Genomic DNA, 131,479 nt, shown 5'->3' with positions numbered 1-131,479 from the left:
GCCCTGCGTGCCAGCGCCGAGGTCATTGGCTGGGCACGGCGCGGATGAAGACGGGATTTGAGCAGCAGCGCTGTAATCCCGCAGCCCTGGCATGGGAGTGACGGAGCTGTCTGGGCTGAGATGCTCTGTGGAAGGTCTGGGCTGCTCCTGCCCCACCCTGGCAGCCCCACGGAGCCCCCCTCTGCTCCGGACCCCTCCGCTCGCCACCCCCGGGCACGGCAAGAAGGAGCAGCCAGATCATGGATCAGCCCTGCATGGCTGGGGGTGACCTCGCCTGCCCCCGGGCCCAGTCCCAGTGCGGAGTCTGACTGAGGAGCTCTGTCTCCTTCCCCTCCCTAGATGGGAAATAAATGGAGAAGCCCCCGCTGGGGTGGGATGGATGCGCGCGAGGGGCTGGGAGCCCCGAGGTGGAACGAGGCCTGCTGGAGTCTCCTCATGCGTGTGCAAATGTGCGCTGCGTGTGAGGACACACGTGGCACAGGCACACGTGGCCTCCCCCATGGCTCTGACCCGGCAAAGGCTTAATTGGGATCTGCAGCATCTGCCACGGCGGCAGCGGCGGCTCCCGTGCTCAGGAGGAGCTCGGGGAGTCCTGGAGAACCCCAAAAACAGGGATGGGGGATAAAAAAGGGGGGAAAGAGCTGCCTGGCTCCTCCCACACTGCGTGGCTCCGTGGGTCCATCCCTACGTGACCGTGGGCACGCAGGGCCCCTGTCCCTGCTGCTGGAGAGGAGCCGCCGGGCAAAGAGGGTTAAGGTTGATTCATTTATTAATTCTAACAGAGATCATCCAGCTCGGAGGGCCCAGCAGGGTTATCTGGGATGGGAAAGGCAGGAATTGCTGTCAGGGAGGAGGAGGATGGAGCTGCAGCCCCAGGTTTTCCCATCATACACAGGGATGGGCTTGAGAGGAGTAAAGCCCAGATTTGGGAGCAGCAGGCTCCAGGCTGGATTTAGGCACCACCTGGATGGGCTAAAGGTTAAGACCAGACCTAAATCTTCATCCAGGTGCTGAGCTCAACCCTTGGTTGAGTGCTGTGTGAGCTGGCAGGGCAAGGCTGAGCTCCAGCCTTGGTCCCATCCCTGTCCCCATCCCATCCCACCCCATTCCCAGGGCACATGGCCACCGGTGTCAGCCCAGGGCTCACCCGGACCCTGGCACAGGGGACCCCCACCCCGAGCTGTCCCCGCATCCACCTGCCTCACGACAGGGCTTTGGCAGCGCCTTCATCCCATGGAAACTGCTTTTATCTCCGAAAATTCCTCTGCTGTCGGACGGGGAACCCGGACCGGGCTGCTCCGGGCTGGGATCGCCCCTGTGCCGCCCGCGGCTCACGGGCACAAAGGCTCCTTCACCCGCACGGACAGAGCCGCCTTTGTTCCCCTCTCCGGCCGGGCAGCAGCGGCCCCGGCCCGCCGGCCCTGGGTCCCCTTCCCGGGAACCTCCGGGAGCGAGAAAATCCGGGAAAAGCGAGCGCTGCGTGGTGGGAGATGAGCGCCGGAGCATCGCTGCTTGTCCCGGATTTACTCCCTCCCGCCGGCCCCGGTGGGATTTTTGTCGTTTTTTGGATTTAACCAAGCCAGGATTGTTTAAAATGTCCCCGGGATGATGGGTGGGGCGGAGGGGATCCAAGCGATGCCCCGCCAATAAATCCCTTTATTGTGCCTCCCGCCCGAGGGATAACCCGGGTGTGGCGGGGCGAGACCGGGACCCCCGGGAACCTGCGCGGGTGGCCGGGACAATTCCCGGCCCAGCTCCCACCCCTGCGCTTCAGCACAAAACGGGGATAAATAATCCCTTCACAAGGAGGGCTGCGGCAGGATGGCGATGTCACCGGGATGTCCCCCAGGATGTCCCCAGAGTGTCCCTTGGACCCCCAGGCATTGCACTGGGAACCAGACCACAAATCCTACAGCATCAACCCCAGGGCTGGGTTTAGGGGCAAAAGCGGCCTCTGGAATTCCCTCCTAAATATTCCTACACCCGTCTGGGTGAGCTGGGGAAACTGAGGCAGGAGAGATGTCTCTGTCTCACGTCAGGGCACCGGGATACTGCGGTGCTGATGCCACCAGCAGCACGGACAGCAGCAGGAGAGAGCATCTCGTGGCTTTAGGGACAGGACAAAAGTTTTCCAGGAGTCCCCCTGTCCACGTGGATACCTGCTCTCCCACATTTCCCACCCCTAGGCACCCAGAACCCGCTGGAAACGGGATGGGGATCCCGGTGCCAACACAGCTGGGCCCTGGGGGAGCTCAGGGAGCAGGCTGTGAACCATGCCCGAGGTGCCAGGACACATGCCAGCAGAGCAGGTGCCCTGGAATGTGCCTGGCAGCACGTGGAAGATGAGGAGGAGGATGGAGAGGAGGAAGAGGCCACAGGCGTTGCCACGTCTCCATAAATCCCATTGGAATATTTTACTCCATAAGGTATTTTATCATTTCATCTGGGCACCACGAGGCTGGCAGCCCTGGCAGAGACGGAACACTCCCAGGCCGTTTGGGACCCTTGGAATATTTTACTCCCCATAAAATATTTTATTATTTTATCTGGGCACCACGAGGCTGGCACGAGGCTGGCAGGGACCAAACACTCCCGGGGCATTTGGGACCGTGCCAGGAAAGACTGGGTTTAATCCTGTGCCAACAGCTGCCCCGGGCCCAGATTAGCCTTGGCACCGTCCCCTTTCCCTGCCCTTCCCTGACCTTCCCAGGCCACCCCAGCACGAAAGTGGAAACCCGCGGGTCCCTTTCCAGTCTGGGTGTCAAATGTCACCTCCTCGATGGGTCACGGGTGTCGGGGTGGGTGGGTGGGGGGCAGAGACCCCTGGATTTAGGGAGCACCCTGGGACGGGGGGCTGGGAGCTGCTCCAGCCCTGCCCGAGCTCCGAGAGGGGAATCGGGAGGGAAAACTGAGCTTGGAGGGGTGGGAAAATTCCCAGCACAGCGCCCCAAAACACAACCCCTGAGAAATGAGGTCCCTAATAACAAAAAATAGCGACCCATGAAAAATGTGAGCCCTAACAACTGTGACCCCTTAAAACCACGATCCCTAAAAACCCCAAATGCTAATTATTGGAACCCCTAAAACAGCTAATAACCCCAAACCCTATTCACCGTGACCCCTAATAAGTGTGTCCCTTAATAACCCCAAATCCCAATAACCGCGACCCCCAAAATGAGGTCACTAATAACTGCGACCCCTTAAAACCCCAAATGGTGGGCAGCTGGGCACGGAGCCGTTTTTGGGGTGACTTTACACCTCCCTGCCCTCAGATTAATTTGTCAGACACCAGAATTATGCCCAGACCGGGGCAGGGATAATGGGATTATCCAGAGCCCGCTGCGGGACAGGGAAGCTCATTACGGAGCATTAAAGAGAGGAAAATTGGGTTTTTTCTAAGTTCTTAGGAAAAACCTCAACTCCCAGGTGCCTCTCATTTTAGGGTCATGTTTGGATTTCTTTAGAGTTTGCTCTGCACTCGGCAGGAACCTCCAGGATCCCGGAGTGGCTGGGGATGTGTGCAGGTGCTTGCAGGCTTGGGGAAACTGAGGCAGGGCAGCCCCAGCCCTGCACAGTCCGTGCCCCGCGCACCTCGGAGCAGCCGCTGGAGCCCCCGGGTGCCCCGGGAGCACCGGGACGAGCCCCCGGAGGGCTCGGGGAGGGCGGATAACCCGGAGCGACCTGACTTTTTTGGCGGAAAAAGGGCGGTTTGGCATTTTTATTTCCAGCCTCCCCGAGTTCTGCAGCGTGTCGGGGACTAACAGTGCCACCTGCCGAGCCGGGCCCGGCGCGGCGGAACCTCTTCTGCCGGCTTTTCCACCCAAAAGTGCTCCCAAACTCATCCCTCTCCCCTCCGGAGCCAATCCAGGAGCCCGCCCCGACCCCAGACATCCCTCAGCCCGTTCTGGGGGGCTCACCCTGGATAACAGGGTGGGACTGCGAGAGGGGACAGCTGAGGCACAGCCAGGGATCAGGAATTTGGGACACTGGATGGGGAAACTGAGGCACAGCCAGGGATCAGGATTTTGGGATGATGGATGGGGAAACTGAGGCACAGCCAGGAATCAGGAATTTGGGATGATGGATGGGGAAACTGAGGCACAGCCAGGGATCAGGATTTTGGGATAAGGAAACTGAGGCACAGCCAGGGATCAGGATTTTGGGATGATGAATGGGGAAACTGAGGCACAGCCAGGGATCAGGAATTTGGGATAATGGATAAGGAAACTGAGGCACAGCCAGGGATCAGGAATTTTGGATAATGGATAAGGAAACTGAGGCACAGCCAGGGATCAGGATTTTGGAACGATGGATAAGGAAATTGAGGCACAGCCAGGGATCAGGATTTTGGAACGATGGATAAGGAAATTGAGGCAGAGCCAGGGATCAGGATTTTGGAACAGTGGATAAGGAAACTGAGGCACAGCCAGGATCAGGATTTTGGGGGTACCAGGCCGGGACAGTGTGTGAGGAAACCGAGGCACAGCCGGAGCTCGTCAGGCCCAAACGGGTCCCACCTGTGCCTCGTTTGCTCTCGGCTATTTAAGCGCCTTTTCCCCTCAGTTTCTCCTTTTTTGGAGTCAGCTCAGGGGGTGCAGCTTCGGCCCTTCCGTGGGATGGGTGAGGCCAGCAGGGCTGGGGGGTGGCCGCAGGCCCTGGAGCCCTCGGGGGTCCCAAAACCATCGGGGGTCTCGGGGGTCCCAAAGCCATCGGGGGTCTCGGGGGTCCCAAAGCCATCGGGGGTCCTGCAGCCCTCGGGGGTTTTGGGGGCCCCGGAGCCCTCAAGGGACCCAGATCCTCTGGGGGTCCCAGAGCCCTCAGGGGTCCCGGGGGTCCATCAGCCCTTGGAGCCCTCAGGGGTTTTGGGCGTCCCAGAGCCCTCAAGGGACCCAGATCCTCCAGGGGTCCTGGAGCCCTTGGGGGTCCCAAAGCCATCGGGGGTCCTGGAGCCCTTGGAGCCCTCAGGGGTTTTGGGGGTCCTGGAGCCCTCAAGGGACCCAGATCCTCCAGGGGTCCCACAGCCCTCGGGGGTCCTGGAGCCCTTGGAGCCCTCAGGGGTCCTGGAACCCTTGGAGCCCTCAGGGGTCCCGCAGCCCTCGGGGGTCCTGGAGCCCTTGGAGCCCTCAGGGGTCCCGCAGCCCTCGGGGGTCCCGGGGGTCCTGCAGCCCACGCCGCCCCCCGAGGTGCTGGAGGGGCTGCTGAGGCAGCGCTTCGGGCCCCTGCCCCGGCCGGCCACCATCGCCCGCCTGCGGCGCGGCCCCTCGGGGGGCTACGAGCCCACGGGCGACCCGGCCGAGGTGCTGGAGCGGCGGCAGGCGGCCAACGCCAAGGAGAGGGAGAGGGTGAGTGACCCCCGAACCCGCCGGACCCCCAAACTGCCCCGGGCTGGGCCACATCGGGGGCACTTGGTGTTTGAGGGGTGGGTTTAACCTGGGGTCCCGGCTGAGTTTAGCAGGGCCCGGCTTAATTCTGTGTTGGGCAGGTCAGTTTAATTCTGAGGTGTCGGTTTAATTGTGGCGGAGCCCGGTTTAGTCCTGGTGAGCCCAGCTTAATTCCAGTTAAAAGTCCCAGTTTAATCCTGGAGACCCCAGTTTGGTTCTGTGAGGGACTCACGTTAATCCTCAGGGGACAGTTCAACCCCAGGGTGGGATTCAATTCGGGAGGGGACCCCGATTTTTGTTATGGGCGGGCCTGGTTTAATCCTGCTGAGCCCAGTTCAACCCTGGGGGTGCTCCCAGTTTAATCTTGAGAGATCCCAGTTTGATCCTGGGGGGGATCCTGGTCTAACTCGGGGCTCTTGGGGTAACCTGGGGGTCCCCCCTTGGTCTCTAATGGGGATCTGTGACTGGGGTCCCTTTGGGGTCTCTAACTGGGGTCTCCCTTGGTCTCTGAGGCCCTTTTGGGGTCCCTCCTTTGGGGTCCCTGACCGGGTCCCTCTGGGGTCCCTTTGGGGTCTCTGTGTCCCGCAGATCCGGAACCTCAACAGTGGCTTCTCCCAGCTGCGGAGCCTGGTGCCGCTGGTGCCGCGGGACCGCCGGCCCAACAAGGCGGACACGCTGCGGGCGGCGGCGCAGTACATCCGCCTGCTGCGGGGCGTGCTGCAGGACTGCCAGGTGAGACCCCAAAACTGACCCTAAACCTGACCTAAACCTGAACCTGAACCCCTGAAACATCCGCCTGCTGCGGGGCGTGCTGCAGGACTGCCAGGTGACACCCCAAAACTGACCCTGAACTGACCCTAAACTGACCCTGAACCCCTGAAACATCCGCCTGCTGCGGGGCGTGCTGCAGGACTGCCAGGTGAGACCCCAAAACTGACCCTAAACCTGACCTAAACCTGACCCTGAACCCCTGAAACATCCGCCTGCTGCGGGGCGTGCTGCAGGACTGCCAGGTGAGACCCCAAAACTGACCCTAAACCTGACCTAAACCTGACCCTGAACCCCTGAAACATCCGCCTGCTGCGGGGCGTGCTGCAGGACTGCCAGGTGAGACCCCAAAACCGACCCTAAACCTGCCCCCAAAACTGACCCTGAACCCCTGAAACATCCGCCTGCTGCGGGGCGTGCTGCAGGACTGCCAGGTGAGACCCCAAAACTGACCCTGAACCCCTAAAACAGCCACTGCTGCGGGGCGTGCTGCAGGACTGCCAGGTGAGACCCCAAAACCGACCCTAAACCTGCCCCCAAAACTGACCCTGAACCCCGGAAACATCCGCCTGCTGCGGGGCGTGCTGCAGGACTGCCAGGTGAGACCCCAAAACTGACCCTGAACCCCTGAAACATCCGCGTGCTGCAGGACTGCCAGGTGAGACCCCAAAACTGACCCTAAACCTGACCCTGAACCCCTGAAACACCCGCCTGCTGTGGGGCGTGCTGCAGGACTGCCAGGTGAGACCCCAAAACTGACCCTGAACTGACCTAAACCTGACCCTGAACCCCTGAAACATCTGCCTGCTGCGGGGCTGCCAGAAAGGGACCCCAAAACTGACCCCTCAAACTCCCCCTCCCCCCAAAATGATGTGGGATTTTGTTGCCGATTTTCATCTTGGAATCAATAATTCTGTTTTAGTCCATAGGTTTTTGTGGGGCACCCCAAAAGTGACTCCTAGGCTCCAAACCCCCTTAGAACTGGAATTTTGGGGGACTGGTTGGGGATGGCTCCATGGAGGGGGGGACAGATTTCTTCCAATTTCTGCTGAGTTTTAGCTTGGAATTCAGTTTAAGATTAACAATAAATGTAATTATTGCGGGAAACATCCCAAAATTGACCTCCAGCATATGGGGACCCCAAAACTGACCGTCCATCTCCAAGCTCCCCTATAATGTTGGGGTTTGGGGAGGCTCATGGGAATTTTCTTGATATTTTTCAGCTTAGAATTAATTTAATAATCAAAATTGAAATGAATTATTATTTGAGGAGGGACCTAAAAACGGACCCCCTATAAAGTGGCCTTTGGGGGATTTTTATTCTTATTTTTCAGGTGGGAATTAATATTTTTTAAAAAATTAATTATTATTGAGGGGAGGCCCCAAAACTGACTAACAACCCCCAAATAATTTGGGGTGCTGGTTGGGGGATTTTCCTGCTTGAGGTTGGAATTAATTTAATAATTAAATTGATTTATTATTGGGAGGGGGTTGTTATTATTGGGAGGCGCCCCCCAATTCTGATATATTTTTTTTAATTCCCCTTTTCCCAGGAGCTCGCCGCTGAGCAGGAGTCGGGGGGTCCTGCAGGGGGGGGGCACCCTGAGCCTGGCCTGGCCGTGCCCCCCCTGCCCGTGGGGACCCCCCCAGCCTGGGGCACTGCTGAGGGGGGGCGGTGAGTGGGGGGCAGAGCACCCCGGGAATTTGGGGGAGCACCCCGGGAATTTGGGGGTGGATCAGCTCAGGGATCACCTTGGGGACCCCTTGGTGGTTTGGGTGCACCTGAGGGGGGGGGGGGCAGGACAGAAAACTTGGGGGGGGTCACCCATGGGGTCCGGGTTTGGGGGAGCATCTGGGTGATACTCGGGATCGCATTTTCCCCCCAAAATATTCCAAAGGTGAGAAAAACCTTTATTTTTCTCTTTTTATTTATTTTTTTTTAAGGTTTTTCCTGACGCCCCTGAAGGTCCAGGGGGGCTCTGGAGTGGGGGGGTGTCCCCCAAAAGCCGAGTTCAAGGCTCCAGCTGTTTGAATTTTTGAATTTTTGGGGTCACGCTCCTGTCCTGGAGTCCTGCACCCCACGAAACCCTCACCCCAAAACTCGGGGGGGGCAGTGGGGGGTCTGCTACCCCTAAAACGCAGAGGTTTGGGTTGGGGGGGGCAAAGCTGTAATTAATTTCTTTATGAAATTGTAATTAGCCCCTGCCAAGGTAAGGGCTCATTAACGCTCGTTAATATGAACCCCGTTAATTGCACAATAAACAGGGCGGGCGGGAGCAGCAGCGCTGGGTTTGGGTGTGGAGATTTGGGGGTCCCCCCTGTTTGTTGGCGGGGTTGCGATCCCGGGGGGTGCGGGGGGAGGCGGGGCGGGGGGAGGTGCGGGACACGCGTGGTGCGCGGGGGGGCGGCCCTTTGTCAGGATGCTCTGAGGAGGAGGAGGAGGAGGAGGAGGAAGGTGGGTGATGGCAGCAGCCCCCGGCCGCAGCACCCCTCGGGGGAGGGGGGATCTGGGGGGGCTGGGGGGAGGCTGGGGGACCCCCCCCTTTCCTCAGCGCACCCCCAGCTGGCTGCGTGCGGGTGTGGGGGGCTGCATCGCAGCCCTGCCCCCGCTCCTGGGCCTTCATCCCCCGGTGGTACCCGAGCGCATCCCTCCCGCCGCGGCCGCCGCCGGGCTGGGGGCGATGCCGCGGCCCCCCCGCTCCAGCCCGCTTCTCATCCCGGTTCCCAGCCCGTTCCCAGCCCCGATCCCAGCTCGTTCCCAGCCCGGTTTCCAGCCCGGTTTTCGCTCCCCCCCCCTCCCCGCCCTGCGGCTGCCGCAGCGGCGCTGGGCGCGGCGCGGGCGGAGGCGGGGGGGGGATGCTGAGAGGGGAAACCGGGGCGGGGGTCCCGGCCCAGCCCCCCAGAGCCCCCCCGGCCTCCTCCGGGGGCTGCTCGGGCCCCGCGCCCCGGGGTCAGCCTGGGTTTATCCCGGCCTGGGCGAGACAGGTGCGCTCCGAGCACCGAAATCTGGGGGTTCCCTTCTGCCCCGAGCCGGGGGGAATGGGGGGCACCCCCGGGTTTGGGGGAGCAGCCCCGCCCTGGGTTTTGGGGGGCCCTTGGCAGCAGCATCCCCAGAGCGCCCGGGGGCGGTGACCTGGGGGAGCGGGGAGGGTTCTTTTGGGGGTCTCTGGGGCCCTTTTGGGGTCCGTGGGCCGGGAAGCGCCCCCGCGTGTGGCGGCAGAGTGGCGCCGAGCCCCCCCATAGTGGGTGACCCCAGTTCGGGCCTGGGGTCGTAGGGGAGCACCCATGGGTGCCCAGAGCTGTGCCCGTTCTCAGCACCCATGGGTGCCCTGTGCCCGTTCCCAGCTTCATCCCTGCCCTGTGCCCGTTCTCAGCTCCCATGGGTGCCCTGTGCCCGTTCTCAGCTCCCATGGGTGCCCTGTGCCCGTTCTCAGCGCCCATGGGTGCCCTGTGCCCGTTCCCAGCTCCATCCCTGCCCTGTGCCCGTTCCCAGCTCCCATGGGTGCCTTGTGCCCGTTCTCAGCGCCCATGGGTGCCCTGTGCCCGTTCCCAGCTCCATCCCTGCCCTGTGCCCGCTCTCGGCTGTGACGGGCTGTCGCCCAGCCCGGGCAGCGTCCCCTCCGCGGTGTCCCCGCGCTGTCCCCTCGCCCCGGGCAGGGCGTGTCCCCGCCGCCCTTATCTGCCGGCCGCAGCCGCTCGGTGTTTTCGGTGCTTTCTCCCCAATCTGTACCCGGGGGCGGCGGCGCTGACGCCGCGTGTCCCCGGTGCCCCGGTGCCCCGCGCCGCCAGGATGAGCACGGCCGCCAGCCCCGAGCCCCTGCCCGAGCCCCCCGGGCCGCGCTGCGCCCCCCCGGAGGAGCCCGAGCTGCTGCGGGCGCGGAGCGGGGCCGGGGACCTGCGCCAGGACTTCAACCTCATGGAGCAGAAGAAGCGGGTGACAATGATCCTGCAGAGCCCGGTGAGCCCCGGGCCGCGCTGGGGCTGGCCCCGGCCCTGCTGTCCCCAACCCGGTCCCGTGTGTGCCAACCCCGTCCCTGCTGTCCCCAACCCGATCCCGTGTGTGCCAGCCCTGTCCCTGCTGTCCCCAACCCGATCCCGTGTGTGCCAACCCCGGCCCTGCTGTCCCCAACCCGATCCCGTGTGTGCCAGCCCCGGCCCTGCTGTCCCCAACCCGATCCCGTGTGTGCCAACCCCGTCCCTGCTGTCCCCAACCCCGTCCCTGCTGTCCCCAACCCAATCCCGTGTGTGCCAGCCCCGTCCCTGCTGTCCCCAACCCAATCTCTGCTGTCCCCAGCCCCGTCCCTGCTGTCCCCAACCCGGTCCCGTGTGTGCCAACCCCATCCCTGCTGTCCCCAACCCGATCCCGTGTGTGCCAGCCCCGTCCCTGCTGTCCCCAACCCCATCCTGTCTGTCCCCAGCCTGATGCCGTCTGTCCCCAACCCTGTCCCATCAGTGCCAGCCCCGTCCTGTCTGTCCCCAACCCCGTCCCATCTGTGCCAACACCTTCCTTTACATCCCCAAACCCTGTCCTTCGTGTCCCCAAACCCTGTCCTTCGTGTCCCCAGCCTCTTCCTGCATGTCCCCCACCCCTCCTGGCCCAAATCCCGTCCCTGTCGCCAACCCCTTCTTGTCCCTGGCCCCATCCTTGGTTGTCGCCGCCCCATCCCTGCTGTCCCCAAGATGTCACCACGCGGTGGTGCGTGTCCCCACCTGGCAGTGCCACTGCCACCGCGGTGCTGCTGTCACTGAGCTGCCAGCACCACTGCTGCCACTGTGCCAGCGGTGTCACCCACACCAGGATGGTTGTGCCACCATCACCACCGTGGCACCGAGCTGGCAGTGTTAGTGCCACCATCACCGTGGCACCGAGCTGGCCATGCCACCATCACCACTGTGGCGCCGAGCTGGCAGTGCTGCTGCCACCAAGTCAGCAGTGCCACCACCACCGTGTCACCGAGCTGGTGATGTCACTATCACTGTGTGACCAAGCTGGCAGTGCCACCAGAGCCATGGTGTCCCCCACACCAACCTGCCAGTGCCACCAAGCCACGGCGCTGCCCCTGCCCCGATGTCCCCAGCGGTGCCACCCGGCCCGTTGTCACCTGTCCCCGTGCCGCAGTCCTTCCGGGAGGAGCTGGAGAGCCTGATCCAGGAGCAGATGAAGAAGGGGAACAACTCGTCGCACGTGTGGGCGCTGCGGCAGATCGCCGACTTCATGGCCACCACGTCCCCCGCCGCCCTGCCCACCTCCCCCATGGGTACGTGGGGCTCCGTGGGGACGAGGGGTGGTGTGGGAAAACCCCAAATCCTTGGGGGACGCCAAATCTTTGCAACCTTGGAACCTCCAAATCTCACAAAAACCTTCAGGGGCCTCAAATGCTTTGGAACCACCCAACTTTTGGGACCTTGAGGACCCCAGAAACCTTTGGGGTCAGCAAACCTTTGAGACCACCAAATTTTGGGATCTTGGGGGGACTCCCAAACCTTTGGAACCAACTCTTGGGGTGCCACCAAACCCCTGGGATCCCCCAAACCCTTTGAGGCCCACCAAATCTTTGGGGTCATCAAACCTGGGGAACCACCAAACCTTTGATGCCCGGGGACCACCAAACCCATCCCCACAACCCTCTGCCCCCGCTGAGCCCCCCCGTGGTTTTGGGGGGTCCCCGATCCCCAGGGCTGGCGTCGGTCACCCCCATCAATGACCTGCACGGGACCGAGGGGCCGGCACTGGCCAAGGGCGAGCGGCTGATGCGCTGCAAGGTGGGCAGCATCCACCGGCTGCTGGACCTGTACGGCTGGGCACAGCTGGGACACGCCGCCGTGACCGTGAGCACCCCAAAATAGGGGGGTTTGGGGGTGTTTGGGGGGGATTTGGGGTTGTTTTGGCTGTTCAGGGGGCTTTTGATGCCTGCTGGACTGGTACAAGCTCAGCACAACAGGGACATGCTGCTGTCACTGAGACAAAATGTCACCGACCCAGGAAAACAGGGGGCCTGGGGTTCTCTGGTGGGATTTTGGGGGTTGGTGGATTTTGGAAGGTTGGGAGCTGATGGGTTCCTAGAGGGATGTCGGTGATTTGGGTTTTGGACATTTGAGGTGTACTAGGATTTTGAGGGTTTGTGGGTAATTTTGGGGGGCAGTTTGTGGGGTTTTGGGGTTGTTGTTGGGTTGGTTTGGGGGCAGTTTTGGAAGTGTTTTAATGGTTTAGGGGCCATCAGAGAGGTGTGGAGCTTTCTCAGGGGTGTTAATTTGGGGTTTTTTTTGGGGCTGCTTCTCACCCCACCCCATCCCCCGTGGCAGCTGCGGGTCAGCAAGGAGCAGGAGCACTTCTTGGTGGCCCCGCAGGGGCTGGCGTGCAGCGAGGTGACAGCGGCCAGCCTGGTGAGCCCCCACCTCCCTCCCCGGGGCTGCCTGGGGCGGGAGCAGCCCCTGAGCCCCCCGTGCCCCCCAGGTGAAGGTGAACGTGCTGGGGGCCGTGGTGGAGCAGGGCAGCACCGGCTTCGCCCCCGACGCGCGCAGCTTCAGCCTGCACGCCGCCATCTACGCGGCGCGCCCCGACATCCGCTGCATCGTGCGGCTGCACACCCCGGCCGCGGCCGCCGTAGGCTGGGAACGGGCTGGGGGCACCGGGACAGGGGCCCGGGGCTTGGGAGTTAGGGGAATGTGGGGGCTTTTGGGGGAAGTTGGGTTTGGGGGGGTTTGGGAGGGTGGAAAGGTGTTTGGAGTGATTTGGGGGGCTTGGGAGCTAGGGGAATGTGGGAGAGCTTGGGTTTGGGGGGATTTGGGAGGGTGGAAAGGTGTTTGAAGGAATTTGGGGTTTGGGTGGAGGATGGGTTTGGGAGGGATTGGGGGGTTTGGAGGCTTTTGAGGGGAATGTGGAGGCTTTTGGGGGAGGTTGGGTTTGGGAAGAGTTGGGGTTGGGAAGTTTTGGAAGGGATGGGGTTTTTGGAGGGGCTGTTGGTGGGGTTTTTTGGGGGGGCTGTTGGTGTTTTTTTGTGGCTGCTGGTGTTTTTGGAGGGGTGTTTGGGGTTCCTTGGCCCCCTGCCCTCTTGCCCCCCGTGCCCAGGTGTCGGCCATGCGCTGCGGGCTCCTGCCCATCTCCCGCGCCGCTCTCCTCCTGGGCGACGTCGCCTACTTCGACTTCCGCGGGGAGGTGGAGGACGAGGCCGACCGTGTGGAGCTCCAGAAGTGCCTCGGGCCCACCTGCAAGGTGAGGGGACACCTGGGGGGCGCGGGGGTCGCCCCGCCATGCCCCGCTGACATCCCGCCGCAGATCCTGGTGCTGCGGAACCACGGCGTGCTGGCGCTGGGCGACACGGCCGAGGAGGCTTTTTACAGCATCTTCCACCTGCAGGCGGCCTGCGAGGTGCAGGTGAGCGCGGGGCTGCGGTGGGAGCGGGCAGCGAGCTGGGCCGGGGCTCTGCAGCCAGCCCAGAGACCGTGCCCCGAGCTGTGCCAGTCTCAGCTCAGCCAGGGTGCCCCAGGCAGTGAGCTGTGCCAGCTCTGTGCCACTCACTGCCAGCTCTGTGCTCTGAGCTGTGCCAGCTCTGTGCCCCTCGTTTCCATCCCTGTGCCACCTCTGTGCCCCTCGTTTCCATCCCTGTGCCAGCTCTGTGCCCCTCATTGCCATCCCTGTGCCAGCTCTGTGCCCCTCGTTTCCATCCCTGTGCCAGCTCTGTGCCCCTCATTGCCATCCCCATGCCCTGAGCTGTGCCAGCTCTGTGCCCCTCATTGCCATCCCTGTGCCAGCTCTGTGCCCCTCATTTCCATCCCCATGCCCTGAGCCGTGCCAGCTCTGTGCCCCTCATTTCCATCCCCATGCCCTGGGCCGTGCCAGCTCTGTGCCCCTCATTGCCATTCCTGTGCCAGCTCTGTGCCCCTCATTTCCATCCCCACGCCCTGAGCCGTGCCAGCTCTGTGCCCCTCATTTCCATCCCCATGCCCTGGGCCGTGCCAGCTCTGTGCCCCTCATTGCCATCCCTGTGCCAGCTCTGTGCCCCTCATTTCCATCTCCATGCCCTGAGCTGTGCCAGCTCTGTGCCCCTCATTGCCATCCCTGTGCCAGCTCTGTGCCCCTCGTTTCCATCCCCACACCCTGGGCTGTGCCAGCTCTGTGCCCCTCGTTTCCATCCCTGTGCCAGCTCTGTGCCCCTCATTTCCATCCCCACACCCTGAGCCATGCCAGCTCTGTGCCCATTTCCATCCCCACACCCTGAGCCATGCCAGCTCTGTGCCCCTCGTTTCCATCCCTGTGCCAGCTCTGTGCCCCTCATTTCCATCCCCATGCTCTGAGCTGTGCCAGCTCTGTGCCCCTCATTGCCATCCCTGTGCCAGCTCTGTGCCCCTCATTTCCATCCCCACACCCTGGGCTGTGCCAGCTCTGTGCCCCTCATTGCCATTCCTGTGCCAGCTCTGTGCCCCTCATTGCCCACGCCCTGGGCTGTGCCAGCCCTGTGCCCGTTCCTCCCCGCTGTGTGGGCTCCGGGGGTGGCTGCGGGGCAGTCCCGGTGTCCCGGTGTGCCAGCGGTGCCGGTGCCCGCAGGTGTCGGCGCTGGCGAGCGCGGGCGGCGCGGAGAACCTGATCGTGCTGGAGCGGGCGCAGCAGCGCGGGCCCCACGGGCCGGGCGCCGTGCGCCGCGCCGGCACCACCTTCGGGCCCCTGCACAAGAGCCGCCTGGGCGAGCACGAGTTCGAGGCACTCATGAGGATGCTGGACAACCTGGTGAGCGCCACAACCACCCGAGCAGCCCAAAAACGGGCTGTGACAGCAGAGAGAGCTCTGTTCCTTCCTGCAGGGAAGGCCCCTTTCTTTATTCACATATTTATAGGAAATATCAGAAAACCCTCCCAAGCCACCCCAAAACGGGCTGTGACAAAGCAGAGAGAGCTCCATTCCTTCCTGCAGGAGAGGCCCCTGTTTTATTCACATATTTATAGGAAATATCAGAAAACCCTCCCAAGCCACCCCAAAATGGGCTGTGATAAAGTAGAGAGAGCTCCATTTCTTCCTGTAGGGAAGGCCCCTTTCTTTATTCACATATTTATAGGAGCTATCAGAAAACCCTCCCGAGCCACCCCAAAAAGGGCTGTGATAAAGCAGAAAGAACTCCATTTCTTCCTGCAGGGAAGGCCCCTGCTTTATTCACATATTTATAGGAAATATCAGAATGCACTGGGTTAAACCTAATTGGTCAGCAGTGCAGCGAAGCCCAGCTCAGTGTTTGGCAAGGGCTGTTGAACGTCATCAAATTTTCTCTTTCTAGAGATGTTTACATACCTTGTTCACTGAGCCCCACGGACAAGACCTATAATTCATACAAGTGCAAAAGGTTCTTTCACTAAAATAGGTTATTAAACAGCGCTGGCTGTTTTCGTATCCCTCTAATTCTTCTTTACGGGAATTTATGAATCTTTGCTTTTCCAATATCTCTCCCTGTGTGTGACAAAGCCCCAGCCAAGGCCTCGGTTTACCCCGCGTGCCTGACTCCCCTCTCCGTGTGTTGCAGGGCTACCGCACGGGCTACACGTACCGCTACCCCTTCGTGCAGGAGAAGAGCAAGCCCAAGAGCGACGTGCTGATCCCCGCCACCGTGACGGCCTTCGTGTTCGAGGAGGAGCCCGCCGGGACCCCCGCCCTGCGCCAGCACGCCCAGAAGCAGCAGAAGGAGAAGACGAGGTGGCTCAACACCCCCAACACCTACACCAGGGTCAGCCTGGCCGAGGAGGCGCAGGGCAGCGCCGGCGCCCAGAGGACAAAGACCACGGTGAGGGGCAGCGGGGCTTGGGCATCGGCGGCCGGGCAGCTGGAGGGGGTCCTGGTTGTGGATCCCAATAAAATCGGGGGTGTGGGGAGGCCCAGGCACCACCTGCTTCCTGTAATGATGATTATTTTGGGATCCCACCATCCCATTCTCGTGGGGGTGAGTGGTGTTGGCTTTATCGGGGTCTTCCCTCTGTGCAAGATGCATTTATTGGGGTCTCCTCATTTATTGGGGTTTCCACTTTATTATCAGGGTCTCTACGTAAGTCTCCTCTCTAGACAAGATGTGTTGTTTGGGCTCTCCCCACATTCATCAGGGTCTCCCCTCTACATAAAATGCTTTTATTTGGATCTCTCTTCTACACAAGACCTATTTATAAGGGTCTCCCCTCTATTATTGGGGTCTCTCCCTGTGCAAGATGCATTTATTGGGGTCTTTCCTCCATGTAACACCTGTTTATCAAGGTCTCCCCTCCACACAAGTTGCTTTTTTTGGGGTCTTCCTCTATTATTGGGCTCCTCCTTCTATGTATGATGCATTTAGTCAGGTCTTCCTTCTATGCAGGGAGTGTTTATCGGGGTCTTCCCTCTGTACAAAGACAGAATAAAGAAAATGTCAGACCAGCTGCTAACAGATAAATAAATAACCAGGAGTAATCATCCCACCTGTGGGTTCTGATGCGCAGCGCTAGCCTGGCTGTAACTTTCCTTGTACAAGTTGCATTTGTGGGGGTCCCCTTTCTATCCCGGGGGTCTCCTGAATCCCAAAACCCCTTCTGGCTCTGCAGTGGCTACGGGCAGACGAGGTGGAGAAGGGCAGCAGCGGGACCCCCATCCGCATCGAGAACCCCAACCAGTTTGTGCCGCTCTACACGGACCCGCAGGAGGTGCTGGAGATGCGCAACAAGGTGGGCTGGGCACAGGGGGGGCTCGGGGGGCTTCGTCCTGTCCTCGCGGGGGGACTGAGCCCCGTCCTCCCCCACAGATCCGCGAGCAAAACCGCCAGGACGTGAAGTCAGCTGGGCCCCAGTCGCAGCTGCTGGCCAGCGTCATCGCCGAGAGCAGCCGCAGCCCCGTATGGCCCCCGTGTCACCCTGTGTCACCCATGTCACCCTGTGTCTCCTGCCCTCGGACAGACACCCCGTGTCCCCGGTGTCCCCAGCCCTGGGACAGACACCCCGTGTCACCTTTGTCACCCTGTGTCACCCCATGTCCCCAGCCCTGGGACAGACACCCTGTGTCACCTTTGTCACCCTGTGTCACCCCATGTCCCCAGCCCTGGGACAGACACCCTGTGTCACCCCATGTCCCCACTGTCCCCAGACCAATGTCAGCCCGTGTCACCTCTTGTCCCAGGCCACACGTGCCCAGCCCCAGGTGCCCCTGCCCAGAGCACCCGTCCCTGGTTCCCCAGCACTGCACAGGTGACACCAGGCAGGCAGGGACACTGCCCCGAGGGCAGAGGGGACAGTGCTGGGGTGGGGACACTGCCTGGGGTGGGGACACTGCTCCAATGGGACTGACACTGCTTGGGGTGAGGCTGGGGACACAGTTCCAGAAGGGGTGACACCGCTCTGGAGGGGTGACATCTCCCCATGAGGGGGTTGATACTGCTCTGGGGGGTGACATCTCTCTGGGGTAGGTGACACTGCCTGGGGGGGTGACATCTCTCTGGGGTAGGTGACACCACTCCTGGGTCTGTTTCAGTCCACCGAGAGCCACCTGGGGGATGCAGAGGCCAAGAAGGGTGGGGAAGAGGCTCCCCCGGAGCCGGAGCCCCCCAACCCCTTCAGCCAGCTCACGGACCAGGAGCTGGAGGAGTACAAGCAGGAGGTGGAGAGGAAGAAGCGCCTGCAGGGTAGGAGAGACCCCCAAAACCCCCGGAGAGCCCCGGCTGGCGCCGAGGGCACCCGGGGCCAGCGCGTCTCTCTGCGCAGGCGAGAAGGACGCGGCAGCAGAGGAGAGCGGGGCTCCCCCCCCAGAGCCGCCCCCTCCGGAGCCCCCAGCGCAGCCCACGGAGGGTGAGTGGGGGGACGAGCACCCCAAAATGAGGGCTGGGGTCCCAGTGAGCAGCAGGACTGGGGGGACAAGGGCGGCTGTGGCCAAACCGTGCTGAGATGCAGCTCGCTGTCACCTCGTGTCACCTCGTGCTGTCACCCTGCTCCAGAGGGGCTGGGGACGGACGGGGATCGTGGCAGGAGGACATGAGCGTCTGCCGGTGGCTTTGCGGGGTGCAGGGGACACCCCTGTGGGGTGCAGGGGACACCCTGTGCTCACCCTCACCTCTGTGGGGTGCAGGGGACACCCTGTGCCCACCTTTGTGGGGTGCAGGGGACACCCTGTGCCCCCAGTCCCCACGCTCGGCGGGTGCGCCGTTCCCACTGTTCCGACCCGCGGCGGGTGCCGGGGCGCGGCTCGGGGGCTGCTGGCTCTGCCATGGTGTCTCGTGGTGTCCGTCCGTCTGTCTGTCTGTCTCCACAACGTCTCCTTTCTCTTTCCTCCCCGTGTGCCTGTCACCCAAGGAGTTACCCCTGAATCCCTGGCGCCGTAGTAAGTACGGAGAGGCCACCCCGGACGAGGGACACGGGCTCGGGGGGATCTTCGGTCTCCAAATCCCTTAGGAAATCCCCTGGGGAATCCCTCCTTGTTGTTGCTCCCCGCTTCTCCTGCTGCCTCTTCCCGGCTCTCCATCCCACATCGCTTGTCCCGCAGGGAGGGGGTGGCTCCGGGGGCTCGGGGAAGCAGTGCCTGTGGCAGGACAGGATCAAATCCCAACGCTCTCCGCTCGTGGAGGACAATCCTGCTCCTGCCCAGGCCCCACTGGACATTTAGGGGGATTTTCAACCCCCCCACAACACCGTGCTGCTGCCCCAATTCCCTGTTCCCTCTCCCCAAGGTGATAAGAAGGGCGATGGTGGCCAAGCCCCCCCTGATTCCACTGCCAAGAAGGAGCCACCAGCGGTGGTGAACGGGAAGGAGGAAGAGCAAAGCACTGAGGAAAACCTTGGGAAAGGGGGCACAGACCGGACAACCACCAACGCTGACCAGGATGCCCCCAAGGAGAAGGAGACAGTGACCAGCAACCCCGTGTCCCCCGACGGTTCACCTTCCAAATCGCCCTCCAAAAAGAAGAAGAAATTCCGGACCCCATCTTTCCTGAAAAAAGGCAAAAAGAAGGAGAAGATCGAATCCTGAGTGTCCCGAGGCCGGGCGCGTGGGATCCCCGGATCTCAGGAGCCCGAGGCGTGGCCCCAGCCCCCGGCACCCGGCCGGGCCCCACGAGCCACCTCGTCCCCCTCGTCCCCGTCTCTGGGGCGGCCACCGAGCTCGGGGCGACTGGTCCCCGTCTGGGGAACTCCCGCTGCACCTCCCTCCCCCTCTCCCTCCTGGGCTCCAGCCCCTTCCCACTGCAGGCCAAGGGTTGAATTTCCTCCACCAGAGCCCAGATCTGCTCGATTTGAGGAAGAAAAGGGTGTTTCGTGGTTGTTTTCTTCACCTTCTGTTTCAAGCTCTGCTGGAATGGCGCTGGCTTCATCTCCAGGAAAATTGTCCATGGCTTTGCCAGGAGAACGGGGCCGAGCTGAAGGCAGGGATCACTGTTCCTGAAGGAGGAGCTGAGGTTTTTCCTCCCTGGATTGCAATCTTCCCCTCCTCGGGCTCAAGAACCGCTTCATCCCCTTCTCCTGGTACCCCCAGCCCGTGTTTTCCCCACCCAAGGAAGAGCAGCAGGATTTCCCACCGCTGGAAAAGCCCCCACCTCACTGCACGACCCACACCTGGGAAAACAGGAAAAAAAAAACCTCCGGGAATTGTCTGTGTTATTTAAAACTGAGCAAAACTCACTCACCAAGTGCTACTTCGGGATGAACACACGCTGCCAGTTCCCGCCGGCCACGCCGGCCCCTGCTTTTCCCAGCTCTGGATTCCCAGCACAGCTTCCATCCCTCCGGCGTTCCCCTCCCTCCCAGCACTGCAACCTCCTGGCCACCCCTCCCCGGGAAGAGCCCCAGCCACGGCCGTGCTCCCCACAGCCCTTCCAGCGCTGGGATTTGGGGATAAATCACCGGGATCAGCCCCACATGCTCCCCCCGTTTCCTGGGGTGCTCGCCCTGAGCCTTCCTGCCCCCATGGGGCCCTGCCCAGGAGGGGTCTGGAATGCCCCAGAACGCTTTTTTGGGGTTCCCCCGCCCCAGCAGGGTTTCCCCACGTGCCACCGCTGTGGTTTCAAATCTTTTCGCAGCTCCTGGGGGTTGGAACCCCTCTGGAAGAGCAGGAATCCCATGGATTGGGGGATGCAGGAAACAGCAGAGAGCCCAGGCAGGGGTCTTGCCAGAGCCTGGATTTTGGGAAGAGCCTTTGTCCTGCCCAGTGTCCCCCCAGAGGTCCCCACCCCACTCCTGCAGGATGGGGGGCACCGAGGGGACTCTGAGCCCCTAAACCCTGTCACGGGGGGGCTGTTCCTCACTGCCACTGACTTTAAGGCTCTTTGAGGCCATTTTTGCCCCTGGGCCTGTTCCCCCTGGGTGACCCTGGGCAGCAGTGTCACCTCCCTGGGGTGGCACTGTCACACCTGGGGGAATTCCTGAATGACAGCACTGCCACACCCCCAGCCCCACCCGGGGGCTCCCCCAGGGGTTTTGTCCCCAAGGGTCTGTCCCCAGGGCCTTTGTCACCCCTTTTGTCCCCAAGGGTCTGTCCCTTTGTCACCCCTTTTCCCAAAGGCCTCTGGCTTTGTAGGGGACCCCGGGACTGAGCTTCCCCTCTAGGAAAGGGATGAAGGCTCCAGTGCCAGCATCATCACCACGCTGGAGGGCACCAGAGCCAAGACCCCATCCCTGGACCAGCCCTGGCCTCATTCCCCCTCCCCTCGCTCCAGCAAGGCCCGGGCTGGGGGCAAACCCTGATCTGATTTTCCTCCTCCATGGAAAACAGAGGCTGATCCCACCCTGGCAGCGGGGAAGGGCGAGTCCAGCCGGGCTCGGCACCTCTCCTCCAGCCCCGGTGTTGAGCCTGGAACGGCACCGGGAGGAGGCCGGGGTGTGGCACGGTCCCCGCGAGTGACAATCGCGGCCGGGAGCGCGTGGAACGCCGCTGTAAATAATAAACCCCGTGTTTGGCACCCGGCAGCGCCTGGAGGCTGAGGGGTGAGGGATGGGATGGGGATGGAGGTGGGAATGGAATGGGGACTGGGATTCGAATGGGGATGGGATGGAATGAGGATTGGGATTCAGATGGGGCTGGGAATGGGAAGGGGATGATGGGGGTGGGATAGGGTGGAGGTGGGAATGGAATGGGGATTGGGATTTGAATGGGAAGGGGATGATGGGGTGGGACAGGATCGAGGTGGGAATGGAATGGGGATTGGGACTGGAATGGGAAGGGGATGATGGGGTGGGACTGGAATGGGAAGGGGATGATGGGGTGGGACAGGATCGAGGTGGGACTGGAATGGGAAGGGGATGGTGGGGTGGGACAGGATCGAGGTGGGAATGGAATGGGGATTGGGACTGGAATGGGAAGGGGATGATGGGGTGGGACAGGGACGGGCCATGGCTCAGGAACGGGACTCCCCCATTCGGAGCCCTCACGGGAACGTCCCGGAGCCGCGGGCACCGGCTGTGCCGGACACCGGGACGGTTCCAGCAGCTTCCCGAGACCCCTCGGGACCCCCCGGCTACCGAACCCAGGCACGGCCCGGCACGTTTGGGGCTCCGGCCGGCACCGAGCCGCGCCCGCCGCTTGAACGCGGGGACCCGAACCGGGAAAGCGGCGCGGGGCCGGGAACGGGAAGAAAAGAAGCCGAAAAGGACCGGGCCGGGCCGGGCTGCGGATGCCGGTGGCGGCCCCGCCTTCCTCCTTCCCTCCCTCCCCTTCCGTCCCTCCTCTTCCTCCCGGCCTGGGCGCGCTCTCGGGGCGAGCGGCGGGACCGGGCCGATGCGGCGCTGAGCGAACCCGGGCCGGTCCCTCGGTGCCGGCCCCGGTCCCTCGGTGCCGGTCTCGGTGCCGGTGCCGGTGCCGGCCCCGCCGCGGGAACAGCAGCGGGGCTGAGCGGCGGCCATGGGCCGCAGCCGCTCCCGGTCACCGCCGCGGCGGGGTGAGGGACACCGGGGACACCGGGGCACCGGGGACACCGGGGCACCGGGGACACCGGGGGGACCGGGGGAGCTCAGCGGGACAGGGCGGGGGCCACTGAGACCCTCCAGGGCGGGCAGCCCCCGGTTCTGTGAGAGCACAGAGAGAGTGGGTCCTTCATCCTCCTCTTCTTCCTCCTCATCCTGTTTTCCTTCTCCGCTTTCTTCTCTTCCTCCTCTCCTTTTCCTCTTTCCCCCCCTCCCCATCCTTCTTCCCCTCTTCTTCGTCTCCTCCTCCTCTCCTCCTCCTCCTCTCCTTCTCCTCCTTCTCTCCTCCTGCCACCCCTCTCCACCTTGCTCAGGTTTTTGGGTTCATCACCCCCTCCTGGCTGACCCCCCCGGGTGATTTCCCCCTGGGTGGTTCCCCCCAGCTCCACCGGAGATTTTTCCTGCTGCTCCTTCCCCATCTCCTGGGGGTGCCCAGAGGGGTCGGTGAGCCCAGAGCTGTCCCGGAGGGGTGGGAAGGGCTGTCCCGGGGCTTTCTGTGGGGTTTTCTGTGGGATTTCCTGGGGAAGCGGGAGGGAGCAGCAGCTGACCCTTCCCCGGGCAGAGCGCCGGCGCTCGCGTTCCACGTCCCGGGACAGGGACAGGCGGCGGCGGGAGCGATCCCGGTCCCGGGACAGGGACAGGAGGAGGAGCCGGTCCCGCTCCCCGCACCGGAGACGATCCAGGTGAGGGCAGGGACCGTGGAGGTGAGGGTGGGACTGTCCAGGTGAGGGTGGGGACATGCAGGTGATGGCAGGGACACCACCGTGGGGTGGGGACAGCTAGCTGAGGGCACCCTGGGTGACTTGGGGACAGCAGGAGCTCCAGGCCGGGATTCCAGGTGGGAATTGCAGCCCCAGCTCCCCTGGGATTCCAGGTGGGAATTGCAGCCCCATTTCCTCTGGAGTTCCAGGGGGTTCCAGGTGGCAATTGCAGCCCCAGCTGCCCTGGAAATCCTGGGGGTTCCAGGTGGGAATGGCAGCCCCAGCTCCCCTGGAGTTCCAGGGGGTTCCAGGTGGGAATGGCAGCCCCAGCTCCCCTGGGATTCCAGGAGGCAATTGCAGCCCCAGCTCCCCTGGAATTCCAGGTGGATCCAGGTGGGAATGGCAGCCCCAGCTCCCCTGGGATTCCAGGAGGGAATTGCAGCCCCAGCTCCCCTGGAATTCCAGGTGGATCCAGGTGGGAATGGCAGCCCCAGCTCCCCTGGGATTTCAGGGGGATCCAGGTGGGAATGGCAGCCCCAGCTCGTGTGCCCCAGCAGGTCCCCACGCCGGCACCGCTCCAGCTCCTCGTCGCCAGCACGGCCCAAGGAGCGCCGGGATGAGGAGAAGAAGGAGCTCAAGGACTCCAAGAAGGAGCGGCAGATCACAGGTGAGGGGGGATTTTCCTCCTGGAGCACCCCCAGGTGCCCTGCGGGGCCAGGACCAGCCCAGGGCCACCCGGATTTTTGGGAATTCCAACATCTGTGCTTGCTCAGTCCCCTGTTTTCTTCCCCCAGAGGAGGATTTGCAGGGCAAGACAGAGGAGGAGATCGAGATGATGAAGATGATGGGTTTTGCCTCCTTTGATACCACCAAGGTGAGCGCCGCTCCGGGGGCTCTGCGGTGTCAGCTGCCCTGTTTGGGGATAATCCGTGGGATTTTGGGATTTTTCTCCCCAGGGGAAGAAGGTGGACGGCGCTGCCAATGCCTACGCCATCAATGTGTCCCAGAAGAGGAAGTACAGGTGTGTCCCCTGTTGGGGTGGGAAGGGGAGTTTGGTTTGTGGGGCAGCTGTGGCCACGGTCTCACCGTGCTCCAGTGAAATCAGGGGAAAACTGCAGCTCAGTGAGGTTTAGACTCAAAAGCAGAGGTGAGAGTTCTGCAGATCCCCCTGGGAACGGGAAATGAGGGAGAAGAGCAGTGAGGAGCAGCTTAGGAACGGGTGGGATGTGCCCAGCGAGGCCTGGACAGGATCAGAGCAGCAGGAACGACACCGCTCACTGGTTTATTCCCAAAAAACACCCAGGTTGTCAATTCTGCTCCCTTTGTGACGACAACCTGGGCTCCTCTGGGGCAGCTCCTTGCTGGGAGCCTTCTTTGGTTAAATCCATGGGGAGTTGGAGGCGCTGAGCCCCGCTGCCAGCCTCCCGGGGCGGTTGTGTCCCGATTTCCCTGGACCCGGGGCTGAGCCTGGCTCCATCCTCGCACAGGCAGTACATGAACAGAAAAGGAGGATTCAACAGGCCCCTGGATTTCATCGCCTGACCTGGCACACGGCTCCAGAAGGATTTCGCTTCCCTGCACTCTCCTGGCTGGCTCCCGTGCTGGATTCCAGCGGAATTCGGGTTACTCCCAACAACTCCCACAGCCAGAGCTGCCGCCAGTTTCCGTTTCCCAGATGTTTGTTGTTGTTGTTTTACAACAGAGGTCAGATTCTGGCTGGGATTTTGCTGTGTTCTCCCTGGGTTTGGTTTGTTTCCCTGTTAATAAAACCCCGGATGTATTTTTTCCTTTAATTTTTATCATTCAGAGATACAGCAGGGCCTCCAGTCCCCCTCCCAGAAATCCTTGGAAATGCCGCAGATCAGCTTAATCCCGTGTGAGCCCTGGGGTCCCAGCCCTGTGGGGGTCCCTGTCCTGGGGGGTCTGTCCCCATCCCGAGGGTCCCTGTCCGGTGGTCCCGGTCCCCATCCCGGTTCCCGGTCCCCATCCCGGGGGTCCGTGTTTGGTGGTCCCGTTTCCCGGGTCCCCGGTCCCCGTCCCAGGGTCCCGGTCCCCGTCCCCGTCCCGGGGGTCCGTGTCCGGTGGTCCCGGTTCCCGGTTCCCATCCCGGGGTCCCGGTTCCCATCCCGGGGTCCCGGTTCCGGGTCCCGGTCCCCATCCCGGGGGTCCGTGTCCGGTGGTCCCGGTTCCCGGTTCCCATCCCGGGGTCCCGGTTCCCATCCCGGGGTCCCGGTTCCGGGTCCCGGTCCCGGTTCCGGGTCCCGGTCCCGGTCCGTGCGTACGTCGCCCGACGTAGCCGAGGCCCCGCCCCCTCCCGTCCGGCCTCGCCATTGGCTGAGCGGCAGGAAGTGAGTCAGGGCAGAGCGTGCGGCCAGGGGGCGGGGCCGGCCGCGTGGGCGGGGCGCCGCAGGAGGGGCCGGGCCAATAGCAGGAGGGCGTGGCGCTCCCGTCCAATAGCAGCGAGCGGGGGGCGTGTCCTCAGGCGCGGCCACGCTTCCTCCCCGCCGCTCGTGGAGGTGCTGGGCGTGGCCTCCCCTCTCCGCCCAATCAGCGGCGGGGATGGGCGGGGCCTGTCCCCGTCCGGGCCAATGAGCGGCGGCGGGGGCGTGGCGCGCGCGGGGTCTGGCGGAGCGGCGCTCGGGGCGGGCAGAGGCCGCCGCTCCCCCCCCGGCGCCGGTCCCGTCCCGGCCCCGCCGCGGCCGCCCCCGCTCCCGGCCCCGGCCCCGCCATGGCCGCCGCCCCCCGCCTCGGCATCCAGATGCTGCTGGAGGCCGCCGAGTTCCTGGAGCGGCGGGAGCGAGGTACCCCCCGCGCCCCCCCCCCACTTCCCGGTGCCGCCGGTGCCCCCGGCCGGGCCCCGCGGTGACCCGCGCCCGCCGTTGTGTCTCCGCAGAAGCCGAGCACGGCTACGCCTCGCTGTGGCCCGGCGGGAAGGACGGCGAGGCCCCGCGGCGCCGCGCCAAGGCCCGGAGGAGCGGCGGCGGCGGCGGCAGGTGACGGCGGCACCGGGCGGGGCGGGGGAACCGGCCCGAGCGGGCCCGGCGGCTGCGGGGCCCGGCCGGGGCAGCTCCGGCCCCGCGCGGCCCGGCCCGCTGAGCCCCCGGGCGGGGTGACCGGCCCGGGGCCGCCGTGTCCGGTGCCCGGTGCGGCCGCCGTTCCCGGGCCTCGGGACCGCCCCGCTCCCCGCGCTCGGACGGGCCCCGGGTGTGCGGCAGGGCCGGGGCTCCCTCCTGGCGTGGCGCTGCCGAGGTCCCTGTGGCCCCTGGTGGTGACAGGCCCGGGGCTCCTGTGCCCGGCTGGCACCGGGCCGGGCACCGGGCCGGGCCGGCTACCCGGTCCCGGGCTCCGGTGGGGCCCCCGCCGTCCCTGCGGTGTCACAAGGCCGGGGACACCTCCTGTCCCCGGGTGTGTGGGGCACAGGGCGCTCCTCGTGTCCCCGGGAGGTGACAGGCTGGGGACCCTGCTGTCCCCGGTGTCCCGGCTCGGGGGCTGTCACGGCTGTCCCCGGTGTCCCGGTGTCCCGGCTCGGGGGCTGTCACGGCTGTCCCCGGTGTCCCGGCTCGGGGGCTGTCACGGCTGTCCTGCTGTCACCGGGCAGGGCAGGACTGGGTGTGGCTCTGCTGTCACCAAAGTCCGCCTGTCAGCGGGTGTGACACCGTGGGTGGGACCGTTCTGTCCCCGGGTGACCGGAGAGGCCCTGGCGGGGCTGGAGGGGACCCTCCTGTCACCCCCTGAATTCCAACGCGCCCCAAATCCCACCCAGAGTCCCCCCTTAGCCCTGCCTGCTCCCTCCTCCCTCTGGCTCCTGGCTGCTTTGAAATCCTGCCCCCCCTTTCCTCCGAGCTGGGGCCCACATCGTGCTCCTGAATTCCCACACGGAATTCCAGGGGCGAACCCCACACCCCGGAGCCCTCATTGCCCCCCTCCAGCCGGGATCCCCCTGCCCTGGGCCGGCTGCAGGCCGTGTCCCCAGCCCGGGGACGCTCCGAGGGGCGGCAGCCCCGTCCCGGTGCCCGGGAGGAGCCGGTGCCGGTGGCAGCACCTCTGTCACCCCGGGAGGAGCCGGTGCCGGTGGCAGCACCTCTGTCACCCCGGGAGGAGCCGGTGCCGGTGGCAGCACCTCTGTCACCCCGGGAGGAGCCGGTGCCGGTGGCAGCACCTCTGTCACCCCGGGAGGAGCCGGTGCCGGTGGCAGCACCCTCTGTCACCCCGGGAGGAGCCGGTGCCGGTGGCAGCACCCTCTGTCACCCCGGGAGGAGCCGGTGCCGGTGGCAGCACATCTGTCACCCTTCTCTGCTCCCGCCGGCGCGACGCCACCGTCGCCGACCTTTGCTTCGTGATCCCCGGGGCCGGGGCGGCAGAATCAAACGGGCTCCCGGGAATTACCGGGGCTTTGTCCTGCCCGGACATGCTCCGGGTTTCCTTCTGGGATTTTTGGTTCGCTTCGGGCCAATTTTGTTGTGGTTTTCAGGAATAAAAAGCACATTCCAGGGGGAAAGCTGGTGTTCAGACCGGTGGGAATCCAAACCAGTGGCTCTGTGGCTTTGGAGAGGATGTGGGAGCTCCACCTGCCCCAGGGTGAAGCTTCCATCCCCTCTGTCCGTGTTTATTTTATCCAGAATTTAAACCCATCAATTCATTCTTTTTTTTTTTTTTCCCTCTAAATATTGGTGATGGGGAATGCAAGTCCAGAAGAGAAAGCAGCCCTTCCAGGGAGGATCCAGGCAGAAAAGAGGATGAATTTGTAGTTCAGGATTGTGGAGGTGATGGGAGCCTCAGCCCTGTCTGTACCTGTGCTCAGCAAGTGTTTGGATAATTTAGAATCCAGGGAAAAGCTCGTGAAGCTGCAGCCCCTTGGTGAAGGGCTGGGTGAGACGTGCAGATTGATCCAGGGAGAAGCTGAGTGCAGCCACTGCCCAGGAGCCGAGGAGCTGAGCCCTGCAGTGTGCCAGGACAATCCCCCTGGAGTGGGAAGGGGACATTCCTGGGACCTGTGGCCAAAATGCCAGCAGAGCCACGGGAGCGGGGTGATCCATCAGGAAAGGCTGCTGGAAAAGGGGAGGAGACCTCAGAGAGCATCTCCCACTGCTGTGGTGGTGATGTCCCTGGTTTTGCCTTCAGTGACATTCCTGGTTTTCCCTTCAGTGGCATCCCTGGTTTTCCCTTTGATGACATCCCTGGTTTTCCAGAACTCCCAGATCCCGTGGGGCCATCCCAGTTTACATCCTCATCCAAACAGCCTCTGGGTTATTCCCACATTTCAGTTTTCAGGCACACAACAACATTTTTTTACCAAATTGGAGTGGAGCTTCTTGAGGCCGCTGGAGGTTTTAGGGAGTCAGTGGGCAGGGAAGCAGCTCTTCCCTGAGCACCATTCCTGGGAATTTGCCTCCTGTGGCTTCTTCCTGGATTTCAGTGGAGGGAAAATCAGTCCTGGCTTGTGCTTCCCACCTTCTCCCAGCTCTGTGGGAGCTGGGAGCTTCAGGGGGATTTGTTGTGGGCTCAATGTGTCTGGGGTCTCCTCCAGAGCTGCTCTCAGCTGTTGGACACAGGGAAGGCTGTTTCCAATTTGTGTTCCTGGGTTGAGGGACAGGGTTGAGCTGCTGATCCCAATCCCAGCTCTAAACCTTGGGTGTCTGGTTTAAAATCCCATTTCGTGGTTTTCCTGACCCTTTTATTGCCACTTGCCCGCCTGCATCCTGCCCCTCACCATCCCTGGAAGCCCCCCGGGTCTGCAGTTTTTCCAGGGAGCCTTTGCTAATTCCCACATGTTAATCCCAACTGGTAATCTCTAATCAGGCAGAGGAATTAATAACTTCTTCCTTCTCTTCCAGGTCGACACACAATGAGATGGAAAAGAACAGGTGAGTGCCAGAGGTTGTCAGGAGCCGGGCTGGGGGGAATTTCTGCTTCTCCAGGGGTGTTCCACCATGCTGAGATGGCTTGGCAGGGAAGGAATGGGATAAAGGACACCAAGGATTAAAGCATTCCCTGTTCCTGGTTGTTGGGAAGCTCCACAGCTCTGCTTATTCAGGAAAATGATCTTTTCACAGGCTCATCTTTGAGCCAGTCTGGGATTTATCCCGAGCAAATCCCACTTTTTTTGCCTGTGTTGTCATCCCGAGGCCCTTTGGGTGAGGAAATCCCTGTTGACTCCCAGCGTGTCCCAAACAAGACCAGCAGGTCATTGCAAAATCCCTTTGGAGCTGCCCGGGATGGGTGTCACAACCCCTTCCCAAGGATCTGACCTACATGTTGGGATTGGGAATGGACCCAGGGAAACTGGGCTGTGCTGGGAGCACCCCAGCTTTTTTCAGCACAAAAAGGGATTTCCCCGAGGAGCTGGAGCCTCCCTCCTGCATTAACCTGTTAAAGCAGAGAAAACCCAGATGTTAGAGGAAGGGGGAGGATTCCTGGAGCACAGCCAGTGCTCCTGCAGGGATCTGTGGTTTTTGTACCCAAAACCACCCCGTTCATACTGAAAAGAGGGAAAGGAAGCACTCCCAAGGGATTTGCAGCTGGGTGTTAGCCTGGGCAGCTTCAGCTGTCAGCAGGAGCCCCACAGCACTCCTGGGATGGAAGAGAACGACCAAAAGTGGCCATTCCCACCCAGAATCCCGAGGCCATTGGCATCTCATTGCCTGGCATGGCCCCAGCAGCCCGGGGTGCCAGCAGGGTTTTTCCAGGAGGTTTTCCCAAGGCGTCCTTTTGCCTGGTGCGGTTCCCTCCCGGTTCCTGGAGCCCGTGGAGGCCGGGAAGGCTCCTGCTCGGGGTCAGCTCCCGGCAGCTGGGCTGGGAATGCCCTTGGGGAGCTGAGGCGCCACGTGCTCCCTTGCAGGCGTGCCCAGCTCCGGCTGTGCCTGGAGCGGCTGAAGGGGCTGGTGCCGCTGGGCGCGGCGGCCGGGCGCCACACCACGCTCAGCCTCCTCACCAGGGCCCGGCTCCACATCCAGGTGAGCACAAACCGGAGCCCAGAGCGGCACCCCAGTCCGGGGCACGGGCTGGGAGAACCGGGAGAACGCTGGAAGAACCGGGAGAGCGCTGGGATCGTGATGGGATAACGGCGGGAGCGCTGGGATGGGGCTGGGGTAACTGGGGGGGTTTTGAATTGGGCTGGGATGACCGGGAGGGTTGGAGTCCCTGCAGCTCCACATCCCAAACGTGCTGGAGATGGGAGCCGGCGGTGGTTGCGCCGGGCTGGATTGGGTGGGAATGCCAGGCTCAGGGTGCTGTGTCCCAGGTGGCTCAGAGGGAATCCTGGGTGGCTCCCCGGGAATCCTGGGCTCAGGGTGCCCTATCCCGGGTGGCTCCCAGGGAATCCTGGGCTCAGGGTGCCCTATCCCGGGTGGCTCCCAGGGAATCCCGGGTGGCTCCCAGGGAATCCCGGGTGGCTCCCAGGGAATCCCGGGCTCACGGTGCCGTGTTCCCCGCAGAAGCTGGAGGACCAGGAGCGCCGGGCCCTGCACCAGATCGAGCAGCTGCAGCGGGAGCAGCGGCACCTGCAGCGGCAGCTGGAGAAGCTGGGAATGGAGCGGGTCAGGATAGACAGCATCGGCTCCAGCCTCGCCTCCGAGCGCTCCGAGTCGGACCAAGGTGAGCGCCCGCGCTGGGGCCCGGCCGGCGGGAGGCCAGGCCGTGCCGGAGCCCCAACCGCTCCCGTTGCCCCGGCAGAGGAGATGGACGTGGACGTGGAGAGCACGGACGACCTCCCGGCCGACCTGGACTGGAGCAGCAGCAGCCCCAGCGACTCGGACGAGCGCGGCAGCCTGCAGAGCCTGGGCAGCGACGAGGGCTACTCCAGCTCCGGCGGGACCAGGGCCAAGCTGGCCGGCAGCAGGAAGCTTCCCGCCCTCGGGATTTAGGGAGCGCTGCCCGCCGCCCCCGGGGGTCCCGTTAGCAGCACACCGACCCCGCCAGCCTCCCCCGCACCACGGAACCGCCCGCGCTCCCGCGGCCCGGCCCGGGAACATCCCGGCAATAACAGCGACGCAGGAGCCTCCCTGGGCTCTTCCCCGGGCTGTCACTGCCCGGTGTTCCCGACCTTCTCCACCTTTGGTGGCCACGCCACGTTCCCGGTCTCGGAGCCGCAGAGCTGAGTTCTCTGGGAGCAGATCCGATGCTTCGTGGAGTTCCCATCCGTGGGGAGCTGGGAGCGTTTCGGGCACAGGGATCAGCCTCAGTCGGGGCTCCCTTCCCCCGACTCTAAATATTCAGGGACCCCATCCCAGCCCTCCCGGAGCACTCCCGGCTCAGCACAGGCTCAGAGCCATCCCCACTCCTGGATGTGGCGTTCCAGGCTCCTGGAGTTCCCTTCCCACGCTTTCGTCTCGGGGACAGTTTTTTCTACCTCGGAGGGAGCCCAGGGCCTCTCTCCACCCCTTCAGCACAAAGATGATGCCTCTGCTCAGCAATAACCCCGCACCATCCCCCGGGGCTGCTCCCGGCTCCTGGAAGGTTCCAGAAGCCACGGCAGGGAGGGAAGGAGGGGCAGGGGGGTTCCCAGGCGCGCTGTGGATTCGCTCCCCAGTGCACTGCAGCATTCCCAGCACTTCCCGCTCTTGGAGGCGCTCTGGGAATGCTGGCACGTAGAGAGCTCTGCTTCCAGCACCTTCCTCTTCCCCTCGAGCTGCTCCCAGGGCTTTTCCAGCCCCTGGAGCCTTCCCAGGGCTTTTCCCAGCGCTGGGATAAAGCCCTGACCCTCTGCCCGTCCCTTTCAGGAAATGCAGGTGCTGAAAGCTCCATGGAGTGCAAGGGGATGAGCAGCAGGAGACTCCAGTGCTTTTGCTTTTCCTTCGTCCTTTCCCCTTTCCCTTCCTTTTTTCTTTCCTCTTTCTTTCCTTTTCCTTTCCTCCTTGCCCCTCTCCCCCTTTCCTTTTATTGTTTCTTTTTTCTCCTTCTCCTCCTCCTTTTCCTTTCCTTCTTTTCTCCTTTCTCATTTTCCCCTTTTCCCCTTTCTCATTTTCCCCTTTTCCTTTCCTTTTTAACACCCCAATCCCATTTTTGGCTCACATGGGGACGTGGGAAGCCACCCACAGGCCCCACAAGTTGCCCAAATCCCCCAGGTTCTGTCTCTTTTTTCCATGTGCTGGCTCATAAGAGGGAAAAAAAAAACAAACACAAACCACAAAGAATTTTCCTTTGAAGCTGCTGGAATTTTCCACCCTCTGGCATTGTCACAGACTGTGGGCACCTGAGCTCAACCCCCTGCACCATCAAAAAGAGGGAAAAAAAGGCAAAAAGATGGAAAATTGAGAGAAAAAGAGGAATACCAGCCTCTGGGGGCCACGGCTCAGGTGGTTTTTGATCCACCTGGGGAATCCCAGCGGAGCCCTCTGGGCCGGTGATTCCCAGCATTGGGAAGGCCCTTCCAGAGGTACAAAACATTGATTTTTGGTTGGTTTTGGACATTCTGAAGGTTTGGCCTCAGCACAAATGAGGGGTTTTGGCAGGTTTGTGCCTTTCTGAGCTCCCAATGCCTTTTTTCCCCCTTTTTTCCCCATCCTGTCCCAGCCTGACCCTTCCCAGCCCTTTGCACTGTCGGGCTGTGCTCCGGGAACCCCAAACGCTGCACTGACCCCGAATCCCCGGGTCCCAGTGGTGGTGCCAGCCTTTTCCTGGAATTCACTGATCCACCAGCATTCCTATGAAACAAGCTGCAGGAAGGACTTTTTTATAGGTTGTGACAAAAAAAAAAAAAATCCAGGGAGTGGGGGGAGTCGGGTCGGGGCACGGATGGGTGGGAATCACAAACTCCCATTTTTGGGCTGTTTTTCCTTTCTTTTTCCTTAGGGAAGGCAGATCCCGAGGTGCCAGCTCCCGGGAAGCACCAAAATGTTTGTCCTTCATTTTTCCAGCAGAGCCATCTTGTCTCCACTCAAGCTTTCCTTTATTTTCCTTTGGGACACCTCTGATTTGTGCTTTTCCCATCATTTGTTCTGTTCCTTTTGCTTCCCAAGCAGCTGGGAGCGGACCCGGATCCAATTCCAGCCGTTCCTGCTGTAAACATCCAAAAATCCCACTGCAGGGCTGAACCCCCATGTCAAGCCAATAGAATGGTGCTTTTTGTTGGTTTTTTTTTAGGAATTCTGTGTTTTAGGAGATCTTTGCTGTGTCCATGGATATTTCTGTCTTGTTTGATTGTTAGGAAATAAATTATTTGGTTACGAAAGAGCCGGAATTGCTGCAGGAGGTGAGGGGACGGGGGATGGAGGTGGCAGAAGGACACGGGGGTGGCACGGGGGGGACAAGGGCAGGGCAGCCCAGGGTGGGAGGGTGGCACGGGGGGCACACAGGGTGACAGGGACATGGGGGTGACAGAGGGGCACGGGGCACCTGGGACCCAGCCCGGTGCCACACCTGGGGCAGGTGCCCCACCCGCGGGGCCACGCCTGCCCTGAGGGCCCTCGAGTGACAAGTGGGGACACGGTGGTGACCGGGGAGGGACCTGCCGGGAAGGGGAGCGGGGGGACGGGGGCACAGGCAGGGTGGCACGGGGCTGGGGGATGGGCAGGACATGGGGGTGGGGGGGCGTGGGATGGGAGCAGAAGGGCGGGGGGGACAGGGGGGACATGGGGGACATGGGAGACATGAGGAACGTGGGGGACATGAGGGACATGGGGGACTTGAGGGACATGGGGGACAGGGGACATGAGGAACATGGGGGACTTGGGGAACACGGGGGACATAGGAACAAGGGTGGACATGAGGGTTTGGAGCCATGGGGACATTGGGGATTTTGGGGAGACGTGAAGGAACAGGGGAGCAGAGGGGGCTGGGGGGATTGGGGGCTGGACTGTGGGGTGTGGGACTGTGGTGGCACAAAGGGAACGTGGGGGTGTGGGGACACGGCAGAGGGGAGGGAGCGGTGACGTGGTGGGGACATGGGGGGCTGAGGGGGACAGGGGGACCCCAGTGTGAGCCCCGGTGGGAACACAGGGACAGCAGCGGGGACTCAGTGGGACATGGGGACACCACCAGGGATCCCCGCTGGGGACACGGGCATGGGGCCAGCAGCAGAGCGCGGGGTGGGGTGGCAGCCCCGCAGTGTCCCTGTGAGTGTGGCACACCTGTCCCTGTGAGTGTGGCACACCTGTCCATGTGAGTGTGGCACACCTGTCCTCGTCAGTGTGGCACACCTGTCCCCGTGAGTGTGGCACACCTGTCCCCGCAGCCGTGGCACACCTGTCCCTGTGAGTGTGGCACACTTGTCCTCGTCAGTGTGGCACACCTATCCCTGTGAGTGTGGCACACCTGTCCTCGTGTGGCACACCTATCCCCGTGAGTGTGGCACACCTGTCCCTGTGAGTGTGGCACACCTGTCCTCGTCAGTGTGGCACACCTATCCCCGTGAGTGTGGCACACCTGTCCTCGTCAGTGTGGCACACCTATCCCCGTGAGTGTGGCACACCTATCCCTGTGAGTGTGGCACACCTGTCCCCGTGAGTGTGGCACACCTATCCCCGTGAGTGTGGCACACCTGTCCCCGTGAGTGTGGCACACCTGTCCCCGCGGCCGTGGCACACCTGTCCCCGTGAGCTGGCACGGCCCCAGCGGCCACATCCCGCCCGCGGGGCTTTAAGAGGCCGCGCTCGGCCCGGCCAGCACCGGCGCCGTCCTCGGCCATTCCCCCGCCATGGCCCGGGCGCTGCCGCTGCTGCTCGCCCTGCTCGGGACCACCGCAGGTAGGACAGCCCCGGAGCTGGGGGTGCCCCGGAGCTGGGGGTGCCCCCGGAGCTGGGTGACCCCGGAGCTGGGTGACCCCAGAGCTGGGTGCCCCCGGAGCTGGGTGCCCCCGGAGCTGGGTGCCCCGGAGCTGGGGGTGCCCGGAGCTGGGTGCCCCGGAGCTGGGGGTGCCCCGGAGCTGGGTGACCCCAGAGCTGGGTGACCCCACAGCTGGGTGCCCCCGGAGCTGGGTGCCCCCGGAGCTGGGTGCCCCCCTCAAGACCCTGTGCTGAAGTGATGGGGGCACAGACGCCTGACAAGGGGGGAAGGGGGCCCTTGGGTGGGGGTCCGGAGCCCTGGGACCCCTCTTGGGGTATGGGGGTGTCACTGGGGGGGGTCCCTTCCACCCGGGTCCCCCGTGAGGGCAGGAATGGGGTTTGGGGGTGCTGTGTGGGTACGGGTGGGGTCACAGTGCCGGGGCCCCCCGGGATGGGGTATTGGAGCGGGAGGGTTCATTGAGGGGGTCCCCCCAAGAGGGCTGGTGTTGGGGGGGGGGTGACTTGAGGGGGTCCTGGATTGCCAGGTCCCCCTGGCTGGGTGCTGACAGTGGCCACAGGTTTGGGGGCGCCGGGGGGGGGCTGTGGGGTGCCCCCCTCTGCCTGGTGCCAGGACTGGGTGACGGCGCTGCGCTGCGGGGCCCTAGGGCGCTGCCCCCACCTCACCCAGCGACCCTCCAACACGGTGAGAGACGCCCCCCTGTCCCCCGTGCCCCTCTAATGCCCCCCACCCTTCCCTCTGTCCCTGTGACCCCAGAACTCCACAGGGGTCCCAGTGCCACCACCGTCCCACCCCGACACGTCCCCATGCGTCCCCCTCGGTCCCCATTCCCCACCCCTCCACGTCCCCAATCCCCCATGCTCCCGTCCCACCTCCCAACATCCCTGTGCCACATCCCCATGTCCTCATGGTCCCCACGTCCCACTCCCCTCTGTCCCCGTGTCCCCATGTCCCATGTCCCCGCTGCCCTCTCCAGCAGGACACCTGTACCGTGTGTCAGGAGATCACAGAATACCTCAGAAAAATCTACAACCAATCGACCTCGGAGGTGTCCCTGGAGGTGGGTGACAGGTGCCACCGGGGGCGGGGGACAGGTGCCATTGGGTGTCATGGTGGGTGCCAGCAAGTGCCACACAGGGAGGTGCCACCGGGAGTGCCACGGTGGCTGATGAGGTGGTGGCTGCCATGGCAGGTGTCACTGCAGGTGTCATTGTGGTGGGTGTCATTGTGGGTGTCACTGTGGTGGGTGTCACTGTGGTGGGTGTCATTGTGGGTGTCACTGTGGTGGGTGTCACTGTGGGTGTCACTGTGGTGGGTGTCATTGTGGGTGTCACTGTGGGTGTCACGGTGGTGGGTGTCACTGTGGGTGTTACGGTGGGTGTCACTGCAGGTATTACAGTGTCATTGTGGGTGTCACTGTCACTGTCACTGTTGGTGCCCTGGTGCAGGAGGTGCTAGAACGGATGGTGGGGCTTGTGTGTCCATATCTCCGTTATGAGGAGAACTCATGCAAGGAACTGGCTCAGTTGTTTGCCCATGACCTCCTCTGGAACATCGTGCACCTCGTGAGTGGCACTGGGGCACACGCCAGGGCCTTGGGGACACTGTGGGACACCGGGGACACGCGGGGGCAGCGGGCACAGCAGGGCATGCAGGGCCACCCCGGGGTCTGGGGGACATGTGGGTCACGCTGTGCCACCCGCAGAACTCCTGGGACGTCTGTGTGAAGCTGAAGCTGTGTCCTTCAGGTCCCCGGGCCGCGGCCGTGCCCGTCCTCGAGGCACCCGGCAGCCACCTGCAGGTACGGGGACACGGGGACAGCAGGGGTGGGTGGCCGTGGGCTGTGGGGGCCACAGCACTGGGGGGGCACAGCCACGCACTGTCACCAGTACCGGGTGGTGTCCCAGTCCCACCGCAGTGTCCCAGTCCCACCAGTGTCCCCTGTCCCACCGCAGTGTCCCTATCCCACCGCAGTGTCCCCTGTCCCACCACAGTGTCCCCGTCCCACGCAGTGTCCCAGACCCACCGCAGTGTCCCAGCCCCACCAGTGTCCCTGTCCCACCGCAGTGTCTCCGTCCCACTGCAGTGTCCCCTGTCCCACCGCAGTGTCCCAGACCCATCAGTGTCCCTGTCCCACCGCAGTGTCTCCGTCCCACTGCAGTGTCCCCTGTCCCACCGCAGTGTCCCTGTCCCACCGCAGTGTCCCAGCCCCACCGCAGTGTCCCAGACCCATCAGTGTCCCCGTCCCACGCAGTGTCCCTATCCCACCGCAGTGTCCCCGTCCCACGCAGTGTCCCCTGTCCCACCGCAGTGTCCCCGTCCCACGCAGTGTCCCAGTCCCACCAGTGTCCCCTGTCCCACTGCAGTGTCCCTGTCCCACCGCAGTGTCCCTGTCCCACTGCAGTGTCCCTATCCCACCGCAGTGTCCCAGCCCCACCGCAGTGTCCCTGTCCCACCGCGGTGTCCCTGTCCCACCGCGGTGTCCCTGTCCCACCAGTGTCCCCGTCCCACGCAGTGTCCCCGTCCCACGCAGTGTCCCAGCCCCACCAGTGTCCCCGTCCCACGCAGTGTCCCTATCCCACCGCAGTGTCCCCGTCCCACGCAGTGTCCCTGTCCCGCAGGGCTCCGGGCTGCTCCCGAAGGCGCTGCCGCTGCCGCTGTGCTGGCTGTGCCGCTCGCTGGTGGCGCGGGCCGAGGCCGCGGTCCCGGTGGGCTCGGTGGCCGCGGCGGTGGCCGGGCTGTGCCGGGCGCTGCCGCTGCCGGTGGCCGGGGCTTGCCAGTGCCTGGCCGAGCGCTACGCGGCCCTGGCGCTCGAGGGGCTGCTGGGCCGCCTGGGCCCCCGCCTGCTCTGCCGCCTGTTCCTCGCCTGCCGCAGCGGGGACGACCGGGACAACCGGGACACGGAGCAGCCGGGCACGCTGCCGCCGCCCTGGGTGCTGGAGGCCATCGTGGTGCGGCTGGCAGACTGTGTCAGGGAGGAGGTGAGGGGGACACGAGGCAGGGTCCCCAGGAGGTGACAGGGCACCCCAGGGTCACACAACAATGAGGGGACTCATCCGGGAGTGCCACAGCCCCGAGGACACATCCCCGAGGGTGGCGGTCGCAGGAGCCATGCCAGGGACACAAATGCAGGTGCAGCCCCCAAGGGACACAACCCAGGGTGTCACAGTCCTTGGGGACACGCCCTGGGTGTCACAGTCCTTGGGGACACAGCGAGGCCCCCCGTAAGGCCACCCTCCCTCCAGAGGACAGTGCCAGAGTGCACAAGGCACAGCCCTGGGCAGGGGGCTTGGGAGGTCCCGGGGGTGCCCCCACCCTCGGGGGTCCCCTCACTCCTGTGTCCCCCCAGGACCCCAGAGGCGTCGGTGTCCCCGCGCTGTCCCTGTCCCTGGGCCCCTGTGCCCTGGGCCCCGTCTTCTGGTGCTCGGGCCCGGAGGCCGCCCGGCGCTGCCAGGTGAGTGGGGACACGGGGGGCACGGGGGGCTGCCACCCCCTGCACCCCCAGCTGACCCCTGGGCCCCTTGCAGGCTCTGCAGCACTGCCAGGAGCACGTCTGGCTGTAGGGGGGCACCAGGACCCCCCAGCTTTCCCCAATAAAGCTTGGAAGCAGATCTGCCTCAGCGTTTTGGGGTTTCGGGGGCCTGAGGGGGGCTGGGGGCTCAGGGGTGCTGGGAGGCAGCACAGGAAGCAGCAGAAACCACAAACACCCCCAAACCCAAAGAAGAGAAGTGAAAATGAGTTACAAAAATAGTGGGTGGCATTTACTGGGACACAACACACCTCCTGGGGGGACTGGGGGTGTCCCCAGGTGGGCTACGGGTGTCCCTACGAGTCTCTGGGTGTCCACGGGGGAGCTGGGGTGCTCCTAAAGGGGTTCAGGGTACCCTAGGGGGCTGGGGATACCCCTAGGGGGCTGGGGACACCTCCGAGGGGGAGCTGGAGTGTCCCCAAGGGGGTTTCTGGGTATCCCCAAGGGGGTTTCTGGGTGTCCCCAAGGGTCTCATGCGCCTTGTTGGTTCGTCTCATCCTCCTCACGTCGCTTCCAGATCTGCAGGAGAGCAGGAGGGGGTTGGGGGGCACAGGAGATGTTTGGGGGTGTCAGGGGACGTTCTGGGGGCACCCCTGTCCCCCCTCACCTGGATGTAGGCCTCAGACAGGGTGATCATCTGGGGCAGGATGTCGGTCACCTGCAGGTCCTGCAGCTCGTACCACTTCCCTGTGCCCTGCCAGGACCGGGAGGGGTCGGGGTGACTCAGGGGGGTGCCCGTGGTCCCCCCGAGCCCCCCGGGGAGGGGACACTCACATGGTGCAGGACGTGGATGCGGTAGGAGCCCTCCGAGGGCTTCCCGTCGTGCACAATGTTGGCGATGAGGTCGTAGGTGGTGTGGGAGTGGGCGGCCTGCACCTCCTCCGACAGGTATTCCCGCAGGTCCACGTTCCTGGCACCCACAGCACCCTCAGACACCTCCACGGGGCTTCCAAGTCCCTCCTGCACTGCTGCAATCCCCCCAGCTGCCCACAGCACCCCCTCAGATATCCACAGCCTCCTCCCAGATGTTACCAACCCCCCGACATCCCCAGGCCCCTCTAGATGTTTCCAGCACTTCACAGACATTTACAACCCCCTCCAGATGCCTTCAACCCCCCGCAGATACCCCAAATCTCCTCTTAGACGCTTCTGACCCTCACCACAAGCCCCCCAGCCCCCTCCCCATGGCTCACGTGATGGGGAAGTTGACGATGGTGGGGTTCTTCTCCACAAAGAAGTTGTTCTTGGTGAAGCGCTTGATACAGAAGATGAGGTAAGGGGGCAGGCGTGTCAGCTGGAACCGCTTCAGGAAGTTCTCCTTGTAGGTCTTGTACTCCTTCTCGGTGCTGCCGTTGAACTTGGCCAGGATGCTGAACAGGGGCACCTGGGGGATGATGAGCTGCTCCTTCTCGTCCTTGTAGAGCGGCGCCGTGGGCAGGTCCAGGGTCAGGTACAGGAATGTGGACTCCACCATGCGCTCCTGGTACTCGCTGTTCTGCAGCAGCTGCGCCTTCTCCTCGGCGGGCTGGGGGCACCCCACGACACCCGTGGGGCACGTCAGCCCCGTGGGGCACGCAAGTCCCACTGGATGCATCACACCCCAAACAGACCCAACACCCCCCCAACTGGGTCACCCCCACTGGATCCATCACCCTCACTGGACCCATCACCTTTCCTGGACCCTGCCACCACTCACTTGATCTTGCTGCCCCCACTGGACCCTAACACCCCTTTGCTGTACCCATAAAACCCCACCACCCCCCATCCCTCATCTGCCCCCATCATGCTCCTCATTTGACCCAAACTCCCTGTCAGAACCCCACCACTCCCAAACCACCCCCCACCAGACCCCACCACCCCCCATCTGACACCTACACCACTTTTCCTGACCCTGCCATTCCCCCAGTTCCCCGACTCCCCGCCCAGATCCTGTTGGACACAGGCACCCCACACTGCACCCCAACACCCACCACTGCCCACCACACCCTGACACCCCTCCCGGGACCCCAGCACGCCCCATCCCCCCAGTCCCACCAGGTCAGGGTGTGGCAGCTTCTTGGTGAAGATGCGCATGGAGCCCTGGAACACGTCGGTGACAATGGCTGGGGGGACAAGGGGGGCTCAGTGGGGGGACAGAGACCCCCCAAGAGCCCCCCCAGAACCTCCCTCCACTCACTCTTCTTCTTCCTCTTGGTGCCGCCCAGTGCCGCGTGCAGCGCGTTCAGGAACCAGGACAGGAACTCCACCCCATCCCCTGCAAGAGCAGAGCTAGAGCTGAGCCTGGGTCCTGCTGTGCCCCAAACCCAGAGCCCCCAGAGCAGCCCTGCACCCCCAGAGCAGCCCTGCACCCCGAACCCAGAGCCCCCAGAGCAGCCCTGCACCCCAAACCCAGAGCCCCCAGCCCCAGCTCTTCCCCTCAAACCCAGCTCTGCCCCCAGCCCTGTCCCCCAAATCCCACCCTGCTTGGTGATCTGGAAGTTCTTCTTGCTGCAGAGCACCACGGCCTGCAGCATCTCGTGGGGCGACACGTGGGCCTTGAAGTTGCGGGGGTTCCAGAGCTTCCTCATCAGCTCCCCGAAGCGCTGCACCAGCAGGAACATGATGTCCCCGGGCGGGCGCTGAATGCGCCGGTAGTTCTCCTCCTCCAGGAAGTAATTCCTCAGGGGAGGCACGTTGGACAGGGCCTGGGGATGGAGCAGGGGGATTCAGCCCTGGGACCCCCACAGGAGGGATCTGGGAGGGGCTTTGGGGCAGGCCCTGCACTGCCATGGACGGGGAATCTCCACAAGCCCCCAAGCCCCCATGGGTGGAGAAGCCTGGGAAGGATCCAGAGGTGGGGTGATCACCCCACAGAGGGGTTTGGGGAGGTTTATGTGGGGCTTTCACCCTAAAAGGCCAGCTGCACCCCCCACGTGTAACACCTGTAGAAGAGAAGGTGGGATCCACCCTCAGGACCCCCAATGTGGGGTTTGAGGAGGATTTCAGAGGGGATTCAGCCCAAAATGAAGGCAGCACTCCCCATGTGAACATGCTGTGGGAAAAGAGGTGGGACTCATCCCAGAGAGCACCAGAGCAGGATTCTGGGAGGGTTTCAGCCCAGAATGAAGCCTGGACACCCTCACAGTGTACAGCCCATAGAAGACAAGGTGTGATATCTGCCTGTCAGACCCACAGTGATGTTCTGGGGCGTTTCACCCCAAAAGGAAGCCTTAACCCAGGTGTCACCTGGAGCACAGCGTTGGCGTAGTCGTTGGCCTTGATGTTGTTGAGCCCCACGATGCCAGGCAGGTACGTGGTGCCATCGTAGGCCCGGGACAGCTTGGCCTGTTTGTCCAGGTGGGCAATGTGCTGGGCTGTGAAGGTGGGCTTGAGCACGTACTGTGGGGGGAGAGAGCCCTCAGAGCTGGGGGACCCCAACCCAAACCCCTCAATCTGGAACAGATCCCAGCCCAAACTCCCTGGATCTGGGGTAGATCCCAACCCCTTGATCCTGGAGGTCCCAAGGCAGCCCCGGTGCCCCCCAGTGCCCCCGCACCGTGATGTCCTCGAGGGAGGAGTCGATGATCTCGTAGTTGTCGGGCAGGCAGTAGAACTTGAGCGTGTGCAGGTTGAGGAACACGTGGTGGCTCAGCTGCACGCTGTGGATGTAGGCGTGTGACTTCAGCCCACGGCCTGTGGGGGACAGCGGCACCAGGGATGGCACCGAGCGCCATGCCAGAGGCAGGGGGCACAGAGAGGATCCCCTGGGCACATACGGGGGCTGTGCCCACTGGAGGGTCCCTGAGCACCCCAGCAGCCACCCTGGGTGTCTCCAGGGTGTCCCTCCCCTCTTTGTACCCCTTGGCAGCAGCCTGTCCCTGGCTGTTCCCTGTCCCTGGGTGTCCCCAGCAACACCCCAGACCCCCTGTGCCTCACCCCAGTCCCTGGGTGTCCCCCTCACCACCACCCCTATGCCCAAGTGTCCCTCAAAGCAGCACTGGGGTGTCCCCCATCACTCCTGGGCTCTCCCTCGGGTGTCCCACATCACTCCTGGCTGTCCCTCGGGTGTCCCACATCACTCCTGGCTGTCCCTATGCCCCAGCAGCTCTCACCCTGGAAGTACTTCCCGCAGACGAGGCAGGCGTAGACGTTGATGTGGGACAGGGAGATGGAGCAGAGCTTCTCAAAGTCGAAGTCCAGGACACTCCTGGGGGGCAGAGCGGTGTCACGGGGCTGGGGGGCAGCTGGGGGACCCCCAGGGGCACCCCAAAGAGCCCCGTCACCCACTTGTTGATGGTGTCCAGGTAGGGGCAGTGCCGGCTGCGCTGGTCCTCGGGGTCGAAGCGCCCGTAGCGCACTGGGGAGGGCAGGGTGTGAAAAGGGGGCACAAGGACCCCGAAAACACGAGGATGATCCCCCCAGCCCCCTCTGTGACACCTCCAGGGCTGAGCCTCCAAACCCTTCCCAGAGCTGAGCTCAGGACCCCGGGACCAGTCCTGGTGACCCTCCAGTATCAGAACCCCCCAAACACCCCACTCCCACCCCAGAACCCCCCAAACACCCCACTCCCACCCCAACCCCCCCCCTCCCAAATACCCCACTCCCACCCCAGAACCCCCCAAACACCCTCAATGTCCCCTCACCCCCGGTGTCCCCTCACACCCCAATGTCCCCTCACCCCCGGTGTCCCCTCACACCCCAATGTCCCCTCACCCCCGGTGTCCCCTCACACCCTCATTGTCCCCTCAACCCCGGTGCCCCCTCACCCCCGGTGTCCCCTCACACCCCAATGTCCCCTCACACCCTCATTGTCCCCTCACCCCCGGTGTCCCCTCACACCCCAATGTCCCCTCACACCCCGGTGTCCCCTCAGCCCCGGTGTCCCCTCAGCCCCGGTGTCCCCCAGCCCCTCGGTCCCACCCGCTCCTCCCGCTGCCCACCGGCGGGCTCGGGCTCGGGGTCCGAGTCTCCATCGGGCTCCCGCTCCCTCTTCACCCGCACGGGCGCGGCGCTGCCGGAGCCCCCCCAGCCGCCGCTGCCGCTGCCGGTGCCGGTGCCCGGTTCCCGCTTGACGCGCGCCAGATCCACCGGCAGCGCCTCCGCCGCCTCCCGCCGCGCGCGCTCCCGCTCCGCGTCCCGCCGGCCCCGCGGCCGCTCGGCGTCGGCGTCGCGGCGGCTGCGGGAGGCGCCGCGGGGCTCGCGGGGCTCCCGGGGCTCCCGGGGGTCGCGGGAGTCGCGGTCCCGCCGCCCCCGGCTCGACATGGCGGCGGTTCGGCCGCTGTGCGCATGCGCGGCGCGGGGAAGGGGGGCTCAAACCGCCCGCCTTACTCCGCGCATTCGCGGCCGCCGCTGCGGGGAGGAGGCGCTACTGCGCCTGCGCGCGCGCGCCGGGCCCGCGGGGCTCTTAAAGGAGCCGCGTCCCGGTCCCGACCGCGGCCGCCGGTACCGGGAATGGAGGCGGCGGCGGCGGCGGCACCGGGCTGGCGCTGCCGGCCCGGGGGACGGCTGGACATGAGCCACGGCTTCGTGCGGCACATCCGCCGCAACCAGCTCGCCAGGTACCGGCATCCCCCCCGGGACCGGCGTGCGGCGGGGACACCGGGCCGGTTTGGCGGTCCCGGGCCCCCGCAGCCGGTAACCGCGCTGTGCCGCCGCCGCGCAGGGACGCGTACGAGCGCGCGGTGCGGCAGGCGCGGGGCCGAGCGCGGACGCGGCTGACCCCGGGCCCGGCGCGGCCCCGGCGGCCCGACCAGCCGGTGTACCGGCCCCAGCGGGGCGGCGGTGAGCGGCACCGGGGCACGGGGGCACCGGGGCACGGGGGCACCGGGGCGGGAGATCCGCGCTCCCGAGGGACCGCGGTGCGGGGAGCCCGGGGATGGGCGGGGAAGGGGCGGCAGCCGCGGGGGCACCGGGGGTGCAGAGACACCGGGGGTAGGGGGGGACACCGGGGTGCGGAGACACCGGGGGTGCGGGGACACCGGGGTGCGGAGACACCGGGGGTAGGGGGGGACACCGGGGGTGGGGGGGGACACCGGGGTGCGGGGACGTGGGGGACCGAGGGTGGGGATGGGGACACGAGGGTGCGGGACACCCGGGGATTTGGAGGGACACCTGCGATGGGGACATCCATGAATTGGGGACACCCGGGATGGGGACGGGCACCGCCGGGACGCTGTCCGGTGGCCCCGGCGGCCCCGGTAGCTGAGGCGCGGTGCCGCAGGCGGGCCCGGGGCCGATGCCAGCGCGGGGCCGCCCCCCGCGGGCGGCGGGGCCCCCCCGGAGCCGGCCCGGGGACCGCGGCTCTTCTGCCTCGAGTACGAGGGGGACGACGGGCGGGTCACGGCCGTGATCGTGCACCAGGTGCCAACCGGGGGCCGGGGGGGGATCCCACGGGGCATCCCGGGGGTGTCCTGGGGGTCCCCGGAGACAGTGGGGGTGTCCTGGGGGGTCCTACGGGGAAACCCGGGGGGGTGTCCTGGGGGTCCACAGAGACAGTGGGGGGGTCCTGGGGGGTCCCACGGGGAATCCCGGGGGGTACCCGAGGGGGGTCCGTGGGGCAGGGGGGCTGCCCGGGGCAGTGGGGGGTGTCCTGGGGGGTCCCCGGGGGCAGGGGGGGTGCCGTGGGGGGGTTTGTGGCACAGTGGGGTACCAGGGGCTCCCCAGGACATAGTGGGGTACCAGGGGTGCTCCCTAGGGCACAGTGGGGTACCAGGGGGTCCCGAGGACACAGTGGGTGTCCCGTGGGTGGGCCCATGGCACAGTTGGGTACTGGGGGTCCCCGGGGCACAGTGGGGTACCGGGGGTCCCCGGGAGCCCGAGGGTGACGTGGGTGCCGCAGGGGGACAGCGCTGAGGAGGTGACCCGCCGGGTGTGCGCCCGGAGCCCGCTGGAGCCGCCGCTGCGCCGGGCCCTGTGCCAGCGCGTGCAGGACGAGCTCAGCAAGCGCCGGGGCACCGGGTGACACTGCAGCAGCCCCCGACGCTGCCACCCCCGTGGTGACACACCGCAGCCCCCGACGCTGCCACCCCCGCGGTGACACCGCTGCGGCCCCGGACGCTGCCACCCCCACGGGACCGCCGCTGTCCCCCCACCCCGCCGTCAATAAAGGTGCTGCGAGGCTCCGGTTCTTTCACTGCTGGGGAAACTGAGGCACGGGGGGAAGTGACACAGCTTCTGCGTCCCCCTCAGCAGCCCTGGCAGGGTGGCCCCGGGCACCGACGCTGGCTGCCAGGTCCTCCCAGGTGCCACTGTGTCCCCAGCTCTGCGTGTCCCCTCCTCAGGTGCTGTGTCCCAGGGTCGCCTCTGCGTCCCCGTCCTGCCCCCAGCCCAGGTTGGTGGCACCTGTGGCCAAGGCCAGCTGTGCCCAGGGTGTCCCCAGGGCGGGTCCCCTGAGCTGTTGTCCCCAGGGTGGGACATGGGGCTGATTGTGGGGGTGGGACCACCCCACTGCTCTCTTTGTAGGGTCTGCCAGCAGCGAGGTTACTGCAGGGTCTGCCCCAGGCAGATTCTGGTGTTTATTAATTGTAGGGTTTCCCTGGAGGGTCTGGCACGTTTGGTATTGTAAGATTTTCCTGGAAATCCCCCGGTTGGTTTGGGATTGGAGGATCTCCCCCAGGCTGATAGCACAGCTCTGTTTTTGTAGGGTCTTCCCAAAGAGCTCTCGGTATTTATTCGTTGTAGGGTCTCCCCAGAACACATCCTGGTGTTTATTTATTGTAGGGTCTTCTCAAGAGTTCATCCTGCTGGTTTGTTATTGTGGAGTATCTCCGTATCAAATTCTGGATTCTTAATTTTTGTGGGGTCACCCCAGGACAGATCCTGGTATTTATTTATTCATTATTATAGGGTCTCCCCAAAGTTCATGCTCCTGGTTTGGCATTGCAGGGTCTCCCCAGAGAGCTCCTGCTGCTTGTGGCAGTGTTCCCCTCGAGAGGGTCTCGCTGGGTTTTTGTTGTAGGGTCTGTTCAGAGCAGATCTTGGAGTTTATTCACTGTAGGGTCGCCATGAGGATACCCCAGAGCATTCCTTTAGGGCCATTTCTAGGACATTCCTTTAGGGCCATTTTTAGGTTTATTCCCAGCCCTATAGACACTTGTAGGGCACACTGAGGATACCCCAGGGCATTCCTTTAGGGTCGTTTATAGGATATTCCCTGTGGGATGTTTATAGGTTTATTCCCGGCCCTAGAGGTACTTGTAGGGCACGCGGGCGGGCACGGTCTGCAGCTCCAGGCGCACGGGGCACTTGTAGAAGTTGCCCAGCAGGGTCTCGGCGTAGCCCAGCAGGAAGTAGAGCTTGTGGGGTGGCAGTGCCCGGCCCAGCAGGGCACACACCACCAGCAGGTTCCCGCGGCGCTTCAGCACCAGCTCATCCGCCAGGAGCCCCGGGAAGGTCCCGGCCAGGAACCGCCGCAGGAACGCGTCCTCGATCGCCCGCTGCGCCGCGCCCGCCTCGCCACACAGGTTCCCTGAGGGCACAGAGAGCTGGCACAGCTGGCACAGGGTCACTGCCCACTGTGCCGTGCCTGCCTCGCCACGCAGGTTCCCTGAGGGCACAGGGTGGTGGCACTGGTGACCGCCCCTGTGCCATTCCTGCCTGGCCACACAGGTTCCATGAGGGGACACACGGGTGGCACAGCTGGCCTTGGTGGCTGCCCACTGTGCCCGCCTGACCACGCAGAGTTCCCTGAGGGGACAGGGTGGTGGTGGCAATAGTGGCACCACCTGTCTCCTCTGTCCCACCATGTCCATCTTCCCCCTGTCCCCAATGCCCGTGTGCCCCTTGTGCCCCATCCCCGTGCCCCCTGTCCCCCATGCCCGTGTGCCCCATGTCCCTGCTGTCCCCGTGTCCCCCCATGGCCATCTGTGCCCGTGTCCCCCCATGTCACCCACTGGTGTGCAGGGACAGCCAGCCCCTGTCCCCCCCGTGTCACTCACCGGTGTGCAGGGACAGCCAGCCCTTGCGGTGCCCGATGTGATGGGGTGCGTGCGCCTGCTCGTACGTCACCGCCTTGTCCCCCCTGCCCGCGCGCACCCGCGCCGCCCGTGCCTGCGGGGACAGCCACAGTGGGACAGGGACAGGGACAGGGGACAGGGAGAAGGGACAGGGAGGACAGGGGACAGGGACAGTGGGACAAGGACAGGGAGAGGGACAGCGACAGTGGAACAGTAGGGACAGAGACAGTGGGGACAGGGGACAGGGACAGTGGGGACAATGAGGACAGCAGGGATAGGGGGCAGTGGGGAGAGGGACAGGGGACAGGGACAGCAGGGACAGGGGACAGGGTGACAGGGTACACGGGGCCAGGGGACACGGCCGCGGGGTCCCGAGGACTCACCTTGAGGCACACGGGGCTGCTGTGGAGCTGCCGGGTGGCGCTGGGGACACGGAGGGCGCGGGGGAGGACCTGCAAGGGGACAGGGACAGGGCTGGGGACAGGGCCAGGCAGGGGACAGGGGACAGCCTAGCAGGGCCAGCCCTGTGTCCCCAGTGCCACCACAGCCCCTGTCCCTCCTCCCCAGAGCCCCCCACGCCCAGCGCCACATCCCCGCTGTCCCCACAGCCGCTGTCCCTTGTCACCGCCTTCCCCGGTGTCCCCCACGCTCAGTGTCCGCCGGCGTTTTTCCCCCATTCTCGGTGTTTCTCCCATTCCCGGTATTTTCCCGTTTTCCCGGTGTTTTTTTCCCTTTTCCCATTCCCGCTCTCCCCTCACCCGCAGCGCGCGCGCGGCCGCCGCCATCTTGGCTGTGCGCGCGGCGGCAGCGCCCCCTGGCGGCCGGAGGGCGGCGCGGGCACCGGGGGGACTGGGGGGGACGAGGAGGATACTGGGAATACTGGGAGCACTGGGAACACTGGGAGCACCAGGATATACTGGGAGCACTGGGAGTACCAGCCTATACTGGGAGCACTGGGCATACTGGGAATACTGGGAGCACTGGGAACACTGGGAGCACCAGGCTATACTGGGCATACTGGGAGTACCAGGCTATACTGGGCATACTGGGAGCTGCTGGATAGCAACTGGGAAACTGGGAGCCACCAAGGGCAACTGGAGGTGCCAGGGGTCTTTGATGGGGGGGTCTGTGAAGGTCCGGGGATGTCCCCCCCTTTTTCCCCCCATTGGTACCCCAATTTTGGGGTCTCCCAAGTGCCCCCCTCCCCCCCCCCCCAATTTTGGGGTCTCCCAGGTTCCCCTCTCTTTTGGGGTCCCCCTTTCCCCCCATTCTGGGGGTCTCCCAGGTTTTCCCCCCCCATTTCAGGGTCCCCATTCCCCCCCTCCATTCTGGGGTCTCCCAGGTCCCCCCCCCCCATTTCGGGGTCCCCCCAGCCTCTCAGCGCTCTGTTGGGTGACATCTCTTTATTCTGGGGGTGCCGTGCCCCCCGTCCCGCTCCGGGGGGCTCAGGGGAAGGTGATGGTGGCCAGGGGGGGCTCCGGGGGGGGGTCCCCGCGGCCGGGGGGCTGCCGGGGCCCCCCGTGGTGCCCGTACTGGAACTTGAGGCGCAGCTCGCCCAGGTGGGAGCGGGGCAGAATGTCGGGGATCCACTCGATGGTGAAGGGCGTGGGCTCCTTCTGCGTGGGGGACGTGTGGCCTGGGGGGGACAGGGCTGCCTGGGGACCCCCCTCTGCCCTCCCCTGCAGCCCCCCAACCCTTTTGAACCCCCCTTTTCCTACCCCTTGAACCCCCCAACCCTTTGGAACCCCCCTTTTCCCACCCCTTGAACCCCCCAGCCCTATTAACCCCCCCTCTTCCCTTCCCTGAAGCCCCCCAACCCTTTGGAATCCCCCTTTCCCCATCCCTTGAAGCCCCCCAACCCTTTTGAACCCTGCCCCTCCTGGGGCTGTTTTGGGGTCCCACCCTGCCCTTTCTGGGGCTGTTTTGGGGTCCCACCCTGCCCTTTCTGGGGAGATTCTGGGTTTCCCTCCTGCCCTTTCTGGGGCTGTTTTGGGGTCCCACCCTGCCTTTCCTGGGGCTGTTTTGGGGTCCCACCCTGCCCCTCCTGGGGCTGTTTTGGGACCCCACCCTGCCCTTTCTGGGGGCTGGTTTGGGGTCCCACCCTGCCCCTCCTGGGGCTGTTTTGGGGTCCCACCCTGCACCTCCTGGGGCTGTTTTGGGGTCCCACCCTGCCTCTCCTGGGGCTGTTTTGGGGTCCCACCCTGCACCTCCTGGGGCTGTTTCGGGGTCATGCTGTGCCCCTCCTGGGCGCTGTTTCGGGGGCCCCCCGTGCCCCCCCGAGCCTCACCGACTTTGAGGAAGGTCTGCAGCTCCAGGGGCCGCAGCGGGGGCTGTTTCTCGTGGGGGCCCAGCCCCTCGGGCAGCGGCTCCACCTCCACGCGGGGGCTGCGGAAGGGCTCGTAGGAGCCGTCGCGGTTCTGCACGAAGCTCCGGGTGATCTCCAGCGGCACCTGCGGGCCGGGGAGCGCTCAGGCCCGGCCCGGCGGGGCTGGGGGGGTCCGGGGGACGGAGCCCGGCCTTACCTCGGGCGTGTCGAAGATCTGCTTCACCTGCAGGACGTTGGTGATGTGCCAGGTGTACTTGGAGAAGGTGCCCAGGGGCAGCGCGTCGCTGCGCACGAATTCTGCGGGGAGGGGTCGGGGGGTCTCGGGGGGGCTCCGGCCCCTTTGATCTTCCCCCCTCTTGATTTTTCCTCTCCTTTCCCCCTTTCTTCCTTCTTTTCCCTCCCTTTTTTGCCTCTTCCCCCCCTTTTTCCCTTTATTTTTCCCCTCCTTCCTCCCTTTATTTTCTCCCCTTCCTCCCATTTTTATTTCTCCTTTTCCCTCCGTCCCCCTTTTTTATCCCTTTTTACACCTTATTTTTTCATCCCTCCCTCTCCCCCTTTTTTCTCCCTCTATTCCCCTTTATTTTTCCATCCCTTCCCCCCCCCTTTATTTTCCCCCTTTATTTCCCCCCCTTCTTTCCCCATTTACTTTTTTTCCCCCTTTATTTTCCTATCCTCCTTCCCCTTTATTTTTCCACCCCTTTTTTCTCCTTTTTTTTCCCCCCCTTTATTTTTCCATCCCTTTCCCCCCCCTTATTTTTCCCCATTTCTTTTCCCCCCTTTTAGTTTTCCATCTTTCTTCCCCCCTTTATTTTTCTATCCTTCCCTCCATTTCCCATCTCCCACTCCCCAGCACCCAAAAAAAAATCCACAAACCACCCAGGCAGCGCTGAATCCTCTCCGTGCCCCTTCTCCTTCCCCCAAACTCAGCTCCCAGTAGGGTTTTCCCTTTTTTATTTTGTGTTTTCCCCCTTTTTCCTCACCCGTGGTGGAGTTGGGGAGCCTCTTCTTGCCGCTGCCGCTGGAGATGCGCTGCTGCAGAGCCTCGAAGAAGGACTGGGGGATGTGGAAAACCAGTGGCTCTGGGTGGCCTGGCAGGGGCACAGCGGGCTCAGGGTAGGGGCTGGGGGTCCCAAAATCTCACCCCGAAGTGGCCCTGTGGCTCAGGGCACCGGCAGTGGTGCAATTTCCATGGAAATGTTGGGGATTTGGAGGCTGACCCCTCCCTGGCGCTGGTTTGGGGTCAGCGGGAGGAGAATGATGGTGTGGATGGTGAGGGGAGGGTGTGCCTGAAATGGCAGCAAAAGTGTGCCCAAAAAAGGACACAGCAATTCCAAAATGGCACCAAAAGTGTGCCCAAAATGGCACCAAAAGTGTTCCAAAAACGGACACAGCATTTCCAAAATGGCACCAAAGGTGTGCCCAAAATGGCACCAAAAGTATTCCCAAAAAGGGACACATTTCCAAAATGGCACCAAAGGTGTGCCCAAAATGGCACCAAAGGTGTGCCCAAAATGGCAGCAAAAGTGCTCCCAAAAAGGGACACAATGTTCCCAAAATGGCACCAAATGTGTGCCCAAAATGGCAACAAAAATGTTCCCAAAATGGCAGCAAAAGTGTACCCAAAAAGGAACACAGCATTTCCAAAGTGGCACCAAATCTTCCCATAATGGCACCAAAAGTCTTCCCAAAATGGCACCAAAAACATTTCCAAAAAGACACCACATCATCCTGAAAAAGGGACACAGCATTCCCCAAATGGCATCAAAAGTGCTCCCAAAAAGGGACAGAGCACTCACAAAATGTCACCAAAAGTCTTCCCAAAAAGTCACCAAAAGTGTTTTGCTCCCTGAATGGACCATAAAACGTCCCGAAATTCCCCGTCCTGCGGCCGGACACTCGCTCACCCTCAAACTGGTAGTGCATGGTCTGGTGGATGCGCTCGGTGACGCTGCCCAGCCACTCCTGGAAGGACAGGGACACCTGGGACTCGTCCAGCACCTGGTGACAGCCTGAGGGGACAGGGCAGGGACACGGGAATGTCACCCAGACCTCACCCCAGGGCTCTGTGACACTGCCCAGCCAGGGAAAGGACAGGGAATGTCACCCCACTGCAAATCTGCACGTGGAATCCTGGGTGGGTTTGGGTTGGAAGCACCCCAAAGCCCATCCAGTCCCACCATGGGACACCTCCCATTGTCCCAGGTGGTTCCAACGTGGCATTGAACACTTCCAGGGATTCCAGCTGCTCTGGGAATTCCATCCCAGCCTGTCCCCACCCTCAACCCAGGACCTCCTTCCCAAAATCCCCACCAAGCCGTGCTCACCGTGTCTCTTCAGCGAGGAGGAGGAGGAGGAAGGGGAGGAGGAGACGAGCGGCAGCTTCCTCAGGCTGCTCCTCCTGGGGCCGGGGTGAGCCGGGTCTGGAGCCAGGAGGGGCCCGGGCACCTGCGGGGCTGAGGGAGGGATTGTCACCTGGTGTCACCCACTGCCACCCCCTGCCACCTCCCTCCTCTGGGCCTCCACCACCAGTGACCCCCACGGGCCTGGGGCCAATGCCTGGAGCTGTTCCAGGGGTTCCACAGCTGGATCTGACCCCCCAGAGCTGATCCAAGGGTTCCACAGCTGGATCTGACCCCATGAAGCTGTTCCAGGGGTTCCAACAGATGGATCTGAACCCCAGAGCTGCTCCAGAGGTTCTCCAGCTGGATCTGGCCCCCCAGAGCTGTTCTGGGGGGATTTCAGCCCCCCAGGGACACTCACCTGGCCCCGGGTCCCTTTTCCTCTTCTTGGCCCTGGCAGCAGCTGCCCCCCGAGCCCGCGGTGCCAAGCCAGGGCCCCGCAGCAGCTGTGGCGTCACCGTCCCCTTCAGACCTGGGGACACAAATTCTGTCCCTAAAAACAGCCCAGCCACCAGCCACGGGGGCATCGAGGGACACGGGGACCCCCAAAAGCCCAGCAAACCCCCCACCCTCCCAGGAGGCTCCTCTGTGGGGAGGGGGGGTTTATCCCACTCTCATGGTGGTTTGCAATTTGGGCTGTGTGGGGTTCTTGGGGTGCAGAACCTCCTAAATGGGGTGAACCCCAAATATTCCTGCTGTGGGAGGGGTTTGGGGAAATGAACCCCAGATGTTCCTGCTGTGGCATTTGGGTGCCCCCAGAAAGGCTTTTAGGGTGCCTGCAGGTAGGTGTTTAGGGTGCCCCCAGAAAGGCTTTTAGGGTGCCTGCAGGTAGGTGTTTAGGGTGCCCCCAGGCAGCTTTGTAGGGTGCCCTCAGAAAGGCCTTTAGGGTGCCCCAGGCAGGTTTTTAGGGTGCCCCAGGCAGCCCTTTCGGGTACCCCAAACCCCTGCCAGTCCCACCGCTGCCGTCGGAGGCGAGGAACTCGGAGAACTCCCGTGCCAGGCTCTCATCGCTGGCGAAGGCACAGATGCAGGCCAGGAAGTGGATGCAGCGCGCAGGGGGTGCCTCTTCCTCCTCCTCTTCGTCCTCCTCCTCCTCCTCCTCCCTGTGCTGCTGGCGGCGCTGGGCGCGGCCGTGCCCGGGCGGGCGGCAGGCGCAGGAGAAGCGCCGCTGGCCGAAGCTGGCGTGCAGGTAGCCCAGGCCGTGCCTCGTGCTGGCCTGGCACTTGACCACCAGCACGCTCTTGGTGACCCTCTGCACCAGCGGCCCCGTGGGCTCGGTGGCCAGCGCCCACAGGCTCTGCTTGGCCTCGGCGGGCGCCTGCACGGCGCCCAGCACCGAGCTCTTGAGCGGCAGCGGCGTGGCCTCGGCCTGGCAGCCCAGCGCCAGCTTCAGGTGCTGGCACTGCTTGTCGGCCGCCGCCTTGGCACAGGCGGGCGCGTGGCAGCGCCCCGAGCTCAGCTGGGTGAGCAGGGTGCCCTCGGGGGTCTGGATGGCCGTCTCGGAGGTGCCCAGCTCCACGAAGCAGCGCGAGTCGCGCTGGCGCACCGAGTAGAGCTGGCCCCGCGTGCCGCCCAGCAGGCGCACGGCGTCGGTGCCCGGCTGGCGCCGCGCGCCCGCCCGGAACACGGCGCCGCACGTCTTGTTCTTGCAGCTCAGCCCCCGCGTGCCGTTGTAGGTGCCGCAGCGAGGGCAGCGGCGGATGCCGCGCAGCGTGGCCTTGCCCAGGTCCGACAGGAAGGACGGCGCTTTGGGCCTGCCCGGGCACAGATCCATGGAGCTGGGGAGGGAAGGCATGGGGGTCGCGGGGGGCTGAGCAGCACAGGGGTCACCCTGAGAGTCCCTGTGCCACCCTGAGAGCCCCTGTGCCACACCAGGGGTCACCCTGAGAGTCCCTGTGCCACCCTGAGAGCCCCTGTGCCACCCCAGGGGTCAGCCTAGCAGTTTCTGTGCCACCCTGTCTGGTCCCTGTGCCACCCCAGGGGTCAGCCTGAGAGTCCCTGTGTCACCCTGTGCCACTCTGAGCGCCCAGGACAGCCACTTCAGCCCTGCCACACGTCCCCTGTGCCAGTGTGACCCTCTGCTCCTCCTGCAGCTGCCACCAAACCCTGCCCAGGACCTTCTGGGGAACCCCGGGAATGCCACCCGGGCTCTGTGTGCCCTCAGGGCACGGGGACAGCGGGCAGGGGGGGCAGCGCTGTTGGTGTCACATCTCATGGGGACATTTCGGGGGGACAGGAGCTTCAGGATCACCAGGGCCACCACTGACCGTGTCCCCAAGTGCCACCAGCTGGTGTCACCCTCCTGTCCCTTGGGGTCCCTTTTTGCCCACCAAGTCCCACCCTGGTCCCTCTGCTGATCCCCATGTCCCCCTCACCCCAATTCCCGGGGCTCTCTCCCCTCTCCCGGGGCTCTCTCCCCTCACCGGGGCTCTCTCCCCTCACCCCAATTCCCGGGGCTCTCTCCCCTCACCGGGGCTCCCTCCCTTCTCCCGGGGGTCTCTCCCCTCTCCGCTCCCGGCCATCCCCGGGGCTCTCACCGCCGTCTCCCGGGATTTCCCAGCATCCCTCGCGGCCAGTGATGTCAGCCCCGCCGCCGGGCCCGCTCCGGTGCCTCGGCGTCGTTACCGCCGCCAGCGCCGTGAGGGGAGCTCCACTTCCGCCATCGGCGCGCTACCATTGGCCCACCGGAGTCACGTGGTGCGCCGCGGGGGATGATGGAAGTTGTAGTCCAACGCGGCGCTAAACCCGCCATGACGCTTGGACTACAACTCCCAGCAGCCCCCGTGGGGAGATTGCTTCAATTTCCTTTTTTCCCCCAAAATTTCCTTTTTCTCCCTAAAATTTATTTTTTCCCCCCAAAATTTCCTTTCCCCCCCTCAAATTCCACTCAATTCCCCCCAAATCCCAGCAGCTCCACCCCCCTCAACCACCTGACAAAACACAGCACACAAGCAGCTCAGTATTTTTCATTTTTTCCTTTTTTTTTTTGTAACAAAAAAACTTTTTGTATTATTTTTCCATTTTTTGTAATTTTTTTTTTCCGTTTTTTTTAAAGGCTGGGCGAGAGGTAGGATAAAAAAAGGGCGTTTTTTGGCTGGTAGATGAGGTTTGGGAGCTCTTCTCAGCTTCACTCCCTTGTGAAACACACCCGGGTACGGAGGGGATTTTTCACAGTGGATTAAAAATTTTATATTCCAAGAGATATTTCATATCCACAAAAAAAAAAAAAAAAAGGAAGATTTGAGGCATAAATCACATTAAGAGACTCCGTGTCCTACCTTTAAATAAGGAAAAAAGTACAAAAGTGGCTGAGGTTGTGCAAAAATTCTTCAATTTGTTCCTAATATTTTACAGAATCAGTACAGGAAAATGTAAAAATCAGTAAAAAAATTTAAAAAAAACCCAAAAAACCAACCCCAAAGGGATTTGTCACATTTTCACAACAGGAATTTTGCTGTCCCAGGGTGGGAATTTTGGCTGATGTGGGGAGAGTTGGGCACTTTTGAGTCCCTTTTTTATTTTTATTTTTTAAAATATTTTTTTCCCCAGTATAAGGCAAAAAACCCCACCCTGAGATGCACAAAAAAAGGATGTAAACAAGGACTTTTTCTGGCTAAAAATCTCCTTTAAAAGGGAGGGTGTGAGGCTGAAGGCAGCTCCAGGATTCCCACACTTTTGGCTTTTTTTGGGGTGTTTTTTGGTTTTTTTTTTCAGCTTTTTCTGAGGGAAAACCCCTCGAAAATATTAAAAAAAAATTTAAAAAACAAACCAAAACACCCCCAAGGATGACTCTGTGCAATTCCTGCCTCGATTCTCAGCTGAGGCAGCCAAGTCCCTGCAGTTTTGTTTGTATAAAAACACATTAAAAAAAAGAACACCAAAACAAACCCCAAAACACAGAAAAAACAAAACAAAACAAAAAACTAAAAAAAAACCCCAAACAAAAAAGGCAAAAAAAGGAAAAAAAGCCAAGAAAAAAAGGAAAAAAAAGGGGGAAAAAGGAAAAGAAAGGAAAAAAAGGGAAAAAATTGAAAAAAAGGGGAAAAAGAAAAAAAAGGGAAAAAAGAAAAAAAAAGAAAAAAAAGAGAAAAATAAAGGAAAAAAAAATCAAAAAAGAGCAAAAAAAAGCCTAGGAAAAATAAAGGGAAGAAAAAGAAAAAAAGAAAAAAGAGAAATAAAGGAAAAATAAAGAAAAAAAGAAAAAAAATTTAAAAAGGGAAAAAAAAAGAGCAAAAAACCAGGAAAAATAAAGGGAAAAAGCAAAAAAAAAAAAAAAAGGGAAAAAGGGAAAAAAAAGAAAGAAAAAAAAAAGGAAAATAAAAGAAAAAAAGGCACAAAAAAGAAAAAAAGGAGCAAAAAAAAAGGGAAAATAAATGAAAAAAAAAGTTTAAAAAGTGGTGCTGGCCATGCAACACCAGGCCGGTTTTTTGGGGTGAAACAGGAGGTTTTAGTGACCAGCAGCTGGATTATTTTTGGGGTGAAACAGGAGGTTTTGGTGATTCTGCTGCCGTTGGGAGGTTTTGATGATTCTGCTGCCGTTGGGCTCAGGGGGTCTCGAAGCCCACGCAGCTCCTGGCTGGATTTTGGGGTAAAACAGGAGGTTTTGATGATTCTGCTGCCGTTGGGCTCAGGGGGTCTCGAAGCCCATGAAGCTCCTGGCTGGATTTTGGGGTGAAACAGGAGGTTTTGATGATTCTGCTGCCGTTGGGCTCAGGGGGTCTCGAAGCCCATGAAGCTCCTGGCTGGATTTTGGGGTGAAACAGGAGGTTTTGGTGATTTTGCTGCCGTTGGGCTCAGGGGGTCTCGAAGCCCATGAAGCTCCTGGCTGGATTTTGGGGTGAAACAGGAGGTTTTGGTGATTCTGCTGCTGTTGGGCTCCGGGGCTCTCGAAGCCCATGAAGCTCCTGGCTGGATTTTGGGGTGAAACAGGAGGTTTTGGTGATTCTGCTGCTGTTGGGCTCCGGGGCTCTCGAAGCCCATGAAGCTCCTGGCTGGATTTTGGGGTGAAACAGGAGGTTTTGGTGATTTTGCTGCTGTTGGGCTCAGGGGCTCTCGAAGCCCATGAAGCTCCTGGCTGGATTTTGGGGTGAAACAGGAGGTTTTGGTGATTCTGCTGCTGTTGGGCTCAGGGGGTCTCGAAGCCCATGAAGCTCCTGGCTGGATTTTGGGGTGAAACAGGAGGTTTTGATGATTCTGCTGCCGTTGGGCTCAGGGGGTCTCGAAGCCCATGAAGCTCCTGGCTGGATTTTGGGGTGAAACAGGAGGTTTTGGTGATTTTGCTGCTGTTGGGCTCAGGGGCTCTCGAAGCCCATGAAGCTCCTGGCTGGATTTTGGGGTGAAACAGGAGGTTTTGGTGATTTTGCTGCTGTTGGGCTCAGGGGCTCTCGAAGCCCACGCGGAAGCCGGGCTGGGCCGGCACCACGGCGCCGTTCTGGCCTGGGCCGTACCCGGGGCCCAGCCACGGCTGGCTCTGCCTGCAGGGAGAGAAAATCCATCAGAAATCCCAAAACAGCCCCGGGGTTTGTGGGGGGAAAGGGTTTGTGAGGGTTTGGGGGGGTCAGAGAACAAGAATTGCTTCTAAAATGGGAGAAAAACTGGGGTGAAAATGGATCTGGAGGCAGCCAAAACCCATTTGCGATGTCCCCGCTTTGCTGTGGATCTGAAGTGTAAAAGTTGCTTCCCAAAAGGGATAAAAATTGGGATAAAACCACTCAGGACTCACTCAAAGATCTCTTGGGATGTCCCTACCCCGCTGTGGATCTGAGGTGCAAAAATTCCTTCCCAAAAGGGATAAAAATGGCTCTGGAGTCACCCAAAATCCTGCAGGGATGTCCCCACCCCTGTTGGGATGTCCCCATCCCTGCTGGGACGTCCCCACCTCTGCTGGGATGTCCCCACCCCTGCTGAGATGTCCCCACCCCTGCTGGGATGTCCCCACCCCGCTGTGGATCTCTGGTGCACAAATCCCTTCCCAAAGGGGATAAAAAATGGGATAAAAATGGCTCCAGAGTCACCCAAAATCCTGTTGGGATGTCCCCACCTCACCGGGATGTCCCCACCCCTGCTGGGATGTCCCCACCCCTGTTGGGATGTTCCCCACCCCTGCTGGGATGTCCTCACCCCGCTGTGGATCCCAGGTGCACATATCTCACCCCGAATGGGATGAAATTTGGGATAAAAGCGCTCAGGACTCACCCGAAGCCCTGCTGGGATGTCCCCACCTCACTGGGATGTCCCCACCCGGGTTGGGATGTCCCCACCCCTGCTGAGATGTCCCCACCCCTGCTGGGATGTCCCCACCCCGCTGTGGATCCCAGGTGCACAATCCCTCCCCAGAGGGATGAAATTCGGGACAGGAGCGCTCAGGACTCACCCGAAGCCCTGCTGGCCCCAGGCCTGGCCGTAGACGCCGTAGGCGGGCACCTGCCAGCCGTTGGGCACGAACTGGCCCAGCTGGGCACCGCCGTACCACTGAGCCCACTGCCCGTAGGCCGGCGGGTAGCTCAGCTGGCCCTGCGACACACGGGCAGGAGTCAGGGAACAGGGAATCCAGCCGTGGCTCCATCCATGGAGCCATCATCCATCATCCATCCATGGATCCATCCATGGAGCCACCATCCATCTACGGATCCATCACCCATCATCCATCCATGGAGCCATCATCCATCCATGGAGCCATCACCCATCATCCATCCATGGATCCATCCATGGAGCCATCATCCATCATCCATCCATGGATCCATCCATGGAGCCATCATCCATCCATAGATCCATCCATGGAGCCATCATCCATCCATGGAGCCATCACCCATCATCCATCCGTAGATCCATCCATGGATCCATTACCCATCATCCATCCATGGATCTATCCATGGAACCATCATCCATTGATCCAGGGATCCATCCACCCATCCATCATCCTTCCATCATCCATCCATGGATCCATTCATGGAGCCATCATCCATTGATGGATCCATCCATCATCCATCTATGGATCCATCATCCATCCATGGATCCATCACCCATCATCCATCCATGGATCTATCCATGGAGCCATCATCCATTGATCCAGGGATCCATCCACCCATCCATCATCCTTCCATCATCCATCCATCCATGGACCATCCATTCATCCATCATCCATTGAGGGATGCATCATCCATAATCCATCATCCATGCATCCATGGACCCATCCATCCATCATCCACTCACCATCCATTCATCCATGGACCATCCATTCATCCATCATCCATTGAGGGATCCATCATCCATAATCCATCATCCATCACCCATCCCTCCCTCACTCGCACTCCCTAATTAACGAGCTGGTTAATTAACGGCTCCGCGGGCTCCGCAGGGACCCTGACCTGCGGCACGGGCCCGGCCGTGTCGGCCGTCTCCTTGCCCCAGTAGCACTTGACCACGTGGCCCTCGATGGTGGTGCCGTTGACGGAGACGATGGCGTGGGCGGCGCTCTCATGGGAGCTGAACCTGCCGGGGGAAATATTGATTGGGTTATTGATTGGGATATTGATTGGGATACTAATTGGGAATATTTATTGGGATACTGATTGGGAATATTTATTGCAATATTAACTGGGAATATTTATTGGGATACTGATTGGGAATAGTGATTGGGATATTGATTTGGAATATTTATTGGGGTATTCATTGGGAATGTTTACTGGGAATATTTATTGGGATACTGATTGGGAATATTTACTGGGATATTGATTTGGAATATTTATTGGGATACTGATTGTGAATATTTATTGGGATATTGATTTGAATTATTTATTGGGATACTGATTGTGAATATTGATTGGGATATTGATTTGGAATATTCATTGGGAACACTTATTGGGGATATTTATCAGGATATTTTTCACCAATTTCCTTATTAAATGAGAAAGATCAGTCAATTTATTCTTTTTTTCTACAACTTTTAAAATTTTTCTTGATTTTTAAATAGTTTATTTTTTACTAAATGGGAGAGGTGGAAGTCAACATTCATTGGAAAGAAATGAAGGGATCTTGCCATTAATTAGGGAAGGAAATAAATGGATCTTCCCACATGACAAAGATCCCCATTCCCAGTGATTTTTAGTAATTTTTCTCCACTTCTTATGGCCATAACCCTCCTCAGAGCAGAATCCCTCTGATTTGGGATGGTTTGGTGAATTCTTTGGGGTGATGGAAGACAAAGGATCCTGTTCCAAGGGGTTTTGGGATTTTCCCACTTTTTATGGCCATAATCCCTTCTCAGAGCAGAAACCCTCTAACCCTGCGCACAGTGACTCCTGTGCTGACTGAAGTCCTGAATGACAAAGGACCCTATTCCAAGTATATTTTATGGTCTCCTCAGAGCAGAGGGAGCAGAAACCCTCTAACCTCTCTAACCTGGGAGGGTTCAGTGACTCCTCTGTGCTGACTGGAATCCTGATGACAAAGGGCCCTGTTCCAAGGGTTTTTTGGGATTTTTTCCCCACTTTTTATGGTCTCCTCAGAGCAGAAACCCTCTAACCTGGGAGGGTTCAGTGATGCTGTGCTGATGGAGCTCCCACATGACAAAGATCCCTGTCCCAAGTGGTTTTTGAGATTTTCCCCACTTTTTATGGCCATAATCCCTTCTCAGAACAGAGGAAGGAAAAACCCTGTAAGCTGGGAGTGTTCAGTGACTGATGACAAAGATCCCTGTCCCAAGTGCTTTTTCAGATTTTCCCCACTTTTTATGGTCTCCTCAGAGCAGAGGGAGCAGAAACCCTCTAACCCTGGAGGGTTCAGTGACTCTGTGCTGATGGAGCTCCCACGTGACAAAGATCCCTGTCCCAAGTGCTTTTTTGGGATTTTCCCCACCTGTTCCAGAGCAGAGGAAGGAAAGCCCCTCTCCCCTGGGTCACCCCCCATGCTCCCACCTGACGAAGGAGTAGCCTTTGTCCGGGAACACTCGGATCTCCATGATCTGCCCGAAGGGGGAGAAGGTCTGGCGCATCAGCTGCTCTGGAGCAGGAAGGACAGACAGACAGACAGACAGCAGCGTCAGGCACCCGTGGGGACAGGGGGACAGCTGCCAGGGGCTGGGCCCACACGTACCTGTGAGGCCCGAGGTGACCCCCCCGCAGTACACGGTGCAGTTGCTGGGGCTGGACTGAGTGACCACCTCGTCGTAGGACAATTGTTTGGTGTTTGCTGCAAGAGATTGGAGTTTGGGATGTTGCATTTGGTTTTCAAAGGGTGGGATGGGAATTTTGGGGGGAGACTTTTAGTCCCGACTGGTAAAGGATTGTTGGGAACGACCTGCAAATATTTACAGGGATATCTCAGAGCACCTGGGCCTAAAGGGATCCAGGAGAGTTGGAGAGGGACTGGGGACAAGGGGTGGAGGGACAGGACACAGGGAATGGCTTCCAACTGGGAGACTGGGGTGGGATACTGGGAAGGAATGAGGGTGGGGATGGAATTCCCAGAGCAGCTGTGGCTGCTTCATCCCTGCTGGTGTTCAAGGCCAGGCTGGGGGGGCTTGGAGCACCCTGGGACTGGGGAAGGAGTCCCTGCTCAAGGCACGTGTGGGGTGGGATGGGCTCTGAGGTCCTTCCCACCCCAAAAACTCTGGGATCCCCCACCCCAGGAGCTGGCAGGGCACAGGGTGGGCACCTACTCTCAAAGGTGCTCTTGGGAGCTGGAGGTTTCCTGGTGGCCCAGTTGGTCCTGATCTGCCGGCCCCCGAGCCACTGGCCCCCCATCTGCTGGATGGCATTCTCGGCGTCCTGGAGGAGGAGAGGGAGAGAAAAACCCCCCTGACCCCACTGCTGGCACCCCTTCCTGGGGGACAGGGCCACAGGGGGACCCCAGTGCCCTCCTGAGTCACCCTGGAGTGTCCCAAGCCCTTCCTGGGGGACAGGGCCACAGGGGGACCCCACTTCCCTCCTGAGTCACCCTGGAGTGTCCCAAGCCCTTGCTGGGGAAATGAAAGGATCCCGCCCAATTATTGGATGAAGGGATCTTTCCCATTTATTGGAGAAAGAAATGAAGGAATCTTTCCCATTTTCTGAAGGAATTTAGTATCTTGGCCGTTTTTGGAACATGGAAAGGAAGGGATTTTACCCATTCATTGAAGGAGGAAGTGAAGAGCTATCTCCCATTTATTAAAGAAGGAAATGAAGGGGTTTTACCCATTTACTAAAGAGGGAAATTGAGGAAATTTACCCATTTACTGAAGAGGGAAATGAAGGGGTTTTACCCATTTATTAAGAGGGAAATGATGGGACTTTACCCATTTTTTGGGATGTAAACCAAGATCTATCCCCCATTTATTGAAGAGGGAAACAAGTGATTTTACCCATTTATTAAGAGGGAAGTGAGGGGATTTTAGCCATTTTTTGGGATGGAAACCAGGATCTCACCCATTTGTTGAAGAAGGAGACGAAGCCGTAGCCCTTGGACTTGCCCGTGGCCATGTCCTTGACCACCCGCGCGTCCCTGAAAGCACAGAGGGACCCAGCTCAGCCCCACAGCTCAGCCCCACCTCTCCCCTCTCCCCTCCACCAGGCTCAAAGCATCTCCTTCTCCACACACAGCTTGGCTAAAGGAGCAAAATTAAATTTACACCATGCAAATCAAGAGGTTCTTTAAGAAATGGCTGAGTTTTACAGCTGGCTGCTGCTGCCAGGCTGGGAAAGGCACAAAGCAGCTGTTCCACATCACTGCAGGAGCTTGGAACCATTCAAGTTTTAAAATCTTCTTTATTTGCCAACACATTCTACCTTGCTCATTGCAAATGTTCAATAGAAATGAATAGAAAATGAAAATAAAAATGAAAAAGTAGGAATTGAAAGGCATACGTCGGCTGTTAACTGAATTCCTTAATTCTCAGGTAAATTTGTTACCCCCTTTTTGGTCTGTGGGCAGCTGTAAATTTGAAGAGATTGATATTTCAGATTATTGAAATCACTGAATTATTTTGAATTGAATGGAAATTAAATTAATTATTACATTGAATATTAATTATTAAAGAAAATAAAACACATTTAAAGTCTTAAAACCACACATCAGGCATCATTATCAAACAGGAGTGACTGGAACTTTGAGGTACAGAAAAAAAAAAAAACCAGAAGGGAAAAAGGAAATAAAATTGATAAATACAACTACAATGTTTCTCCACTGTGAACTGTAGCCTTTGGTCTGCCATGGAATTCTGTCCACTCTTCAGAGGAGCCAAAAAAAAACCCCAGTTAGGAAATCATGGAAGTGAAATCAGAGCGGGCAGAGAAACCAGCAGAGCACTGAGAAGCCACAGTGGGCACAAAGTTCGTTAAGGCTCGGAGGTTTTAAGCTTAATTAACATTAATTGTGGCACCCACAGAGCCAGATGCCTGAGGAAAATCCCTCTCCAAAGCAGCAGGAATATTTGTTCTCTGTTAGATCCCCCTTCCTCTTTTTTTTTTTTTTTTAGTTTTTCCAGAATTTGGGAAAAGCCACTTTGGGGAGCTGAGCTGGGTTTGCTGGAGAGGGAAAGGGGGAAGCCTCATCTCTACTGACTCTCAACTGAAAAATTGGGAATAAACACTCAAGAACAAGTGAAAATATGAGAAGAGTGAGCAAAAAAAGGATAAACAGGGATTCAAACCAGCCAGAGGCCAAGAATTAACCAAATTCTCTCCCCAGTGACCCTCAGCTGCACTCAGGGGATGCTCGAAGCAAAGATCACATTGATAGAACTTTCTAAACCTTCTAATACAAGGAAATCAAGCTGGCACAAAAAGAGGAATAAACTGGAACTCCTGAGAGATAAAAAAACCCCAAACAACAAAAACCAAACTTACTTCAATTAAATGCTTCACTACCCAACACTCCAAAGCCTTCTATGTTCTTACATCACCACCAAGAAACTCCAGTGTCCAGTACAGACAAGGCTACAAGGAAAATTGATGGTTTATGTTTGGAGCATGGATTGGAGGGACTGCTCCTCGCTCTGCTCACGCTGCAGGGTGGCAGTGGGACAGGCTGGCAGGGCCACCTCACTGGGAATGTCTGCCTGGATCAGCTCAGCTCCCCGGCCCAAAAATGTTTGGGACAAGGTGGTGCTGCCCCAAGGTGCTCAAAAAAAACCCTCATTTTGAGGGAAATGGGAATGAATTCCACAAAAAGCAGGGTTGGCCCCAAAAATCCAGAGTGCCCAGGGAAATGTACAGCCCAGGAGCAGGGTCTGGGTTTTCCACAGACCAGGTGGGATAAAGGATGTGGCTGTGTGAGAAGAACTGTGACACTGCCACAGTGTCACTGAGTGAACACAAAGGTGCCTCCACTCAGGAGAGAGACCTTGATCTGCCCCCCCAAAAAAAGGACTTACGAGATTCTTCCAAAGGGAGCAAAGGCTGCTTTGATGTCTTCAGTTGTGATCTCAGGGCTGAGGTCTCCGACAAAGACGTGGAAATGATCTTTGGGGAAAAAGAGAAAGGATTCAGTGGTTGAAGATGCCTCTGAGCAAAGCAGAGGGGAAAAAAACTCTTCTTAAAAAACCAGTTATCAAAACTCCAGCTGTTATTCAAACTACATTATTATAAAGCACAAAAAAATGTATTAAATGCCACAGAAATCCACATTGGATGCTACAGGAAGAGCAGAATTCCTGCTGCTCCTGACAGCCCCTGTGCTTGGCAGTGTCACGAGGCAGTGATTTGAAGGACACATGTTTGTATCTTCGATTTTACAAACTGCTTTTAAGGCCTGCCAGCACTTAGTGCACAAATCTGAGACTTATTTACACCTCATGTGCCCAGTGTGCAGGAAAATCTCTCTCTCCCTGTGCCAGCATGAGGACGGAATCAGCAGTGGTGATGTGGAATCCTGGAATGGTTTGAGTGGAAAGGGATTGAAACCCATCCAGTGCCACCCCTGCCAGCACCCCGGGGTGCTCCAACCCCAGCTGGGACACTGCCAGGGATGGGGCAGCCCCAGTGAAGGAGGACTGAGGGTTCAGGATGGAAAGGGGGATCCCTTCCTGGTGAGAAACAGGCACAAAAGGAGTTTTCCTGAGGAGTTTTCCACCTCAGTGCAACAGGGTGGGACACAGACCGAGCTGTGCCACAGCGGGCACCAAACTCTCTCAGGCACTGATGGGGTTTAGCCCCACCAGCCTAAAAATTCCAAGGATTTCCTCACAGAAATTGCTGGGAGTGATGGAATCCCTTCTGGAAGGAACCTGGATGCTCCTTGAGGGAGATGCTCAATGTGCCTCAAAAATAAAGAATGAGGCATTTTGGGTTTTAATTCACAACTGCCCAGGTAGCAAAAAGTCACAGATTTGCATCAAATCCCTTCCTGATGCTACAGGGAAATGGAAGGGAATTTTATGGAATTTTTCCATGAAAATTCAATGGAAAACAAACAAAACCCCCAAACTTAGCTTCAGGGAACACTTGGAGATCCACCATTTCACATTTAAGATAAAATTACCTTGTGAATGCTGTGTGATGGCAAAGATCAGGTTTGCCCTGAAGTTTAATTAACAAACACAATAAATAATTAGGATTCCAATGCAAACCATTCCCACAGAGCTTTGTGTGGTGCATTTCTGTTGCAGAACTTGCACAGGTGACACTTACTGCTGGTGTCTTTCTTCTGGCTGCTGGGGGTGGTGGCCCAGTTCACTTTGACCTCCTGCAAATGGGAATCAAACATCAGATTTGGCAAATCCTAAAAAAGCTCAGACATCTCCATGCTCAAATCTGACCCTACAGGGGTGCAAGGCTGGGGTTAAAACTTGACTTTTAAGACATTTTTCTAGGGAGAAGGTTTGTTGTTCAATGAACAGGGGTAGAGCTGCCCTGCTGGAGAAGGGAAGACTCCAGGGAGAGCTCCTGGCAGAACCTAAAGAGGATCCAGGAGAGCTGGAGAGGGACTGGGGACAGGGGATGGAGGGACAGGACACAGGGAATGGCTCCCAAATGTCTCAAGAGTGATTGTGAAGAGGATGAGGACTCTCAGCAGTGGTGCACAGTGACAGGGTAATGGACTGAAACATGGGATGTTCCACCTGAATATGAGGAAAAGAAGGAAAATGATGAGGGAAAATATGAAGGAAAACTTTCCTTTGAGGCCTGGAACAGGCTGTGGTAGCTCCTTCTCAGCAGACATCAACACCCTGCTGGGACACCCCCCTGTGCACCCTGCTCTGGATGAGCTTTGGCTCGGGATCATCTCCAGAGGGGCCTCCCAACCCAACTGCACTGGAATTCCATGGTTTTCCCCCCAGCTCCACATCCTCAGCTCCATGTTCTTCCCAATGCTCTGAGATCCTCCTACCAACACCCTGAACTTCTCCCAACACCCTGAACTTCTCCAAACATTCTGAACTTCTCCAAACACTCTGAACTTCTCCAAACATTCTGAACTTCTCCCAACACTCTAAACTCCTCCCAAGACCATTAATTCCTTCTCCCAACACTCTGAACTTCTCCGTACAACACTGAATTTCTCCTCCCAACACCCTGACGGCTCTGGCACGGCTGGCTCTGCCCTGGCACAGCTGGCTCTGGCACGGCTGGCTCTGCCCTGGCACACTCACGGCGGGCACGGCAGCTTACCTTACCCATTATCTTCCTGCCGTTCATGGCAGCCAGCGCCGCGGCCGCGTGCCGGTGCTCGGAGAACTCCACGAAGCAGTAGGGGTCGTTGCCAGCTGTCTGAGACAGGGAGCGAGCCGGGCTTAGGGCACAGCTGGGACTGGGGCAAAGCTGAGACTAGGGGCACAAAGCTGGGACTGGGGGCACAAAGCCGGGCTTAGGGCACAGCCAAGACTGGGGCACAGCTGGGACTGGGGGCAAAGCCGGGCTTAGGGCACAGCCGGCACTGGGGCACAGCTGGGACTGGGGGCAAAGCTGGGCTTAGGGCACAGCCAAGACTGGGGGCACAAAGCTGGGACTGGGACAAAGCCGAGACTGGGCAAAGCTGGGACTAGAGACACAAACCCGGGACTGGGGACACAAACCCGGGATTGGGGACAGAAATCTGGGACTAGGGACACAAATCCAGGATTAGAGGCACAAACCCAGGATTAGAGACACAAATCTGGGCTCTGGCCACTCTGCTCAGCCTCTGACTGCCCCATGTGGACAGGTTTTCTGCCCCTACAGGGACTAACAAAGCTTCCAATTCTCCTTTATAAAGGTAAAACGACTGAAACAAATTTTCCAAACCTTGTTTGCAATCTGCTCCTGATTTAATGAGCTCATTGTCCCCCTCCACACCCACCCATGTTTAAATTCAGCACCAGGCCCATACAGAAATGATGGCAAACCCATGGGAGTGTGGTGCAGGTTTATTGAAGGAGCTGGGCTGTTCCCAGGGGAATTCCCAGAGGCAGAAGCAGAGCCTGGAGCCTGCAGCTCCCAGGAGGAGCAGGGGAATGGGAGCGTTCGGGCTCTTACATCCATGATCATCTTGCAGTTCTTGCAGGGGCCGATCTGGCTGAAGAGCTGGAGGATCAGAGCCTCGGTCACGTCCCTGGAGAGGTTCCCCACGTAGCTGAGGGTCAAACACAGGTATGGACACAGATGTTGGACACGCTGGAACGTGGAAAGGGAGTTGGGACCAGGGATAAAGGGATAGGAAAAGGGGGAATGGCTTCCCACTGGCGAAGGGCTGGGTGAGATGGGATAATGGATGGAATTAGGGGGAGGAAGGGCTGGGATGGAACCACCAGAGGAGCTCCTGGATCCCTGGGAATGTCCAAGGCCAGGCTGGAGCCACCTGGTCTATGGAAATTGTGGGGACCCATGGTGGGACTGGATGGGCTTTGAGGTCCCTCAGACCCAAACCATTCCACGGTTCCATGTGGAGATCTAGGTGGGATTTTGGGAAGAAATATTGGGTGAGGTGCTGGGATGGAATTCCCAGAGCAGCTGGGATCCCTGGAAGTGTCCAAGGCCAGGCTGGACAGGGCTTGGAGCAACCTGGGAGACGTCCTTGCCACGGCAGGGGTGGCACTGGATGGGTTTCATGTCCCTTCCCACCCAAACCATTCCAGGATTCCATGACTCCATGAACTTGACTTTCCAAACTGATTTCCCAGTACAGAAACTCCAATTTCCACATTCCTACACTGATTTCCCAGTAGAGAAATTCCAGTTCCCACATTCTACACTGATTTCCCAATACAGAAATTCCAGCTCCCACATTCCTATACTGATTTCCCAGTACAGAACTCCAGCAGCCAGGTGACCCTGCCAGGAGAGCTCAGTCCTGGCTCTTCCTGCATCTCTCCCACCCCTCTTTCCTGCTAATTGTACCAGAATCCAATTAACGAGTCAGATGATGACTCTGCAGATGAAGGGTTGCGTTATCCAAGTTCATCTTGAGAAGCCAGACCCAAGTGCTGCCAGCACCTGCGCGTGCTTCAGACCACAAAATAATTTAATTTAAGACACGTATCCCACGTGCATCCATGAAAAACACAAACAACAGGACTCTGTCACCTCCAAGGCTGCCTCCTGACTGCCTGCACATCCATCACCAGCTGCTGAAATGTGGCTTTCAAGGAAGGGAACAGCCCGTGGGAGAAGGAGCTGCCTCTCCAGGAACTTACTGACACAAGGAAAAACAGCTCCTAAGGCAACACAGGGCTCTGCACCTCCTCACTGACATGGGTGAGGTGGAAAAGGCAAAACCAAGGAGTTACTTCCAGGAGTGGCTGCAAGCTGCTCCAGAAAAACAACTGCAATGGGTTAAGGAAGGAAAAAACAGGGTGCAGAGAGCCCCAAAATCCACACCTGGGGGGGAAATTCTGGTGTAGAAATCCCTGTGTGAGCATGGATTTAACACCCACTAAAGATCACCCTAAGCTGCACTTTCTGCCTGTGGTTGCTCCTCACTGACATGGGTGAGGAGGAAAAAAACGAAAAACAAGGAGTTACTTCCAGGAACAACTGGGAAGGATAAAACCGGGTGAAGAGAGTCTTGGGGGCCACACAGCTCAGATAGCTCCAAAATCCACACCCAGGGAAGATTTCTGGAGCAGAAATCCTACAGAAACCTCCATGTGAGCATGGATTGAGCATCCACTCACATGAGCTGCACTTTCTGCTCTTTCTAAAGAGCAGGGAATTGTCACCCGACCTGGTGACAATTCCCTATGTGACCCCAAAAAGTCACAGGGAGAGAGTCAGAGGAATCCCAGCCTGGAAGTTGCTCAGCTCTGAGCTGTGTTTTAAGGCAGGACTCGGTGATCCTGCAGGTGTTTTGCTCAGTGCTGCCCTGTCCTTGCCACCAGCTGCACGTGCTCCAGGACAGGGACCTGCATTCCTTGGCACACCTTGAGGCCACCACAGGACCCGTGGGATGGGGGAAAACATCTTCTCAAATAAACACACCAACGCTGTGTGTTAGCAAAGGCCAAGAATAGCTCCCAAAATGTGGGAAAACACCGGGATTGGGGAAGCAGAGAGTGGTCAGTGCTCGGGACAGCTGGGGTGAGGCACGTCGGGGTCTTGTCAAGCTGCGGTCACTCAGCCAAGGTGTTTCTCAAGCCCTGGGGAGTGGCAGCAGTCCAAGGGGCAACATTCCCTCACCCTGGAATGATTCCCTCTCTCCCTCCTACCTTTCCTGCTGCACTGCAGAACAAGGCTGCTACAAGGTGGGAGCCTGATTTCCCTGATCCAAACAAGGGAAAGCTACTCCAGGTAACACCTGCCTGGGAGAAGGAGGGAAACACAGCCCAGGTGTGCACAGGAGCTGTGTGAAACTGTCAGGTTTTGCAGCACTTTTTGCTGAAATCCAACCCAAACCTCTCCTGACGTGGCTTCCTAATTCACAACAGGTTCAGAGTGCTTTGAACACTGGGACAAGCACTGGACTGATGGGCACTGCCTGGTCTTTGCCACGGAGCTGCTGAGCAGGGCAGTGGGGCTCCAGCTGTGTGCCCAGGCAGCCCCCACAGCCCTCAGGACAAAAATCCAACCTACATGGACAATACAGAATGGCAGGATCCTCACCACAGGATGGTTTGGGGTGGAAGGGACACGAATCATGCCCATTCAATGCCCTGCCATGGGCTGGGATGGATGAGGGAGGGGGCACACACACCTTCCAAGCCCCTTTCCCTCCAGATATGAGTGTACAGGGAGGAGGGGACACCTTCCACGCTGCCTTCCCTCCAGATGTGACCAGGGATGGACAGGAGAGGGGCACAGACACCTTCCAGAGCTCCTTTCTCTCCAGATGTGACCAGGGATGGACAGGGGAGGGGGCACACACTTTCCAGACCCCCTTTCTATCCAGGAGAAAGGGGGACACACCTTCCAGAGCTCCTTTCCCTCCAGATGTGACCAGGGATGGACAGGAGAGGGGCACAGACACCTTCCAGAGCTCCTTTCCCTCCAGATGTGACCAGGGATGGACTGGGGAGTGGCACACACTTTCCAGACCACTTTTCCCTCCAGATGTGACCACGGATGGACTGGGAAGAGGGGCACACACCTTGCAGACCCCTTTTCTCTCCGGATGTGACTCGGGACGTAGCGGGGAAGGGACACACGGCTTGCACACAGCCCTGTCCCTCCAGACGTCAGCTGGAGGCGCAGGGGAACGCCCGGAGCGGAGGGCAGCGGCGGTGCCCAGCACTGGGCACAGGCAAAGGGCACGAATACCGCGGGAGCCGGCTACCCCTCAGCCCCCGGGGCGGCTGCGAGTCCGCGGCGGAGCCCTGAGGGGCCCCATCCGTGAGGCGACCCCCCGGGCCGCCCCTCCCCGCGGAGCCGGGAACAATAGGCGGTCTCGCCCCCTCCCCACTCACAGGGTCTTGGGCATTTCATCCTCCATGGCTCCGCCGCCGCCCAGCCCCGGCTCTTCCCGCCCGCCGGGGCGGCCCCGTGAGCCCTGGGCAGCCCGGGCAGCCCGAGCGGCGCCGGCCCCGCCGCCGGACGGTCCCGCGGCGGCTCCTCGCAAGATGGCGGCGGGCGGGCTGAGGGCTGAGGGGACGGGGAGGGGGGGCGGGAACGCGCGTGCGCGGGGAGAGCGCGGGAACGGCGCGGGAGCGCTCCGCGCGTGCGCGGCCCTGAGGGGGCAAGGAGATTTAAAATTGGCAGATTGAAAATTGATTTAAAATTGAACAATTGAAAATTGATTTAAAATAAAAAACGTTCGAAATAAAGGGGTGAGGAATGGAGGGGTTGAAAAGAAATGGCTTTAAAAAATTGTGAAAAATGCCCTATTTTATGATTGGCTTTTCAATGTTACAGTGAATATTATATGTGTGATGTTAGAAAGTTATTAGTTTAGGTAGTGTGTTAAATACAGTTTTAAGTTACAACATAATGTTAAAATAGAAATTCTGTGATATAGGATTTGTTACAAGCTCAAGGGAGAAGATGAAATCATGAAGAAACTCTTCACACAGAGATGACAGCAAAAGGGGCCCATAAAAATTTACAGAAAAAACAAACTTTCTTCCACCTTCTCTCCGTCTTTTTGGAAGCAGCAAGATTAATGAGAAGAAGTTGACAAAACCCAGAAAAGTTCTTAATTTGCAAGGAATTTATATATTCATGAATATATGAATATGCAACAGGCTGTTGCTTGTAAGGTTATTCCTTTGTTTAATAAAAAGTTTAATAATAATAAAATTATTATAAAAATAGTAATACAATTAGAGTAATAAAGTTTAGAGTTAGGACAATTACAAGACAATAAAAAGCAAAGAATTACAGACGTCCGGATGCTCCCGGACACTAAGTCACAAAAAACATCACTCGTGAGCAAAGGAATAACCTTACAAGCAACAGCCTGTTGCATATTCATATATTCATGAATATATAAATTCCTTGCAAATTAAGAACTTTTCTGGGTTTTGTCAACTTCTTCTCATTAATCTTGCTGCTTCCAAAAAGACGGAGAGAAGGTGGAAGAAAGTTTGTTTTTTCTGATGAGGAGGCTGTAACTTTTTATGGGCCCCCTTCGCTGCCATCTCTGTGTGAAGAGTTTCTTGATTATCTCATCTTCCTGCTTGAGCTTGTAACAAATCATATATAAAAGAATTTCTATTTTAACACAGAATTTCTATTTTAACATTATGTAACCTAAAACTACATTTAACACACTCCTTAAGAGAATTAATGCAGCATAACTTTCTAACATCACACATATAATATTCATTGTAGCAATGAAAAGCCAATCATAAAATATGCATTTTTCACAACATTATGTTGTAACCTAAAGCTGTATTTAGCACACTGCTTAAGAGAATTAATGCAGCATAACTTTGTAACACCACACATATAATATTCATTGTAGCAATGAAAAGCCAATAATAAAATATGCATTTTTCACAACATTATGTTGTAACAAAACTGCATTTAACACACTACTTAAGAGAATTAATGCAGCATAACTTTGTAACACCACACATATAATATTCATTGTAGCAATGAAAAGCCAATAATAAAATATGCATTTTTCACAAAATAAAGGAAAGTAGTTAGGAATCAATGAAATAAAGAATTCTAAGTGACGAAAAAAAGGATTTTAGGTGACGCAAAAGCGTTGTGCGCCGCCCGGGAATCGAACCCGGGTCGCAAGAATGGGAATCTTGCATGATACCACTACACCAGCGGCGCGGTGGTGAACGGCGCCTCCCCGCGTCCCTCATAGTCCCGCGCCCGCAGCCGCCCCGGCCGCGCTCCCGGCCCGCCCATCGCCCTCTGCCCTTCGCCGCCGCCATGCCGGGCCTCTGCCGGCTCCTGCCGCTGCTGGCCGCGCTCTGCCCGCCCGCCCTCAGCCTCCGCCATGGCCCCTCCAGGATCGGTGCGAGCCGGGACACTGATGGGCTCAGGGGAGGCGGCTGTGGGAGGGACGGGGAATCTGCCGGGGGAGCTGTTCGGGGCAGCCGGCGGAGGCCGCCTCAGGGGTGTCCCGGGAAGGAATGGGGGAATCGGTGAGGGCCGGGGGTGCCACTGGCATCCCTTGAGTCCTCGAGGGGATCCTTGAGGAAGGTGTGAGGGGAGGATCCTTTAAGGGCCATTGAGGGGATGTGACATGGGAGGCCCCTGAGGGGATCTGTGTGGGACAGGGAGTAATGGAGGGTGTCCCTTGAGGGATCTGAAGTGGGGGGTCCATGAGGGATCTGTGAGGGCCAGGGGGTGCCACTGGGATCCTCGAGGATGAGGGAGGATCCTTTAAAGGCCTTTGAGGGCATGTGATATGGGAGACCACTGAGGGGATCTGTGTGGGACAGGGAGTAATGGGTCCCTTGAGGGATCTGAGGTGGGGGGAGCCATGAGGGACCCGCAAGGGTCAGGGGTGTGTGTGGGGGATCCTTTGAGGGAATCTGTGAGGAAGGTGCAATGGGGGATCTTCCTGAAGGTTGGGGGGCCGTGAGGGGATCTGTGAGGGGCAGGGGATATGAGGGGGGTTCCATTGAGGGGATCTGTGATGGATCTGTGAGGGGTTCTGTTGGGGAGATCTGTGGTGCAGAGGGTCTGTGAGGAATCTGTGGGGGGTTCTGTCCTGCAGAGGGTCTGTGAGGGATCTGTGGGGAGTTCCCTTGAGGGGATTGGGGTGAGGGGTCTGTGAAGGATCTGTGAGGGATTCCATTGAGGAAATCTGTCCTGCAGAGGGTCCATGAAGGATCTGTGGGGGGTTCCACTGAGGGGATCTGTGGGGCAGGGGGTCTGTGAGGGATGTTTGAGGGGGTGTGTGAAGTGGTGGCTCGTAGGGGTGTGAAGGTGACCGAGCCCCTTCTCCCAGCCGTGGTGGGCGGCGGGATCGGCGGCTCGGCCGCCGCGTATTTCCTGCGGCAGAAGTTCGGCCGCGGCGTGCAGCTGCACGTGCTGGAGAAGGCAGCGGTGGGCGGCCGGCTGGACACGCTGGACGTGGAGGGTTCCGCCTACGAGGCAGGGGGGTCCGTGATCCACCCCCTCAACCTGCACATGAAGCATTTTGTCAAGGAGCTGGGTGAGCACTGACCCCACAACCGTGGTGTTTCCCAAAATTGTCCCTCAGACCCAAAATTATCCCTCTGGGGTGCTCTTGGTCCCAATCTGCTGGGGAACTTCCCTCAAAAGAACAAGGCTTGCTAGCCCTCATATCCTTCCCCAGTAGCAGCCCATCTCCTTCCCAAATAGGCTGCCCTTCTTTTCCCAATATTCCCCCCATGTCCCTCCCCAACAGTTCCTCTTCTTTTCCCAATATCCCCCCAAACACTTCCCTAGTAATCACCTTTCTCCAATATCCCTCCCCACAGGCCACTTTCCTTCTCAAACTGCCCCCCATCACCTCCCCCATGCCCCCTGTGGTACCCCAGCCCCACTCCAGGCAAAGAAAACCCACATTGCAACGGGAATGGTCTCACCCCTCCCCAAGGTGACCCAGTTACGGCATCATAAAGGTCCAAAAATCACCTCCAGTCACTCCCTGGCCCATGATCAAGGGCTAATTCCCTTTCCACACTTTGGGATCATAAAGGCATCTTATGGTATCATAAAGGGCCAAAAATCACTTCTAATCACTCCCTGGCCCGTGATCAAGGGCTAATTCCCCTTTCCACACTTTGGGAACTCCAGTCTTCAGTCACTCACCTTAGCAGCACAAAGCCAGGTTCTCTCAGGAAGTTCAAATTAAGGTGGAATAGCTCTACCTTTCCCTAAATTCCCTTTTTTTGTCCTTTTTCTAAAGGCCTCTCGGTCGCCTCACCCCAGGGCAGCCTCGCGGGCGTTTACAACGGGGAGGAATTTGTGTTTGAGGAGAGCAGCTGGTCCTTCATCAACCTCCTCAAGCTGCTCTGGCACTACGGCCTCAACCCCCTGCGCATGTCCATGTGGGTGGAGGACATCCTGGACAAGTTCATGAGGTGGGATGGGGTCCTGAGGGGGAAAAACTGGGAGAGGACCTTAAAAACACCTCACTGCTCCAAGTTCCATCCAGCCTGGCCTTGGACACTTCAGGGATGGGGCAGCCACAGCTTCTCAGGGAAAATGTGCCAGGGCCTCACCACTGTGCTAAAAACGCCCAATATGGAACCTAAACCTGCCCTCTTTGTGCTGTGCCTCCAGGCCCTTGTCCTGCAGCTCCCACAAAGCCACCCCACGAGATCCCCCCGCAGCTGCCAGGGCCACAGAGCTCATTAACAGAGACCATTTTTTGTCTGCAATGAAAGGATCTACCGGTACCAGATGCACGACTACGCCTTCAGCAGCAACGAGCGCCTGCTGCACGCCCTGGGAGGCGACGACTTCGCGCGCCTGCTCAACCAGAGCATCGACGAGGCCATGCAGAAAGCAGGATTCTCCCAAAAATTCATCAACCAGGTGGTTTGTCCGGCCATGAGGGTGAATTACGGCCAAGGGGTCGCCATCAATGGCTTTGTAGGTGAGTGGTTGGAGGCAGCCTCCTGTCCTGGGTGTGGAAGAATGGATTGGAAGAGAATAGAGATGGTTCTGTGGGCAACCTTGTCCCTGATGAGTTGCAGCTCTGCTAATTACCAAAGAGTGGAAGCAGCCTTGCCCTTGATAGGTCATGGCTCTGGCCAGTAAGGATGTGTGTTTTAAAAGAGTGGGTTGGGTGGTCGTGAGAAAGAGGAAGAAAGAGGAAGGAGAAGGGGAGAAGGAGAGAAGGAGTCAGTGTTGCATGGTGCTGCCCATTTATAGAGAAAAGATACAAAAATTTACTGTAAAGGATAATAAAGGGCTGTGTCTTGGTTAGACAAGACAGGAGTCTGTGAAAGAGGGCAAAGCCTCCTGTGCAATGGAGAACGGCAAACCCCCCTCCCTCTGAATTACGAGGATCTTTAAATTAAAAGGCTCTCAGGCAAAGATATGGGAGTGGGAGTAACAATTCTTTACTAGGAGAAAACTAGACAACAATTTAAAAAGGAAAATGCAATCGGTACAAACAAAACTAGTGAAAGAAAAAGTCTAGAACCTGAGGAATGCCAGTATCAGGTTTTGCTGGGACAATTGCTTTCCCTTGCAATAGTTGATGAGTTGCAGCTGAAGTGGTGATCTTTAGAAGGGTATAATTTTCCTCTGAAGATCTGGTGGCAGCGGGGGCCGGTCTTCCTCTGCGCCGGGGTTGCCTCTGAGCTCCGCTGCCGTCGCCTCTGCGCGCGCCGGCTGCTTCGCTGCGGGTGCCGCCGAAGAGAGAGCGAGAGAGAGAGCTGCTTTCCCCGGGAATCCCGCGAAGAGAGAGAGAGAGCTGCTTCTCTCGGAGTCCCGCAAAGAAGAGGGAGAGCTGCTTCTCTCGGAATCCCGCGAAGAGAGAGCGAGAGCGCTGCTTCTCTCGGAGTCCCGCGAAGAAGAGCGAGAGCTGCTTCCCCCCTCTGGGTGGGACCCCTCACGGCGTTACATTTTTTCAGCCTTTCATTGAATCAGTCAAAGGTGTATACACAAACCATTGTCTCTGAGAGAGATAACAAAAAACCTGTCCAACCGGTTCGCCTTCGACAGATGGCAAATGGAATACAAGCTTATCTTACAACCCAGGACAGGCTGGTGCCAGCATCTTTGGCATCAGTTGTTTGAGCCCACTGTCAATGGGGAAAGGTTTTTAAGTTTTGTTGAAGGATAATAAAGGGCTGATGCCACCATCTTTGGTGTCAGTCATTTGAGTCCACCATCAATGGGGAAAGGTTTGGAAGTTCACTGTAAAGGATAAGAAAAGGCTGAAGCTTGCCACATCTTTGGCCTCAGTTCTTTTGAATCTACCATCAATGGGGAAAGTCATTTGAATCCACTGACAATTGGTGCCCCGTGTGAGGAGTGAACACCGACGAACTCTGAGAAAGCAAACACCGACAAAAGCTAACACCGACATCTGGGTGTTGGGTTCCTGCTTCCGGGGCTCCAAGCTCTGTGTCCCAAAGGGATGCTTGTATCCCTTACTTTTGCAGTTGTTTTTTCCAGTGTTTCCCTGCTCTGACAGTGGTGGTTTCCTTGCAGGTGCTGTGTCCCTGGCCGGGGTGCAGTCAGGCCTTTGGTCTGTGAAAGGGGGGAACAAACTCGTGTGCTCTGGGCTCATCTACTCCTCCAAGGCCGAGGTTATCCCAGGAACAGTTGTGTCCATAGAGCCAAAAACCAGATCCAAGCGTGGTGGTGAGTGGGGTTGGAATTCCCTTCAGAGGGGAGGGGATGGTGACACTGGAGAGTGACCTTGGCTCCTTGGGACTTCAAAATGAAAATTCCTCCCTGAGAGGGTGGAGAGGAGCTGGGATGGAATTCCCAGAGGAGCTGTGGCTGCCCCTGGATCTCTGGAAATGTCCAAGGCCAAGCTGGATGGAGCTTGGGGCAAGCTGGAATAGAGGAAGGTGTCCCTGCTGTGGAACTGGATGGGCTTTAGGATCCCTTCCAATCCAACCCATTGCATGATTCCATGAAAACAGAGCTCAAATCCCAGCAGTACAAACTGATAAACCCAAATGTGGTGGCATTTTGAAATGGCAGGGACAGTCAGATTCCCTCCCAGGATAACCGAGCTGTTCTCTGCAGGGGACCCGGTGAAGCTCTATGAGGTCACCTACAACACGTCCTCGGGGCTGACAGGGGACACCTACGACATCGTCGTCATCGCCGCTCCGCTTGGTCGCAAGATGGCCAACATCACCTTCCGGAACTTCGACCCTCCCATCCCGGAATTCCGGAATCCCTACCACCAGACCGTCACCACCTTGGTGCATGGGCGTTTGAACACCTCCTTCTTTGGCTACCGCGACCCCCAGGCTTTTCACTTTGGGGCCATTTTCACCACGGACAACCCCAAGCTGTTCATCAACAGCCTGGGTGTGGTGTCCCCCGTTGGGGACACGGGCACGGGCGGGAAGCTGCCGTTGCCGTCGGCCGTCTGGAAGGTGTTCTCCAAGGAAGAGCTTACCAAGGAGCAGCTCAGTTTGCTCTTCTCCTCGTACGACTCGGTGAAGGTGAAGCCATGGTTGGCGTATCCCCAGTACAGCGCTCCCGAGAAGCTTCCTCCCATCGTCCTGCACGAGCAGCTCTACTACCTGAACGGGCTGGAGCGCGCCGCCAGCGCCATGGAGATGAGCGCCATCGCCGCCCGCAACGCCGCCCTGCTCGCCTTCCACCGCTGGCACGGCCACAGCGCCAGCGTCGACCAGGAGGACCTGCACGAGAAGCTCAAAACAGAGCTCTGACACGACCCCCACGGCTTAATTAACACTAATGAACTCTGTGCTTCGCACTCCAAGGAGGTGTTTCGTAGGATCATTGGATCCTTACAGTTGGAAGATCTTCAAGATCATGACCTGCAAAATCTTCCAGAAACATCAAGACCATCAAGATGCCCTGAGTAACTCTAACGAACTCCATACTTTGCCCCTCCAAAGAGGTGTTTCATGGGATCCTTTAGGTTGGAAGACCTTCAAGATGCTGTAGTTAACTCTAATGAACTCCATACTTCATCCCTCCAAGGAGGTGTTTTGTAGGATCATGGGATCCTTAAGATACAAGATCTTCAAGCCCATTAAGATGCTGTAATAAACTCTAATGAACTCCATACTTTGCCCCTCCAAGGAAGTCTTTCATAGGATCATGGGATCCTTAAGGTTGGAAGAGCTTCAAGAACTTCAAGGCCATCAAGACCAGCAAAGCCCTCAAGACCTTCAAGATCATCAAGACCCTCAAGGTCATCAAGAACTTCCAAGTCCAACCATCAGCCCAACCACGTTCACCATTAATGACGTCCTCAAGTGCCACATCCATGCGTTGTTTGGACACTTCCAGGGATGGCGACTCTTCCACAACCTAGGCTGGACAACCCTTCCTGCCATGACAAAATTCTTCCCAATATCTCATCCTGATGTCCCCTGGTGCCACCTGGAAGCTGTTTGGCCAGCTCTAGAGGGAGCAGGAGCAGTGAAGAGTTCCCAAGTAAGCTGGGACGTTTTCCTCACACAAATCCATGAGTTTTCCTCAGTTTTCCTTGATTTAGCCCTGTCTGAGGTAGGGAATTCATTAAAAGTGCCATATTGACCCCCAAAGTGCCCTCCAGCTGGGAATATTGACTCTCTGGCTGTCCATCCCTCTGCCCCAACTTTTCCCAAGGCTCTGCCAAGGAATTATTCCTCAGGGTGGGAACTGGGGGAAAATAAGTGGCAAAGAGGGAGAACCACCAACATCCACGGCCGTGTTCAGGTACGAAGTTAATAAAGAATTTAACAACCCAAGTGTGTTTTAAGTAAAAAAACCACCAGAAATAGTATAAATTGAACACCCACTTCCATAAATAAAAGTTGTACCAGGATCGGGAACAGAATTACCGCCGAACTGCCAAAAACTGGTGTGACAAAGGCTTGATTTAGGTCAACCATTACAAAAGTGATTTAATAACACAATCAAAATAATTGTACACTCGTGGGCGGCATTTTGGATGAGGGAACGGAAGCAGTGGGTGAGGACTTGGGGTTTTCCAGGGGTTTATACTCGTTCCAAAGCTTCCAGCATGATGATGCTGTTCCCTCGGATCACCTGGAAGGGGCAAGGTGAGAGCTGTTACCTAAGGGTTCCTTCCTTCCAGTTTGTTTTCCCAAAAATCCCTGAAAATTTGGCTGGAATTTCCTCCTCACAAAAGCCAAAATAGACTGATTTAAACCCTCAAGGATCACAGGATACCAGAATCCTTGAGAGTGGAAAAGACCTCCCAGTGCTCCAGGTGCACTCACCACCCTGCTCCCAGTACTCCCAGTGCTCTCACCACCCTGTCCCAGTGCCCCCAGTGTTCCCTGTGCCCTCACCACCCTATGCCCAGTACGCCCAGTCGCACACACCACCCTGCTCCCAGTGTTCCCACCACCCTCCTCCCAGTACTCCCAGTGCCCTCACCACCCCACTCCCAGTGCTCTCACCACCCCACTCCCAGTACTCCCAGTGCCTCACCACCCTGCTTCCAGTATTCCCAGTACCCTCACCACCCGACTCCCAGTGCTCCCAGTGCCCTCACTGCCCTGCTCCCAGTACTACCAGTACCCTCAGCACCCCACTCCCAGTGCTCTCACCACCCTGCTCCCAGTGCTCCCAGTGCCCTCACCACCCTGTCCCAGTACTCCCAGTGCTCTCACCACCCTGCTTCCAGTATTCCCAGTACCCTCACCACCCGACTCCCAGTGCTCCCAGTGCCCTCACTGCCCTGCTCCCAGTACTACCAGTACCCTCAGCACCCCACTCCCAGTGCTCTCACCACCCTGCTCCCAGTGCTCCCAGTGCCCTCACCACCCTGTCCCAGTACTCCCAGTGCCCTCACCACCCTGTTTCCAGTATTCCCAGTACCCTCACCACCTGACTCCCAGTGCTCCCAGTGCCCTCACTGCCCTGCTCCCAGTACTACCAGTACCCTCATCACCCCACTCCCAGTGCTCTCACCACCCCACTCCCAGTGCTCCCAGTGCCTCACCACCATGCCGATGTTGTTCTGCTGCCCGCCCGCCGCCATCTCCACGCACTCGTCGATGACGAGGTTCATGAAGGGGTCGAAGCCGCGCAGGATGCCCTGCACGTGCCGCCCGCCGTTCAGCTTCACTGCGGGGAGCGGGGCCTGAGCGCGGGCACCCCACAACGGGGCCGTGCACCCCCCAAAACCAGCGGGGGGAATGGGAACGACTGAGCACAACCCGTTAATGGGACAGGGGGAACAGAGCGAATTTTCAACCCGTGTTCTAGTTAATTAATGAATTATTAATGAATGAATTAGAATTTTAATTCATGCGCTCTAAGGTCGGAAATCAGCAGCCGGGACCTCTTATCTGGGCTCTGTGAGGGGTGGGCGGGGTCCCCAAAAACCGGGTGGGGGGCTCAGGAGACTCCCACAGCGGGGCCACGAGAGGGAAACGGGGCTGTGGAGGGTCCCCAAAACGGGGCATTGTTGGGGGGTGGGTCCCCAACAGCGGTGGGCGTGAAGGGGATCGGGGGTCCCAGGGCACCGTGAGAGGGATTGGGATGGGGGTCCCTACCTGGGCACCGTGAGGGGATTGGGGCGGGGGTCCTGGGACACCCTGATGGGAATGGGGGCGGGGGTCCCTAAGCACCGTGATGGGGATCGGGGCGGGGGTCTCCGGGCACCGTGACGGGATCGGCATTGGGGTCCCTGCCTGAGCACCGTGAGGGGATCGGGGTGGGGGAGAGTCCCGGGACACCCTGAGCGGGACTGGGGCGGGGGTCCCAGGAACCGTGAGAGGGATCGGGGCGGGATGGGGCCCCCGGGCACCGTGAGGGGGACCAGGACGAGATCCGCTCCAGAACTCACACGACAGCTTCTTGTCCATGAACCTGCAAGGAGACGGCAGCGGGTGAGCGCCGGCGGGTGGCGACGGGGCAGGAGCCCCCCCGCCATTATCCCCACAGCGACCGCGCGTCCCCCACCACCGTTGCACCGGAGTACCGGGCAGCAGCGGCCCCCACCTCCCCCCGCCCGGGCCCCGGCTGCCCTCGCCCCGCTCGTCCCCGGCCGCACTTTTTCAGCTCGGGCGGGTGCGCTTTGCTCATGGCGCCCGCAGCCCCCGGCCGTCCCTGCCGCGCTCTGACGTCAGCGCGCCGTGCGTCTCCCCGCGCCGGCCAATGGCGGCCCGCGGCGCGCTCCCGCACTCACCCGAGTAGCGGCGCGGCAGGGGCGAGGCAGCGGGGGGATGCAGGGGGCGGTGAGGGGAGTGCGCGGCTACACGGGGAGGTACGGCGGCATGGCCGCCATGCGGGCGGCGCGGCGGGGCGCGTGCTGGGGGCGTGAGTGCGCATGTGTGTGAGTGTGTGTGTGTGTGCACACGTGTGTGAGCGCACACGTGTGTCAGTGTGTGTGTGTCCACATGTGCACACGTGTGTGTGTGTGCCCGTGTGTGAGCATCACCCCCCAATGCCCCCCCTTATCTGCAGAGTTCCCTCAGCACCCAGCCCGTCACCCCCTCACAGCCCCCATCGCTCCCAGTGCCCCCCAGTTCCCCCATCACCCCCAGTGCCCCCTGTGCCCTCATCTCCTGCAGTGTCTCCTCAACATCCACCCCCTCACCCCCAGTTCCTCAGTGCCCCCGTTCCCCACTGCCCAAATCACCCCCAGTCCCCCACATCACCCTGTTGCCCCAGTGCCCCCATACCTCCCATGCCCCCATTACCCTCAGTTTCCCCCATAACCCCCAGTTCCCCCTGTCCCCCCATAACCCGCAGTGCCCCCCAGTCCCCCAATCACCCCCAGTTCCCCCCATCACCCTGTGCCCCAATCACTGCCAATGCCACCCAATCACCCCCAGTTCCCCCATCAGCCCCAGTCCCCCAGCACGCCCGCGGTCGGTGGAGCTGCCACCTGGCCTTTAATGAGTGCGGGGTGGTCCCGGGGTGTCCCCGGGGTGTCCCCGGGGTGCCCCCGCGGTCACTGCTGGATGCTGGCCAGCCCGTCCCGCATCTTCCTGGCCATGGCGGGCACGAGGCGCAGGTGCTGCTCCCCGCAGGTGGCCAGGCAGGCATCCAGCTGGCCCCGCACGCGCGGCTCCGAGCCCCCCGCGTCCAGCGCGTCCTTGGCCTGGTCCGAGCACTGCAGCGAGCAGCGGCTCAGCCGGTCCTGGGGGCAGCAGGGTCAGCGGGGCTGGGAGCACACTGGGGGGGGATCAGGGGAGGGACTGGGGTGGGGTTCATGTCCTGCCTAGGGTCCCAGTGCTGTCCCCAGGGGTCTCAGGGGGTTCCAGTGCTGTCCCCAGGGGTCCCAGGGGGTGCCAGTGCTGTCCCAGGGGTCCCAGGCAGGACCCTGATGCTGTCCCAGGGGTCCTGGTGCTGTCCCCAGGGGTTCCAGGGTGGGTCCTGGCGCTGTCTCAGGGGTCCCAGGGGTCCCGGTGCTGTCCCAGAGGGTCCCGGTGCTGTCCCAGGGGTCCCAGGGTGGGTCCCGGTGCTGTCCCAGGGGTCCCGGTGCTGTCCCAGGGGTCCCAGGGTGGGTCCCGGTGCTGTCCCAGGGGTCCCGGTGCTGTCCCAGGGGTCCCAGGCGGGGTCCCAGTGCTGTCCCAGGGGTCCCGGTGCTGTCCCAGGGGTCCCAGGCGGGGTCCCAGTGCTGTCCCAGGGGTCCTGGTGCCCGCGCTCACCTGGAACTGCTCCAGCTCGGCGGTGACGATGGCCTGGGCGCGGGCCAGGGGCGCGTGGCAGCGCTCGATGCAGCGCTGCACCTCCTGCATGGAGGCCGCTGCGTCCTCGCAGCAGCGCGCGCTGCAGCGGAACATGGCGCCCTGGGGACACGGGGCACGAGGGGTTAACGGGGAAACAGGGGACACAGGGAAAACAGAGGACACTCTGGGGACATGGGGCATGAGGGGTTAACGGGGAAACAGGGGACACAGGGAAAACAGAGGACACTCTGGGGAGATGGGGCATGAGGGGTTAATGGGGAAACACGGGACAAGGGGGTACACCCCAGGGGCACCAAGGGTCAGGGGGTTAATGGGGGGCACCCTGGGGACACTCCGGGGACACTCCCAGGTGAGGGGGACACTGGGGACACGGTGGAGAAGGGTGACCCCCAGGGCCATGGAGGGAAGGGGGGGTCACAAGGGGTCAGTGGGGTCAGTCTGGGGGTCCCAGCCCCCTTGGGGGGACCAGCCAGGTGTGCCCTGAGCAGGGGGGGGCACAGGGAATGAACTGGGGGGCACAGAGAATGGAATTTGGGGGGGGGGTCTCAGTGGTTTAGGGGGTGTCAGGGTGTGTATGGGAGGGGGTCACAATGAATTTGGGGGGGTCACAGTGATTTGGGGGGATCTCAGGAGGTGTATAGGGAGGTCACAATGAATTTGGGGGGGTTTCAGTGAATTGCGGGGGTGTCAGGGAATTTGAGGGGGAGGTCTCAGTGATTTGAGGGGTGTCAGGGTGTGTATGGGAGGGGGTCACAATTAATTTGGGGGGATTTCAGTGATTTGGGGGAGGTCTCAGGGTGTGTATGGGGGGTCTCAGGGTGTGTATGGGAGGAGGTCACAATGAATTTGGGGGGATCTCAGTGATTTGGGGGGGGTCTCAGCCTGTGTATTGAATTTGGGGGGATTTCAGTGATTTGGAGGGGGTCTCAGTGATTTGGGGAGGTCTCAGGGTGTGTATGGGAGGAGGTCACAATGAATTTGGGGGGATTTCAGTGATTTGGGAGGGGGGTCTCAGGGTATGTATTGAATTTGGGGGGATTTCAGTGATTTGGGGGGGAGTCTCAGCCTGTGTATTGAATTTGGGGGGATCTCAGTGATTTGGGGGGGGTCTCAGGGTATGTATTGAATTTGGGGGGATCTCAGTGATTTGGGGGGGAGTCTCAGCCTGTGTATTGAATCTGGGGGGATCTCAGTGGTTTGGGGGGGGTCTCAGCCTGTGTATTGAATTTGGGGGGATCTCAGTGGTTTGGGGGGGGGTCTCAGGGTGTGTAATGAATTTGGGGGGATCTCAGTGATTTGGGGGGGGGTCTCAGGGTATGTATTGAATTTGGGGGGATTTCAGTGATTTGGGGGGGAGTTTCAGCCTGTGTATTGAATTTGGGGGGATCTCAGTGGTTTGGGGGGGGTCTCAGGGTGTGTAATGAATTTGGGGGGATCTCAGTGATTTGGGGGGGGTCTCAGGGTGTGTAATGAATTTGGGGGGATCTCAGTGATTTGGGGGGGGTCTCAGGGTGTGTATTGAATTTGGGGGGGGGTCTCAGCCTGTGTATTGAATTTGGGGGGATCTCAGTGATTTGGGGGGGGTCTCAGCCTGTGTATTGAATTTGGGGGGATCTCAGTGATTTGGGGGGGGTCTCAGGGTGTGTGTTGAATTTGGGGGGATCTCAGTGATTTGGGGGGGGGGGCTCAGCCTGTGTATTGAATTTAGGGGGATCTCAGTGGTTTGGGGGGGGGGGCTCAGCCTGTGTATTGAATTTAGGGGGATCTCAGTGGTTTGGGGGGGGTCTCGGGGCCGCTCCCGGCGCTGCCCGGGGCACCCACGTGTGTTGGGGTCGGGGGTACCGCCGCAGCCCCGGGCGGGCGCGGACCCCTCCCGGCGTGTTCCCCGGTGTCCCCCGGTGTCCCCCCGTGTCCCCCGTGTCCCCGGTGTCCCCCCGTGTCCCGGTGTCCCGGTACCTGCATGGCGCGGATCTGCTCCCGCTCCAGCCCCTGCACCGCGCTCTCCACCGCGGCCTGCACCCGGCCCTGCGCCGCCTCCGCCATGGCCCCCTGAACCCGCCTTAAACCCACCCTAAATCCTCCTTAAACCCGCCCTAAACCCGCCTTAAACCCGCCCTAAATCCGCCTTAAACCCGCCCTGAACCCGCCTTAAACCCGCCCTAAACCTGCCCTGAACCCGCCTTAAACCCGCCCTGGACCCGCCTTAAACCCGCCCTAAATCCGCCTTAAACCCGCCCTGAACCCGCCTTAAACCCGCCGTAAATCCGCCTTAAACCCGCCCTGGACCCGCCTTAAACCCGCCCTGGACCCGCCTTAAACCCGCCCTGAACCCGCCTTAAACCCACCCTAAACCCGCCCTGAACCCGCCCTGAACCCGCCCTAAATCCGCCTTAAACCCGCCCTAAACCTCGCCCCGAGCCGCCCTAAACCCGCCGCGATCAGCCCTAAACCCGCCCCAAAAGCTGCTCCGAACCGCCCCCAAACCCGCCCCAAAACTGACGAGAATCGTCCCAAAAACCCGCCCCAAACGTGAGGGAAACCGCCCCAAAATCCGCCCCAAACCTGAGGAGAATCGTCCCAAAATCCGCCCCAAAACTGAGGAAAACCGCCCCAAAACCTGAGGGGAACCGCCCCAAACCTGAGGGGAACCGCCCCAAAATCCACCCCAAATCTGGGGGGAACAGCCCCAAAAACCCGCCCCAAAACCGGCCCCAAACCTGAGGAGAATCGTTCAAAAACCTGCCCCAAACAGGAGGGGAACCGCCCCAAAACCTGAGGAAAACCGCCCCAAAATCCGCCCCAAAACTCGCCCCGAAATCCGCCCCAAACCTGAGGGGAACCGCCCCAAAAACCCGCCCCATAACTGAGGAGAATAGTTCAAAAACCGCCCCAAAACCTGAGGAAAACCGCCCCAAAATCCGCCCCAAATCTGAGGGGATCCGCCCCAAAACCTGAGGGGAACAGCCCCAAAACCCACCCCAAAACCTGTCCCAAAACCCACCCCAAAACTGAAGAGAATCGTTCAAAAACCCACCCCAAACCTGAGGGGAACTGCCCCAAAACTGAAATTGTCCCAAACCTGCCCCAAAACCGCCAGAAATTGTCCCAAAACTGCTGAGAATCGCACCAAAATTGCCAGAAATTGCCCCAAACCCACTGAGAATCCCCCAAAACTCCTGAGAATTGTCCCAAAACTACTGAGAATCTCCCCAAAACCACCCAAAAAAATGTCCCCACATCTCCAGGACAATCCCAAAACTGAGAGGAATTGCCCTAAAACCTCCAGGACCACCCCAAAACTGCCGGGAATTGCCCCAAACCTGCCCCAAAATGGGGTGGGCTGACCCCAAAACTTGAAATATGAACATCAAGATTGAAAATTTGGGATGAAATAATGGGAAAACGGGGCTGAGCCCAAAACTGGGCTTCAAAATTTGGGATAAAATAATGGAAAATGGGGCCGAGTTCATCATTGGGGTATAAAGGGATGGAAAATTTGGGATGAAAATTTGGGAATTTGGGGCTCAGCCATCCCTGGGAATATTCCTCCCACTCGCACTGTGGGATTCAGCATCTCCTTCCCGAATACCCCCCCAAAAAAACCCCAAACCACGGATTTCCTGAAAAAAATAAAGTGTTTTTACATCTTTTAACTAATCCAGGTTTTCAGGATGGGAAAAAAATCAACAAACCCAAGACCAGGGGATGACAAGAACATCTTTATAGGAATCAAAATTAATTTAAACCAGGCGAAATAAATTAAAACATTAAATATTAACTTTCAGTGCAACATATACAGAAGACATGAGAGTAACCATGACTTAAAAAAAAAAAACCAAAACAAAAACAAAAAACCCCAAAACAAAAAACCCCAAAAAACAACCCCAAAACAGAGGGAAAAGCTCCGGGTTGGTTACTAAGGGGAGATGGAGGCTGTGCCTCCAGCCCGAGGAGGTTTCCTGGGATTTAAATTCATTTATTATTCATAAAAAGCCGGGATTTGACCCCAAAAAATGAGCCGGGGGTTTTTGTAGAAAAATAAATCCCCATCCTGGCGGGGGTTTGGGTTTAAATCCCGAAGATTTGGGGTTGAAAAATCCCGGGAAAACGACCCAAAAGTCGAGGGGAAACCCGGGAAAAGGCCGGGCAAGGGGGAAACGCCCCCAAAAAGGATCCAGAGCACGGGAGGGGGGAGGGGACGGGCCTGGGGGTCCCCGGGTGTCCCCGGATGTCCCCAGGGGTCCCCAGGTGGTCCCGGGTCTGTCACACACCTGTGGGGACGGGAATGGCAGCGGTTACAGCCCGGGGTGTCACCTGTCCCAGGTGTCCCCTGTGTCCCCAGTGTCCCCTGGTGTCCCCTCACCTGTCCCCTGTGTCCCCAGGTGTCCCCCCCCATCCCAGGTGTCCCCTCACCTGTCCCAGGTGTTCCAGATGTCCCCTGTGTCTCCTCATCTGTCCCCTGTGTCCCTTCACCTGTCCCTGGTACCCCCAGGTGTCCCATGGATGTCCCCAGGTATCCCCAGGTATCTCAGGAGTCTCGAGGTGTCCCATAGATGTCCCCAGGTGTCCCCAGGTGTCCCATGGATGTCCCCAGGTGTCCCATGGATGTCCCCAGGTGTCCCCAGGTGTCTCATGAATGTCCCCAGGTGTCCCTCACCTGTGTCGCTGTGGCAGCAGGACGCTCCCCCCTTGAGCAGCCCCCCCGGTTTCTCCTGTCACCCCCCAGGTGTCCCCAGGTGTCCCATGGATGTCCCCAGCTGTCCCCAGGTGTCCCGAGGTGTCCCATGGATGTCCCCAGGTGTCCCATGGATGTCCCCAGGTGTCCCTCACCTGTGTCGCTGTGGCAGCAGGACGCTCCCCCCTTGAGCAGCCCCCCCGGTTTCTCCTGTCACCCCCAGGTGTCCCATGGATGTCCCCAGGTGTCCCCAGGTGTCCCTCACCTGTGTCGCTGTGGCAGCAGGACGCTCCCCCCTTGAGCAGCCCCCCCGGTTTCTCGGGGCCGGCTCCGGGCTCGCGGCACCAACCGGGACAGGGACAGGGACAGGGACAGCGCTTCCGCAGGCGGCAGCAGCTGGGGACAGGGACAGGACATGGGGACACTGGGGACAGGGACATGGGGATATGGGGACACAGAGAATGGGGACAGGGATGGGAATGGGGACAGGGATGGGAATGGGGACACAGGAATGGGGACCCAAGAACAGGGATGGGGACAGGGACTGGGAGAGGGATGGGACAGGGAATGGGGCCAGGGAGTGGGGACACAGGGACAGGGATGGGGACACAGGGATGGGGACACATGGAATTGGGACACGGATGAGACAGGGAATGGGGACAGGGAATGGGGACACAGGGACGGGGATGGGGACACAGGGAATGGGGACAGGGATGAGACAGGGAATGGGGACACGGACAGGGATGGGACAGGGATGGGGACAGGGACGGGGACAGGGACGGGGCCAGGGCTGTCCCCAGGAGCTCCCCGGTGGCACTCACTGCACCAGGACGCAGACGGTGACGAGCAGCGCCGAGGCCACCACGGCCACCACCAGCAGGGCCGTGATGGTCTGCTTCTTCTGGGTGGCTGCCACCACGGCCAGCAGGTCAGCGTGCTCGCAGCGTGTCCCCACGTACCCCGAGTGACACCTGGGGACACACAGGGACACAGAGCAGGTCAGCGTGTCCCCACGTACCCCGAGTGACACCTGGGGACACAAAACAGGTCAGCGTGTCCCCACACACCCCGAGTGACACCTGGGGACACACAGGGACACAGAGCAGGTCAGCATGTCCCCACACACCCCGAGTGACATTGACCCCACAGTTTTGGGGTTTCCCCAGTGACCACACAGTTTTGGGGTGGGGATCTGGGGTGTCCCAGCCCCCTGAGCCCACATTTTGGGGTGTCCCAGGTTTGGGTACTCACACGCAGGCAGGTTTCTCCTGACCCCACAGTTTTGGGGTTGGGATTTGGGGCACTGACCCCACGGTTTTGGGGTCGGGGTTTGGGGTGTCCCAGCACCCTGACCCCACATTTTGGGGTGTCCCAGGTTTGGGTACTCACACGCAGGCGGGTTTCTCCTGACCCCACAGTTTTGGGGTCGGGATCTGGGGTGTCCCAGCCCCCTGAGCCCACATTTTTGGGGTGTCCCCGTTTTGGGGTACTCACACGCAGGCGGGTTTCTCCTCCTGCACCAGGAAGCGGCAGGAGCCGTGGAAGCAGAAGTGCCGGTGCGAGTCGGGGCACTCGTGGAAGTGCGACCGCACGGCCGCCGCCACCGGAGCTGCGGAAACCGCCCGGAGAACGGCGATGCTGGGGCATCCAACGCCACCGGGGGTCCCCGAAAAACGGGATCCCACCGGGGAGCAGCCCCCGAAAACGAGATTTCCCACCCTGAAAGATTTCCCACCCCAAAAAATTTCCCACCCCAAAAGGAGATCTCCCATCCAAAAAGGAGATTTCCCACCCCAAAAAGGAGATTTCCCATCCCAAAAAGGAGATTTCCCACCCCAAAAAGGAGATTTCCCACCCCAAAAGGGAAATTTCCCATCCCAAAAGGAGATTTCCCACCCCAAAAGGAGTTTTTCCCACCCCAAAGGGTGAGCAGAGCTGCTTTGGGGCTCATTTCACCCACCCCAAATCCCTCCCAGCCGGCTCCTGCCTCAACAATCCCTCAGGAATTTCCTAAAGAGCTTAAAAGGGCGGAGGAGGGAGCCCAGCCCGCTCCTGTTTCCCATTAAATCCCACAAAATCCCGTTCAGTCCCCCCTGGTTCGAATTATCCCCCGGAAGGGAAGATCCTGCTGGGAATGTTTGGGATCGAGGCACTTCCGACCCAGCCCCGGCTCCCCAGCCCCATTTAGGGCAGCCCCAAAAAGGGGATTAAACCCCGGGATGTGGGATGGGATTGGGATGTCCCTGTGTCCCCAGAGCTGGAAAATCCACCCTGGGATGTCCCCGTGTCCCCAGCTCTGGAAGAGCCAACCTCTGGGAAGAGCCACTCCCATCCCTAAAGGAGATTTCCCATCCCAAAAGGAGATTTCCCATCCCAAAAAGGAGATTTCCCACTTTAAAAGGAGATTTTCCACCCCAAAAAGGGATTTCCCACCCCAAAAATAGATTTCCCATCCCAAAAAGGAGATAGCCCACTTTAAAAGGAGATTTTCCACCCCAAAAAGGGATTTCCCATCCCAAAAGATTTCCCATCCCAAAAGTGTTTCTGGCCCCAGGAAGGAAAGGGATTTCTTTTTGGGACCAGAAACCCTTTATTTTTTGGGAATAAAACCCCTTTATTTGGGACCAGAGACCCTTTATTTTTTCGCACCAGAATCCCTTTGTTTTTGGGACCAGAAACCCTTGTTTTTTAGGACCAGAACCCCTTTTTTGGGACCAAACCCCTTTTTTTTTGTGGCCCGCTTTTCCCCTTGGAATTTGGGGCCAGGATCCCACCCGGGTCCCCGTTACCCCACCGAGGGGAGGGTTGGGGTGCCAGAAAACCCCAAAATCTCCCCAATTTTTGGGGTCACTCACCGCTCCGGCCGGCCGTGCTGTTGTCCAGCGCGTGGCACGCGGCCAGCAGGACACCTGGGGGGGGACACGGGGGTCAGCCACAAAAAAACCCCAAAAAACCCCCAAAAAACCCCACGGGGAGGATTTAAGGTGGACAAAACCACCCCAAAACGTTGATGGAAAATGCAGGAATTTGAAGGAAATGTTTAAGGAAACGTCTCAAGGGGGTTTTTGCTTTTTGGAGGAAAAATCGCCAAGATTTTAAAGGAAAATTCCTCACGATTTTAAAGGGAAATTCCCCAAGATTTTAAAGGAAAATTCCCCAAGATTTTAAAGGGAAAAAAACTCCAAGATTTTAAAGGAAAACTCAGAAATTCCCTGTAGGGGTGGAATTATGGGGTCCTGGCAGGAATGAACCCCCACCAAAGGAAACTTTGAGGAAAAATCTCCAAGATTTTAAAAGGAAAATCTCCAAGATTTTTAAGGAAAAAGAAGGAATTCCCTGTGGGGGTGGAGTTATGGGGTCCTGGCAGGAATGACACCTTTGAGTGACCCCTCGAAGTCCATCATTTTTTAAAGAAAAATTGCGGAATTATGGGGTGGAATTATGGGGTCCTGGGATTGACCACTTTCCTGGGATTGACTGCTTTCCCGGGATTTTCTCACAATTGACCAATTTCCCGGGATTGATTTTTCCTGGGATTGACCAATTTCCTGGGATTTTCCCAGGATTTTCCCAGGACTGACCAACTTCCTGGGATCTGACCCCGTTTCCCTCCCGATTTGGATCCAACGGCGCGGAAACGGCGGCGGGAGGGAGGCGGAGCCTGGGGCGGCGCGTCCGGCAGATCCCGGCACCACCGGATCCCCGGGATCCACCCAGGGACCCACCGGATCTCTGGGATCCACCCAGGGACCCACCGGATCTCTGGGATCCACCCAGGGACCCTCTGGAGCTTCGGGGATCTGCCACAGCTTTAGGGATACTCCACAGTCTCAGGGACCCACTGGAGCTTCAGGGATCCACCAGGGCTTCAGGGATTCACCACAGCCTCAGGAGCTTTAGGGATCTGCCGTGGTTTTAGGGATCCAGCACAAATCCAGGGATCCACCACAGCTCCAGGGATCCACTGGAGCTTCAGGAATCCTCCATGGCTTCAGGGATCCACTGGAGCCTCAGGGAACCTCCATAGCTTCAGGGAACCATTGGTGCTCCAGGGATCATCCATGGTTTTAGGGATCCACTGGAGCTTCAAGGGCCCTCCATGGCTTCAGGGAACCACTGGAGCTTTAGGAATCCTCCATGGCTTTAGGGATCCACTGCAGCTTCAGGGATCCCCCATGGCTTCAGGGATCCACCAGAATCTCAGAGATCATCCATGGCTTCAGGGATCCACGGGAGCTTCAGGGATCCTCCATGGCTTCAGGGATCCTCCACGGCTTCGAGGATCCACCGGCGTCTCAGAGATCATCCACAGCTTCAGGGATCCACTGGACCATCAGGGATCCTCCCCAGTTGCCCTGGTTTCTCGCAGCCCTCAGGAATTCTTCGCTCCCATCCCAGCCCTGCCCATTTTCCCACCTCGGGCCTTCTTCCGGGCTGGGTTTTTGGGAAGTGCGCCGCCACTGCCGGGATTCTGGGAATGGCTCATCCCGGTGGCATGGGTGGGCATCCATCCCCTGGCATCCCGGTGGGATCAGTGCATGTCCATCCCCTGGGCATCCCAATCCTGAGTGGGCGTCCGTCCCCCTGGGAATTCTGTTGGAATTAGTGGGTGTCCATCCCCTGGCATTCCATTGGGATCAGTGGGCATCCACCCCCCTGGCATCCCAGTCCTGAGTGGGTGTCCTTTCCCTGGCATCCCAGTCCTCAGTGTGTGTCCATACCCTGGGAATTCTGGTTGGATCAGTGGGCATCCATCCCCTGGCATCCTGGTTCTGGGTGGGCATCCATCCTCTGGGCATTCCGGTGGGATCATTGTGTGTCCATCCCCTTGGCGTTCTGGTTCTGAGTTGGCATCCATCCCTTGGGGAATTCCAGTTCTGGGTGGGCGTGCATCCCCTGGGCATTCCGGTGGGATCAGTGGGCATCCATCCCCTGGCATCCCTGTTCTGGGTGGGCATCCATCCCCTGGGCATCCCAGTGGGACCAGTGGGCATCCATCCTCTGGGCATTCCGGTGGGATCACTACGTGCCCATCCCCTTGGTGTTCTGGTTCTGAGTCCAGTTCTGGTTCTGGCATCCATCTTTTGGGAAATTCCAGTTCTGGGTGGGCATCAATCCCCATTGGCATTCCAGTGGGATCATTGTGTGTCCATCCCTGGGCATCCCAGTTCTGGGTGGGCGTCCATCCCCTGGCATCCCAGTGGGACCAGTGGGCATTCATCCCCTGGCATCCCTGTTCTGGGTGGGCATCCATCCCCATTGGCATTCTGGTGGGATCATTGTGTGTCCATCCCTGGGCATCCCAGTTCTGGGTGGGCGTCCATCCCCTGGGCATCCCAGTGGGACCAGTGGGCATCCATCCCCTGGGCATTCCGGTGGGACCAGTGGGCATCCATCCTCTGGGCATTCCAGTGGGATCACTGCGTGTCCATCCCCTTGGCGTTCTGGTTTTGTGTCCAATTCTGGTTCTGGCATCCATCTTTTGGGAAATTCCAGTTCTGGGTGGGCATCCATCCCCTGGGCATTCCATCTCCTCCGTTCTCCTCGTCAGCTCCTCTCCGTGGGCAGGTGGGAATCCCAGCCCTCATCCCCGATCCCGGCCCTCGGGATGTTTTCCGTGCCCGGGCCCTGCGTGGGGACACCGGGCACCCCCTGGACACTCGGACAGTCCTGGCTGGAGCCTTGGTGTGGGGCTGGACACTCGGACAATCCCGGCTGGAGCCTTGGTGTGGGGCTGGACACTCGGACAGTCCAGGCTGGAGCCCCGGCGTGGGGCTGGACACTCGGACAGTCCAGGCTGGAGCCCCGGCGTGGGGCTGGACACTCGGACAATCTGGCTGGAGCCCCGGCGTGGGGCTGGACACTCGGACAGTCCAGGCTGGAGCCCCGGCGTGGGGCTGGACACTCGGACAGTCCCGGCTGGAGCCCTGGTATGGGGCTGGACACTCGGACAATCTGGCTGGAGCCCCAGCGTGGGGCTGACCCAGCGCCGCTCGGTTTTCCAGCCCCATCCCACCCCGTTCTCCAGGATCACCGGGAATCTCTCCCTCCCGAGCCTTCCCACGGCGCTTCCAGCCGCTCCATCCCGCGAATTCCCAGCCGCGCTTCTCCGCTATCGCCGCGTCCATTCCCCGCTCCAAATTCCCTCCGGAGCCGCCCGGCCGCGATCCCCGCCGGCAGCCGGAGCGGTTCCCCCTCTCCTTCCCCGCATCCCGGGTGGATCCGCCGGGGCTCGGATCCCACCGGGAATGGGAATTCCCGGGAGCGGGGCGCTCAGACGGGCGGGGAACCGCGCCGGCACCGGAGAGAGCCCCGGAGCCACGGGAACGGGCAGCAGCGGCAGAGAACGGGACACGGGAGGACGGACACGGTGCTGGAGCCTCGGCAGCACCGGGACACGGCGGCCAAGCCCAGCCGCTTTCCCGGAGCGCCGCTTTCCCACCGGGACACCGGAGCTGCGGCGGGGGGACACCGGCGGGGACGGCGGGACAAAGCTCCGGGATGCTGCCCTCGCTCCCCCGGGAGCATCCCCGCTCCCGTCCCGGCATCGCCCCGCTGCAGCCCGCAGCGCCCCCGCTTCCCTCCCGCAACTCCAATTAGCCCCCAGCCCTAATTAGCCGCTCTAATTAAGCGCCTGACCGCGGCCGTACTCACGCGTCGCGGCGGAGGCGCCTTTCCCACAGGGAGCGAACTTCGGGAGCGCCCGCGCGGGGGAATTTAATGGGAATTTTTAACGGGAATTTTTGACGGGAATTTCGCCGCATCCCCGCGGTTCACGGAGCCGAGCCCCCGAACCCGCCCGCAGAGCCCCCCGAGCCCCGGCACCGGCGCTGCCCCCGGCGGGTCCGGCCGGGCGGGGGGCGCGGAGCCCCCGGGCCGAGCCCCCCGCACCTACCGAGGGCGAGCGCGGCCGGGCCGCCCGCCATGGCGGGGCTGCACCGGAGCGAGCGGGGCCGGGGCCGGGCCGGGCCGGGCGGGCGCTGGCGGCGGGGCCGAGGGCGGCTCCGCCCGGCGGAAATGGGCGGCACCGGCCCGGCCGGGGCGGGGACAGCGCGGGCAGGGCACCGCCGGACCGCCCCGGAGCCCGGGACGCACCCCCGGGACCCCCGGACACCCCCCGGGACACACCCCGGGACCACCCGGACACAACCCCGGGACACACCCCCGGGACCCCCGGACACAGCCCCGGGACCCCCGGACACCCCCCGGGACACAACCCCGGGACCACCCCGGGAGACACCCCCGCGACCCCCGGGACACACCCGCGGGACCCCCCCGGGACCACCGGGACACACCCCCGGGACACACCCCCGGGACCACCCGGACACCCCCCGGGACACCCCCCGGGACCCCCCCCGGGACCACCGGGACACACCCCCGGGACCACCCGGACACACCCCCGGGAGACACCCCGGGACCACCCGGACACAGCCCCGGGACCCCCGGACACCCCCCGGGACACACCCCCGGGACCCCCGGGACACCCCCCGGGACACACCCCCGGGACCGCCCCGGGACCACCGGGACACAACCCCGAGACCCCCGGACACCCCCCGGGACCACCCGGACACACCCCCAGGGCCCCACGGACACCCTGCGGGACCCACCCCCGGGACCTACCCCGGGACCCCCGGGACGCACCGCGGGACCACCCAAACACCCTGCGGGACCCACTCCGGGACACACCCCGAGACCATCCGGACACCCCCCGGCCATCCCCCGGGAACCCCGGGACCATCCGGACACCCCCCGGCCACCCCCCGGGAACCCCGGGACCATCCGGACACCCCCCGGCCACCCCCCGGGACCACCCAGACACACCCCTGGGACCCCCGGGACACAGCCCGGGACCACCCGGGACCCCCCAGGACCCCTCAGGAAACACCCGGGACACCCGGGACCACCCCTCCTCGGGACCCTCCGGATCCCCAGGGCACCCCATCACTGTCCCCCTCTGATGGGACCCCCCGGGACACCCCCGAGGTCCCCCGAACACCCCCAGCCGCGCAGAGGACCCCCCAGACCCCCTGAACCCCCCTATCCATGGACCCTCCAACACCCCTTGGACCCACCCCCCCCCCGGACCCCCCAACCCTCTGGACCCCCTGCCCTTGGTCCCCCTGGACTTGTCTGTGCCCCACAAGGACCTGCAGCCCCCGGAACCCCCAAACCTCCCCTAAAACCGGCCCTGGCCCCCCCGGGACCCCCACGATCCCCCCGGTGTGCAGTCCCTGCCCCTCCCCTGGTGCCACCCATGGGGGGACCCAGCCCCGGGTGTCCCCAGGGGATCCCCCCGCCCCTCCAAGGCTAAATTCTGGGGTCACCCTGTGTCACCCACATGGGGAGCCCTTGGCCCCAGCTCGGTGTCACCCCCGTGGAGGTGGGGGGGGGCAGGAGGGACCAGCACCCCCCATGTGCCTCCCTGCCCCCCGCCCGTGCCTCCCAGATTGCCAAAGTCCTGCCAGCACATCCTGTGTCATCCCCAGCTGCTGCTGATCCCAGCCTCGGTCATCCCGAAATCTGCAGGGCCACCACCCCGCTGATCCCAGCCTCGGTCATCCCGAAATCTGCTGATCCCACTATTGGTCATCCCGAAACCCATGGAGTTCCCACCCCGCTGATCCCACCCTTGGTCATCCCGAAATCTGCTGATCCCACTATTGGTCATCCCGAAACCCATGGAGTTCCCACCCTGCTGATCCCATCCTTGGTCATTCCGAAACCCATGGAGCCCTGACCCCACTGACCCCACACTCAGTCACCCCAAAATCTGCTCAGCCCGCCCTCGGTCACCCCAAAACCCACGGAGCCCTCGCCCCATTGATTCCACCCTTGGTCATCCCAATTCAGCCAGCAGTGACCCAAACCTGGCCGTGGTGACCCAAACCTGGCCAGCAGTGACCCAAACCTGGCCAGTGGTGACCCAAACCTGGCCAGCAGTGACCCAAACCTGGCCAGCAGTGACCCAAACCTAGCCGTGGTGGCCCAAATCTGGCCAGTGGTGACCCAAACCTGGCCGTGGTGACCCAAACCTGGCCAGCGGTGACCCAAACCTGGCCAGTGGTGACCCAAACCTGGCCAGTGGTGACCCAAACCTGGCCAGCGGTGACCCAAATCTGGCCAGTGGTGACCCAAACCTGGCCGTGGTGACCCAAACCTGGCCAGCGGTGACCCAAACCTGGCCAGTGGTGACCCAAACCTGGCCAGCGGTGACCCAAACCTGGCCAGTGGTGACCCAAACCTGGCCGTGGTGACCCAAATCTGGCCAGCGGTGACCCAAACCTGGCCAGTGGTGACCCAAATCTGGCCAGCGGTGACCCAAATGTCTGACCCGTGGAAGCCCCTGGGTGTGGGGCCAGGGGGGTTTGGGGAGGTCTGTGCCAGGCTGTGTGCCCCCCGTGTCCCCCCCGTGTCCGCGCCGTGGGAGCCGCTCCGAGCCCCGGGGCGGGGCGGGCCGGCCCTGCCGCCGTTCCCGTTCCCGTTCCCGTTCCCGTTCCCGTTCCCGTTCCCGTTCCCGTTCCCGTCCCGTTCCGTTCCGTTCCCAGGTGATAGCATCTCCCCTCGGCACTTGAAAGCGGCTCTTTGAAGGGACCGGCAGCGGCGCCTCCCGAACCCCAGCGCCCCACGAGCCCCGGAGCCCCGGCACCTCGGCCCCCCAAAATCCCCAAATCCCCCCGAGCCCCGGCACCTCGGCCCCCCAAAATCCCCAAATCCCCCCGGAGCCCCGGCACCTCGGCCCCCCAAAATCCCCAAATCCCCCCGAGCCCCGGCACCACGGCCCCCCAAAATCCCCAAATCCCCCCGAGCCCCGGCACCACGGCCCCCCAAAATCCCCAAATCCCCCTGGAACCCCGGCACATCGGCCCCCCAAAATCCTCCCGGAGCCCCGGCACCACGGCCAACATTCCTGACCCAGAAACCATTCCTGACCTCAAAAAACCTTCCTGACCTCAAAACCATTCCTGACCCCAAAAACCATTCCTGACCCCAAAACCATTCCTGACCCCAAAACCATTCCTGACCCCAAAAAAACATTCCTGACCCCAAAAACCATTCCTGACCCCAAAACCATTCCTGACCCCAAAACCATTCCTGACCCCAAAAAAACATTCCTGACCTCAAAAAACATTCCCGACCCCCACTGGTATTCCCAATCCCAAAAAACATTCCCGACTCCAAACAACATTTCCAACCCCAAGAAACATTCCTGACCCCCAAAAAACATTCCTGACCCCCAAAAAACATTCCTCACCCTAAAAAACATTCCTGCCCCCCTACCAACACTCCCAAGCCCCCAAAAATGGGATTTTGGGATTTATCCAGGCTGGAGAGAAGACCCCAGTTAATGGGAGAAATTGCCCAAAAAAATGGGATTTTGGGATTTATCCATGTTGGAAGGTGATACTTTGGACTCCTTCATGCAGGAACCAGTGGAAAAACCTGCCCAAAAATGGGATTTTGGGATTTATCCAGGCTGGAAAGTGACACTGCAGACCTCAGTAAATGGGAAAACCCACCCAAAAAATGGGATTTTGGGATTCAGGGGCTGCCAAACTCCCTCCGTGCCCCCACGGAGACGACTCCACCTCCCTGAGCCGTGCCGGGAACGCTCTCCTCGATCGGATTCTCGCCCCTCTCACTCTGCCCTGACTTCAATCCCTGATTTTTCAACGTGGCGACGAAAAAAAAAACCCTAAAAAAAAAAAAAAACAACCCAGGAAAAATGCCCCAAATCGCCGCGCTCCAGAACAAGGGCGCTGTGTGCCGGGATCCTGCGGCCGCTGTTGATCTTGGATGGGGCAGGGGAAACTGAGGCCCGGGGCTCCCCCGGCCCTTCCCTGCCTCGCACAATCCCAAATTGTCGCCGCCGGGATGGTTTTGGCTCCTCGGCGGGACCCGGGATCCGGGCGGGGAGCGGGGGAATAAATCCGATGTTATTCCCAGGGGCGGGAATTCTGCTGGCCTGGGAGCTCGGGATGATCCCGTTCCTGCTGCCCCACCCGAATTTTGGGGGTCTGACCCATCCTGGGAGGGCAGCAAGTCTGACATCTCCCCCATCCCAAATTTTGGGGATCCATCCTGGGATGGTAACATCTCCAGCATCTCCCCCATCCCAAATTTTGGGGGTCTGACCCATCCTGGGGCTGTTGATGGACAAGCAGCCCCTCCAATGTCCTTCTCATCCCAAATTTGGGGCTCTGACCCATCCTGGGGCTGGTTTTGGGAGGGCAGTACTTCTGATATCTCCCTCATCCCAAATTTTGGGGTTCTGGCTCATCCTGGGCCTGTTTTGGGCTGGGCAGCACCTCCACCCCACTAAAAGCGGGGCTTTATTGGGAATTTTTTCCTGGCTTTATCTCACAGCTCCTGTTTTTCCGCCGCCTTAAAAGGCTCTTTCATAGCTGGGATTTTCCCCGTGAATGTCCATTTTATTCCAATTTTTTTTTTTTTTTTACTTTCTTCCTTTCCTAAACATCTCCTCGGGGTTTTTCTCCCTTCCCACCCCTTTCCCCCGCTCCCCCTTTTTCTGTGGACGTCCCGTTTTTTGCCCCAAACCTCCATCAATGAAGGATTTTGGAGTGCTCCGAGCCTGGAGCTGCTCCGGGCTGGCAGCTCCCGGGAAAAAGTCAATATTGGCTCACTCAGCACCACGCTCCTCTCTCGGTGTTCTTATCCCTCTCCGGCAGCACGTCCTGGAGCGAGGCGGAATTCCCACCGGGAATCGGGCCGGGGCCGATCCCGCTCCGGCCGCGACCCCGCGGTGCCTCTGGCAGGTCCCTCTCGGGTGTTTTGGGGTTTCCCGGCTCTCCGCGGTCCTGGGGAGCCGCGTCCGGCCCTGCTGGGGACACTGGGGTCATTGAGCTGCACCCGCAGAGCACCCGGGCGGCCGCACGTCCAGCCGTGCCCTCAGAAACCCCAAATCCCTGCTCTGCTACTCCTGCTTCTGCTGGGGAACCCTCCAGGGCTTTGTGGTGGGACCCCAAACCCACATTCCAGTTCTCCTGCTGGGGAACTCTCCAGGGCTTTGTGGTAGGACCCCAAACCCACATTCCACTTCTTCTCCTTGGGAACTCTCCAGGGCTTTGTGGTGGGACCCCAAACCCACATTCCAGTTCTTCTCCTTGGGAACTCTCCAGGGCTTTGTGGTAGGACCCCAAACCCACATTCCACTTCTTCTCCTTGGGAACCCTCCAGGGCTTTGTGGTGGGACCCCAAACCCACATTCCAGTTCTTCTCCTTGGGAACTCTCCAGGGCTTTGTGGTGGGACCCCAAACCCACATTCCAGTTCTCTGGACACCCTCCCAGTTCATGTGGGATGTCCCTGATGTCCATCTGAGGTGTCCAGGGTTTTGTGTCAGGACCCCAAACCCACACCCCATTTCTCGGGACACCCTGCAGGCTCAGTTGGGCTGTCCCCACATCCATCCGAGGTGCCCAGGGCTTTGTGTTGGGACCCCAGACCCACACCCCAGTTCTCGGGGACCCTCCCAGCTCAGGTCCCCGCCTCCCCCGGGGCTCGGGAAGCCTCCGGGGGTCCCTCGCTTCTCCCCGAGCCCCGGAGCGGGCGGGGCCCGGCGCTGTCCGGCCCGGACAAAGCCCCGGAAGGCGGCGGCGGCAGAACAGAGGCGCTCAGTGCCGCTGCCCCGGGCAGGCACAAGGCTGGCACTGTCCCCAGGCGGGACCTGTTTGTCCCCGGGCCGCCTGTTCGTCCGGCGCTCCCATTGTGCGGCCCCGCAGGAGCTGAGTCAGCGCCGCGGCCCCGCTCCCCACGCGCGACCGCTCGGGAATCCGCGCCCACTGCGGGGCGCGGGGGATTGGCACCTGGGGGGGCATCGGGACCTGGGGGGCATGGGGAACTGGGGGGCATCGGGACCTGGGGGGGCATCGGGATCTGGGGGGCATCGGGAACTGGGGGGCATGGGGAACTTGGGGGGGTCATTGGCACTTGGGGGGACATTGGGATCTGGGGAGGGCATCGGGACCTGGGGGGGCACCGGGACCTTTGGGGGGCTTCGGGACCTTGGGGGGCATCGGGATCTGGGGGCATCGGGATCTGGGGGGCATCGGGATCTGGGGGGCATGGGGAACTGGGGGGCATCGGGACCTGGGGGGCATGGGGAGCTGGGGGGCATCGGGACCTGGGGGGTATCGGGATCTGGGGGGCATGGGGAGCTGGGGGGCATCGGGACCTGGGGGCATCGGGAACTGGGGGGCATGGGGAACTGGGGGCATCGGGATCTGGGGGGCATCGGGACCTGGGGGGCATGGGGAGCTGGGGGGGCATCGGGACCTTGCGGGGAAATCGGGAACCGGGGGGCATCGGGAACTGGGGGGGCATCGGGACCTGGGGGGCATGGGGAACTGGGGGGCATCGGGACCTGGGGGGCATCGGGATCTGGGGGGGTCATTGGCACTTGGGGGGACATTGGGATCTGGGGGAGCATCGGGATCTGGGGGGCATCGAGACCTGAGGGGGCATCGGCACCTGGGGGGCACCGGGATCGGGGCGGGGCATTGGCACCTGGGGGTGACATCGGGACCTTGGGGCGACATCGGGACCTTGGGATGGTAGCTCGAGGATGGCACTTGTAGCCCGGGGATGGCACCGGTAGCCCGGGGATGTCACCGGTAGCCCGGGGATGGCACCGGTAGCTCGAGGATGTCACCGGTAGCCCGGAGATGGTACCGGTAGCTCGGGGATGGCACCGGTAGCTCGGGGATGGCACCGGTAGCTCGAGGATGGCACTTGTAGCCCGGGGATGGCACCGGTAGCTCGGGGATGTCACCGGTAGCCCGGGGATGTCACCGGTAGCCCGGGGATGGCACCGGTAGCCCGGGGATGGCCCCCGCAGCTGGCGATGGCGCTGCCAGCACCCGAGCCAGGAGATTTGGGCCGTTCCCAGCCCCTGCGGGCGGCACCGGCGCCCCGGGGTGCGGCGGCAGAGCCGCTCGGGCCCGGCGATGGCGCACGGAGCTCTCCCCTCCTTCCCTCCCCGGGAGCGGGGCAGGACGCCCGCGCCGCCTCCCACGGGAACGAGCGGAGGCCGGGGAGCCGCGGAGCCACGCGTGACTCAGCCCCGGGCGCGGCAGGAGCGGCCCTGCCCGGGAGGGGCACAGGCAGAACAGGTCCCGGCGCTCCCGCAGCTCCTCCGGGGAGCGGCGGAGCGAGGCCCCGGAGCTGCGGCCGAGGTTCCCAGGCGCTCGCAGATCCCGCAGGTCTCGCACGGCTCACACCTGCGCTTCCCCGCGGAAACGCACCCGGAGGGGGAGGCTGCGAGCTGCTCCCCAGCCCGGCAAGGTCACGACAGCGCAGCCGCTGCCGCCGGACCCCAAACCACCCCAAAAATCTGGTTTGGGCTCCTTGTGGGGCAGGGAAGAGCCACCAGAACCCAAACCACCCCACAGCTCCGGTCTGGGCTCCTCATGGGGCAGGGAAGAGCCACCAGACCCCAAACCACCCCAAAACTCTGTTTTGGGCTTGTTATGGGGCAGGGAAGAGCCACCAGACCCCAAACCACCTCACAGCTCTGATTTGGGTTCCTTGTGGGGCAGGGAAGAGTTACCAGACCCCAAAACACCCCAAAACTCTGGTTTGGGCTCCTCATGGGGCAGGGAAGAGCCACCAGACCCCAAACCACCCCAAAACTCTGTTTTGGGCTCCTTGTGGGGCAGGGAAGAGCCATCACTGCCCCTCTGCCAGATGGAAATCCGGGAATTCCGTGTCCCCTCTCTCGGTGTCGCTGCTCCGGGCAGCCCTTGGTGACCCCACCGGGGACCCTCTGGCAGGAGGTGGCACCACGAGGATCCTTTCCAAAGGGAACGAGGAGCCGCCCCCTCCATCCCCACTTCGACCCCCGAGGGTGACACCCAGGGGACAGGGCAGGGGACAGGACAGGGGACAGGGGACAGGACAGGGACAGGATAGGGACAGGACAGGGGACAGGATAGGGGACAGGGCAGGGACAGAGCAGGGGACAGGGCAGGGGACAGGATTGGGACAGGGGACAGGGCAGGGGACAGGGGACAGGGCAGGGGACAGGGCAGGGGACAGGGGACAGGGCAGGGACAGGGGACAGGGCAGGGACAGGACAGGGACAGGACAGGGACAAGACAGGGGACAGGATAGGGGACAGGATAGGGGACAGGACAAGGGACAGGGCTGGGACAGGGGGCAGGGGACAGGACAGGGACAGGACAGGGACAGGACAGGGACAGGACAGGGGACAGGACAAGGACAGGGGACAGGGGACAGGGCAGGGACAGGGCAAGGACAGAAGGCGAGGGGACAGGGGCAGGGGACAGGGCAGGGGACAGGATAGGGGACAGGGGACAGGGCAGGGACAGGGCAGGGACAGGGGACAGGATAGGGGACAGGGGACAGGGGGCAGGGGACAGGACAGGGGGCAGGGCAGGGACAGGACAGGGGACGGGGACAGGGGACAGGGGACAGGGGACAGGGCAGGGACAGGGCAGGGACAGGACAGGGGACAGGATAGGGGACAGGACAGGGGACAGGATAGGGGACAGGACAGGGGACAGGGCTGGGACAGAGCAGGGGACAGGATAGGGGCCAGGGGCCAGGGCAGGGCCAGGGGCCAGGGGACGGGGACAGGGGACAGGGGACAGGGGACAGGGCAGGGACAGGGCAGGGACAGGACAGGGGACAGGATAGGGGACAGGACAGGGGACAGGATAGGGGACAGGACAGGGGACAGGGCTGGGACAGAGCAGGGGACAGGATAGGGGCCAGGGGCCAGGGCAGGGCCAGGGGCCAGGGGCCAGGGGCCAGGGCAGGGCCAGGGCAGGGACAGGACAGGGGACAGGACAGGGGACAGGGGCAGGGGACAGGGCAGGGGACAGGATAGGGGACAGGGGACAGGGCAGGGACAGGGGACAGGGGACAGGGGACAGGGGGCAGGGGACAGGGCAGGGGACAGGATAGGGGCCAGGGGCCAGGGCAGGGCCAGGGGCCAGGGGCCAGGGGCCAGGGCAGGGCCAGGGGCCAGGGGACAGGACAAGGACAGGGGGCAGGGCAGGGACAGGACAGGGGACAGGATAGGGGCCAGGGGCCAGGGGCCAGGGGCCAGGGGCCAGGGGCCAGGGCAGGCCCGGTCCCGGCCGTGCCAGCGCGGCGCTCCGGGCACGGCCGGAGCACAAACATTCCTCCGGGCAGAGCCGGGCCGGAGCCGCACTTTGCCCCGGCGACAACACTGAGGCGATTCTGCTGCGCTGCCAAACAAATCCGGGCGCTGGGACGGCGCCAGCGCTGGAACATTTCGAGTGCCAGGAGCGGCGCGGGCACAGCCCGGAGTCACCGGAGGGGACAAACCCGGCGGCGATGCCACCGCCGCCGCCAGGACCGTGCCCGCCGGGCGCTGCGAGCGGAGGACGGCGCTGGAGCGAGGAGGGGAATGGGGCAGGGAGCAGGGATCGCTTTTCGGGGGATTGCTGCTGTTTTGGGGTCGTGTCGCAGATGTCGCCAGAAGGGACAGTCCCCGTGCCAGCTCTGTGCTGGTTTCTCCTGGGCGCACCGAGCTCCTCATCCTCATTTCCCCGTCACGGAAAAGGCACCGGGAGCGTTTCCCCGCCGGGAGGGAGCGGAGCCGGAGCTGCGGAGCCCTCGGGGCGCGCCCTGCTCGGTGTGGGCAGGCTGGGGAATCCTCTGCAGGCAGCCCCCAAAACCCGGGAATCAGTAAAAACCAGGGTAATAACGATCAATTATAACAGTGCGAGGAATCAGGAGAATAATGGAATAAGAATCAGAATAACGCAATTATTGATGACGATGATAATAATGATAGCAATAACGCTAATAATAATAATTTTTCTTCTCCATCACGCCAAGAAACTCGATTACAAAGCTCTCCACACTCACGGCAGCTCTGTGCCGGTTCCCAGGGATGCCAGCCCTGCTCGGATCCCAATCCAAGCCCCCGTCTCCGCCCGAATCCCCCCGCGGCCGCCCCGCCGCCCCTCACCCCGCTCCGGCTCAAAGGCAGCGCAAAGAACCAGGAGAGCAAAATTCCAGCCGGAGCATCACAAAGGCGGCTGACGTCGGGGAGGCGGAGGGCTCCGGGCCAGCAGAAGGGAAGCTGTGTTCGGAAAATGACAATTTCTGTCTAGGAAAGGCGGCTCTGAAAGGAGCCCTTCTGCAGGAGCCGGCGCGGAACAAGAAAAGCCTTTGAACGGCTCGGCCGGCGGCCAGCCCGCCGAAAAAAAATCCATGGACACGGATTTCTCCTGGCTCGGGAAACATCCCGGCACGGGGGGGATCCTGGAATCGTGCCCTGCTCCTGCTGGAGCCGGCAGAAAGGTGCCGATCCAGCGGGCGCAGCGCCGGGATCGCGGGGAGAACCGGAGAGAAATATTAAAAATAAAAGGAGAAAATCCCGATTTTCCCACATGCTCCTTCAGCCAGGGATTTTGGAATGTTTGTCCTGAGAGGAAATAACTCCAAGTTGTGCCAGGGGAGGTTTAGGTTGGATTTTGGGGAAATTCCTCCATGGGATATTGGGGAAATTCTCCATGGAATATTGGGAAAATTGTCCGTGGGATATTGGGGAAATTCTCCATGGGATATTGGGGAAATTCCTCCATGGGCTATTGGGGAAATTCCTCCATGGGCTATTGGGGAAATTCTCCATGGGATATTGGGGAAATTCTCCATGGAATATTGGGAAAATTGTCCGTGGGATATTGGGGAAATTCTCCATGGGATATTGGGGAAATTCCTCCATGGGATATTGGGGAAATTCCTCCATGGAATATTGGGGAAATTCTCCATGGGATATTGGGGAAATTCTCCATGGGATACTGGGGAAATTCTCCATGGGAAGGGCTCTGCAGCCCTGGCACTGCTGCCAGGCGGGGTTCCCATTCCTGGTGGGATTTAAGGGTGGATGTGGCACTTGGGGACATGGCCAGTGGTGGCCCTGGCCGTGCTGGGGGAGGAGGTGACCTCAGAGGGCTTTTCCAGCCCTGGTGATTCCATGATCCCGAACGATTCCACGATCCCGGAGGATTCCCCGGGCTGGAAAACCCTTTTTAAATTTTTTATTTAGTTTTTTTTTTTGGGTGGCAGCTCCAGCCGGGAGGGTGGTGCCACCTCCTGGCATTCCCGGCCTTCTCCCGCCGGAGCCGCGGCGCTGGAGGATGCGCAGCCCCGCCAAGGGAAACTGAGGCACGGAGCGAGGGAATCCTCCTGGCGTGGAGCCCAAATCCCTGGCATTCCATGAAAATCCCTGCTGGATCTCTCGGCCGGCTCAGGGAGAGAGGATCAGGCTCCGAGGGGGCAGCTCTGCATCACTTAAATCCCAAAATAAGCTTTTTTTTTTTTTGGATCTCTGAATCCCGTCCTGCCAGGGCGTGGACCATGATGGTGGCAGGGACACCTCCCGCTATCCCGGCTTATCCCAGCCTGGCCTTGGGCACTTCCAGGGATTCAGGAATTCCATCCCAGCCCCTCCCCATCCCCAGAGCCAGGAATTCCTTCCCAAAATCCCATCCAACCCGGCTGTCTGGCAGTGGGAAGCACAGGATGGGGAATGGGTTGGGAGCACTCGTGAGGATGAGGACGCCGAGCCCGAGCTGTCCTTGCCCTTTGTCCTCCCGCAAACTCCACAAAAATCGGTTTTTTCCATGTTTTTCCGGCACTAGAGGGCTGCAGAGACCTGCGCTTGGCTCCAGCTCCTGAAGGAATACGGGAACCGCGGCTGCGGGCATGGGGTTGGATTTCCTCTCCTGGAAGGAGGATTTGGGATTTTGGGGTGCAGGGAAACGGGAGGGAAGGGAAGTTCTGTTCCTAAATCCCAAACCAGCCCGGCTGGTCCCCAGTGCCTGCCCAGAGCAGCGTTCTGGTGGGATCTGAGCATCACCCAGGACAGGACACCCCAGTCCCCCTGGAAAACTCACCCTGGGTTTGATCTTTGTACATTTAAGGGGACAAAAGTGGTGGTGGTAGTGGGGGGGGAAGGAATAAAGCTTTTCTTTTTTTCTTTTTCCTTTTTTTTTTTCTTTTGGCGTGTAAATGAATCCCATTTTGGCGCTGACTGCTGTCACAGAATTCACGAAATCTCAGAATTCACAGAATTCACAGAATCACCAGGGTGGAAGGGATGATCTTCAAGATCATCCATCCAACCCAGACCCAACGGCTCAACTCAACCCTGGCACCAAAAGAGAAAAAACCGGGAAAAAAAGGAAAAAGGCTTTTTTTGGCATGTAAATGAATCCCATTTTTGGCACTGAGTTCACAGAATTCACAGAATTCATGGAATTACTGGGTTGGGAGAGACCTTCAAGATCATCGAGCCCAACCCAACCCCAACACCTCAACTCAACCCTGGCACCCAGTGCTACATCCAGGCTTTGTTAAACACACCCAGGGATGGTGACTCCACCACCTCCTTGGGCAGAACATTCCAGAACTTCATCACTTTCTGTAAAAAACTTCTTCCTAACATCCAACCTCCTGTCCTTCCAGTGGGAAGCTCCTGTGGGGTCACTCCCCTGGAATTTTGGCTCCTCCTGAGGTTTCAGGAACCTTCAGCCGCATCCTCGTGGTTGTTTCGGTGCTTGAGGGTCTGCCAGGATCTTTCCTCCAGCACCACTTCCCTAAAAGCCTCCATCCCACACATTCCTTGGAATCCCCTTCTTCTTCCCAGGGATCGTGGAGTTCCAGACTGGTTTGGGTGGGAAGGGACCTTAAATCCCACCCAGTGTCACCTCCACCACGGCAGGGACACCTCCCCCTGTCCAGGGTGCTCCAACCTGGCCTTGGACACCTCCAGGAGCACCACACCTTCCCTGGGCAACCTGCTGCAGCTCCTCACCAAAAAAAAATATCCAAATTTTAACCCAAATCCTGAGGGAATTCGACCCTCAGGGCCCAGCACCAGTAAGGGAGGACACAGCAGGTGAGGGCTGTGAGGGCTTTGGACACTCTCAGGAGCTCCTTCTCCTAAAACCTCCCAAATCCCACCTGAGCAACCTCCAGCCCTTTCTCTCCTTGGAAAAATTGATTTTATCCAGGTTTTTTTTTTCCAGCAGGTGGCAGGGAGAGACCGGGGAAGCAGGAAGGGATGAGGAGGTGTGGGACCCCCGGGAGCACCTCGGCAGAGGGAATGGGTTCCTGCAGGAATTTATTTGGAATTTTATGCCTCTGGAGCAGAAAAAGAATTTTTTTGGCTCTGCCTGAGGCTCAGGTTGTTGCAGAGCAAAATAATGTGGAATTATGGAATCATTTTGGTTGGAAAAGGCCTCTGGGATCGTTGATTCCAATCGTCCAGCACTGCCAAGGCCACATCCATGGTTAAATCCCCCCAGGAATGGGGACTCCACCCCAGTCAGGCCTGGACAATTCTTTCCATGAAGAATTTCCCTTAAATCCAACCCAAATTTCCCCTGGCACAACTTGAGGCCGTTCCCTTTTGTCTTCATGGAATCGTGGAATTATCCTCTTTAATCAATGAACAAATTAATCAATTTATCCCTCTTTCTCCCAGATGTAGTTAAAAATGAAAATTCACTTTAAAACCTCTTGGGAGGGCAGGCTATAAAATTCCCCCCCAGTCTCGCGTGGTTTTATCCCATAATTTGCATTTTGGAAAGGGAAAAAGCAGCTTTTCCACAAGGCTCCCGCGTACAAATCCCAATTTGTTGCTTTCCATCAGGCCAAAACGCTCACTCCACTCCAGGTGCCTTAAAATTAAGAAGCTCCAGGTTTAAAGCAAGGAGAAAACTGGCAAGAAACCATCCCTGGATTCGTTCTAGGCTTGAAAAGCCCTGATTTAATTAATCTCCCTTCATCAGGAGCATGGAGCCAGTGTCTAATTGCGAGCTCGGTTGTCCAAGTGGTTGAGGAGTGGCTGGGGATGGAAGGGAGGGAAACGAGGCAGTGACGGATGCGGGGATTTTTGGAATTTTGGGAGCTCTGTCTCGTTGAGTCTTCTCGGGAAGCGGTTGGAAATCGGCTGCGAAGTCGTAAAAGGAAATTAAAAGACATAAAAACCCGGTTGAGGAAACGGGGAAAAGCCTGCGTGGAACGGGAGAAGTGGAGAGGAGCTGGGGAGCGGGGAGGAAATGCCTTGGAGGATGTTTAAATGTCCCGGGAAAACAGGGAAGGGAATCTTGGGATGGGTGGGGTGGGGAAGGACCTTAAATTCATCCCATCCCGCAGGGACGCCTCCCACGGTCCCAGCGTGCTCCAGCCTGGCCTTGGGCACTGCCAGGGATCCAGGGATCCCAGCTGCTCTGGGAATTCCATCCCAGCTCCTCTCCCAGTATTTCTTCCTAAAATCTAAACCTGCACATGGAATCGTGGAATGCTTTGGGTTGGAGGAGACCCCAAAGCCCATCCAGTCCCAGCACGGATCCCACACTTTCCACTGTCTCAGGTGGCTCCAGCCTGGCCTTGGACACTTCCAGGGATCCCAGCTGCTCTGGGAATTCCATCCTGGCTCCTCACCACCCTCAAAGGAGGGAATTCCTGCCCAAAATCCCATCTAAACCTGCACATGGAATCGTGGAATGCTTTGGGTTGGAAGGACCCCAAAGCCCATCCAGCCCCACCATGGTTCCCACACTTTCCATGGACCAGGGAACTCCAACCTGGCCTTGGACACTTCCAGGGATCCTAGCTGCTCTGGGAATTCCATCCCAGCTCCTCACCACATTCAGAGCCAGGAATTCCTCCCCGATATCCCACCCCATTCCCTCTGGCCGTGGGAAGCCATTCCTGTGTCTGTCTGTCCAGGCTCTTTCCAACTGTCTGTCCCCAGCTGCCAGAGCCTGGAAACTCCAGCATGACCGACTGAGAGCTGGGATTGTCCAGCCTGGAGCAGCTCCAGGGAGAGCTCAGAGCCCTGCCAGGGCCTGGAGGGGCTCCAGGAGAGCTGGAGAGGGGCTGGGGACAAGGATGGAGGGACAGGACACTGGGAATGGCTTCACAGTTATGGAGAATGGGATCTGATGGGATATTGGGAAGGAATTCCTGGCTGTGAGGGTGGGAGGGGCTGGGATGGAATTCCCAGAGAAGGACATTGAGATCCCTGGAAGTGTCCAAGGCCAGGCTGGAGCAAGCTGGGATGTGGAAAACGTCCCTGCCCATGGGGCCAGGGATGAGCTTAAAGGTCTCTCCAATTCCATGATTCCACAACCTCGATCAGCCCAGAGCTGGATCCTCCCCCCGGATCTCCAGGCAAGCTCTGCCGGGCTCTGCTTTGTTTTCTGTTTACTCTTTTCTCTTCTCCTCCACTCATGAATATTTATCTGGAGCTCCAAAATAGCCAAGAGCACTTTAATCAGGGCCTATCTGCAGCCTAATCAGACTAATGAGGAAGTTCAGAGCCGGCTTAGCTCCTGCTGCAGGAGACCAAAGTTTGCTCCCAGCTCCGGGATGGAGTTTCCCAAAGCCTCTTTTGCATCTGCCCCAGTTCCCAGAAGAGGAAACCAGGATTTACTGCTCACATCTGGTGGTTTAGAGCTCCTCAGCTGGAGACCAGGGAGTGCTGGAGATGCCACCAGAGCCAGGGTTGTCACCAGGAAATTACGGAATGAGTGCGGTGCTAATTCAGCCCAGCTTCCAGCCGCAGGGATCTCGCTTTTCCAGCCAATCTCACCAAATCCTGTTTTTTTCCTGAATTTTCTCCCATGGCTGGGGTTGAATCCTGCTTGCAGAGGAGGATTTCTATGCAGAAAAGCTGCTGAGCCCTTCCTCTGCTGGGGTTTATAAATCATCAGCTTTGCCATCTCCCTAACCACGATTTTCCGGCAGCGATTGCGTCCAGAGGGAGGGGAAAATAAATCCCCAAGATAAATAAAGGTAAAACTTTTTAAACGGTATAACAAACTCAAAATGAGAGCTCCTGAGGGCTGCAGGCCTGGTTTTTCTTCTCCCTCAGACAGAGAATTGTGCAGAAAATCCTTTAACAGGACTCACATGAAAGTCTTGGCTTCCCAAAGTCTCCTCAGATATCCAGGACAAAAGCTCCCATTATCTTCCCCCTTTTTCAATCACAACTTCAGGGGATAAGGAGGCACAATGCACCTGGATTAGGTCTTCAATGCAGATTTCTTTTTGAAAGTCTTCATTTAGAGAAAAGTGAGGATTTCAAACCAAATAATTCCTTTCCCGGGGTACGACCCTGCTCAGGGAGGCAGAGTTTAAATAAATTCCCACCTCGGAATCAAGGCTTTGACATTTCGGGTTCTTCCTCCCGTTCATTTGGAGCAGAAAACAAAACCCCTCTGATTTCCCAAAAAAACCAAGTTTTCCCAGTTCTTGGATATGTTTGGAAGGGCTACAGGTAGTACCCACTAATTAATGAATTATTAAGTTCAGGAATGCAAAACCTTGTGATTTAGGCTCTAAAATCCTCCTGCCATGAAGAAATGGGGATGAGGCTGATTTGTCCCGTTCTGGATGAGTTTCTCCATCCCCACCTTCCTTTCCAACACCAGATCCCAAACCAGGCCCCAGATCCGGTCTGAGCTGGTGATTCCGGCTCCTCCCATCTTTCCAAGAATTTCCATTATTACCTAAATCCGATAAAAAAAAGGAAACAAAAAGCCAAAACCCTCTGGAATCTCCCACTCCAATGGAAAATAAATAAGGGCAAAATCAAATCGAATCAATAACCTCACACTTCTCTGCCCTTTTCCCTGAATTTTATCCCTTTTCCAGATGTTTCCACCTCTCCTCCTTTGCAGTTCTGTGCCACAGACAGCAGCAAATTCCCATCTTTTGATCAAAAAGCAGAAAAAAAACCCAGCCCAGCACTGATGATTTTTGTTTCAGGTCAGCTCGGGGGTGGCTGCAGGCACAAACCTCCTCCTCTCCTCTTCAGCTCTTCCCAGTTGTTTCCTCCCGGGCTTTTCCATCCCCCAGTCCCTGTTTTTCCACGGTGACCTTTGTTCTCCCCAGGTTTTTATTTTTATCTCTGCTTTCCCCCCCGAGGCTTTGCTGAAGATGAAGGAGAACTCATTTGGCTGAATAGTGAAAAGCCGGGTTTTCCACCCAAAATGCACCACATCCGCTGGAATCCGACAGAAAAAAACCCAAAACAAAACAAAGGGAGGAGCCCCCACATTGCTGCAATTTTTTTAAAATGGATAATAAAAAATGTCCTCAGGAAATGGGAGCTGCCTTTGGCTGCTTGGGAATGGAATTTTCTCTTGGAATTGCAGGGTTCACCCCCCAGTAGTCAGGGATGGGCGTGACTGGAGGAATTGATTGTCACTTTTGGGGCTCCACCACACCCTAAAGAGGAGTTTGAGGTCCCCAAATGTCACCTTGGCACCTGACAGGGCCTGGCCACATGGAATTAATGCTCCTGGCCAACCTCCCCCGTGGAATTCCCTGTCTGCCACTGCAGGTTCTTCCTCTCTCAGTGCTCACCCATCCCTTGAAACACAAAGAAAATAAGAATTTGGGAAAAACAATGCAATTTTTGACCTTTTTCAGGCCAGGTTTGGGAGTGGGAAGCACGGACAGAGAGTGAGGAAGTAGCTGGAGTGTGCCAGGGAAGATGCTCCTCGGAGTTCCTCCAGCAGGCTGTGCCAGCGGGTGCTAAAGGGACACCAGAGCTGTGGCTGTGTGACCATTTAGTGATCAAAGTGCTAATTATCGTGGGAATGAATGATTTTCATGAGTTCCTCTGGGATCAGCCCAGCCACAACGTTTGGGTGAGGGATTGACCTGATGGGAGGTGCCCCATGGGTGAGCTTGGAGGTCCTTTCCAGCCCAAACCTTCCCATGGCTCTCAGCACTCCCAAAATGGCAGAAATTTGCATTTTTTGTGCACGGAGAATCCAGCCAGTGACCAGTAAAGGTCAGGAAAGGGTGTCCACAGGACCTTCCAAAGGGAAGGATGGATCCTGTGCCTGAGGAATCAGGAATCCAGCTCCTTCCGTCAATCTATCCATCCATCCATCCATCCATCCATCCATCCATCCATCCATCCATCCATCCATCCATCCATCCATCAATCCTTCAATCAATCCTACAAACTGACATCAGGAACCTGGGCTGGTGAGCCCTGGAAACAATTTTTGCTCTAGGAATGTTTTTTTAACTGGAAACTGAACCCCATTTCCAAAGGGAAACAGTGCCCTGAGGGGGAAGAAAGTGCAGCAAGAAAAGTGAATTTTTTCCCATGAGAAAACAGGGAAGGCACATTAATTTTTTTTCCCTTTGTTTTTATTCCAATGCTCCATCTCCCATAAAAATTCCCATAAGAAACTAATTCCCTTTTTCCTACTCTTGTGTTGTTCAGTTTTCTCCATCTTTCCCAACTTCCTGGCTGTCTTCTTCCAGTTGAATCCAAGTCTTCTTCCCACTGAATCTGGTTTTCTTCCCACTGAATCCAGGTCTTCTTCCAGTTGAATCCAGGTCTTTTTCCCACTGAATCCAGATCTTTTTCCCACTGAATCCAGGTCTTCTCCTCACTGAATCCAGGTCTCTTTCTCATTGAACCCAGGTTTTCTTCCCACTGAATTTGGTCTCTTTTCAGTTGAATCCAGGCCTTCTTCCCACTGAATTCAGGTCTTCTTCCCACTGAATTTGGTTTTCTTGCCACTGAATCCAGGTTTTCTTCCCACTGAATCCAGATCTTCCAGTTGAATCCAGATCTTCTTCCCACTGAATTTGGTCTCTTTTCAGTTGAATTCAGGTCATCTTCCCATTGAATTTGGTCTTTTTCCCATTGAATCCAGGTCTTCTTCCCACTGAATTGAGTCTTCTTCCCACTGAATTGGGTCTTCTTCCCACTGAATTGGGTCTTTTTCCCACTGAATTGGGTCTTCTTCCCATTGAATCCAGTCTTCTTCCCACTGAATCCAGGTCTCCTGCCATGCCGATTCCCATCCCTGGAAGTGCCCAAGGCCAAGCTGGACAGGGCTCGGAGCCTTGCTCTGGTGGAAGGTCTCCCTACTCCTGTTGGACTGACCTCAAGGTCTCTCCCAACCCAACCCATTCCATGATTCCAGAACATTCCAGCTGGGACCTACGAGCACTTTCCAGAGGGAAACATCATCAGTGCTAATTTGCATCCCCCCTCTAATCAACACCAGCCCTTGGAAAATCACCTCGACGGCACGAGCCAGGTTGGCAGGAGCAGGGAAGGGAAATTAAGGTGATTTTCTTCCTCCTATGCAAATCTCCCTGCTAATTATATTTTATTAATATTGAGACGCCGACGGTCCCGCTCTTGTTTTCCCTCATTGTGCTGTGGTTAAAATCAAATTGCAAATGAACCGGCTCAATATTTGTCTGAATCACTTAAGCCTCTGACTTTCACCGTTCTCAGAAGCAAATCCTCCTTCCTTTTCCCTTTTTTTCCCTGTTTTTGAGGTATTTTGCCAAGGTTATTCCACGGGTGACACTGACATTTTGTTATGATGAATTGGCTAGGTCATTATCATCAGGAGGTGGTGGGGTCATCTTGTATTTATAATAAGGTGCTTTTCATTGCAGAATGGAGGAAAAATGGGGGAAAACACCTTTTTTTTGTTTTAAACAGCCTGATCTCACAGCTCTTCTGCTGGAATTGAAAAGAACAATGTAATATTTTTCCCTTTTCATTCTGGAGAGAGGTTTTGAAAGGGCCTAATCAAACACAAATTGGAGAGTTGAGCTTGGAGTTCTCTGCAGACGAGGGAGTCCAAATTTGAAGTTGAAGGGTTGATAATCTCCCAGAACAGCTCTTCCAGGCATCGTCAGCACCCAAAAAAAAATCTGGCTGTTATTTTTATAGAAAATTATATCAGGACCACATCCTCCACACCATGCAGTACTCAAAATCTTTTTTTTTTTTTTTTTTTTTTTTTAGTGTATAAGCTGCTGGCTTTGCCTCAGTTGGGTCGAGCCTTGACTGTGCCTCTGACATTGTTTATTTTTGGGGTTGTTTTGTTGTTCAGGTGCAGCAGCAGAGCAAAACAATCCCGGGGAAAAGCGACCTAAAATGCGCGTCAGGCTGAATTTGGGAGCTCTTGCTCCAGATCTGTTGTGATAGAAATGCCAAATTCCATCAGCTTCGTTTACTTCAGGTGGCTCCTGCAAATCCTCCCGCTGCCTTGTCCATCTGTTGATGCTCATGTTTTTCATTCCCCGTTTGGGTTTTTTTTTCCTAAATGGATAAATGAGGGTTTTCTTCACCACCACCACCACCACCACGGACAAGTTGGAAAATATTCCCTCTACTGTGAAGCTTATCAAAGAAATTGATGGGTTGGATGAGTTGAGGTTTGGGGTTTTTTTTCCCAGAAGAAACAAAATAATTGAGATGAGAAAATATTTCTTAGTTGACAGAAAACATTTAAATCCATAATTATCTCGGGGAAGGAGTAATTTTTTTGGTAGCTTGATGAGGGTGTGGAGTTGATGGGGTCAGGACTCATTGATTGAAGGATTGATTGAAGGATGGATGGATGGATGGATGGATTGATTGATTGATTGATTGATTGATGGAAGGAGCTGGATTCCTGATTCCTCAGGCACCAAGGTGGGGGCTCCTCCCTTTGTTTTTTCTGCCGAATTCCAGTGGATGTGGGACAAAGGACGAGGCCCTTTTCCCTGGGAAAGAAAACTCTGCAGCCACAGGAGGAGATTTGGGAGAAGTTTTGGAGTCGCACATCAGGCTGGGAAATAAAAATCCTTGTTTTTTTCCAAGGAAAGTGCCTGAGGAGAAGGGCTGGAAATCATCCTGAACACATCAGCACGAACTAAAAATCCCAACTTTTAGCAGGGAAAATGGTGGATTTGGGGAAGGGCATCTCAGGTGCTTTTAGACATCCAGGTTCCTCCTCTCCTCTCAGACCCAATTCTTTATTTTTCACCTTCAAGGGTAAAAGAAGATGACAAAAAAAGAGAAAAATATTCATTCTTCAGCCTCCATGTGACGTCTTTTGTTCCAGTCTAAAGGCAGAAAATCTGGGAAAATCATTGCCTCGCTCTCCAACTGAGACTGGCAAAGTGACAGCTCGGAGAAAAAACCTCTTGCACGTTTTATTCATACAATATTTTAAAATTATCTAAGCTCCACTTGAGTCTTGACATTGAATATAGCCCAGTCAAGGGAGAAATTCAGCTTTTTGGAGCTGCTCCCAATAACTTCAGCGTTTGCTGCAGAGATCCAATAAAAAACACTAAATTTTTTATTTTCATGCCTAATCCAGAGCCCACATTCCCTTTCCAAGAGGAATGCTGAAGTGGTTGATGCAGCAAAACTGCTTGTGTGCGTTAACAGATATTTGACCTGGGACTAAAGAGCAAATTCGAGCCATTCAAATTAAAATTATGGCATTTTTTAGATGTTTTGACCTGGTGCGAAAAGGATGACACCAATCTGGGTGATTATTTTGGATCCATTCCCATATTTTCTCTTTGATCAAAAACGTGGATAAATTCAATCCCTGAAATAAAACAATGGTACAGTGGATGGTCCTCAATGTTCTAAAATCCCTCTTCCACAGCTTTTATCACCTGAACTCTTTCTTATCAGCAGAACCAATTGGTGATTAATCACCCTGGGTGCAAAGATGGATTTCTCTGCAGCTTTCTCAAATCTGGGAGTTTTTCTACCCCATGCAGAGAGTGATTCCCTCCCATCTGATGCTTTGGAGCAGCACAATTCCACCTCACAATTCTACCTCAGAATTCCCACGCAAAATTTCAACTCAAAATCCCCCCACACAATCCCACCATGCAATTCTACCTCAGAATTCCACCCCACAATTCCACCTCCAAATCCCCCCCCCCCAACAATTCCACCTCACAACCCCATGGCTCAATCCCACCCCGTAATTCCACCACACAATTCCACCCCACAATCCCATTGCACAACTGACCACCCCCTTTCTCCTCCTGTGGACTTCAGGAGGAATTTCTTCCTGGAAAAGGGTCGTTAAACATTGGGATGAGCTGCCCTTGGAGGTTTGCAGTCCCCATCCCTGCAGGTGGCCCAGGAAGGTCTGGAGGTGGCACCAGGACTCTGGGCTGGGCATCGGGCTCAGGTGGGACCCGATGATCTTGGGGGGCTTTTCCAGCCTCAGTGATTCCATGATTTGGCAGCATCACTCTCTCCTCGACCCTAGAAAAGCATCAAGGGTTTATTCCTATAATTTTCTAGGAATTGAGGTAATTTTTTTTGCCTGTGAACCCCATGGCAGCACTCTGTGGTCCCTCCCCGACCAGCACGGTGCTAACAAGGGACAGATGTGACGTCATTTACTCTGGGCACTGCTTCCCATTTAATTAGCTCCACTATGCTTAATTAATTAGAGATGCACTATTGAAGACCTGATGGATGATCCTGTTTGGAGTGGGATGTTCCAAGGCTGGGCTGGACGGGGCTTGGAGCAGTCTGGGACAGTGGGAGGTGTTCCCTGCCCATGGGATGGGCATTTAATGACTTATGACATTTAATGACATTAATTAATTACTGATGGCGTTTCAGGTCCTTCCAACCCAAACCATTCCATGATTTTGTGACTCCCTGGCACCTGGCAGTGCTGGCACAGCACCTCCCTTCCCACCACAGCAGCCTTTCCCTGAGGAATGAGGCAGCAGGGATGATGGATGGACGTCTGCAGCTCCACCAAGAGATGATGGATGGGCCTGAAGAGAAAGATGCGATCCCTTGATTAAAACAGAAATTAATTAATGGTCCGGGAGATGCAGATGATGGCTCGGAGCTGGGATGGATGGAGAGCTGGGAAATGCTGGCTCAGCAGGAGAGGGAAAAAGGAAATGAAAAACTTGGATGTCACCTGGATCTGGAGTCAGCAGCACTTTTCCCAGACAGCCTGAGGGATCTGCTCTGCTCACACGGAAACGCTGAACAAGAACTCCTCAAGGAGGCCCAGCTTTCTCCAGGCTTCCAGAATTGAGGGAACCTTGGGTGAGGAGTCAGGAAGGGCAGTGGAGAGCTCAGGGTGCCGGAGTGAGTGGATGGGTTCACTGAGCCCGAAAAACTTTCTTTCCTTCACACATTCGAGTAGAAACCCTTCTTACCCTTTTATAGATTTGAGCTGCCTTTATCTTCCTCCTAATCCTATCTCACAACATAAAGCATGTACATTTGTAATTTGCAGCTCCAAACCTGCCACTCTCATTCGTACATTAACCAGGAAGCCTCAAAATTATTAAAATCTCAAGCTGGCAATCCAAAACCTCTACACGAGGTTAAAAGCAACATGTCCTCTCCTCCCAGGGAGTTTGAAGGTCCTCCTGGAGCCTCCTTTTCTTCCAAACATTCCCAGTTACCCAATTCCTGTCAATCCCAGGAATCCTGTCCAGCACTTGGCTAGGATGTTGGAACCTCCAATTTTTAATTTCCCTTTTTCCTCTGCGTTTAGATGAAATCTCGCTGATGGAAGGAGTCTCCTCACAGCAACATCCTGGGCTTTGCCACGCGCCATAACACAAAGATTAAACCCAATTACCATTCCACTCATTAATGTGCTGCATCCAGAAAATTTCCGGCAATTTCCGCTCAAGAGGGTCCGGCGTGTTTTTATAGCTCTCCTCATTTCTCCCTCTCTCTGGGGTTATGAACGAACTCTGGGCAAAATAAAGCCTTGCTAAAGTTTCACTCGACTTCAGCTGCAAATTTGGCTCTGAGAGACTTAAATTTAGGTCTGAGACGGAGTCTGCAGAAATTTGGAAATCTCAGTGGGGGGAAATCCATGATGAACTCTGTATTAATCCCAACAATCTCACCCATTGATTTTTTCCCTTTTATCAATGAAACTGCTTGTTCCCAATAACTCATTTCCAGGTAATGGACTGAAATACCCGAGACCTGCTCGGTTCTAATTGACACCTTTTTCTAAAACACCTTAATCAGAAATTATTGGCCTAATAATGATTTTTCAGATACCAGGAGAGGCTAAACAAACTCCAGGCTGCCCTAAAGAAGCAGAAAGCTGAATTAAATTTTATTTCAGAGGCTCCAGCATCTTCAGCATCTTCTCTTCCTTCTCCACTAGCAGGGCAGACTGTTCCTGATTTCTGAGTGGGGAGGAACGACCAGTTGGAATTGATGTTATGAACCAAAAATTGAGCTTTTTTATCCTAGAATTGGTACAAATATGATTTGTCTCCTGTGAGGGTGGTGCGGGGCTGGGATGGAATTCCTAGAGAATTCCTTCGAATAAATATCGTGGAATGATGGGATGGTTTGGGTTGGAAGGGTCCTTAAAGTCCATCCAGTTCCAATCAATCAATCAATCAATCAATCCATCAATCCATCCATCCATCCATCCATCAATCAATCAATCCATCCTTCAATCAATCCTTCAATCAATCCTTCAATCAATGAGTCCTGACCCCATCAACTCCACACCCTCATCAAGCTACCAAAAAATTACTCCTTCCCCGAGATAATTATGGATTTAAATGTTTTCTGTCAACTAAGAAATATTTTCTCATCTCAATTATTTTGCTTCTTCTGGGAAAAAAACCCAAACCTCAACTCCTCCAACCCATCAATTTCTTTGATAAGCTCCACAGCAGAGGGAATATTTTCCAACTTGTCCGTGGTGGTGGTGGTGAAGAAAACCCTCAATGGGCAGCTGATGACAAATCCCTTGATTATTCCCTTTGCTTCTTTCCATATTTGTTGTTTTTTGATTCTTTAAAAATGCATCCCAGGTTCTCCCGGGTCAACCTTTCTTTGTTTTGAGTTTTAAATTAGGACTTCTGAGACGATCAAAACCCACGGTGAATAAGAATTTTCTGTTTAGTTAAAAAAAGGTTTGTAATTGGTTCTAATCAGTGCAGTTCTAATCAATCCTGCCCTTGGAGGCAGGGCTGGAATCTGTGGAGCAAGGAGGAATTGCTGCTGATGGATGCACACAGAGGCATCCCACGCTCCATTTGTACCACAGCCTTTTTATTTCCACGAATAAAACCAAAACCAGACGATCATTAAAGAAATATAAAACCACTGAGCGGGCTCTGGGTCCATTTTCTACCATTTATCCCCTTTTTTTTTTTTTTTTTTGCCTGGAGCTTGTCCTTCGGGACATCATCCCTCCGCATTTTGGTTTAGCCAGGTGGATTTCATGTCTGCACCACAGGAGGGACTGACAGAATGACAGAAAGAGCAAATCCAAAAGGGAGGATGCCCTGGGTTGTAAAATAAGAGTTTGTTCTGTTCCCATCTGTCAGAGGTGGGGAGTTCTCTGCTGTTCTTTGGGCAGTTTTTTCCTTATCTCTTCCACAACCAATCCTCCCTCCTGGAGATCTCTGCTGTTCATGGGTCATTAATTATTAATTATCTTCTGTTCATGGGCCAGTGAGTGTCCCTGCATGGCTGAGAAAATTCCATCATCCATGGGGAGAGCCAAGCATTCCTACCTGGATACAATCTGAGCTTTGCAGCACCACCGGCCGTCGTAGTTGAGAGGCTCACAAAACAAAGCAGTGCTCCATTTTCAGAAGGCTTCAAACCCGGTTTTATTATAGCATACATGCTTTTATGCATTCTTACAAAACTCCTAAATTTATACTTTACTCATTGGTCAGGAAAGATAAACAAAGTGCTGGTTAGAATAGTCCGTTTCAAATTTCTCTTGTTATATGGCTCCAGCCTGGCCTGGGACACTTCCAGGGATCCAGGTGCAGCCACAGCTGCTCTGGGAATTCCATCCCAGCCCCTCACTACCATCTCAGCCAGGAATTCCTTCCCAATATCCCACCTAAATCTTCCCTTTCCCAGTGGGGGCCATTCCCAGTGTCCTGTCCCTCCATCCTTGTCCCCAGTCCCTCTCCAGCTCTCCTGGAGCCCCTTCAGGCCCTGGCAGGGCTCTGAGCTCTCCCTGGAGCCTTCCCTTCTCCAGGTGAACATTCCCAGTTCTCCTAGTCCGGCTCCAGAGCTGCTCCAGCCCTTCATGGTTTGCTCTGGATTTGCTCCATTTTTCCCCATGTTGTCTGGGGCACAACCTGTGTGGGACAGGAACATGGGAGGGACATCCCTGTTCCCCCCAAAACGCCTCATAAATCCCAATTTCCTGAAGCCATTCCCAGCTCTCCCAGGCTGGCTCCTCATGGACCTTCCTGGACTCTCTCCAGCAGCTCCACACCCCGAATTAAACCCCAGAACGCAACCCTGACCCCCCGCCTGTGGCAAGAACGTTTCTCTCCCTCTCAAGATTCTTTATAGAAGTACGAGAGAAATGAAAGAGAAAGCAATTTCTATTTTTTCTTTTTGTTTTTCTTATGTAGAATGTGTTTGGAGAATTGTTTACCTGGGGTGAGTGCTTGGTTGGATTCTGGTGAGGATTGTTTGAGCTGGTGGCCAATCCAATCCAATCCAATCCAATCCAATCCAATCCAATCCAATCCAATCCAATCCAATCCAATCCAATCCAATCCAATCCAATGCAATGCAATCCAACCCAATCCAATCCAACCCAACCCAACCCAATCCAATCCAATCCAATCCAATCCAATCCAATCCAATCCAATCCAATCCAATCCAATCCAACCCAACCCAACCCAATCCAATCCAACCCACCTGGGGCTGGACTCTCAGAGAGGGTCACGAGTTGTGTTAGAGTTAGAGTCAGAGAAAGTAGTTTATCGTTTTAGTATCCTCCTTTTCTATAGTATATTAATGTATTTTAGCATAGTTACAATAAAGAAATAATTCAGCCTTCTGAATTGAGTCAGACATCGTCCTTTCTTCCCATTAAATTCACCAACATTTACAATACCCGCCCCCATTCTGCTCATCCCAAACTCCCTGTTTCCAGTGCTCCTGACACAGCTGCTCCTTGAAATGATCTCCAGCTCCCCGGAAAACAAAACAAATCCGAACGTGCCTCATCTCGGCAGCCCCATTTCTCATTCCGCTGCTGACAACACCTAATGAAGTGGATAAATGATTAATTAAGAAACAATATTTCTTTACAGAAGCTCGCTCCTGGGGGGAGGAAAGCGAATCCCTCGGTGCTATTGTTCACTGGAATGTTTCCCACTATTTTTAGCAAGTGGAGGAGAAGCTGGAGCAGCACAGAGGGAAGCGGAGCCGTGTTTGGTCAGAGCAGGAACAACAAACAGCCCTCGGAACAAACTCCGGGTGCTCCCTGCCTCTGGAATTAACTCCTCTGCCACTCCTCATCTACACTGAGCTCCGGGAATGGGAATCATTGATGATGCCAGGCTTGGGAAAAATGATTCTTCCAAAGGCGGGGAAAACAGGGTCGCTTTTGGTCGTCCAAAGCAAAAAACTAATAAATATTTTAAATAAGCAAAACAATAATACAATGCTGAACCTTCTCCTCAAAGAAAATCCTTCCACAGCCTTCCCAGTCCTCCACACACTGACTGTGGCATCAGGAATATGGAGCAGGATATTAAATCCCTCCAAGTATTAATTCCTGGAAAAGGCCGGACTATAATTAAACAACGTCCAATTAACAGCTTGAAAAGACCCATCGGAAAGTTGCAGTTGTAAACTTTGACTCCAGTGGCCCCCTGGAGATGATTCCCTAATCTCCTTTAATTAAGACATTCATAACATGCCAGGCAGGGATTTTGGAAAGAGTCTTCTTAAGCTTCCCATTCCCATTTAGGAAGTGGATGGAACCATGTGCAGCTCAATTAAAAAAATATCTTTTTGATAGACAGTTTTACCTCTTTCTGTGTTCTGGTGTGGAGCAAAGGAAAAGGTTGTTAATAAAATAATTCACACATCAAAGTGCAATAACTGGAATAGGTCCATTCAATCCTGTTATTGCAGGCAATGGGAAATGAAACTTTTGATTTTAGCTTGGAATGTCCGCTTGGAATCCTGGATTGGTTTGGGTTGGAAGGGACATCCAAAGGTATCGAGTCCAAACAAGGGACACCTTCCACTAGACCACGTTGCTCCACACCCCATCCAATTTCTCATCCTTGAGTATTTTCCTTAAAAATACCTTTTCCCCCCCTTAAAAATACCCAATAAAACACCTCAGTGAGGCACTGACAGCAGGGATCTGAATTTTCCTCTAAACCCAGTGACAAATCTTCCCATTTCCTTCCCATTCCCGACGTTATTTTGGAGAGCAGCTCTTGTGCAAGCCCACGTTCTCCCCCTGATCCCCTGCACTTTAACCTCTGCCACATCCAGGTTGTTTTCCTCAAAAATCCTTTTTTTCCCCTTTATTTTGGAAGAAGTCTGATGTGACAGGGCTGAGCTCAAGGCTCTCCCGGCAGCACCAGCAGCCTTTGGAATTGTTCCACCTCCATTTTCTCTGGGAGAGAGCAGCCAAAATCAATCTCTCTGCTGCATTCCCCTCTCTCCTCTCTCATTTCTCTTCCCTTCCTTGCCCGAGACTGGAGGTGGAAAAGCCATTTTTTGGGAGCCAAGGCCTTGGCAGGATGATTTCCCACTCATTATTCCTTCCTCGCCTCCAGCTCCTCACACAGAGACCTCCCACCTCCCCTCTGGACCTCTCTGTATTTTGCAGCTGTAGATCCCAAAATTGCAATAAATTCCTTGCTCCTACATCACTCCTTAACCTCTGTGACCTTTATTCCTCTTTTTCACCCCTCAGGACCCAATGGAGCAGAATTCCCGGTGCATCCACTTCCTCCAAAACTGATTTATCCTTCTTTTTATTTCCAAACCCTATTTCCCAGCACATGATTTGCCTCTGAAACCGAGATCCTTGGGGTATTTATTCCTCTCCAGCCAGAAATTTTGGATGTTTCCTTTCATGTTTTTCCTCCTGAGGATTCCGAAACCTCTCTGGATAAAGATGATTAAGCCTTAAATGACCTATAAATTCCTATGAAGGTAAAGTTATACTTAATTCCACCCCAGATTGCTTCTGGCTGTGCCAAACTCCGGGAGGATCAATAATTCCAACCGGGTCTCAATTCCATTCCTGCTCGGGAACATTCCCTCCCCATCCTGGGATTTCTTACTCAATAAATACCCAATTTATTTACCCAGTAACACCCAATTATTATTTACTGCCTCATTGCTTTCATTCCTGAGCACTTCATCTCCTGCACAAGAGCAACCGCAACCACAAAGTCCTCAGAGGTTTTTTGGGAGACTCCGACAGCTGTGCCCTGCTGGGGAAAAGCTTTTTCTGCCTGAAATGGATTTTGTTTTGATCTTTATTTTTATCTGGATAGGTGGGAACAGGGAAGAAAAGGGTCAGCAAAGGTTTCTCTGGAGCAAAGCATTAATAAAACTTATTTTCCTTGGGTTTAAGCATACCAACCCCAGGCCAGGCCTTGACAAGCCCAGACTTTCTGTGTTTTGTTCTGTTCCACGAGCTGGCAAAGAAAACTGCAATTTTCACAGAAAAAAATCCACATCGATCCTTTTGGATTCATCCAGGTTGTGCCTCCAGGGACAGGATCTATCCCTGGCTCCCAACGTGTTGTATTTGAGACGATCACAACACAAAACAACACACTCCATTTTCAGAAGGCTTCAAAACCATTTTTATTATAGCATCCATGCTTTTTATATATTTTTACAAAACTCATAAGTTTGCACGTTACTCATTGGTCAGGAAAGATAAACAAAGGGCTCATTGGAATAGAAAATATTCTCTTATTTATCCTCCCAGCCTGGCTCCAGAGGAGCTCCAGATTTTCGATCCTTGTAGGCCTTTGTGAAAAACGCCAATCACTTGGTTTTTAAAAATTTTAAAAGTTTAATAATAATAACATGGTTCTAAATTGTTTGGGTTGGAAAAGCCCTCTAAGATCATTGAGTGCACCCATTCCCCCAGCACTGCCAAGGCCACCCTAACCCATGTCCCCAAGTGCCACTTCCATTTTCAAATCCCCCCAGGGATGGGGGCTTCACCACTGCCCTGGACAAGCTGCAAAGAGAGGACTGGACAACAATTTCCATGAAGAAATTTACTCTAAAAACCCCATACTCAATGAGCAATTCCACCCTGGGGGTGCAGGGGCTGGAATGAGAGTCAGGGGGGATCGTGAGTAGTCTCACTTCCCTGAACAGCAGCCAAAGCTGGTCCAAAGAAAGCTTTTGGATGTTTTGTTCGTGTTCAACATCCGAGACAGAGCGATGTTGACGTGGCACAGGCACTCCCCGGGCCTGCTCTCACATTTTTCATGCTTTATTACCCAGGATCTTCCCCACCACCTCCAAAAAGCCTGGGGAAAACATGAGGAGATTAAAAGAAAAGCTATTGCTTAATATTAGAATGAAATAGATCCAAACTCCTGGGTTGGTTATGAAAAAATAATAATTAGAGTCAGGAGAGCTGGGCCCAAGAGAGCCCAGAGTCTTCCAGCAGCTTTGTCTCTCTAAATGAATTTGTCCCATAAACATTTTTAGTGATCTCATTAGCATTGTCAATAAAAGTCATTAACTACCACACCATCAAGAGTGCTTTGGGGACGAGGTCAGATGCAGGTTTGGAGTTCAAATTCAGGGAGTGTTGCCTGGGGAATTTGTGGATAAGTCATCCCTGGGAGTGTCCAAGGCCAGGCTGGATGGGGCTTGAAGCAGCTTGGGATAGTGGAAGGTGTCTGGGCTGGAACTGGGTGATTTTTCAGGTCCTTCCCCACCCCAACCCATTCCATGATTCCACAATAATGTCAAAATGCACAGGACTCATGATGGCCTTTTCCTGTTCTGCCCTGCCCTGTGCACATTTCACAGAACACAGGACCAGATTAAACTGAGGATTTTTTACCCCGTGGATTTACTTGAGTTGGATGTTCTGCTCTGAAACCCCCCCTTGCTTGTCCTCATGTGCTGGGGGTGCCTGGCTGAGCTCTCCACTCCCAAAGGATGTCCAAAAAACCCCAGATTTTCCACCTCAGTTTGCACAAAACCTGGAAAGCCAGACCGACAAATTGGAAAGAAATACGGGGGGAAGAAAAACCCAAGCTGCACACCCTGGGTCCAGATTTCACAACCCCGATTTTAAAGGAAAGGTGGATGTTTTATTCCATAATGACAAATTCAGCATTTCCAGCCATGGCTGATCCACGGGAGGCTGCGTTTCACCCCCTCTTTCTCTCCATCTGCCTCTCCTCCCCTCCAGCCGCGTCCCTGGGATGCTCTGGCACCGAGAGTTGGAATAAATGTGTTGCCTCCCTCCGTCTGGGGTGAAGGTGTTCTTGCAGGGGCCTGGAAATATCCACAGGCTGGAATCCATCGCAGCTCCTTCGCTCTGGGCTGGCTCGGAGACATCCTGAAAATTTAATGTGATGGGAGAGGCGGGAGGCGCCGCTCCGCCGGGAAATGTCACCGCGGCACCGCAAATGTCACCCCAAAGGACACCTTTGTTTCCCTTCCCTTTCCCTTCCATCTGATTTCTTTCTTTTTTCCCGCCTCTCCTTCCATGGAGAGCAGCCGGGAGAGGCAGGAAAAGAGGAAGAACTTTTAACTCAATCCCAAGGAAATGAAGCCTCCAGCAGCTCCACATCCTTCTTATGTAGGGGGGCCAGAGATCGACTTGGTTCCATATTTATCTTTATTTTATATCATCTTTATGTCATCTTTATCTTATATTTATCTTATTATCTCATCTTATCTTTAGCTGGTGATTTGTGTCAGGTGAGGGGTTTGATGTCCCGTTCATCAACACAAAAATGTTTTGTTGGGAGGATTAATCTGACCGGTGCCTCTGGGGGTGCACAGACGTGTTTGGGTAGAGAGGCCTGTGAGGGATGAAGTGCTGGCAGAATTCTCTGGGATTTCGGGGTTGTGTGGTTTGTCCCTTGAAATGGGTCCGTGTCCCTTCCATGGGGAGGGGTCCCAAAATGAGGAAGTCAATGAAGTCTTCCTCGTTCTGACCTTTCTACCTTTTCAATGCAAATTTGACAAATGAACTCTTGGTAGAACTCCCATTCCTTGTCTCCAGTTGGTTTCAGAACAGAGGAGGTCACAATTGTCTGATGTTCCTAAAAGCTCTTTGTCAGTTTGTGTATTCTTCATTACAAACCCAGCTAACTGAACATTGTGCTGATGAGCAATCAGTTATTAGTTAACTACTAACTCTTAACTTCATCAAGGCCTACTCATTTATTTTAATTAACTCTATTAAGGCTTATCTCTAACTAAAATCTTAGCTCCTCTAAAATCTCTAAATTCCTTAAAATTCACGTTTCAGGGTGACCTCACGCCAATGAAGCGTCTGGGACCGCTGCAGACGTTTCTCCTGAACGACCCACGACCTCTTCCGCACGGCTTGGAGCTCCTCAGGAGCGTGGCAGGCGATGATTGTCACTCCAAGGGATTCGTCCACGGCGCAGCCAGGGGAGCGAGAGCACATCGATGTTTGCTGTTTGCTCAGGCGCCTCCATCCACGCGGGCAGCAAGAGTCTGTTGGCCACAGATTTGTTTAAAAAAAAATAGATTTCCCAAGGAAATGAAGCCTCCAGCAGCTCCACGTCCTTCATATGTGAGTGGACCACAGGTGGACATGGTGTTCCATCTTTATTTTATCTTTATGTTATCTATCTTTTTGTTCCATCTTTATTTTATCTTTATGTTATCTATCTTTGTGTTCCATCTTTATTTTATCTTTATGTTGTCTATCTTTATCTTATATTTATTTAGATTGTTACGGCCCATCAGATCTTGATTTCCAAATCCAGCTTGTCTTGTTTGAAAAATTCAAAGGACTCAGAGGAGGAAAAGCCAACATTGACGTTTCCTGTCCCAAGAATTTCTTTGTCCAACAGCAAACAGCTCCTGCAAGTTCTGTATCACCGAGACAAATGAATTTTAACTTTAAAATTTAGTTTAATTTAAACTTTAAAATAATGAATTTAAACTTTAAGATTAAGACGGGATTTTTCCTGACTCAAGTCCAACTGCAGAAGTCAGAGGTGGAGTTCAGAGGCAGATTCTGGATCTGGAGATACCCCGAGGCCTGAGCTCTCCTGGATGCCACCACAGCTCTGTGCTGGAGAGAACAGACGCCGCGACCAAGTCCCCAAGCGTGAAACAAAGTGAGGTTTGGATCCAAAACTCGTCTCTGCTGTCATGCCCGTCTGTCACCTGGCTCGGGGCTGGCTCTGAGCAGCCCTTCTGCCAGGGGCTGACGTGTGCTCAGTCCCCAGACAGCACCTGGGGTAAATAAATAATATTGACTAATTCTGATGAAGTGTCAGCTCAGCCCTGCTGGCATTTCAGAAACCTGGGAGAGGCTGAGGAGGGCAGGGAGCGATTTCGGAATCCCAGGAGCAGCACAATCACTCCAAGCCCCAGTTTTGGAGCTCATTTTTTCATCCCCCCCTGGTTTTTGCAGCTGGGTCTGTCCCATGGGAGGCTTTTCCAGCCCTCACTTCTTTGAGGTCTCCCTGGGAACACACCTGAATTCTCTGACTGCTGTCACCTCCTCAAAGCTGTCTCACCTCAAAGTTGTGTTTCGTGGTGTTTGGAGCCTCCAAATTTATGGGTGGCTGTGGGGTGGTTCAGAACAGGAATCTGCAGGGAGAGCAACAACCTCACCTCCAGCCCAGGATATTTATTTTCCTGCAGAAACCGGCCAGGATCCAGGACAGCTTTAAGGGCTCTGGTTCACCATGGATGGATTTATCGTGGCTCAGCAGCATCCACAGATCCATCCTGATTCGGGAGGGAATCCCAGATCCTGCTGCTGCCCTCAGCACCAGCCCTGAGTGATGCTGAGTTTGTGTCAGATTGAATTTCATGTGGATTTAACACTCAGGGACTACGGCCTTCATTTTCTCTGTGTTTTATACCCGTGGCATCCTTGTCCATCCACGGGGAGCTCCTGCTCCAGCCCACTGGTGGCACCTCACAGTGGTGTTCCCTCCTCATCCTATCAAGCCACCTATGGGAAGGATTCTTTCCCTTCCTTATCTTTAAATCAGCTCTTAGGAAGGATTCTTTCCATTCCTTATCCTTTTAAACCCTTAGGAAGAATTCTTTTCCTTCCTTATCCTTTTAACCAGCCCTTAGGAAGCATTCTTTCCTTTCCTTATCCTTTTAAACCCTTAGGAAGAATTTTTTTCCTTCCTTATCCTTTTAACCAGCCCTTAGGAAGGATTCTTTTCCTTCCTTATCCTTTTAAACCCTTAGGAAGGATTCTTTCCCTTCTTTATCCTTTTAAGTAGCCCATAGGAAGGATTCTTTCCCTTCCTTATTCTTTTAAGCCCTTAGGAAGGATTCTTTCCCTTCTTTAACCTTTTAAACCCTTAGGAATAATTATTTTCCTTCTTTATCCTTTTAACTAGCCCATAGGAAGGATTCTTTTCCTTCCTTATCCTTATCCTTTGGAAAGACTGTTTTCCTTCCTTATCCTATCAAGAATCCCTTAGGAGGAACTGTTTTCCTTCCTTGTCCTATCAAGCAGCCCACAGGAAGGGCAATTTTCCTTCCTTATTCTATCAAACACCCCTCAGGATTGTTACTTTCCTCCCTCACCATCCCAAGCAGCCCTTCGGAAGGCTGTTCCAGGGAGCTGCAAGCCTGTTTTATGAACAAACACAACTTTTTCCCCCCAGCCTCACTCCAGAAAGACAGAAATCCTATTTTGGGACACGTCAGCCAGAAGGAAGCTCCCTAAAATAACCCCAGCTCCCCCGGGAGGTGCTCAGCTGTGGCAGAGCTCCTGCACCGTGGTTGGGGCTGCAGGATCCGTCCTGCCGACACTTCCAAAGGCTTTTTACTCCAGTCACTCCCACGCTCCGGCGTCTCCTTGTGTTTTCAGGAAGCTCTGGAGTATTCCTTGCTTTTATTTTTAGGCCGAGGCCGTCCCAGTCTTTCCGTCCCCGTGGGTGGGAGCGGTGTCGGAGCGTCTGGGGTGCCTCTGGTGACAGCTCAGCAGGAGGGGGTGACAGCCAGGGCCAGGGATGTTCTCAGCTCCTTTTGGAGCTCCGATGCTCCCGTGGTTCCTGCTGCTGCTCCCTCGAGTCCGTGTTTAGCTCCGGGACGGGAGTGATTCCCCATTCCTGGTTCCCTCCGTGGTGACAGACGCGCGGAGGTGAAGGTGCCGAGCTGCCGGTGCCGCGTGTGATGGGAGAGTGGCGGTGTCCCTGCTCCTGCTGGGTCCCTGCCAGCTCAGGAGATCCACGTGGCCACCTGGCAGCATGACCTGCTCCTCAGGAGGGGCAGGAGCAGGCTGGGGAGCTGGGCTGGAGCTGGGCTGGAGCTGGGCTGGAGCTGGGCTGGAGCTGGGCTGGAGCTGGGCTGGGAGATGGGCTGGAGCTGGGGTTGGAGCTGGGGTTGGAGATGGGGTTGGAGATGGGGTTGGAGCTGGGGTTGGAGCTGGGGTTGGAGCTGGGCTGGAGCTGGGCTGGAGCTGGGGTTGGAGATGGGGTTGGAGATGGGATTGGAGATGGGGTTGGAGATGGGATTGGAGATGGGGTTGGAGATGGGGTTGGAGCTGGGCTGGAGTTGGGTTGGAGTTGGGAATAGAGGCAGGACTGGAGCTGGGCTGGAGCCAGGGTTGAAGCTGGGGTTGGAGCTGGGATTGGAACTGGGGTTGGAGCCAGGATTGGAGCCAGATTTGGAGCTGGGGTTGGAGCTGGAGTTGGATATGAGTTGGAGTTGGGAATAGAGGCAGGATTGGAGCTGGGTTGGAGCTGGGTTGAAGCTGGAGTTGGAGCAGGGCTAGAGTTGGAGATGGGTGGGAGCTGGGGTTGGAGTCAGGGTTGGAGCTGGGCTGGAGTTGGGAATAGAGGCAGGATTGGAGCTGGGGTTGGAGCACGGCTGGAGGTGGGGTTGGAGCTGGGGTAGAGCTGGGTTTGGGTCTGGTTGGTCACAGATTTAAGATCTGATGACCGCACAAAAGACAGAGCCCCAGGTAAAGGGACAAGGGGACATTGTCTGTGCAGCTCTAAATGGCAAGGGCAGCAATCTGGGAGCCCCTGGATGAAGCTGGGTATTTCCTGGCATTTGGAAACGGCCCAGGCTGTGCCAGGGGAGGCTGAAGTTGGACACTGGGATCATTTCTTCCCAGAAAGGGCAGTGGTGCAGTCCCGTTCTGGGGGGGATTCAGCAGCACTTGGCACTTGGGGATGTGGCCAGTGGTGGCCTTGGTGGTGCTGGGGAATGGTTGGACCTGATGACCATAGAGGGCTTTTCCACCCCAAACAATTCCATGATTCCCTGATTTCTGTTGCTGGGTGTGCCTGGCAGGGGGTAGAACGAGATGATCTGCACGGCCCCTTCCATTCCAAACCATCCTGGGGTTCCACAACTTCTCTCAGAGCAGAGCAGGAGCGACAGCACAATCTGCTCACTTGGACAACTTCAGTATCCCAGGATCCTGGCAGAATCCCACGTGCAGCCCGTTCCACAGGGAGAGCTTTTCCTCAAATGACTCTAACTGGAACCCCAACTTTCTTCTGTTGGTAACGAAGGACAGAGCGAGCGCGCGCAGAATAAATAAAAACACCCGGAGAAAAGGATTGCGAAGGATGTCAGGAAGGGCCGAGCGCTCCGTCTTAAATCCGTGCTTGTGACAGACAGTGGATTAAACAGAAGATGAGTTACAGCTCCCCAGAGCACGGCAGCGCGAGTCCCCCCGCGCAGGCAGCGTGACAAACAGCCCCTGATACGCAGGAATAAAAATAAACCACGGCTGAGATCAGGGCAGGCGCTGCTGCTCCTATCTGCCACGGAAATCAGCTCCAGAGCTTGGGATGGGGATTTGGAATGCATGGATTCACTGGCATAAAAACGAAGAAACCTCAAAGAAAAAAAAAAAAGGAGAGTTTGTGGAAAGCGCTTTTTTACTCTGGTGAAATGGTGAAAAAGGACATGGCCGCTCCAGCTGTTTCCAAAGGAAAGAATTCCCAGGAAGGTGAAAAAAATCAAACTCAAAGTTGTTTCCAGAAGCACAGGAGGTGAGCCATGCACAGAGGACTGATTCTGAGAGGAGACCTGGAATCTTACAGAGCATTTCCACCCCCTCCGGACCTCCCCAGTTACTCAGACAGGGACGGAGCCGTTTCCGCTTCTTCACTTAAGTTACACCATGAAAAATCACAAGAGAAATCAGGAAGTCATGGAATCGTTTGGGTTGGAAAAGCCCTTTAAGGTCATCGAGTCCAGTCATTCCCCAGCATCACCAAGGCCACCACTGGCCACGTCCCCAAGTGCCAAGTGCTGC

General features: G+C 57.9%; 15 protein-coding genes and 1 non-coding gene across 31 annotated transcripts; 8 read left to right on the top strand and 8 right to left on the bottom strand.

Annotated features, from left to right (window-relative positions):
* Nucleotides 1–4,230: 4,230 nt before the first annotated feature.
* Nucleotides 4,231–6,244, top strand: FIGLA (folliculogenesis specific bHLH transcription factor). Its single transcript, XM_077789203.2, has 2 exons — nt 4,231–5,342; nt 5,970–6,244. Exons 1-2 carry the CDS (start codon nt 4,356–4,358, stop codon nt 6,129–6,131), a joined length of 1,149 nt encoding a protein of 382 aa, XP_077645329.2. The 5' UTR covers nt 4,231–4,355; the 3' UTR covers nt 6,132–6,244.
* Nucleotides 6,245–9,887: 3,643 nt separating this feature from the next.
* ADD2 (adducin 2) lies at nt 9,888–21,031 on the top strand. Its single transcript, XM_077789233.2, has 14 exons — nt 9,888–10,107; nt 11,269–11,407; nt 11,827–11,978; nt 12,453–12,533; nt 12,604–12,753; nt 13,219–13,362; nt 13,426–13,524; nt 14,695–14,874; nt 15,659–15,916; nt 16,701–16,820; nt 16,898–16,987; nt 17,620–17,770; nt 17,850–17,933; nt 18,809–21,031. The coding sequence occupies exons 1-14, from the start codon at nt 9,940–9,942 to the stop codon at nt 19,105–19,107; spliced, it is 2,115 nt and encodes a 704-aa protein (XP_077645359.2). The 5' UTR covers nt 9,888–9,939; the 3' UTR covers nt 19,108–21,031.
* A 769-nt stretch (nt 21,032–21,800) lies between these two features.
* SNRNP27 (small nuclear ribonucleoprotein U4/U6.U5 subunit 27) lies at nt 21,801–24,512 on the top strand. Of its 2 annotated transcripts, none has more exons than XM_021545387.4 (6): nt 21,801–22,006; nt 22,594–22,714; nt 23,290–23,399; nt 23,527–23,606; nt 23,689–23,753; nt 24,220–24,512. In XM_021545387.4, the coding sequence occupies exons 1-6, from the start codon at nt 21,970–21,972 to the stop codon at nt 24,272–24,274; spliced, it is 468 nt and encodes a 155-aa protein (XP_021401062.1). In that variant the 5' UTR covers nt 21,801–21,969; the 3' UTR covers nt 24,275–24,512. The 2 variants fall into 2 exon arrangements, with proteins under 2 accessions (XP_021401062.1, XP_085415386.1); XM_085559260.1 differs by having other exon boundaries at nt 23,287–23,399.
* An 842-nt stretch (nt 24,513–25,354) lies between these two features.
* On the top strand, nt 25,355–32,900 carry MXD1 (MAX dimerization protein 1). Of its 2 annotated transcripts, XM_021545377.4 has the most exons (6): nt 25,355–25,533; nt 25,626–25,725; nt 28,567–28,596; nt 29,571–29,685; nt 30,166–30,325; nt 30,404–32,900. In XM_021545377.4, the coding sequence occupies exons 1-6, from the start codon at nt 25,461–25,463 to the stop codon at nt 30,592–30,594; spliced, it is 669 nt and encodes a 222-aa protein (XP_021401052.3). In that variant the 5' UTR covers nt 25,355–25,460; the 3' UTR covers nt 30,595–32,900. The 2 variants fall into 2 exon arrangements, with proteins under 2 accessions (XP_021401052.3, XP_085415384.1); XM_085559258.1 differs by having other exon boundaries at nt 25,357–25,533; nt 30,166–32,900.
* A 1,364-nt stretch (nt 32,901–34,264) lies between these two features.
* SFTPB (surfactant protein B) lies at nt 34,265–38,061 on the top strand. Of its 6 annotated transcripts, none has more exons than XM_085559256.1 (8): nt 34,265–34,413; nt 35,010–35,134; nt 35,430–35,510; nt 35,899–36,015; nt 36,156–36,251; nt 37,072–37,431; nt 37,800–37,904; nt 37,978–38,061. In XM_085559256.1, exons 1-8 carry the CDS (start codon nt 34,365–34,367, stop codon nt 38,011–38,013), a joined length of 969 nt encoding a protein of 322 aa, XP_085415382.1. In that variant the 5' UTR covers nt 34,265–34,364; the 3' UTR covers nt 38,014–38,061. The 6 variants fall into 6 exon arrangements, with proteins under 6 accessions (XP_085415382.1, XP_085415381.1, XP_077645330.2 ...); XM_085559255.1 differs by having other exon boundaries at nt 34,266–34,413; nt 35,427–35,510; XM_085559254.1 differs by having other exon boundaries at nt 34,272–34,413; nt 34,977–35,134.
* Nucleotides 38,062–38,189: 128 nt separating this feature from the next.
* USP39 (ubiquitin specific peptidase 39) lies at nt 38,190–43,220 on the bottom strand. Its single transcript, XM_021545382.3, has 12 exons — nt 42,899–43,220; nt 42,246–42,315; nt 42,071–42,165; nt 41,515–41,651; nt 41,205–41,357; nt 40,438–40,663; nt 40,156–40,233; nt 40,014–40,081; nt 39,173–39,504; nt 38,754–38,889; nt 38,587–38,673; nt 38,190–38,498 (listed from the first exon to the last, which is right to left on the bottom strand). The coding sequence occupies exons 1-12, from the start codon at nt 43,218–43,220 to the stop codon at nt 38,451–38,453; spliced, it is 1,752 nt and encodes a 583-aa protein (XP_021401057.2). The 3' UTR covers nt 38,190–38,450.
* An 87-nt stretch (nt 43,221–43,307) lies between these two features.
* Nucleotides 43,308–45,077, top strand: C22H2orf68 (chromosome 22 C2orf68 homolog). The gene is made up of 4 exons (XM_085559252.1): nt 43,308–43,516; nt 43,621–43,739; nt 44,179–44,318; nt 44,797–45,077. The coding sequence occupies exons 1-4, from the start codon at nt 43,410–43,412 to the stop codon at nt 44,917–44,919; spliced, it is 489 nt and encodes a 162-aa protein (XP_085415378.1). The 5' UTR covers nt 43,308–43,409; the 3' UTR covers nt 44,920–45,077.
* A 547-nt stretch (nt 45,078–45,624) lies between these two features.
* On the bottom strand, nt 45,625–47,712 carry MRPS24 (mitochondrial ribosomal protein S24). The gene is made up of 4 exons (XM_077789234.2): nt 47,671–47,712; nt 47,296–47,364; nt 46,895–47,006; nt 45,625–46,425 (listed from the first exon to the last, which is right to left on the bottom strand). The coding sequence occupies exons 1-4, from the start codon at nt 47,695–47,697 to the stop codon at nt 46,142–46,144; spliced, it is 492 nt and encodes a 163-aa protein (XP_077645360.1). The 5' UTR covers nt 47,698–47,712; the 3' UTR covers nt 45,625–46,141.
* A 562-nt stretch (nt 47,713–48,274) lies between these two features.
* C22H2orf42 (chromosome 22 C2orf42 homolog) lies at nt 48,275–54,314 on the bottom strand. 3 transcript variants are annotated; one of them, XM_085559247.1, is made up of 9 exons: nt 54,175–54,314; nt 52,595–53,415; nt 51,999–52,109; nt 51,563–51,691; nt 51,143–51,247; nt 50,219–50,326; nt 49,435–49,535; nt 49,200–49,362; nt 48,275–48,528 (listed from the first exon to the last, which is right to left on the bottom strand). In XM_085559247.1, the coding sequence occupies exons 1-9, from the start codon at nt 54,198–54,200 to the stop codon at nt 48,290–48,292; spliced, it is 1,803 nt and encodes a 600-aa protein (XP_085415373.1). In that variant the 5' UTR covers nt 54,201–54,314; the 3' UTR covers nt 48,275–48,289. The 3 variants fall into 3 exon arrangements, with proteins under 3 accessions (XP_085415373.1, XP_085415372.1, XP_021401059.3); XM_085559246.1 differs by having other exon boundaries at nt 48,275–48,548; nt 50,219–50,291; XM_021545384.4 differs by having other exon boundaries at nt 48,299–48,548.
* A 1,987-nt stretch (nt 54,315–56,301) lies between these two features.
* TIA1 (TIA1 cytotoxic granule associated RNA binding protein) lies at nt 56,302–70,584 on the bottom strand. Of its 4 annotated transcripts, none has more exons than XM_021545397.3 (12): nt 70,428–70,584; nt 67,066–67,162; nt 66,223–66,321; nt 65,242–65,296; nt 63,987–64,074; nt 62,041–62,116; nt 61,296–61,404; nt 60,731–60,826; nt 60,553–60,637; nt 59,005–59,128; nt 58,011–58,150; nt 56,302–57,111 (listed from the first exon to the last, which is right to left on the bottom strand). In XM_021545397.3, exons 1-12 carry the CDS (start codon nt 70,451–70,453, stop codon nt 57,012–57,014), a joined length of 1,095 nt encoding a protein of 364 aa, XP_021401072.1. In that variant the 5' UTR covers nt 70,454–70,584; the 3' UTR covers nt 56,302–57,011. The 4 variants fall into 4 exon arrangements, with proteins under 4 accessions (XP_021401072.1, XP_085415374.1, XP_085415375.1 ...); XM_085559248.1 differs by having other exon boundaries at nt 67,066–67,203; nt 70,428–70,567; XM_085559249.1 differs by having other exon boundaries at nt 66,223–66,317; nt 70,428–70,482.
* A 1,591-nt stretch (nt 70,585–72,175) lies between these two features.
* On the bottom strand, nt 72,176–72,246 carry TRNAG-CCC (transfer RNA glycine (anticodon CCC)). The gene has a single exon. It is a non-coding gene; the product is annotated as a tRNA-Gly (tRNA).
* Nucleotides 72,247–72,339: 93 nt separating this feature from the next.
* Nucleotides 72,340–78,800, top strand: PCYOX1 (prenylcysteine oxidase 1). The gene is made up of 6 exons (XM_021545403.3): nt 72,340–72,433; nt 73,376–73,582; nt 74,303–74,477; nt 74,784–74,995; nt 76,564–76,716; nt 77,110–78,800. The coding sequence occupies exons 1-6, from the start codon at nt 72,349–72,351 to the stop codon at nt 77,766–77,768; spliced, it is 1,491 nt and encodes a 496-aa protein (XP_021401078.3). The 5' UTR covers nt 72,340–72,348; the 3' UTR covers nt 77,769–78,800.
* Nucleotides 78,801–78,930: 130 nt separating this feature from the next.
* Nucleotides 78,931–81,147, bottom strand: SNRPG (small nuclear ribonucleoprotein polypeptide G). Its single transcript, XM_077789236.2, has 4 exons — nt 81,080–81,147; nt 80,873–80,895; nt 80,024–80,148; nt 78,931–79,101 (listed from the first exon to the last, which is right to left on the bottom strand). The coding sequence occupies exons 1-4, from the start codon at nt 81,109–81,111 to the stop codon at nt 79,051–79,053; spliced, it is 231 nt and encodes a 76-aa protein (XP_077645362.1). The 5' UTR covers nt 81,112–81,147; the 3' UTR covers nt 78,931–79,050.
* TIMCC (TIM double twin CX3C motif chaperone) lies at nt 80,035–84,781 on the bottom strand. Of its 3 annotated transcripts, XR_014949860.1 has the most exons (5): nt 84,681–84,781; nt 82,683–82,823; nt 81,917–82,171; nt 80,873–80,895; nt 80,035–80,148 (listed from the first exon to the last, which is right to left on the bottom strand). XR_014949860.1 is itself a non-coding variant. In XM_077789215.2 (3 exons), the coding sequence occupies exons 1-3, from the start codon at nt 84,765–84,767 to the stop codon at nt 81,983–81,985; spliced, it is 417 nt and encodes a 138-aa protein (XP_077645341.1). In that variant the 5' UTR covers nt 84,768–84,781; the 3' UTR covers nt 81,911–81,982. The 3 variants fall into 3 exon arrangements, 1 of the variants encoding a protein (XP_077645341.1); XR_014949861.1 differs by lacking the exons at nt 80,035–80,148; nt 80,873–80,895 and adding an exon at nt 81,096–81,337; XM_077789215.2 differs by lacking the exons at nt 80,035–80,148; nt 80,873–80,895 and having other exon boundaries at nt 81,911–82,171.
* Nucleotides 84,782–86,430: 1,649 nt separating this feature from the next.
* Nucleotides 86,431–94,411, bottom strand: TGFA (transforming growth factor alpha). 2 transcript variants are annotated; one of them, XM_085559250.1, is made up of 6 exons: nt 94,295–94,411; nt 90,255–90,308; nt 88,894–89,008; nt 88,221–88,370; nt 87,617–87,795; nt 86,431–86,984 (listed from the first exon to the last, which is right to left on the bottom strand). In XM_085559250.1, the coding sequence occupies exons 1-6, from the start codon at nt 94,323–94,325 to the stop codon at nt 86,704–86,706; spliced, it is 810 nt and encodes a 269-aa protein (XP_085415376.1). In that variant the 5' UTR covers nt 94,326–94,411; the 3' UTR covers nt 86,431–86,703. The 2 variants fall into 2 exon arrangements, with proteins under 2 accessions (XP_085415376.1, XP_085415377.1); XM_085559251.1 differs by having other exon boundaries at nt 86,431–86,995; nt 87,665–87,795.
* Nucleotides 94,412–100,799: 6,388 nt separating this feature from the next.
* On the top strand, nt 100,800–107,274 carry LOC146765609 (uncharacterized). Its single transcript, XM_085559245.1, has 2 exons — nt 100,800–104,105; nt 104,247–107,274. Exon 1 carries the CDS (start codon nt 101,221–101,223, stop codon nt 102,718–102,720), a length of 1,500 nt encoding a protein of 499 aa, XP_085415371.1. The 5' UTR covers nt 100,800–101,220; the 3' UTR covers nt 102,721–104,105; nt 104,247–107,274.
* The last annotated feature ends 24,205 nt before the right edge of the window (nt 107,275–131,479 follow it).

Source organism: Lonchura striata, chromosome 22, assembly GCF_050655825.1.
Source record: "Lonchura striata isolate lonStrDom1 chromosome 22, ASM5065582v1, whole genome shotgun sequence".
NCBI classification, from domain to species: Eukaryota; Metazoa; Chordata; class Aves; order Passeriformes; family Estrildidae; genus Lonchura; species Lonchura striata.
The sequence above is the reverse complement of the archived record's forward strand: the minus strand, read 5'-3'. Positions and strand labels throughout refer to the sequence as shown.

Coding starts and splice junctions, on each gene's coding strand:
- FIGLA (XM_077789203.2), top strand. CDS start 4,356: ATGGATAAGGAAATTGAGGCAGAGCCAGGGATCAGGATTTTGGAACAG. Junction 5,343..5,969: donor ACGCCAAGGAGAGGGAGAGG/GTGAGTGACCCC, acceptor TGTGTCCCGCAG/ATCCGGAACCTCAACAGTGG.
- ADD2 (XM_077789233.2), top strand. CDS start 9,940: ATGAGCACGGCCGCCAGCCCCGAGCCCCTGCCCGAGCCCCCCGGGCCG. Junction 10,108..11,268: donor CAATGATCCTGCAGAGCCCG/GTGAGCCCCGGG, acceptor CCCGTGCCGCAG/TCCTTCCGGGAGGAGCTGGA. Junction 14,875..15,658: donor TGAGGATGCTGGACAACCTG/GTGAGCGCCACA, acceptor CGTGTGTTGCAG/GGCTACCGCACGGGCTACAC.
- SNRNP27 (XM_085559260.1), top strand. CDS start 21,970: ATGGGCCGCAGCCGCTCCCGGTCACCGCCGCGGCGGG. Junction 22,715..23,286: donor CCGCACCGGAGACGATCCAG/GTGAGGGCAGGG, acceptor CGTGTGCCCCAG/CAGGTCCCCACGCCGGCACC. Junction 23,754..24,219: donor TCCCAGAAGAGGAAGTACAG/GTGTGTCCCCTG, acceptor ATCCTCGCACAG/GCAGTACATGAACAGAAAAG.
- MXD1 (XM_085559258.1), top strand. CDS start 25,461: ATGGCCGCCGCCCCCCGCCTCGGCATCCAGATGCTGCTGGAGGCCGCC. Junction 25,726..28,566: donor AGCGGCGGCGGCGGCGGCAG/GTGACGGCGGCA, acceptor CTTCTCTTCCAG/GTCGACACACAATGAGATGG. Junction 28,597..29,570: donor AATGAGATGGAAAAGAACAG/GTGAGTGCCAGA, acceptor GCTCCCTTGCAG/GCGTGCCCAGCTCCGGCTGT.
- SFTPB (XM_085559253.1), top strand. CDS start 34,365: ATGGCCCGGGCGCTGCCGCTGCTGCTCGCCCTGCTCGGGACCACCGCA. Junction 35,511..35,898: donor CCTCGGAGGTGTCCCTGGAG/GTGGGTGACAGG, acceptor GCCCTGGTGCAG/GAGGTGCTAGAACGGATGGT. Junction 36,252..37,071: donor CACCCGGCAGCCACCTGCAG/GTACGGGGACAC, acceptor CCTGTCCCGCAG/GGCTCCGGGCTGCTCCCGAA.
- USP39 (XM_021545382.3), bottom strand. CDS start 43,220: ATGTCGAGCCGGGGGCGGCGGGACCGCGACTCCCGCGACCCCCGGGAG. Junction 42,316..42,898: donor CCCCGAGCCCGAGCCCGCCG/GTGGGCAGCGGG, acceptor TGCCCTCCCCAG/TGCGCTACGGGCGCTTCGAC. Junction 40,664..41,204: donor ACGCCAACGCTGTGCTCCAG/GTGACACCTGGG, acceptor CTCCATCCCCAG/GCCCTGTCCAACGTGCCTCC.
- C22H2orf68 (XM_085559252.1), top strand. CDS start 43,410: ATGGAGGCGGCGGCGGCGGCGGCACCGGGCTGGCGCTGCCGGCCCGGG. Junction 43,517..43,620: donor CGCCGCAACCAGCTCGCCAG/GTACCGGCATCC, acceptor GCCGCCGCGCAG/GGACGCGTACGAGCGCGCGG. Junction 44,319..44,796: donor CGGCCGTGATCGTGCACCAG/GTGCCAACCGGG, acceptor TGGGTGCCGCAG/GGGGACAGCGCTGAGGAGGT.
- MRPS24 (XM_077789234.2), bottom strand. CDS start 47,697: ATGGCGGCGGCCGCGCGCGCGCTGCGG. Junction 47,365..47,670: donor CGGCCGCGCGCGCGCTGCGG/GTGAGGGGAGAG, acceptor GTCCCCTTGCAG/GTCCTCCCCCGCGCCCTCCG. Junction 47,007..47,295: donor GCAGCCCCGTGTGCCTCAAG/GTGAGTCCTCGG, acceptor CTGTCCCCGCAG/GCACGGGCGGCGCGGGTGCG.
- C22H2orf42 (XM_085559247.1), bottom strand. CDS start 54,200: ATGCTGGGAAATCCCGGGAGACGGCG. Junction 53,416..54,174: donor GGAAATCCCGGGAGACGGCG/GTGAGAGCCCCG, acceptor TTCCCTCCCCAG/CTCCATGGATCTGTGCCCGG. Junction 49,536..50,218: donor GCTCCCCAACTCCACCACGG/GTGAGGAAAAAG, acceptor CCCTCCCCGCAG/AATTCGTGCGCAGCGACGCG.
- TIA1 (XM_021545397.3), bottom strand. CDS start 70,453: ATGGAGGATGAAATGCCCAAGACCCT. Junction 67,163..70,427: donor GATGAAATGCCCAAGACCCT/GTGAGTGGGGAG, acceptor TTTGACCCTCAG/CTACGTGGGGAACCTCTCCA. Junction 62,117..63,986: donor GCTCCCTTTGGAAGAATCTC/GTAAGTCCTTTT, acceptor CTGTGCTTTCAG/GGACGCGCGGGTGGTCAAGG.
- PCYOX1 (XM_021545403.3), top strand. CDS start 72,349: ATGCCGGGCCTCTGCCGGCTCCTGCCGCTGCTGGCCGCGCTCTGCCCG. Junction 73,583..74,302: donor GCATTTTGTCAAGGAGCTGG/GTGAGCACTGAC, acceptor CTTTTTCTAAAG/GCCTCTCGGTCGCCTCACCC. Junction 74,478..74,783: donor ATCCTGGACAAGTTCATGAG/GTGGGATGGGGT, acceptor CTGCAATGAAAG/GATCTACCGGTACCAGATGC.
- SNRPG (XM_077789236.2), bottom strand. CDS start 81,111: ATGAGCAAAGCGCACCCGCCCGAGCTGAAAAA. Junction 80,149..80,872: donor CATGGACAAGAAGCTGTCGT/GTGAGTTCTGGA, acceptor CGCTCCCCGCAG/TGAAGCTGAACGGCGGGCGG. Junction 79,102..80,023: donor AGAACAACATCGGCATGGTG/GTGAGGCACTGG, acceptor TGCCCCTTCCAG/GTGATCCGAGGGAACAGCAT.
- TIMCC (XM_077789215.2), bottom strand. CDS start 84,767: ATGGCGGAGGCGGCGCAGGGCCGGGTGCAGGCCGCGGTGGAGAGCGCG. Junction 82,824..84,680: donor AGCAGATCCGCGCCATGCAG/GTACCGGGACAC, acceptor CCGTGTCCCCAG/GGCGCCATGTTCCGCTGCAG. Junction 82,172..82,682: donor CCGAGCTGGAGCAGTTCCAG/GTGAGCGCGGGC, acceptor TGCTGCCCCCAG/GACCGGCTGAGCCGCTGCTC.
- TGFA (XM_085559250.1), bottom strand. CDS start 94,325: ATGGCGGGCGGCCCGGCCGCGCTCGCCCTCG. Junction 90,309..94,294: donor CCCGGCCGCGCTCGCCCTCG/GTAGGTGCGGGG, acceptor GTCCCCCCCCAG/GTGTCCTGCTGGCCGCGTGC. Junction 86,985..87,616: donor CATCCATGGGACACCTGGGG/GTGACAGGAGAA, acceptor GGTGTGTGACAG/ACCCGGGACCACCTGGGGAC.
- LOC146765609 (XM_085559245.1), top strand. CDS start 101,221: ATGGCACCGGTAGCCCGGGGATGGCCCCCGCAGCTGGCGATGGCGCTG.